Source organism: Condylostylus longicornis, unplaced genomic scaffold (genome assembly GCF_029603195.1).
Source record: "Condylostylus longicornis isolate FDR11 unplaced genomic scaffold, ASM2960319v2 ptg000084l, whole genome shotgun sequence".
Classification (NCBI taxonomy): domain Eukaryota; kingdom Metazoa; phylum Arthropoda; class Insecta; order Diptera; family Dolichopodidae; genus Condylostylus; species Condylostylus longicornis.
The window spans coordinates 6,895,600-7,039,778 of record NW_026578052.1 but is presented as its reverse complement, the minus strand read 5'-3'; the positions used below and the strand labels follow the sequence as shown (position 1 = coordinate 7,039,778).

The window sequence follows — 144,179 nt, the reverse complement described above, 5'->3', positions numbered from 1 at the left end:
TCAGGAAATTCTCATTGCAATATAGTCTTTTCATACGTAACGTTACGTTTCGTATTGAAAAATTGATGAAGGTTCCTGAATTGAAAAAATGATCAAGGACCACGATGATAATGAAACTTACTAAAATATACTGCTAAATAATATAGATATTGAGCATAGGGAGAGAGAGAGGGGAAAAAAGACGGAGAGGATGATAAGAGAGAATTTTTAAAATTCTCTTTTTTTTTAAATTTAGTTTAAATTGCGCTTTTATTGTAAATCCTCGTTCCGATCGTATTGACGATTTCATTTGCACAATCGGAACGACATACCAACGAATAATAAATGCGATTAATTGAAAACTTCTATATAATATCATTCCATCGTAATTTGTACGTGTACATTGGTAATGACATAAAATTAAAAATTCCCGTTACATAAGTGTTGTCATTACACAAAAAACAAATTTCTTTTTAAAATAAAAAAATAAATAATTAAAGTAGGAAATACAATAATTATTAAACTTTGATTTATAGATTTTTAAATTTATTATGCCTCTATGTGTACTATGCTAATAGATTTTGCCCTATATTCATACAATTTTCATTAATCTATCTTTGTTTTACATTTTGTAGTTTATAATGAGCTCTAATTAATCACAAATCGCTCCTATATTTTGTTTTATTCTTCTGAAAATTCCATTATATTCAATTTTATGAATGAATGTATATAAGAAACTTAAAAGATTTACTAATAACATTATCGCACATTATAAAAACAAAGATTATGTCATATAAACTGTATTAATTATGGCAATTATTTATGGTTCTGTAAATATACCATTACATTTTGGTATTCAAAATGAATTATGTATATGAATAAATTACACGATGATAGAAGTATGGAAAATTACTCATAATTATAAATCAAAGTAAAGAGAAAAGAAAGTTTATTAGATATAGAAAGCTTATTTGTCTTTGAAACTATGTAGCTTTAGAGTTGTGCTCTCATAAAGAGGGACTGCATTATTTAAGGTATTCTAATTTTGAACTCGAGATTGAGCATGCGTTAAGTTTGACTTGCAGTACGACGTTCTGATGAAAACTGAGCATTCGTTGTATATTCATGTAAGTTTCGGTATGACGAACACATCTTCTTTAATGAAACGGAAACTTCACTGTACTGTACCAAATCGACTGTTATTTGATTAAACGCCTTACAATATTTTTGATCGCTTTAAATGCGAGTATTTTGATCATAAGAAAAATTTTAGAGTTTTCAAAGAGAGGAAATTTGAATATTATTTAAATAAGAGTGTTTTGTTTTAAATCAAAATCAATGTGGTATGCTCAGATACGCGCAAAGCGAATAAAGCTCATGTGTTATTTATTATATTCTCATTGTAACTTCCGACAGTAGTCGTATAAACATTATTACAATATATATGCTTGAAATGTGTGACCTTTAACATAACAGCGATCTTTAACTTGCTCCAATTATTATTTCTTTTAGCTATAAGAAATTAAAAATTTAAAGATTTGAATCGCTGTAATTGGATTTTTCTTTACTTCAATTCATTTGAATCTGGATGTTTTTCATTGTATAATAATAATAATTATGCTTTCAAAATAATGTTTTATGTCTACTATAAATAATTGTTCTCAATTGAATGGCGATAATTAAAATTACAAATGATAATGATTTATGAGTTTTTTTAAGAAAATAAAGCAGAGCTAATTTACGTAATAAGTTTCTTCGTAACTTCATAGAAGGGTTCAATAGCATCAAAATGATATTGCCAATTAAAAATTTTTTAAAATATTGATTTTAGATAAGATAAAAGTTTTGCAATAATTTTGGAGAAATTTATAACATTACCCAAGCAAAAAAGCTAACTTGATAAGCACACAATCACAAGAGTACAAGAATTGCCTTATTATATGCAATGCAAAAAATAAATTCCATCGAAGGAGCAGTATTACCAATTATTCTTGTGCCTCTACACTGGTGATACAACTGGTGCTGAAGCGTTTTACAAACAGATGCTGAACAAATGGACTTTGAAAGATATATTGAGTTGCCTGATTATAGTAAAAAGTTCAATCAAAATTGCTTGCAATGTTTTGGGGTACGCGATTGGTGATGGAATGTGGTAAGACAAATAAGGAGATTGCAATTATAAGTAATAATTCGACATTTTTAGGGATCACAACTCACATGTTCGCAATATCGCTGGAGTGAGATGCTTGAGAAGAGACTGGTTATCGTGTCTTTGGATGTTTAAACGTTGGTCAGAATATTGAGACGGTTGGGCACTTTTACCATGCGTCATGTGAATGTCCTTTTATGATGTGAAAGAGGACAAAATTTTTAAGATACTTCTAATTTTTGGTTACTCCAGGAAAGATAATACAAAAATATTCAGACGAAAGAAGTTTGATAAAACAGCCGATATGGGCGATAGTCAAGTACGATCTCTGAACGAAGAATAATATGTAAGGGAAATAAGTTGTGACAAATCATTACACTCAAAATTAATTACAATTTTAATCGAAATTTAATTATTAATAATTTCCGGTTCAAAGCTCTTGTTTCTATTTTAAGATTTGTAATAAAATCTAATTCGAAACCATACCGTAAATGTTATCCACTCTTATTAATATTTTTAATTTAAAAATTTCCGAAATTACGCAATTAAAAATCATTTTATTATATAAACAAGTGACTCAACTCAATAAAAATTGAAAACCATTAAAAAATTTATTTTAAGAAATTCCCTTGATAATTAAAAACCTTTTATAAATTCCATAAAAATCATTTTGTACAAATCTTAAAAAATCCTTGTAACACAAAATGTTAACTATAATTGAACAAAAGTTTCCTCTTCATAAAAAATCTAAAGATTAATTTTCCTTCTTTGTTATACAATAATCAATTTTTTATACTAAGAGTGTGCATTGAAACAGCTCATATACTATAACAAGCCATAATAACCATATAGAGTAATAATATTTCAGATTTTTATTACCCAATTTATGTCAAACTATTCATTCATCTATTCAAGGATTTGGAAAAAAAATCAACATTGTATCGCCGACAGAGAATAATGTTGGATGGATTGATGTTCGATACGGCGAATATTGAGGAAAATTGTATTAAAAAAAATATTTTGGCTGCAACATCTATGAAAAAATAACGATCTTTAGTGGATATTCACTAGAACGTAACAAAATTAAATAATCCTTTGTCGAATTTCGAGACCGAATAACTGAATATTACCGAAAACCTTTTCCTTCAACTTTTCGGACATTTCGTTTTGGAAATCAACTTAAAAAAATTACTAAAGTAAAGTATAAGAACCAATCAACTTTTTAAAAAAGAGGCCCGGAATGACAGAAATATGAGTATAAAGATAGAATTCGACTTGAAAATAACTTAATAGTAATTTATGGTGTACATCAGGTGTATTACGAGTCTTAAGATTAAATCCCTGTACTGTAATTGGGATAAGAATTAAAGGAGATGAGAAGCTGATTCTAAAGGTGTACGAGTTGGCGGGAATATGAGTACAAAGATAGGGTTCGACTTAGGTGACGATACTTTGGAAGTAACTTAATGGTAACTTTTGATGTGCATCAGGTGTATTACGAGTCTTGAGATTAGAGTCCTGTCTTATAATTGGGATAAGACTAATAGCAGACGGGAAGCTGTTTCCAAAACAACCCCGATTGGCGAGAATATGAGTACAAAGATGCAGTTAGATTTAAATACAGATACATTGGAAGTGACTTAATAACAGCTTATGACTCGCATCGGATATATTACTAGTTTTCGGATTAGACTCATGTAATTGGAATAAAAATTACAGAAGGCGAGGATTGGTGCTACAGACCTCCTGGAAGGGACACTAATTTATTCAAAACAGCAAACATTATTAGTTCCGTAACATTTAAGAGTAATTTCCCACTTTCACTCCCTTTATGCTCTCTTTATTTTGCACTGTTACACTCTCTATTCGTATAGGAAAATACAAAAATAAGTTCTTTTCGATTTCTTCTATTTCAACTTTTTAATTTTCTTTTTTTTTTGTCGTTTTTTTAATTACTGAGTTCAAAGTACATACATATGTGCACGTTTTCTGTAATGTCTAGAATTCCACTTGACGTGATTTAAGTACACTTTTTATTTTCTTCTTTTCACTTTGAAAATTTTTACTTTTTTTTTCTTATTTTTACTGTGATTATTGCAAAGTGATCTGGTCATTTATTTATTTTTTTTCTTCATTATATTATTGTCGACCAATTTAATTTTGATTGTAGACCTTATAAGTACACAACTCATACAGAGATTAATTTTCTTGTTTTTTTTTCAAATTTGTACAGCAACAATAATAATTTTCTTTATACTTTTTTACGTAATATTGGGATCGGCTACAGTCTATTAAATTTAAGTCATCAGTTGATTTGGGTATGAGTAAATAAATTTCAAGTCCCTATAGCAGTTCTCGTTTTTGTAGAGTTATTTATTTTTTGATTCTAGTGAACTCAATTACACTTTTCTGCTTTAAATTCTGATATGTGATGTCCAAATAGGTCAATTCTTAAGGGTATTATTTTTTTTTTACAAGCATGTTATGTAGGTATGTGCGAACAAACTGACGTACTTAAAAAATATTGTAAATACATTTTGATATTTAATTAAAAAATTGTGTAATAACATATTTGGATTGTCTTTAGCTACTCTCTTATCTCTTTAAAATGATTATAAGTGTTTTTGTTTTTTTTTTCTTTAAAATCAAGTGGATGAATCTGGAATAAAAAATTTTATTTTATTTCTTTTGAATTTAGTAATTGCTCTGGTATTTTATTTATAAAGAATCGCTTTCAAGCGGCGAAAAAAAAACAACTTTTGTAGCAACAAGATTTGTATAAGTGTTAGTGTAGCAATGCTTTATATAACAGTTTGATATTCTAAGAGTTTTTATATTGCAAATTAATTTAAGTTTTACATAAGTTTTAGTTTATAAGACTTTTGTAGAGAATGTTAGTAGTCTTTCTGATTTGTTAAGATAATGTACTCCAAAATAAATACCCTGTGCTTTGATTTAATTATATATGAAGTAGCAAATTAAAAATTTCAGAAGCAACAAATTATCTTGTAATTTCTTTTTTATCAAATGAAATATTAAGAGTTGCCAGTTTCTACATTTTACTGAATTTGACTTATATTACTGAAATTGATTGACTATTACAATAACCGATCTTTGGTATTTCTAGTATATTTATTTGCAATGCTTGAAATCGTATAAGTGAGATTGACTTTCGGTTTCTGAAAGCGAACATTAGCAATGATATGTGACTTGTATCTATGGATCCGTACAATCTATACTGCTATTTATAACCTGATTTATTTCAGTTACATACACTTTCTTGAAGATATGGCTTCAGCAAATGAATTCAAAATTTTCAACGCTGAGGAAGCTTCATGTAAAACAATTATACTTCCTAAAGAAGCCAGCGCCAATCAATGAAACAGAAAGCCACAAAATTTCCAAAAAATAAAACAAACTCAAACCATTTGTGAATTTCATCCATGAAGGATGTTCAGGAAATAAAATGATGAAAATGTCCAGGAATCCAATTTTTTTTCCAACTCTAATAACTCTGAGGATGATGAAAGAAATATTATCGCATGATAGTATCTACGCTCGGCGGATACGGAGAGATTTTTTTTCTTCAATACAGCAAACATAAGTAATGCGCAGAACAGAACGGAATGTGATGCATAATTCTCAGCCATCAGGTCGTTCTTATTAAAGTTGAAGCCATATCTCAATAATCATTTTGAAGTGCAAGCTTTTATGAAGATAGTTTAAAAATTTTATAAAAAATTAAAAAAACGTAGTTTAATTAACAAACTTCGTGGATTGGAAGCTTTGTAGATTGTAGATTGTAGATTCTAAGGGAACCGAGTGGGGCAGGAGTAACCCCCCAAGCCACCGCAGCCATTTTTGATTTATTGTAGCCTCTCCACGCTCCTGCCTATAATATCCCCGTCCCAACCACAAAGCCGGAGATATCCCTAAGGGAGCTGGACAACAGTTCCCGAACACTTAGGGACCCATGTCCAAGGCAATTGTGGCGCCGAACAGCCAGTGCCGGACAGTCGCAGAGAATGTCTCATCGCCACCCACACAAAATCTTCACAGGGGGGAGCCCGACTTCCCCAGCCTATGCACGTGGTACTTCACTGGGCAGTGCCCCGTGAAGAAATTCGCAATAGTGCGAACCCGGCTCCTGCTCATCCCCAGCAACTCTGCGGTGAATCCGCTGCAGCACGCCGAAAGAAACACTTTCGTATGACGGCACCCATCGTGTCCCGCCAGTGACGGCCGCATTCCGCCACGAGCCGGTAGGCTAGCCTGGCCCCCACGGCGGAAGAAGGCAGACCACAGAAAGGCAGCGGCTGCGCAAAGTCAGCCACAGATCCCCACCGCGCCAGCCCATCGGCAATTTCTTTGCCCGCATGGCCACTATAGCCCGGCACCTAAATGAGCGTGACTCTGTTCTCCGATGCCAATTCCATAAGTCCAGCAAGGCAGCCCCAGACCAGCTTGGATGTAACCTGAGCTGAACGAAGCGCCAGCAGTGCAGCCCCGCTGTCCGAGAACACATAGATGGTGCGGTTTCTATACCCCCTTTCTAAATTGTTTCTCAGACAGATCTCTATTGCATGTATTTCGGCCTGGAACACTGTCCAATACGGGTCAAGGGTTGCATACACACAAGTGTCCGGGCGGACACCATATACACCCGAACCCACACCCGACATCGTTTTGGACCCGTCCGCATACCACACGCTCGAACCCGACTCAGGTACCGGGCCACCCCGATCCCACGTCCATCGATCAGGAAACAGAACACTGTACTTGTGGGCAAAGTTGTACCGCGGCAGACAGGTATCTGACATGGTTATTCTTAGAATCGGATCGATTTCAATGAAGTCTCTGTGAGTCCTGTGGGCCAACTTTAGCCTTGCCCTGTCCTCGCCAGAGAGAAGTCGGTAAGTCACTAGCCGAGCTTCCTTCAATATATGGAGGTGCAGTGACGGCAACCCGATCATCACCTCCAATGCAGCGGTAGGAGCCGTCCGCATTGCCCCGGTCACTCCCAGGCAGGTCAGCCTCTGTAGCCTTTCCAGCTTGGCCCGCACACCCTAGCTAGGGCCGTATATAACCACAGCGCTATTCTGGGACTAATTCCCCAGGTTCCCCCGATGAAACTCCTACACATCCACAAGGCCGCCCTGCGGACACCGTTTTGCAGCGGAAATCAAGAGTATATCGTCAGCTATGGTGGACTTAATAATCCTATCCTGTAGCATCTGATTAACCCATCTGCTAGTCGTCGCATCAATCCCTCGTTTGTGCAACGACTCACAGATGACATGATATGGGGTGTTGTCAAAAGCTCCCTCTATATCAAGAAAGCAGCCAACTGCCACCTCCCGCACTTCTAGTGAGTTTTCAAGGACCCCCACCAGACCCTGCAGAGCGAGTACAGTAGACCTTCCCGACTAATAGGCGAACTAAGATTCATGCAAGGGATTCCTTCCCAGTGCATCGTCCCTTATAAATCTATCAATCACTTTTTCCATTGCTTTCAATAGAAAAGAAGTAAGGCGGATTGGACGGAAAGACCTTGGGTGGTTGCTTGGTCGCTTACCCGCCTTCGGAATATACGTCACTTTAGCCACCCTCCATGATTTCCAACAGTGCTCTGGCGATATATTGGAAACCCCTCTGAAAAATGCAGGATATATCCCGTCATCACCTGGAGATTTGAAGGGCCTGAAAGAGAAAATAGCCAATCTAATCCTGCCCATCGTGAAGACCAGACGGGATCGTTGCCAGTCATCCCTCCTGGGCCAGGATGCCCTCGGTTCAATGACCGCATTTGAGTGATTCCGAAGAATCTCCGAATTAGGAAAGTGCGTTGACGCCGTAAGCTCCAACGTCTGCTTTCCGTTCTCAGTCATGGAGCCATCAGGCCGTTCCATTAGACCCAATCGCTAGCATACTTTTTGGAAATCACCCTGTGAAGACGCGCACTGCTGAAGAAATCATCAATGCTCTTGCAGAACGCCCTCCACGAAATTCTCTTCGCTTTCCTAATTTCTGTATTGTATTTCGTGAGTGAGTCTTTATACTCTTCCCACGAACCCGACGCCTTGGCCTTATTGAATAGCTTTCTGGTCTTTAGTCTAAGCCTTGGCTCTTCATTCCACCACGGGCACTTCCTAGTGCTCCGCCTCGGTTTAGCTCGGCAGCTCCCATGGTAGGCACTAGTAATAGCCGCCGTCAGAGCCTCGCTGGCCAGTTCGATATCCATCACCGTTCTGCCAAGCGCAGGAATGGATCCAATCCCATCCATGAGGAGTGTTTCGAATTGACTCCAATCTGTGGATTGGGGTACCCGACACATTTCTTCTGCCAGGCCCCCGGAAACAATGATATCAAACCTAATCTGCCTATGATTGGACATGGATGCCTCATTTGAGACATGCCATCCACTAACCCTACTGCCGATAAACTCAGTGCAAAGGGTAATGTCAAGGATCTCTTCCGTAATTGCTTTTATGTATGTCGCCTGTTGCCCTCATTCATAAAAATTAATTTATTGCTATATATAAATTCAAGGAGGCACTCACCTCTTTTGTTTATATTACTGCTTCCCCAGACGGTGTGGTAGGCATTGGCATCACTTCCTATTATAAGTTGGAAGTTCCTCAATGAACTCTGTCCAACCCCCGGAAAACTTCACCTTCACCAACGCAACTACCTGATCCTTAGAACAGTAACCTGGAATGGGAAAATACGTTAGCCTTTTACTAAACAAAATGCAAGCCCTAGGCCTGCCCCCAATTATATTATCATACAATAGTCACCTGTTAGGCCCTTAACCTGATCCTTCACTATGTAAGGCTTTTGGATAAGGGCGATATTGAGATAATCCTTTATAAATCTATGAGCTAGAACATCAGTAGATGCCTTAGCATGCTTTAAATTTTTTTGGATGCACCTCACAGCCATATCATTTCCTCCGGCTCTTGTCTATGGGCTTTGACCCTTTAGACAAAGGCTTTACATGAGCCTTGCTTCCCATTGCCGCCTTTTTACGCATCTTGGTGGGCGCCTTCCCTGCCACAGCCTCTTTTGCCGTCCTAGGTGCCACACTACCCCCTCCAACAGCAAATACCGAAGCATTGGAAGCTTTACAACGACATGTAAGTGTCAGAAGTCCATATTGATATTGGAAGTTTGGCTACCCTAATAAAATATTTTTTTATTAAAGATCATATTTAATATAGAATTTAGAAAATAATTCTTTTTCAACAAGAAATATTTAATAATTATAGGCTTTCATCAATATTGTATTCTTTTGCATCTATTTTATTAACTCTCAGATTTTTGAATTATATAAGGAAAACAGAAAAAAAAATTATTAAATTAATTACGAACCATTTATGAAATTTCGTTTTGTTATAAATTTGGCCAGCTGCTTTTCTTTCTTTTTTTGTTTTCTGTTATCAAAGTGCTAAATCAAGAATTATTGTTGAGTGCACTTAGCACCCAAATAAAAACAAAACAGAAAATCAAGTTGATGAAGAAGATTTCGAAGGGAGATGAAGATGGCGCTCTACAGTATAAGAAAAGGGTATGGAAATAAAAGAAAAACAGTTTATTTTTTTTTCTACCTCATTTATTATTCATTGGCTGAATTTGTTGCTTCCCTTTCAGTATCGTATTCAATTTCTGTCCGTAATTTTGTTGTTCTGTGATGCATTTTTTATTTTTTCATTCCATTGTATGCTTCTGTTCGTGTTATACTTTTTTGCATAATGGATCAAGAGAATCTTGCAAATGCAATTAACATTACTCTTAAAAGTTAATTTATGCTTTGTATGTATGCATGTTGTCAATATGTTATGCTAGTAGGTATGTGCATATTTTGCAATATTAAAAGAAGTATTAAAAATAAAATATTTAAATGCAATTAGAGATAAATTGGGATCAAATTGAGATTACAGAATTTGCCACTTTCGTTGTCAGCTGATACAATCGAAATTGAGAATATACGAAAATGAGTGTATCCAATATATTGAGATTAAGGTTCGTATAATTTCTTTTTTTTGTTATTCTTATTCTTTACTTATTATTTATGCAAGTCGAATGAAAGAAATTTCAGACTGTTGGATGAAAATGTTCTTGTTAAAAAGAGAAAATTGAAGAGAATAAAATGCAAATTAAATTTACAAATTGAATTTTTAATAAATTTTTTAAAGTTATGTAAAACAAGTAAAAACGTTTCAGTCGGTATGAACCGATTGAATTATACCCTGCACCTTTCATTGTTGTATAGCAATTACTCAAACCTGTGAAACCATTATATAGAAACTTCACGGATATGTCTGACCTATAACTGAACACACAACTACCAAGTTTCATGAATCTGACTTTATTTTTTTTCCAAATATTTAAAATTAGCTTTTGGAGTTGTATGGCAGGTACCCAAACCTGCCAAGCAATTCCACTAAAACTTCGCTAATATATCTGATCTATAATTGGACACACAACTGCCAAGTTTCATGAATCTAACTTTATTACTTTTCCAAATATTTAAAATAAGCTTTTGGACTTGTATGGGAGCCACTCGAACCTGTCAAGCAATTTCACCAAAACTTCAGAAATGTCTTTGACCTATAATTGGACACACAACTGCCAAGTTTTATGAATCTGGCTTTATTATTTTTCCAAATATTTAAAATTAGCTTTTGGAGTTGTATGGCAGGTACCCGAACCTGCCAAGCAATTCCACTAAAACTTCGCAAATATATCTGATCTATAATTGGACACACAACTGCCAAGTTTCATGAATTTGACTTTATTATTTTTCCAAATATTTAAACTTAGCTTTTGGAGTTGTATGGCAGGTACCCGAATCTGTCAAGCAATTCCACTAAAACTTCACAGGTATATCTGATCTATAATTGGACACACAACTGCCAAGTTTCATGAATCTAACTTCGTTATTTTTCCAAATATTTAAAGTAAGCTTTTGGACTTGTATGGGAGCTACTCGAACCTGTCAAGCAATTCCACAAAAACTTCAGAAATATCTTTGACCTATAATTGGACACACGACTGCCAAGTTTCATGAATCTGACTTTATTATTTTGCCGATTATAAAAAATTTGCTTTTGGAGTTGTATGGCAGCCACCCGAACCGGTGCAGCTATCTCATTAGAATTTTTAGAGCATATGTAGAATATAATTGGACACATGTATACAAAATTTTACATTTGTACCTTTATTAGTTTTTGAAATAATTAAAATAAACTCTTTAAGTTGTATGGCAGCTATCCGAACCCGTTGTCCGAATTGGTCCAATAACAATAGGGTTCGTCCTTGGCACAAAAGAAGCAACTTGTGAAATTTTGGTGTCGATTGCATTATTCGTTTTTGAGTTATCGTGCGATCGGACGGACGGACGGACGGACGGACGGACGGACGGACGGACGGACGGACGGACGGACGGACGGACGGACGGACGGACGGACATGTCTAAATCAACGCAGAATTTTACGCTGAGCAAGAATATATATATATGTCCATACCGCAGGTGACTCCTTCAAGTAGTTACAAACTCCATACCAAAGTTAATATACCCTTCACGAAGTGCAGGGTATAAAAATTAGGAGTTTTATGCTGTGTTGAAATTATTGTTTATATGTGGAATATTTTTGTTCTTATAATTAAAGAAAAAAGTGGAGCTGCTTGAGCAAAATGATTTTATGCAAAAACATTTGTTTGACCTGTTTGTTTTTCTTAGAATATTGCAATATAAAGGTAACAATTACAGGTAATTTGAGTAATTTGGCTTTGAAACCGAATATTATTTTGAGTTTGCTTTGAGCAAAAATGCATAATCATGCGTCTTAGTTAAATTTTTAATAAATAATATGATTTGTTGCTTTGGTTGTTCAGCATTCTTTCATCTTACATAGATCAATTAGAGCGAGATTTAAATTCAGACTACTAAGACAGTTTTAATTAAAGTCCAGGTTCAATTTCGATTGACTAAATTTATCGACGACTATAAAGTAAGAAAACATAGAAGATAGTGTACGTGTTGGGATGACGTAGTTGCACGAATTTCCAATAATATCTTTTCATTTTTTTGCAGCTCATTTAGTGTAACAGCCATCTGGAAAGTGGCAGGTTTCCAATCTAGCTTAGAACCCATAGATATTGATTTTTAATTTTTCTTATTTAAGATTCGGTCTAGTGTTTAAGCAATCCCTCTGCATTTTTGTCAGGCCAATACTTCGGTAGTCTGTCATGGATAATCAATCCTCTTCAAATTCATGAGTCAATACTTTTCTACATGAAATACATATAATGTGTGTATTATAAACGAATTTTTAAAAAAACTAAATCATTTTATAAAAATTTTCTAGTATATTGAACTCTATTTGAATATTATATGAACGACTATCAAAATATTTTTTTAATTGGAATATAGAACAATAGAAGAGCTCAAGAATATTTTATTAGAATTAATTATTAGTCTTATAACTAAAAAGTTATAAAGATGCAAATGAATATTCAAAAGAGAAAATGTAAAAAAATATTTTTTCTTTTCTATTTTCTTATAAGCTTTTTTTTTTCTATTTTCAACTTTTTGATTTAAGTTAGAATTGAATAATGTGAAAGAATTTCCGAATACAAATGAAATTGAATTGAAAATTCAATTGAGGAGGAAAACAACACATTTTTAATTTGTAATTAAAGCTATATGCAGGAGGAAGTATCTCCTAATACGAGTAGCTGCAAAACGAGTAAAAATAGAGAATATCAGTTCGGATCTTTATCAATGTGTATTTTTTGTTACTATTAGTAACACTAAATAACAGGCTCTTCTTGTTACTATTGTCTACATCAAATTAGATTATTTTCCAATTTATTCATGAAAACACTGGCGCCAGAACATAACACATATATTATTAATATGTAATTTCACTCTTTGGGACATGCTGATTAAATAACTAAAATTTCGAATTAAACGGTTGCCATTCTCATTTCCGATTGCACCGGACTTGCACCAAGAAATCAAAAATATACTTAGTTCTATTACAATTTTCAATATTACATCAGGCCAGGGTGGCTCTTGAGCGGGTTTTGTAAGGCATGTAGACTCAGGAAGAAGGCACAATACATCCTTGTGTGTGGTTGAGGTGCACTGTTATTCCAATTGTACAAATCTACAATCTATGATTATAGATATCAACAATCATAAGTTTTGTTTATATCATACATAACTGGCATTCTCTTAAACTAAATATAAGCAATTAAAAAAATAGTGGTAAATTTAATCGAATAAAATATAATTTATTCTTGTGAATATTTTTTTTTCCATTTCTTATATCAGATATAATGGTAATTGGAATATTTTATGGTTCAATGATTTAAATGGAATATTTAATTGAATTTATTCTATAAAAAATAATTAATTATACAAGTATAAAATTACAAACAAACAAAGAAACAGCACACAAGTTGCTTTCAATATCAGATATGTCCCAATTTTATATTTTTTGAAAGATTTAGGCCGATAATTTATTATATATGGTGTTAATCAGTAAAAATTAATAAATATTCCAAGAGAGGGGCGGATGAGGCAAATAATCTGTGTTAAGCAGGTATAAAATTGAAACGTCCCCCATCGTTATTTTTTCATTTTAATTTTTTTTAATTTTGCAAATAACCTAAATTAATTTGATCTTGACCCAAGGATATAATAAGTTATGTTCCAGAAGGAAAGGTTCAAATTGGATAATTATACGGAAAAGAGAGAGAAAGAGAGAAAGGGAGTAAGTGTGAGTAGAATTTTTATTATACAAACAATATATTGCAATTTATTTAGTAATAAAATAAAGAATTTCACGGGTAATTATTTGAAATTTTAGGTAATTTTTCGTTAAAAGGAAGCAAGACTGGTATAAAGAAGGAAAAATTCTTTAAGAAAATTTGTGTACTTACAAAATTTATTGTAGAAGATAAAAAAGAAAAACAACAGCAAAAATTTTAATTACAATTTTCTCCATTAAGGTTTTATTTTTGGTATTTGTGCTCTTCTTTAAATACACTTTGGTTCCTTTATTGAATTCTAAATAAAACAAAAGGAAGATTTCTTGTATGCTTTTATCCTGTTTATTGTTCCATATTTTCTAAGAATTGCCATCTTTTTCCCATATAGAATTCCTGTTAAATGCACTAAAAATATAAGGATATTATTTTTTTTTCGTGTTTACCAGAGCACATACAATTCTTGTATGTATATAGTTACGTGATATATCACCCTTTCTTTTATTATTTTGGATATCCTGAAAAATGGATTTTAGAGAAAGAAGAGGAACAGAAAAATAAAATTAGGTCACCTGATTTTACTGTTATTTTTAATTTCTTTTATATGGGATTTTTTCCGTATTTTTTTTCTAATTTTCCTATTTTTTTCTTAGTTTTCCTTATTGCTATTTTTGTCGTCGAAAGCTATTAAGTTATAAAAAAAAATACAATGTTACGGGTTTGTTATTTAAAATAAGGAAAGAATTTTTGATTTAAAAAAAAAAAAAGACCTAGAAAATCTAATATTTCAGTTATATAGGATTAAGTTCTTCATTGTGCCCTTTCCTTCTTTTAAGCACGCATATTTTTCTCCATTTTTTTAATAATATGCACACACATACGATGAACATGTCCGTGTATGTCTGCGAAAAAGAAACAAGTTTTATGTTGTTCCTGTTGACTTTTATCTCTTCCGGTTTCATTTTTTTTTTGCTTTTTCATGATAGTCTTACACTTTGTTTCTATAAGTACGAATAATGTATGGTGTGTGGTATCAAGGATAATATTATAAAATTATACAAATATTGTAGGACATTCTTATACTTTCGTATATTAATAAAATGTCTAGTAGGAAATGAAGAAGATAAGATACTTTTTGTGTTATGTAAGAATAGTATAGGCATTTATTTCGAATATTTTGGTATTACAGTAGTTGGAGAAAGTATAGTTCTTATTAATATCGTGGGTCATTTTAGTATATATTGAAATAAAGACGCTTTTAATAATTATTTAACCAATAGTTACGGCTCTTCACGTGTAAAACTCCAAAACTCCACATCGATACCGTTTTATAAAATTTTTAACATCGCATAAATAAATTTTAATAACCAGCTCATATGCAGCTCAGCTCAACCAATACATAGCTCATTTATTCAAAAACCCGAATATAGGTTCCATATTGAGCTTCCAATGATTTTGCTCAATTTTCAATTATTACACGAAAACTTGCCTTGTCTCATCATCCCTGTTAGCTCACATATAATCCAGACTTCTTCCATACCCTTCAAGCCTTTAAGAAAAGCTATGATTTTCAAAATTTGAAATTGATCCTCGTATCCCAGAAGAACATGTTTACCCCTTATTTTGTGGCATGCCCAACTTTACCAACGTATACGCTAAGTCGAATAGCATTATTTTACTTTTATTTTTTATCAGGAGTGTGCTACCCTTTCCGACTAAATTTATGTAGTGCAAGTCTACATTTTAAATACCGAAAAAAAACAAAGAAATTTTTTATATAAGAAAATTTATGTGTAATACTTTAGAAAATTTATAATATTAGATATATGTATACACGAAATGTTATGTGGGAGAATAAGAAACTTTGTCAACTTATTTCATTTAGGTATATGCATAAATTCAAGTTTGACATTCTACACGATTTACGTTGACTTTTATATAGCTTTTTATTTTTATCTTATGTAAGAGAGTAGTATAAATTGATGGATTAAAATAATGAATATACTCTTGTCTTCCACATACACATGCATCTACAATGTAACTATATTAATATAATATCCTAATGAAAAAGAAGTAGTAAATTTTCAAGGATTATAAATCAAGCTTTTTGCAAAGAGCATAAACAAAAAAAAATCATGTGAATCAGAGGAGAAAATTAGAAAGTGTGATGTGAAAATGAAATTAACAATGATTGTAACATGCAAAATAAGACAAAGAAACACACATGTACATATAGATGTACACATATACATATTTTTGAATATTATTTAAAAGGGATATGAAAAGATAAGAAAAGATTTGGAGATGAGATAAATTTTATAAAAGTCAATAGATTTCTTTATTAATTTCATTGTTTATCCTTTGAAGCATAATATTATTTCTCTATATTGGATATTTCTAAAGATGACAGGATTATACGGCATATATTGGGACTCTATTGATGACAAACACACTCTGATAATGAATTTTGTTTTACAGATCAGTTTTCATTCAATAAATTCGTATTTTATGTTTATAATTTTAAATAAATGTTTGGCAAATCTCGTATTTTAGTTAAAACGGCAAGTTCATCGTAGTCACCAAAATAAAAAAGAAACCATATATAATTTACGTAAAAGGCTACACTTGTAGACGAGCGTGTTTCAGGCCAAGGTGAACGCTCTTTGAATTGTGTGTGCAATTCATTCTTGAATTGGGAATTGGAGACAGGAAACAGTGATTATGTCACTTAGCCAGGTTACCATGGGCAGTATAGGGCGGTTTTGAGAAACTCAATGAATTGGGTAGGAATAAGTGAACCACTTTGTGCTGGGTTCTAGGCCATGGTGGCGTGGAAGGAAATGAGACAGGTAGCTAATACGCTGGCGGTGAGGAGAGCTTACACACCTTTCCAAGGGCTGGAACTATTCTGCGGTATCGGACTCGTTGGGAATAAAGATAGGAATCAGATAGGAGGCAATGAGAGCGTTGAAGAAGTCTTCCGGGGCTGCGACATCCCAAGGAGCTCCTTGAAGTTTATGACTAGAAGCGTTTTAAGGAAATTATGGGGATGGGCAAGAATCCCGTGAGAATTGACACCGGGGTCTTGTCGGATCACGGCAAGGGGACACCTCAACAATACTGCAATTTGTTAGGAACCTAGACAATTGCTATAATAAGTGCGGTTGGGATTCATATAAAATCTTGTAGGTCGACGTGCCAAGGGCTCAAAGACCTCGGTCTTTTGCAGGAAAATAAATACTAATTTGTTTTACACGTGATGTTTACTGAAATTTCTAGAAATCCAAAATAAATTTATAGTAACTAAGCAAAATTAGTTTTGTTTTTAGAGCATATTTTTTATTAAAAGCAAATTTTTATCAAAATCATAATATTTTTTGCGCGATGGTAGATATAAATTATAAAATTTATGATTTAATTACATAGCAGCCAAATTATTGCAATTATCAGAAAAATTTTTATCGCAATCATACTTAACCCGCAATATATTCACATGTATTCATCGTGTCGCAATTTATTAAACCAATAACGCAGCTTTTCAGCCAAAAATTAATTGTTTAAATAATATGTGATACCAAAAACATATACACATATGGATGATAAGAGGAAAAAATTTCCAAAATTCTCGCATATCCAAAAATAAAAAAAATTATTTGTACATATTAACAAGATTATCTTTTTCTGTGTAAATTATTTACGTTTTAAATACCTACCTCATTATTGCTTTATCTTTGCATGTTTGCCTTTTATACATACATAAAATAATTGGTCTATTGATTTTTCTCTTTATCATGTTTTTTTTCACCCGTACGAATTATGTTCACAAGACATTAGTATACTTAGAACGCTGCGAATAGACTGAAATATATGCATAGATTATGTGAGATTGTCGGTCAATTTATTAATAAAATAATGTGTTTCTGTCAGTCTGTTTGCCCTACTGCAATCATAATCCATAGATTGTAGACTAAATCTTGTAGAAGTAAATGCCTGAATCATTCCTAATATGGATGCGTTCAAATCAGTGGTCTAGCTCTTGCCATATACAATTTGCAAAAGCAATTAAGCGACATGTATTTAAACAATTCAAACTACATAATATCGAAATTTCGCGAAAATCATGCACTTTTCACGAGCTTTATGATAATACGCCTCCATAACTTCAAAAATATTTGTATAGTATGATACGCACTATTTAAACTGCAATACCCTTGTTCAACCTAACGCATGCTTACATTTTATGAGATGAACAGTGAGCTAATTCTTCGTTTAACAATGCCGAGTAAAATTTAATAAGTTTTAAATAAAATCAAAGGCACAAGAGTTTTTATTTATTTTTCATGCGAATAAAATATGGTTTTAATTTAGAAATTAAAAATTTTAATTTTAACCATACAAAAGAACAATTTAAAAAAGACAAAATTTTCCTTTTTCTTTTCCATTCATTTAATAGTTTGCTCATATTTTCTTTAACTATTGAAAAGTTTTTCCTCAAAGAATGTTTAAAGTCAACAAAAGTTTTTCACTTCTTTTGCTATTTTGTATTTAAATAAAGAAAAACCCTGAAAATCCATTATCAAATTAAGAAGTCTAGTAAATCTTTTTTTGTATCTTAATAATTTTTTAATGAAAAAATTAAATTTTGCTATTTACTCGTAATAACTGTGAGAATTAATGATAAATACTTGGTGGTTAGTAAAAGTGGAATGAATCTTTAGAATCTTTTGGAAAGAAAGATTCTGTATATTTTAAATAATAATTAAGCAGATATGGGAACTATTTCGTGCACAGAAGAACATTGCACGCCAAAGTATTTAAACATGAATTTTGGTTCGCCCATAATGCATGAAAGGATTACAAATAATATTAAATTAGGCCATAATAATTTTAAGCTTTTGAACAAAATCGTATGTTTTAAATGCAATTTATGAACTCCTGGAATTCTATTATCGAGTGATTGAAGAAGGAAATGAGTGCACTTAAGCGGAGATTGAGGCTTGCATTGATTTTGATACATATACGTATACAATCAGAATTACATCAGCTTGAATACAAGGTGTACTTCATGTCAAATTAGTGATATTATGAGTTACGAATCTTTCCTGGGTTTTACAACAACTGCATTTCCGTCTATTTTAAATCAACTACAGTGGAAAATTCTTCTCCAGATCCTTCACCTGTATAGCTGTCGCCTCAATGTCATTGTGATTATTTGAACATTCTTAATATTACTCCAAAGAGCTTACATAAAACCGGATACAAATCCTTCAATGATTGCTCAATGATTGATTATTGGCATAAAGATGCTGAGTTAAGAGTTTAAAAATTTCATTCAAAAAATTTATTTCAATGAATTTAATGAAGATCTCTCCGTTGCAAGTAGATATATAGCAAATTTTTTATCTGCACTACTATAGTAAATTATATTAAAATTTAAGAACTGAGAGCCTAACAAAACACAATTTTCTTTTAAAGTATTTCTATTTTTAAACCTTAGAATCTATGCTATTTTAGAAAACATTAATATGATGAATTTTTCATCAGGAATGTTGAAATATTTATGATACTATGGTATACAACTTGGACGTTTTAGTGTACTACATGTCTCATTTTTGTTTTATGGTTATTATTATGTTTCATTTCCGGAAATATATAAATTTTACGCGGTCGCGTCTCTTGCGTACGTGCTAGCGTGTGGTCATAATTTATGTATGAAATGATTTGAATGGGTTAAATTACTGCTATGGAGGAAAATTTTTGTTTATTGTACTATATAAATTATAATAAATTTGTGAAAAATTTAGATATGTTTTTCAGGTCGAAATTGCAAACTATTTTAAGAATATTGTAAAACTTTTCAACTTACTCTGATAATTATTGAAAAATTAATTTATGGAATTTCTCTTTAATCTATGCACCTAAATGATTTTTCGTTAACGTGAGTTTTTAAATTTTCTGGAAGAAATTGTTATAGAAAACAATTAAAGGATTTGCTGGGAGCACAATAAAACTTGAACATATGCTATAAGTGATGATGTCAAAAATTGAAGAAAAATTTTCATTTCAATTGTCCCAAGTCAAAATTTTTCAATAAATTTCTACAGTACTATAGGATTCAACTTTATAATAAGAGTAATGAACAATTGCTATTCCACAGTTACAGAACGTCATACCATAATTATTAGTATATAGGTACATACATATTGTGTGTACTATAATAAAACAGTAGAAAAACAATGCATGTGAACAAAATTAAAGTGCTATTAGATTCTAAAATATGTTTTTATCTTAAGTTATTTCCGAAAGCATAAATTCATTTATCTTGACGCCAAAGTTATACTAATGTAAAATTTACAAAATGTTTTTTAAAATTTCCGTTTGATTAGAAATTATTATTATATGATTTCAAGTGAAAAGTTTATTTTTGAGAATATTAACGTTAATTTCAGTAAAAAATTTTGTGCAATTTCAACTCAATTTCACTACAGTTTTTATCTCTTAGTTTATGCATTACAATATTAGTATCGTATAGCATACTTATTTTAAATTTTTCATATTTTTTAAGATATTTTAAATGGACATACAGGATGCTTTATTTAATCGTGAAGACTTAGTTTATTTCAATTAAATTATTCCTACTAATTAGAATCAGTCCGAGTTCGTCGGAAACCGTCCAAGGCTCTAGCATTTAAATTGGCTAGCACTGTTTCCTCCTTCTTTTCGTCACGATTCGCTTGCGGGGCGGCCCATCCTTCTGACGAACATTAGAACATTAAATTGCTCAGAATATACTCCCCCATCTAACTTTCCATTAAGCACTAGTGATGCGTAATAGTTACTTTCTCTACGCTTTGAAGTGTAGGTGTGTAAAGAGCATCAAAATATTTTCATAACTTCTCACGAAATAACTTACAGAACCATCTGTTCTGCAGTTGCATGAAGAAATTTCCATTAAGTTAAAAGAACCAAAGATTCCCCCGGTATATTCCACTTTACAAGGCTATTTTTGTTCTTTTATAAAATTTGAGATATACATTTGTGGAGAACACTATAATATAGCTATATTAAACATCCTGTATCCTATGTCCATAAGTAATAAAGTACACTTAACTGTATCTCATTCACTCTATGAGACTTCAAGCTATAAACAAAACTAGCATCATACATGTATGCTCAAATTTTATTTGTACCAAAGAACAATAATAATACCATATTTCACTTAGTGTATACTTATTGTGCATAGAGAATTGGAAAATTCATTGTCATACACATATATGGTCTGCGCGACTGTTACATTACATATACGAGGTGAAATGAATCACAAATTTTGCTTCAAGTTAAATTTATTAGTCATTTCAAAGTCATAAAATCTATTTTGAAACAAAAAAACTTTTCTATATAGTTTTATTGCTAGTGCTTCAACTATTAGAAATAACTTCGGGAAACTATAATGAACACAATATTATTGTTGTTATTTTCTACTTCTCATAAGACGTGAATTATAAAATTTTTAATGGTATATCGAGTTTAACTTAAAACTTTTATAATGCTATCAATTAAAGGATCACAGCGAACAAAAATAGTCGAACACCTATAACTATGCAAGCACTCTTAACATTGTTTTGATAATTGAAAGCAAATTAACAGTATATGAGACGAAAATAAGAAAGCTGATGATTCATCAACTCCTTTTATTAGACTAGAACCATGCAGTACGTGTGAAGTTTATGTTAAGTAAAGTTAAGTTACGAGAGTATTGTGAGAATTCTTGTCGAAATTTCAAAAAAAAAATGTAAATTCTTTTATTTTGCATAGTTTTAGGGATAATATCATCAAAACTATGTTTATTATGAAACGCGAAAGTTTTATATGTGCTCCAAACTAGAAATAATCCAAAATTTTTTTGTAAATCACATTTAAATTCGAAAAAAAAGTCAATATTGAAATTCTGACACTTTACCAATTGAAATGTCGGTAGGAATGGCATACTTCGTTTCATTCTAAGTTCATGTAAAGCAACTTAATGTACCCGAATAGTTTCTTAAGTATATAAAACTTGTGAATTGCCTTATGCTGAACAAGCACAGCTATTTCTTTTCAAATAGTTTTCAATTTTTCTTTTGGTTTCTTGTCAATCTATATATAAAATACAAAAGTTATTGTGAAGTAACTTGATTGCAATGAATTATCCTTGAAGTTAAAACTTTTCTGATTCGTATAATTTATATATGTTTGTGTATCTATATGCACGTTAATTTAAAAGATGAATATAGAAAAGGCGAAATAGTGGTTAATACAATAATTATATGTACCGTTATGGAATTCATATACGTTATTGGTACATCTGAAAGGTGCCCTTATAAAATTTGAGTCCTATAAAAACCTTGTTATATTAGTTTTGTTCTTTTGTCTCTTTATACTTTGAACAAACCAATTATATTACAAAAATATTGAAGTTTTTCATTTAGTTTTTAGGTTATGACATTTTATAAATGAATATTCATTTATATGAGTCTTAGTATGACAATTATAATAAGTTTGAGAAGATTTTGAGAAAGTTGTGTAATGATTTTAATATTGCGTTCACATTCTCATAAGGTGAGTGTGGAGAAAAGGATCGTTTGCCATTCTAAGCTTAGTTAATCTAAGGGTCTGCCGCGGCTTTAGTCGGGATATATAGTATGCGGATATCAAAAATGCGGATTTTTGAGATGGAATCGGTTTTGGTTTAAATATGAAATTTTCATGTCGAATTAGATAAAGTTGTTGTATTTATCCGGAAATATATCCAGATTTTCAACCTCGGACCAAAAATTAAAAAAAAAACCATGTTGTTTGATATGCGTGTGATTAGGTAAAAGAATAGCTTTTGCCGAGTTTCCAACGTTTTTTCCAGACTAGGCACCGAGAACAAAAAAATTTCATGAGAATTGTTTGACATGCACATTGGCGTGTTGTAAATTGGAATGCACAAAGTTTACAATTGCAACCACTTCTGGAAGTGAAACAATTGGCCTCTTCCGTGTACGTCTTATCGCATAAATATGTCGTTGGGACTTACGGTAGATTTTCACAAAAAAAATTGCTCAAACATTTCACAACACCTGAGCACATAAAAAAAATTTCCATTTCGTTAACAATCAAATTTTGTTGTGTTTCAATTTTGATTGAACTTACGGGCAAAAATAATAATATGATGCGATATAGAAAAGTGAAAGACAAAAAAAAAAGTTGGTGGTAACAGAAAATGCCTGAAGTAATTTTGTCCTTGGATTTTATATAACAAACATTTGGTATACCTATTTATACTTTCTATTGTACTCTATTTGAAAAATCATATTTTCTCTTCCAGGTATAAACTTCTATACTATAACAACATGAAATTCATTTCATTTCTGTGTACTATGTGTAAGCTCTTTTATAAAAGTATTTCAATATTGAGAGAGGGAGGAGGACTATGATAAATTTTGTTTTAAGTCTAGCCAAAACAAAGTTATGATAAATTTTCTTTAACAGACTTTGGGGAGATAAAACTGTAGGAGAAAAAATGTAGAAAATAAAAGAAAAAGTTTGTTAAATTCGTTGTGGTCGGTCGTTCGTTTTTTGAACATTCGTGTAAAATCTCATATTTTGTGATAGCATAAAACAGTTATACATGAGAAAATCGCGCAATTTTCCAAAGTAGAATTTATACTTTGCCTTCAAAAATAATATGTTTTGTGGACGAGAGGAAAAAAGTTTTGTCCAAGAAATTTAATATGAGATAAAAATTTTTTATATGATGATCATGGGTCATTTGTCATTTTTATGGTTTAAATCTGTCAAAGGAATAAAAAAAAACTTTGGTTTCTTCCTTATTTTTGTATTTAATATGCGAGTGTCTTAATTTTTTTTTCAGATTATTTATAGTAAATAATTTCGTATTTATCCTTATGTCATTTTATACGTTTTGTTTTTTTATGTTGAAAAGTTTTGCAGAATTGGAACGTACAGCATTTTTTGTTTTTGTACTGAAATATTAATAAAATTAATTTCAGATTAAATTAATCTTTTATGCTTTGTAAATGATTTGATATTAAAATAGTAATGCCATTAATAATACATTGGAACTATTGTAAAAGAAAAAAAATATTTCCCACGTTAATCATTTATTTAAAAAGCAAAGTAAGGAATTTTAAAATTAATTTTTTGTAAAAATAATTCACTAACAATTAAATACACCTATGGTTTATCTTAATCATAATAATGCCGGGTTACATTCCAATATCTGCCTTGCAATTGTTTCGGATATTCGTCGCAATTTGTGGTCTATCTGTCCCCATTTTTGCTTTCATATTACTCTTGCAATAGGCTCTTGTTGTGTTAAGGCCCGGAGGCCTTCGTCACAGTAGATCTTATAAAGATCGTTTGTTGGCGACCCATTCTCCTTGCAAGTTCACCAATCAGACAATGGTCCGCCAGAACCCCTATCACAGCATTAATATCTTCCCGTCTGAGAGAGATCTGATCCCTTATTTGAGGCAAATCTACCTTTGACCACTATTCCTTAACACGTTGCACGTTGTTCCATTAACCACGGTCACGTTGCGCAGAAGCAGCCTGTGAATGCTTAGAGGCATGCCCAGGCGTTCCTTTTCACAAGGAATCCCAAGGGTAGTTTCGTGCCCTGAAAGCTCTTCGGCCTTACAGTTCCCCAGAATACCACCGTGTCCGGGGACCCAAACCAAGTTTATTTCGAAATGCCGCGAGATCTCGTTAAGAGACGACCTACAGTCCAGGACCTTTCTGGATGTGGAAATCTCAGAACCCAATGCTCTTGTCGCGGCCTGGCTATCAGTGAAAATATTCACGCTACCGACCGATACCACATTGCAGCCAAGCCAGCACAAAAATATTGCAGTGATCCGGTAAACGGAAGAAGAGCTAAACATCCAATTGCTCAGAATAAAACAAGGAATCGCTAGCTTCTCTGGAGAATCAGAATTTCGTCGTTAATTATGGGTTCTCTTCCATAACACTAAATGTGTACAAAACGGATAACAGGGTGGAGGGAACCCAGAAGCCCGAAACCGACAAGGAGCCAGTTCCAGATTCTTATAGAAGACAATTCGATTTCATCAGAAGCAGAAATACTGGATGAGGCGGATTCAAATAATCCAGATCAATCTCCATTACTCTAAAGCGGCATCAGCTGCTACATAATAAATTAACTGTTATTATTAAATAATTTATAATCATCTTTTATTCAAAAGTGTTGAGTTGATATTGTAATTTTCTCTTCATAATGATAATAATAATAATAAATTGTCATCTTCCAATATTAATCTGCAAATTCATTTTCTAATAAATTTCAATTTTCAAAAGGTTGGGTTCAATATACCCATTTTCAGTATTATTATAACGTGAAGCTAAATAAATCAAATCTTAATAAGCATTACATATTTTGTTATATAACTATGTAATAATTGAGTTGAAATTGAGTTCATTAACGTTTTCCTACAATTTTTTATTGTTTAATCATGTTTTTTTCTCATCATTGATCAAATACTAATTATCATTTGCTATTATACAACACATACATCATTACCATACGTAACTACACATGGCATATACACACATAGCCAATATCTCTCCATATATCGCTTATGAAGAACGTAAACATTTTTTTTTTCATTATTATTTATTTTTCAAGTATAGTTAGTTATTTTTTGGTTTTTTTCTTTTGTTTCTTGAAATAAAAATTACAATTCAATTACTATCATTTTTTGTATACAGGTATTTTTTATGTACCTGATCGCTATAATAATTATAAATCGTTCAATTTCCTTTTCTTTTTTGTGTATAAAACTATAATAGCCGATTTCGTATTCATTCAGAGTCAGTATAATGGATTTAACAAATAACAATGAGATTAATATAAAATTATTATGTAATTGAGAGAGAATTATTTTTTTATTAAGTTTAGAATTTCATTGGCGCTATTTATGATTGATTCAGTGTCAATAACTTATTAATTAAGAGTGAAAAAAAGGAGAATAATCTTTAAGCGGATCTAAAGATTATTGGTTCGCTTTCAGTCTGATTTGAACATAATTCATTTAAACGGGAACAAAGACGAATTTTTGGTTGAATTGATTTTCAGTTCGTTAGTATTCTGTAAACAATTTTTTCATTGGATTTTTGGTTATTTGGTTATATACAGATCCATTACCAGCCGGTTATTAAATCAGGTTGAAATGGCTCCAGTTGATAATAGCCATAAGCAAAATATCGCCGTTCTCACGAATTCCATATGTAGTGAAGTGTTAGTTTGGAACAAATTTACTATTTTGAAATTTTACTTTCAGTTATCGACCAAATTTGTGATCAACAATTGCAGTACATAAAGCTGTTTCGCTAATTAAGTTAACAACTTTCTAAAATATAAAAGTGCATACGTGCATATAAATTTAAACAGTTTTTACAAAATATTTTACCGTTCCTTCACTTTAAATAACAAATCAACAATTTTTCATGTATTTTGCCACCTGCAGATTTTCTCTTGGTTACCATTTTTCAAACAATCAATGAAAACCTAGCAAATTATTCTGTCACTAGATTATCATCATCTATCTGCACTCTTTGTTCTCTGTCCTGTTTCGTAACACATTTCAAAATATTCTAATTCAATTGTCTATTGTTAATGTCAAACTGTAAATATTTTCAACAAAATACAAAATTGTTTGAATAAAATCTAGTATGTGTACTTAATATGGATTAGTCAAAGAAGTCCCTAAGAAATGATTTTTTAATTTGTAAAAATTTTTCAACTTTTAATTTTGTTTTGTTTCTTTTTTTTTGTTCCAATATTGAATTTAGAAATAACAGCACAACACCCCTTAGAGAAATCAATTCGAAAATTCAATTCATCAGTGGAAAAGAAAACTATCATTTTTGTTGAAATTGAATGCAACAAACTGAAAGGAAAAAAAAAAACATGTTTATTGGAACCTTTTTAGTATTTTACTCTTAGTAATCAATTCGTTTACATTTTCAAATCCTAAAATATGCGTGTAAAATTGTTTGTAAGTCGTCTATGTGTCTGCAATATTATGTATGTTTATAATTTTATAAGAAACTTATTTTCATTGTATTCCAAATTTGGAAATTGAAAATGGTTGAATAACTTTAATATATTTTTCTTATATATGATTAACTAAAGAATTGAGAAATTGTTTTATATAAGGAGAAATAATTTTCCTTGATAACAAAAATAAATTTGAGTTATAAAATTAATGTTTTTACATATGATTTGCTTTAACTTCTAATAGGGTTCTGAAAATTCTGGATGAATACAAAATTAATGACAGAGAAGTACACGACCTTCCAAACTGAATTTGAAGAAAAATAAAGAAAGAAATGGCATAAACTCACCCACACTGAAACTAACCCAGTGATAGCTCTTAATTTTTTTTTAATAGGCGGACCCAAACTGTCGTCAAAGCTATCAGTTGTGGAGGACTTTAACTCAAACCAAAACGCACCTGGATGGTCATACACTCTCAAAAAATAGTCAAACCGACTAACCAATAGTTTTGTTTTATAGTGTTTTTGTGTCTACATTCAGCGAAGGAAGGCACGGAAGGGCTGTCACATTACTTTCGGGTAAATCTAGAGGTCTCGTTCGCTTTAGTCTTTTTGTGCAAATCCTCTCCCGTTTAAATCGGGAGACCTCGACACTTATATGCTGCTCCAAACGCGTCCTATGTTTCATGGCACAGTCCTTTACTTGGACTGTACCTTCCATACATACTTGGGAGACAGGCTTTATCATTTGTGGTTATATATCAACATCTTATACAATGTTGACAATCTAGACCAACGACCTAGGAGCCAATAGTATTTTTTATAAATGTTTTCAAATCAAACTTTAATCAAAATATTAAAAAATGAAATCAACATATGTGACCAAAAACTAATTCTGCAGCAATAGACTATCTTAAGGAAAATTTATTTAAATTGAATTCTGTTACTTAACATGTCAGATTCAGCGATTCTACACTTTTGCTCTCTTATAATCTAATTACTTTTGACAAAATCTTAAGTTAAACCATTTCTATATAGTGGATTACATACAAAATCATTTTTTCAAATCAAAATATTTGAAAATTTTCTATTTCCAAAAATAAAAAAGGTTTTTATAGCTACATGGAAAATTTTAATAAGAAAAACATTTTCATTTTAAATTTTCATGTTCTTATTTTTCCCACTTATATTAGCATAGTATTTTCTTTTTTATGCTTTGTTAAAAAATCTATCGACATTGATATTCAATTTAAGTGCGAGAGAGAAAACAAAGAAATTCAAACTTCTTCAAACTTATCAATAATCGATTTTTTATCGCACTCAGTATACGTAAGTATTGAATTCACACAGTTTTCTTTAGGAAAAAATAAAAATCATAAAAAAATAAAAGAAAACTTTTAATACTTTTCACTATTATATAAAACAACAATATGAAAACGCCTTGCCAATTTAAAACCATAACAGGAAAACAATATAGAAAATTTTAAAAACTACACATACAAAACGACCTTTGTCACGTTTTATTCTATTAAACGCTTTTGCTTTTGAAAATTGATATCTTGGTTTTGAATAGGAAGGTTAAAGAAAAAAGGGAGAACTTTTAACGAAACACAATAAAAAAATCTTAAATGACTTTTCTAAAATCCTTTTCGAAAAATCTTGAAGGATTTTTGATGTGAAAGAAATTTTTTTTATCTTATTTTTCCCATAGTTAATGCGTTTTATCCCATAAAACCCATTGTTGATCACTTTATCAGTTAAAAGAATATGAAGCGCAAAAAACGAACTAGTGATTAAAAAAAATTAGAATCATTCTATACGATTAGTTCAGTAAATCTGTATGTAATCTGTTTTTAATATTACTTACTTGACTATGGGTTTTTTCTAAATTAGTTGGGGTAGGAAATTTTATATTGCAGCACTAACTTTATAGATTTGCAATCGTCAATTAGTTCATCAATATTAGAGGCTCACTTCCCTCCTTATGTTGCCTATTCTCTTACGATTGGCAAGAGAGACAAAGTCCAGTAAATACTTCCCATATCAATATTAAATTTAATTAAAATCAGTTCTTATCGCCGGCTCGCAAGGTTTGGAATAAATTTATGATGTGGATGAAAATTCATGATAATTTGAAGTCAGCTTGAATATTTTCACAAGTGGGAATAGATAATTCTTGTCGCTCTTCTTTCTTGAAATCAGGAAGCGTTTGGCTAGAGTCTTTTAAAACATTCATACCCGATTAAGCCCTGTTATTGCCCCAAAAATGATACTCACGCAGCCAACTGTAAATGCATCTTCAGTATAGTAGTTTATAATCTAAGTGAAACCAGTTTCGATCACTTAATCAAAAATTTTAAATAAGAAATGATGAATTAATACGAGCCGGATGCGTTTCTATTAAGTCTGATTGATTAAGTTAATAAATCAGAGTTAACTTATACGGGATTATCTACCTTGCCGTGGTGTAGGAGCTGAGTAGGGTCAAGGAGTCTCGGGATGCGTTCCCAGATAAGGCCTGAAACCAAAAGATAATCAAATTCCTTTCCCCGCACCTATATCTCCACTGCATCCTATCGCTCTTGATTCCCCCTGGGCCGGATTAAGGTGTTACGCGACCCGTGCCGATAATCAGCTTGGCTGGGGGCCCAGACAAATGGCCCAGTCGCTAACGGAGAATCCGGATAGCTGGCACCCTCCGGATTATTTAGCCTTGTCTAGGTACGGCGGATCTCTGCCTAGATGGACATCCTTTCTCCGCAACTCGTGGGATCAGAATGGAGAGCGCAAATCAAAAAAACGTAGATGAGTCTGGCACTCATAAAAAGTCGGAGGCAAATTTGGCCAAGCCAGTTTCTGCAAACCGAGCTGAAACATCGCTGAGGACGAGTTCAGACAAAAACCGCAGGCGAGCACCAAGAATGCCTAGTGTCGGTAGTACCTCGATGACTACAGCAGCACAAACTGGCCAGCGAAAGAAAAGAACGCCGTCAGCAACGATAACGCCCTCGCAAAGGGCCTATAAGGAACGGCGTTCTGCATTTAGGAGCCTGGAAAGGATCGGTCGGATTCCGGAAGACAGGTCTGAGGAAGAAAAAGAAGATTCACATACAACGCATCCATTACGAGGCCTTTTAGTGAGATTCTGAAGGACTGAGAATTGGAGGAAAGTTGAAAGCCGACTAACGGCGGGCTTTCCTCAAATCATGAAGAATAATCCAGCCCCATATCCCTCGTGCAGAGACCAAGGTTGGCCCCAGGGATTTGTCAAACTTGTGGCCTGTGCTGACGGTAGGTCTCTCGACCTGTATAAAAAGGCGATAGCAAAAGTAGGGGAAGTTTAGCCCAGGGCTAGGCTTGCGGTCGTTGCGAAAGACCAAATCCCAAGCACACTGCGGGCTCGAGTTTGGATTCCAGCTGAGCCGTCGAACACTGATACGATCCTAGAGATGATCAGATTTTGCAACCCCAACTTACCGACAGCCAACTGGCGGGTGGCGACTATCGGCAGGCTCTCATAATAATAAATAGGGAATCTTTGGCACCTCTGGAGAGTCAGAGATTTGTCCTTAACTATGGGTTCTCCTCCATAACCCTTAAAGTGTATAAAACAGACACGAAGATTGAGGGGGCCCAGAATCAGAGTGACCGACGGGAACATCCTAAAGGTATGCCATCGGTCGCCAGCGTCGCCAACAGGGCTCCGGAGAAATCATCTGGTCAGTCCTCGCTCTCACCAGAAGCAGAGATGCTGGATGAAGCGGGGCTGACAGACGATAACGTAATGCATCTTGATTTGGATCTGGAGGGGGCTTAGTTGGACTTGGATCTGGACGAGGATGCAGATAAGACGCTGGTGGAGTTTAACGAAAGCAGTAATGCTTCGTGCAATTCAGATCAACCTCTACCACTCTAAAGCAGCTTTGGCTGCGCTTCTTCTCCGCTTACAAAGGGGTGGGGAAGATATAGTCTTGGTCCAGGAGCCCTGGATAGCAGGGAGAAAGATCTGCGGACTGAGGACGGACGGATACAAGATGTTTTATTGCGACGGCAGTTCGAAGGTAAGATCACGCATACTTATTAAAAGTAACTTAAATGCTTTTCTGTTACCTCTTTACAGTAATGAAGACTTGACTGTAGTCAGTCTCGAAGCTGGTGGCAGTATCTCTTGGTGGGCATCAGTATACCTGCCCTTCGACTTCCAGGGGGAGCTACCGCCCGCGAATTTGAAGGACATGGTGGAGAAGGCTCAGTCTCTCCGAACCGACCTTATTATTGGGAGCGATGCCAATGCGCATCGATATTATTTTAGGCACTAACCTCACATAATGTAATACAGGCTCAAAGCCCACTTTTATTACTAAAAATCGGCAGAAGATTATAGATATAACTCTTGCCTCAAATATTCTTGCTACTCTGGTCAGGATTTGGAAAGTATCAAAAGACTATTCCTTTTCTGACCACCGTTATATAGAATTTGATTTAGTAACCAACCGAAACGCTCCCTTGATCTTCAGAAACCCGAAAAGGACTGATTGGTCAAAGTTCAGAGACTCGCTAAGCGATTTCTTGGGTGGTGGGGTCCCCCCTCGTCCTAGGACAAGTGAGGGCCTTGATAGTATGGTCTGCACGCCCACCGGCGCACAAAATAGGGCCTCTAGGATGGCGTGTCCATTAACTCGGTTAAAAGGCAAAAGAAAGCCGCAATGGTGATCCGAGGAGTTGAATACTGTTCGAAAAAATGCAGAAGTCAATTCAACAGAGCAAAGTTCAGCAGGGCATCATCTGATTGGAACGCATACAAGGATGACCTCAGAAAATATGTACAAGCGTCAGCTGAGGAGGACGCATCGATCCTCCTGGAGGGAGTTTTGTGGAAGGATTAGCGGGGTTGTGGAGGCATCTAGACTAAAGGGTCCTGGCAGGTGACCCAGTCGTGCCGAATTATCTGCTGGCAGCTGACGGCTCCTGGACCAGCTCCGCTTCGGAGTCCTTGGAGCTGCTTCTCGATGCGCACTTCCCGGAATCCTTGGGGGAATCTGCTCTGAATGTCTACGACAGCGAATCTTGTTCCTCGGAAGTGGTCACCGAGGGAGGAATCCGCAGCTTTCAGCCTTTTAAATCGGCGGGCCCGGACGATATAGTGCCTGCGGAACTACAAAATGCGGCAGAGGTCATCCTGCCCTGGCTGAAAATTATCTACGAATGCTGTATAGTCCTAGCTCACATTCCAAAATCATGGAATTTTGCTAGGGTCGTCTTCATTCCTAAAACTGGGGGGAGCTCTCACTGCTGCCCAAAAGATTTTAGACCAATTAGTCTAACATCGTTTCTACTAAAAAAGATTAGAAAAATTGATAGACGCATATATAAGGAGCAACCTTAACCCGAGGTGGGTGTCTTCGGCACAACTTGCGTATCGGAAGGGTAGGTCAACGGAAACGGCCCTACACTCCTTGATACACTACATTAAAGGGTCCTTTAACTGCGGGGAATATACACTAGCTGCCTTCCTAGATATTGAAGGCGCTTTCTACAATGTCAGGTCGCGGTTTATCACTCAGGCTCTGTCGGAGCTCTCAGTTCATGGCTCCCTGACTGCCCTGATAGGGAATATGCGGTCGGGCAGATCCATCAGTGCCAGCTTTGGCGGGTCATGCATTGAGCGCTCTGTTGGAAGGGAGTGTGCTTTCTCCTCTTCTCTGGAACCTGGTAATCAATCGGTTACTAATACTCCTGGAGGGAGAGGGCTATAAGGTGGTCGCCTACGCAGATGACGTGGCAGTGGCCGTGTCTGGGAAGCATCTCCATGCACTCAATGGGCTAATGCAGAGGGCTCTTAGCCTTGTTTCGAACTTGGCGACCGACTGTGGGCTATCTATTAACCCTCAAAAGACCGAGCTAGTCATTTTCAGTCGGAGATATAAGATTCCGTGCGCGGCTCCTCCGAAACTTGGCGGAATCGACCTATCCTTCAGCAGGGAGGCCAGATTCCCGGGGCTTGTTCTGGATTCAAAGCTGACCTGGAGACTTAACATCATGGAGAGAGTAAAGAAAGCAACTATTGCGCTTTACTCTTGCAAAAGGGCCATCGGGAAGAGGTGGGGCCTGAAACCAAACATGGTTTATTGGCTGATGTACGGAGTTCTCGTGTGATGGCCGGCGCTCCGTACTTCCTTAAACCTGAGGTTATCAGCAGGGTTCAGAGGATGGCAGTAGTGTGTGTTAATGGAGCTCTGCGCTCCACCCCTACACAGGCTCTTGAGATTCTCTTGCATCTGCTGCCATTAGATATACAGGGCAGGCAGATGGCTGCGGAGTCTGCAGTGCGCCTTGGGGCCGCATCACAGTGGTCGTGTTGCCCCACAGGTCACGCTTCCATTCTTGGGGACTGGGGGCACGGGGTGGGTTCAATTGATTTAGTTCCTCCCGTGTTCTCATTCGTGAGGAATTTCGGGGCATCAGTCCTGCCGAGGCAAAGCTGGCGTGACGCGGTCAGGGATGGCTCCGTTTATTTCTACACGAATGAATCCAAACTTGACGGAAAGGTTGGTGGGGGTGTTTACTCCGAGCAATTGGAACTTGAGCTCTCCTTCCGCCTGCCGGACCACTGCAGTGTCTTTCAGGCAGAGGTGGTCGCAATTAAGGAGGCTCTGCACTGGCTTGGTGAGCATGTGGTGTCCGTGGGCAGTGTTAGCATCTTCACGGACAGCCAGGCCGCAATAAGGGCGCTACAGTCAGAGACCTCTACATCCAGAACGGTCCTTGATTGTAGGTGATCTCTTCACGAGATGGCGAGGCAGTTCGAGTTAAACTTGGTTTGGGTTCCCGGACACAGTGGCACCTCAGGGAATTGCAAGGCGGATGAGCTTGCGAGACATGGAATGACCCTCGGAATTCTACCTGAAAAGGAGAACCTGGGCATGCCTCTAAGCACTCACAAGCTGCTGCTACGCAGTTCAGCGGTGGAACGTACCAATCTCAGATGGGCGAATGGAAATACATGTAACGCGGCAAGGAAGTTGTGGCCAAAGCTAGACTTGTGTCGCACGAGGGATCTAATATCTCTCCGACGCGAGGATATTGGCGCGGTGATAGGGGTTTTAACTGGACACTGTCTGATTGGCGATCATGCCAGGAGGATGGGCCGCCCCGCAAACGATCTCTGTAGGAGCTGCTGTGACGAGGAGGAGGAGAAAACGGTGACCCACCTGCTATGCTTGTGTCCGGCGTTGGCAAACTCCAGGCGGAGGTTTCTAGGGTCCCACTTTTTTGAGCGGGCCACGGACCCAATGTAAACGAGCGAGGGTCTTAGTGGCCTAGGTGTACCCTTCGGGGGGCCGTGCAACCTAACCTAACCTAAGTCTAATTGACCATTATTGCTCAGATGTGCCTCTTCTTCACAATACAAGCAAAGCTATTGCCTTCGTTCCAAACACTTCACCCCTAGAAAAGATATTTATGCCTGTCGTTGCTATTTTATTCGAATAAGTTTGCCCTAGAGTGTACAATATTTAATTTGGTGCTAAAATATTCAGTGACCTCCATTAGGAACTTAAGGATTTTATAGAACAAACTGAGAACTTCATTTTTTAATCAAAATATATTTTATACCTAAAAGTACTCTCCATCAACATTATTAAGAAATTGAATAAATGAATCGGGAATATGAGAAAAATCGGGAAACTCCTCCGGGCATAATTGTGTGCCATGAATGAGAAACAAAAAGCAAGCTCGAAAGAGCAACTAATGTAGTCTATGTAAATACTGGAGAGTAAAATATATGGATGTCATTGATGTTGTTTTTATTTTTCTATTTCAATATTCTTCTTCCTTTTCTTATAAGAATGAAAATTCTGTTCTGAATCTCATTTACACACATTTATGTAAATACAATGGAAAAATTACAATACAACAAACATCTATATGCACTCAATATATTTAGTAGTTAAACAAACATTTTTATTAGAATTATGCGATAAGCCACATAAAGATTTTCCTCATAACAACTCGAAACTTTTCACATATAAGAATTTCTGCTATAAAATTGTATGCTTATCTTCTATCTCATATCATAGAATATTACTATACGCGTATACATACTAAAATGATTTATTTCTAACATTGGTTCTATATAGTCGTATCTACCCATTGAATAAAGACAAAGGACTTGTAAGACACTCAATTATTACTTATATACAAGATAAATGGAAGAAAAGTAAAATAATAAAAATTATCCTGCTGATTTTTATTGTGTACTCCATATTGTGCAAAGACACTTAAATTTGAAAAATGTTAGTTTTAACCATGAACTTTTATATATAAAAAAAAATATTTTCTCAGTATAGATTTTTTATTATTTAAAAATTCTCTGCCTTCTCAATAATTGATCCGAGTTTCTGCAAGGATCATTATGTACAATCGCATTGATTAATTTCTAAAAAAATCTCAAAACCTAAGCAATCATGGTCAACCAGACTTCTTGAGAACTCTTATTTAATAAAAATTATAAGCCTAAAAACGGATTTAAACTAAAATTTTTATTAAAACATCTAAAAGATCTAACCCTTCCGCTAATTCGAACGTTGTTCCGAAAGTGAAGCAGTAAAGTATATTAAATTGAGTCAACGCAAGATCTACGCTTAGGCAGAAAATCTTTTTGTTTACCGACCGCATATTATCACATTATAAAAAAGTTGGTTGTGATTACGCGAAATTGACCATATAAAAATTTTGACACAAATGCGTTTCTGATGTGTTGTTCGTCATGAAGAACAAGGTATTTTCAAACAATGTATTTTCGGCAAAATATCGGAATGAATATCGGCCAGTCTGTACATTCAGTCTTGCAAATAAATTTCAACGCAAGAGACTTCCATATCAATGTTTTCTTGCGAATTTCTTAAGTAAATCAACATCTGAAGCACGCTTGGCCACAGAAACCAAAGGGGTTATATTATACCACCCAGATAAGTGCCGAATACCCGAAAAGCCGATATCGTATGGAAATATTAAAGTTATTTTCTTTATTTACCATTCTGCAAGAATATTTCTATTTCACTAATTTATAAATATGTAAGAAAACAAGAATAAGATAATTTAATTAAAATTTGGTAAATTTAATTTGTTAATTAATTTCTGTATTGTACATCCATATTATGTTCCAGGAATCTTAAATTAAAAAAGAATAAACATTGTTGAAAAAATTTACTTTGTAAAATCTTTTTATCAGAGTTTTAAATCGTATATTCTAATGTCTTCTACATTAATTGCATATTTACAATACGAACATATATACTTATATATGTTACTTATATATGTTACTTTATATACTACAATATCACTTGACTTTCAGCATGTATCCTTCTTGTTCCCGAAAATAGTTTGCCGCTTAGAATATATAAAAACAAACTTACAATATAATGGACTAAACACTTTGTAAATGTATCTTTAGAGAACATCCAATAAAAACAATATCAAAACAAGGAAGCCTAATATGCGTGGAACTAAAACTAAAATTACTGGGCCATTAATAAAGGGGAGCAAAACAGGAAGAGCAAAAAACAATAAGAAGAAAAATAAAAGAGGAAAACTAATAACAATAGAGGTCGTAAATGTTTACGATTATATAAAATCGATTATTTTGTGCGGTCGGAATCATGATAAGAATATTAATGAAGACTTCTTTCTACTGAAAACGACAATATTTTTTTAGTGTTTTGTTATGTGAAACAACAAAATATTAAAGTTAAAAAGGACAGTACGCGGTTATTCTGAATTTTATTTTTCAGATTTAACTTTTCTTTTATTTTTTCATGCATATTTTTTTGTCTTTTTAGTTAGAATTCCGTCTATTGAAATTTTCCAAGAAATTTTCTAAAGGAAAATTATAAGATCTAAATAATATAATGATAACGTATAAATGAAATCTAGAAATTGAATTTAGTTTCGGAAATTTTAGTGTTCTTCAAAGCACTTTTTCAAATTCAACAATCCTATGAATAAAAGTACAAAATTATAGAAATTTAAACATTATACAATATTGAATGTGGTTTCTTTAGCAAAAAATCTCCATTGGCCCCACTCCATGAACGTATGTTCCCGGATACAATAATCTAGTATAGTATAATATATGTTCCCGGATATAATACCTGCAATATGATCATGTACTATGAGCAGGAAAATTCCTGTATAATATGCGAAATAAACTCCTCATCCTGTAGAGACAGATAATATGTTAAATTTCTTTCGGAATCCTCAGTCTTGTTACATGATAGTGTTTGTAACAGTTATCGAATACTTAACTGTACGTACCTACATCCTACTGCGAGACACTAAAAAGCCCGACAGAAATCCTTTTTTTTCAGGTAGAAGAATTCGCGAGTCGCTAATTTCCTCTCTTTTTCTAGATTTTCTAAATATGTTGGCTCTATTCAGCTCATCCATCTAAATTCGGCTTTAGTTGCGCAAATAGTCATGAAAAGAAAGAAGAAAAATCGGGTCGGACGGCCGGCCGGATACTTTTTTATAATTTTCTTATTGTAATATCTCCTTATTTATTTCCTTTAAATAGAACCATGAACAAAGGATAACTTAAAGAAGAAAAAAAAACATGGTAATAAAAATAATTTCAATCGATTTTTGTTTCCGTTTTGATTACAAATAATAGCGAACATAACCGTCAATTCAGAGAGAAGATAACTTGTAATTTGTAAATAATGATAAATTTTCATTAAAAAATCGCACAAAATTTGCTTACTTAGAAATATATAATATATTAAACGAATATTTTTATGGCGTTAGTGTATCCATTACTTATACAAATATACAAGCACAATATCCTTTAGATAAATAACTGTTTATTTCAAATTATAATAACATTTCCAATTTGTTTTTTGAATAAGAGTTACGAGTTCTTCAAAATTTATTTAAATTGTAATTGTAAATATAATTGTAATATAAAATTTTATGGAATAGAAGAATTGATTCAAAGATATCAGAAAATTATTGTTATGTATTTGGAATTATAAAATAATTTTAATAAATTTTCTGAACAGTTATGTATTAAATTAGAAACTAAACCGGCAAAATGTTAAAAATGTATTGCAAATTTTTCATAACATAAAATTTAATATAAATTTCGTTAAAATAATAAATAAAATTTGAAATCACTTACATGATACTGTCATGACAGTAGTTAAAATAATAACACGAGTTAGCTCTACAATATTGCTTGTTCTATAGCATTATTTATACTGTCGTGTGTCGAGCTGCCATGTCAGTATAAATAATGTTATAGAGCAAGTAATGTTATTGAATGAGTAGGGTGAGAATGACATTGTTCGACTGAAGTTGTTTAATGAACTGCAGTGCTTATTAGTCTTTTTCAAGTCGTCGTGAGAAGAAAGGCGCTATCACATGGCTTTATTGAATCTGTATTTCGGTTTATTGTGTCATTGAGCTTTCTTTCAATTGAATAACTAGCCTGCCTTAACTATTTCGAAAATTCGTTGAAATAATTTTTTTTCCTAGAAAACATCTCCTAACCTCCCTTGAATCTTCTCACAATATGTTTAATGGGTTACGTCACTTTTTAGATTATATGTTTTCTTTTATATAATTATACTAGTTAATTATATTTTTTTCTACAGGGGAAGGCGGAGAAGCGGGGTTTATGAAAATTGAGCAAGTATTAAACATTGCGAATATATTTATATTAATTTCTAACTAATTTTGGATATTAGCTAAATAGTGCTTCGAATATTGGATATTAAGATATACAATATTAAATAACCCAATTGAGGCTTGAATTTGAGACACTTCGGTTGGAAAACAGCTACCTAAACCACTGTACAATTAGTTGAAAACAGCATTGTAATGACCTCAATTACATTATAATTACCTTAAATATTTTGATAATTTTAAAGAAGCTTCATGCAAATATTCTACAAATTTTCGACGTATAATGGCTTTTACATATTAATTATCCCTTTAAATTGTGTACGGATTTATGTTTAAATTTTAAAATAGAATTTTATCTAATACAATTTTAAAAGTCCATAAGGTATATTGTATATAAATAAATAAAAAAAAATGCCCATTAAAAGGTAATTTCTAAGTTAAAATTAACAAGTTAACCTTATAAATTTTATTACTTTTGGCACAAAAAGCGGGGATAACATTAAAACAAAATTAAATATTTAAGAGACCCGATTTTATTTTTTTGCAATTTTCTTATTTTTCTGTTTAATAAATAAAAATATATTAAAAAAAAGTACATAAATTACATTCAACCGTGTACTTTAATGGCAATATAAAAAAATATCATTTTATAGAAGAAAAACATTAAACTGAAAGGAATAAAAGATTTCAACCATTTTAGAGAACAAAACATTCATGGCAGAATAAAGTTCGGGTTCAATTTCTGTACTTTTCTCTTTTTTTTTTATTTTGTAACAACTTAACTGTACACAAAACGTTTAAATTGTTTTCATTTATCAACCTATAAAAAACAAATTTCATTCAAAGTAATTTTTTTTCTTGTTTTGCGAACGACAATGAAAATGTCAGATTTTTATTTTAATCGACAAGGACTTTTTTACAACTTAGTCCTTTTCAGATCAAAATTAAATTTTATAAAAGGTATAACAGAGTATAAATTATTGGTCAGTAGTTGGGCCAGTTAATCTTTGGATTTTTACGAAAAACAAATTAATGTTTAATGAATTTCCGATCAGTTTCAATTGGCATTTGAAATTTTTATGACAAATTTCATCCGCCAAATTTTAGTTTTCAATTTTAAATCGGAATATGATGTGAGACGCGAAATTTGAGGGTCGAAATTGAAACATTTTTTTTCTGAATTTAAGAACAATTAAGCCGAAGATTGTGAATGAAAATCCGATAAATATGAGAAAACGACCGGTGAACGATAAATGGAAATTATGATAGAAGAGGAAATTGGTCAATATAGTATGAGTGCGAAAATTTTAAAGGTTTTAATTTTAATCGATCTATTCCAATGAATAAAGCCCATATATTTCTGTGGCATAAAAGCATCTGGCAATCGTTATTTATGTAAGAATATTCCGGAGAGTGACTTCAGTCTCTCATTTGACTTTCCATTACACAAAACTTCATTACCAATACTTTTAGTTTAATTTTTTTCTGCACTTGTAATTTTCTTTACACCAATATTTTATATTTATACCAACATATATAATAATACTGCAACACTTGTCAAATGAAACACTTTATATATGTACCTACATGTACGTTTAAATATTAGGAACACAAGCGGAAAAAAAAAATAAAGAGATAAATTAAAGAACAATAAAAGAGAAAAAACATTTTTTTTTATTCAGGACAATTAAATTTATTTAGAAAAAATAAAATAAAATGGAAAAAATAAAGGACACCAAAAGGATTAATGTATTTTAAAAAGAGAAAAAAAAAGAGAGAAATTAAAACACAAAACGGAATAGGGAATTAAAAACCCTGTATACATACCTGTCAATTAAATTCAATGAAAATTAATTTTTGAAAAATTGAATAAGTATAAGCACGACAAACACTGCATTTAATGGAGTTTATAATCTAACTGGAAATCTATTTGATTTTTAGCACTTAAATAAAGAGACTACGACGTTGTCGTCTGTTCTATATTGAAAATAATTATTGTGAATTTTTCTGATGCAAATTAAATTAGTTGATACTAAAATGCACTCTTTAAATAACTTTTTTTTTTTAAAGAATTTGAATTTTAAATAATTTAATAATATTTTTTCATGGAATTAATATTATTAGTGCAAAATTCTGATATAAGTGAAAAGTTTTGATAAGAGAGCAAACTTTTATTCGCAGCTGAGAAATTTCTAAAAACCAGTTTTCTTCCGGATTTGGTGCAAAAGTGTTTGTAGTTTAAGATCGGGTGCCATCATTTGCAAAGACGTATATAAAAGTTTTGGTGTTGACATCTAATTCCAATGAGTAAAATCAAATTACTAAGAAATTTAATTCTATAATTTATTTCTTATTTGATAAAAATATGCTAATTGTACAAGATCGGGCGCCATCATTTGTAAAAATTAATAAAAAGTTTTGGCGCTCAGAACCACCTCTAATTATCACATTCAAAATGTGTTTAGTTCGAACATTTCTTCGATAAAAATATGTTCATGGTTCAAGATCGGGCGCCATCATTTAAAAATTTAATAAAAATTGTGACACTGTTATCTGCCTCCAATTATAACATTTAAAATTTGTTTAATTGGACAATTTTTTTTTTTGATAAAAACTAGATTATTCTTTTGATTTGATAAAAATATGCTCATGGTCGATGATCAGGCGCCATTATTTGAAAAAAATTATTAAAAAGTGGTAACGCTACTGTCTTTCTTTATTTCTTATGTTTAAATTGTACTTAATTTAGAGTTGTTGTTAAGGAGAATCAATCCTTGATTCCACCAAAAAATTAAGCTAAACAAATAAATTAAATTTCCATTGTTAAAGAAAGCAATTTTTAAGTCATTTATTACTGTTTCCTTAGTTTATTGTTTACTGTTTCAAAAAGGAAAAAATTCATTTTCTAAATGTAATTTTTTCTCATTAATTTAAATAAAGCGAAATAAATCTATTTTTTTTTCATTTGAGAAGAGAATCAATTTCATATAAAAAATTACTTTGAAAAGATTGTGTCTTAAACAAAGTTAATAATAGTAAGAAACAGTGGGAGAAACGAAGCAATCCTAATCAAAAAATTTTTCATTTCGAATCCATAGTCGTCTATCTTCAGTTTATTCTAATACAATTATAACAGAAGATCAATAGAAAATCCATTAATTGAATGAAAATGAAAAAGAAAATATCAGACAAATTTGTTATAGAAGACGAAAATAAATTTAAAAAATGTTGTGTAGAAAGAGAAAAACCGACGCGTGAAAAATATCACTTAGTCCTTTTGAAATTGTTTTGTTTGGTAATATATTATAGGTATTTTTTATGTAAGTTTAGATTGGCTTTCTGTTTTAACTAGACGGGTGTGTTTTTAAAAATTAGTAATTAATTATTTTTGTATTTTGCCTGCAATGACATTCAATTTCTGGCAATGACATTTAGTTTCTAACAAGGGCTATTTATAGACATTTCTTAAACAGTCAATTTTTAACTTATCTAATTATTATCTTTTGCTTCCTAGACAATAGTGACACTATTGTCTTCTATTTCGAAGAATTCTATACCAAATTATTACCTCTGACTCAAAAATTAATGATTCATTTGTGAATTTTCAGAGTAATAATGATTAATATGTATCGACCCATATATGATTGGTAAAAAAATTTATAAAATATTAGAACATATCAGACACATATTCATACAAATAAAAAATACAGTTAGAAATAATTGAACATAATGCAAAAAATGTAAAACAACTAGGTAAATAAATTCTTTATGGACCTGAAATAGATATTGCAAAAGAAAAACTTTATGTATGTACATAAACTTTAACATGAATGTCAAGATAAGCATAATATAATGCAAATACTCATACATACATTCATAGATAAATTTGCATTCTGTCATGTTAAATACGATAAATGAAAAAGAAAAAAATTATTCATATATTCTAGAAAGAAAACACCATTATACATAAATTATTAATATTTTTTTCTTGTAAAATGGACCATGTAAAATGCAAAGAAGTCTGATAAAAAATCTTAATCCCAACAAGATTTTTGTGGAATTTGCGGTATTTCAGTTAATACTTCAAAGAAAATTTCCCCTTCGAGAACAACCTCCCGTTAGCTTTTGTGTATTCCATCCTTTCAAATCCTTCAAGAAACCAGATATGAGCTACCTAATACTAAGAATGCACCGATCAAACCACCTCTACCTCCCGTTGATCATGGCAGACTGTTAGTTAAATTATGTATGGTAGTCTTCTGATCATTTCGACACAATCTATGTTATGATTTCACGAATTTAATCTATATTATGACTCCAGGAATATATGCTTCAAGGACCTGAATATTTTCAATACTGAGAAGCACCGATCAAACCCCTTGTACCTCTGTAGTCTTTTGATCATTTCGACACAATCTACGCAAAAAGAAGTCAGATTCACACAGTCAGAGAAAGTGATTTTCTAGTCAGAGGAAAATTTTTTGAATAAGATAAAACGAACGACTTCACATGATTGCAGTCTTCCGTATAGGTGGAATATACTAGGAAGTATCCACACTATAAATTTTGACATATTCAAAAACCGAAATATGGTTAGCTCCCATGAACTGGTAATATGCGTTATTAAACTTTAATGTTTTCCTGTCTGCAAGTCAACCTAAAATTCATCGAAATCCCTTTTTTGCTACTTTGGATCACATATTAATTAAAATACGGCGTGAAATTTAATAACTTTTCGACAATATGAAAATGTTTTTCTCTCTCTCTTTTTCTCTTTTTTGTTTTTTTTTCAAAATGTTAATTTGTTTGCTATCGTTATTTTTTTATACTGTTTGTGAAATAAAAATTTTTACGTTTACATGAAATTTTTGAAACACACGTGTTCTTTAAATCTAAATCCATTTTCTGTTTTACTTTTTTGCATTATTTGTTTGGTTTTAGAGCATGTTAAACCGTATGTAAAATTGTTCAAAGTTTTAAAAATAACAAAAAATGTAAATACGAGTAGGTATGTTTAGATTTTGTATTCAGTCTTTGTTTTTGCAAAAACGAAAAAAATATTTATTTAAAATCGCTTTTGTATTTTTATCCAATTTTTATTTATTGTTGGAAATTTTATTCAATTTATTTTTGTTTAACTATAACATTCAGTTACCAAACATGGAAGACAATAAGGAGAACACCATATTCTTTTGAAATCATTTTTATCATACATGTACCTATGTTTACAAAACTTGAATAAATGTGATGCTCATATGGAGATGACGAAGAACAAACGCAACATACAATAGCATAAAATTGTAACAATAAAACTTAAGAAGAACGGAAAGGAAACGGGAATCCTCAATTCAAGAACAATATCTTACCATTATTCGCGCGTTTCATATTCACTATTTTACATTATTATTTAGACTGTGTTTTTTATTGTTGAATTGTGTGTATTGACGAATTGATTTTCTGTAAAGATTACGCTTTTGAAGGGTGTTGAAAGTTTTCATGCTCATTTTACAATGAAAATAGAGTTGCAACATAAACTCTTTGTTATTCCATTTTCATTCTTTTGTGTGTTTCTTTTCATATATGGAACACAAAATATGCGAAAATATTCTTTTAGAAATGATTTGTATATTAAAAAAAGAAAAATTCAATATTCAATATTTAACTCGATACCGCGTCTTTAAATCTCTAGATATATAGCAATTCTATACGAAATAATCATTTTGGTGCTTTACTTTATTTTGGAAAAAAAAGCAGATTATAATTTTATATTCCTTTTATATAGGTATGTATGCACGTAATTTTAGTAAATGCAGTTGTTGAGATATTCAGTTCAATGACTTCATATACTAACAACGTATAGTAAAATGGAATCAATTTATAAGAATTTTGGAAATTTGAATATTTTGTGTGGTTCAAAAAAAAATGAAAATTTCTAGAAATAAATTGAATATTTTTAATGATGTTCAACTTCTGTGTAATAAATTTAATCAAAGAAAATGATTTCATGTTATTATTTTTATAAATTTAAAAATTTCATGCATATTATATTGGATTAATAAAAAATTTAGCATAACTTAAGGATTTGGGATACTCAAGACACTCATTTTATACAAGTTTACTGCAGTTTTACTGACATTATAGTGTGGTTGGGAATTTTATCATTTTGCTAAGATTTTTTGGAATTTTGCTGAAATTCTTGATGTGCAGAATAATGAAGAAGTTATTATTTTTCAAAAGCCGCGTATTCTCACATGTTGGTGTTCATTGCATAGTCCGTAATTGGTTCATAGCTATAATCAATATAAGGGTTGAGCTTAAGTTGGACTCCAACGAACGTAGTTAAAAATTAATTAATCACTGCTATAGAAAAATATTATATCACGATTTATTAGATTTTGTTAGAAGAACGAGATATTATTTTTATCTGGATGCGACCTTCTGGATATTCTAGACTTTCAATCTACCATAGGCTTACTAAAAATTCCATTTGATTTTTCATAGTAGTTGTTTATAGTTTTTCATTTTTGAGTTTTAAATAAGAAGTAAAAAACGCTTTAAGAAAAAATCCATTTACACTTGCCAATGTTCACCGCTAGATGGAATGTAAGAGTGCTACATTACATTATAGAGTTATGTTTCAGTGTCATAAAGTCATTGTGTTTAACTAGGCAGTTGACTAGCCTGCCATAAAACTTTTAAATTTAAACACTTGTAACGCACAAAATTTAAACTTGTAACGCACGATGTATGCACTACTTCACCGAAAATAATTGACGCAAAAAACTCAAAAAATTAAAAATCTATAAAAATTATGATTTCATCCATTCAATATGGTGTAGAAATCTTATAAACGACAAAATTAATATACATGTTGAAATGCACCCAACCAAAATACGTTTGGCATACTTTTAAAATTCAGTTTTTAAAGTGCAACAACCAATTTGTTTAAATTTTAATAAATTTTAAATTATCGATTTGTACAATGCAAATTATTTTATCTTGATCATTTTCGATTTTTGAGGAATGATGTATAATGCAATAAACAAAGACTTTAAAAAGACTGCACCTGGATTGTACATTCTGTAATTGGACTTTATTTATACTCAAACGCACAATATGGGGGCGTACGTGTTTTCTTTTTGTTTTATTAAAATTATTGACAAAAAACAGAAATAAATTTACAATTGTATATAGAATATGTTTGTTTGCATATGTGTGAATTTTATTCCTTTTGAATTTTTATTGCCAAAAAAGATAATTTCTTAAAAATTTATATCCTATATAAATTGTGAGTGAAACAAGCTAAGAAAAAAAAAATAAAACTTCAATTATATAAATATTTTCCGTTATAAAAATAACTGTAACAAAAGCAATATCAAAATATTTATTACCATGACACAGTTAACGATTTTGTTCGCCCTCTAGCGTCATAATTTTCTGTTTTATTATTGTTTTTGTTATTAATGGGATTTATTTTATTTCTTTGAATGCTTCTCACTTTTCTTACTTCACGAAAATTCCATATGAAAATAGTATAAAATTTGGTTTTCCGTTCAAGACAATTTTTCATCAAAATTGTAAAAAGAAATTCTTTTCTGTATGAAATAGCAATGTCATTCGTTGGATCGCCTTCAGGTATGCAATTGAATGTTTGTAAATGGTATTTTGAAAATAACATAGGCATATGTACATATGTACTTGTGTATAAATCTGTATTTATTTATTAATTTTACTGTTAGACGATTATATTAGTATTCTCAGTTTTTAACAATTGTAGCTGTTATCAGCGTTATTATAAATTAATTTACACTAGAGCAACGCCACCTAACATATTTAAAAAAACAAAATTTGTACTGGGAGAGTATCGTTCCTGTTAAAGAAATACGTATATTAATTCATAATTAGTTTTCGGAATTGAGGCTCTCTCAATTATTTATCTTCAATTTTATTTTTAAATTAAAAGCACAATTTAAATCAAATGTGTCTCTTAAAATAATTTGTATAAGATCCTAAAATATTCCCGATTGAACTTCACTCTTCTCCATTATATTTTCACCATTATAATCGTATTTCAGCTTTGAAAAAAGACGTAAAACATTTTTAAATATTCATGAATCTAAAATCAAAACGTTCTTGCGCTACTTAAATCATATAATTTTCATATCATAAAACAAAAAGCCCCAAAATCATTCCACCCAATTTTCAAACCGTTGTCTTTCTCTCATTCAAAATTTAAGAATGACATAGTCATTTTTCTTTTGCTTTGTTATTTTTTGTTACCGGCTCCAATTTGGAAATAAAAAAATATAATTTAAGATGTATACAGTTATTTTATAACAAAATATTTGTTGTTGTCTTACTTTTCTTTTCTGTAATTTTATTTATTTATTGCAAAATGATATTATTAACACCATAAAAATATCCTCTGATGGTTCAGTAAGCAAATTTTTACGATATTTTGATGGAAATTTATTTTATTATTAGTGTATTTTATTTTATCAGAGATGTCCTTGTACAAAATTCCCATTTAAGAAATTAAAGTTGAAAAATTAAAGCGAAAAAATACAATTTTGTGCTCAATAAACAAAATAATAATTTTAATTTTTTTTAAATGTGATTTAGATTAGTGTTAGATTATGATAAACCAGTAAACACGAAATGAGAGTATTTTCCTAAATAAGTAGAATTTTAAACAATAAACAATAACGGTTGAGAATTTTCAGTTTTAGAATGCAGACTCAAATGGAGATCAAATATCAATCTAATTTAATCAGCAATTAAAATTGTATTGTTGTAAAAAATCAATTTCAAGTAAGCATTAGAGTAACTACGTATTTAGGCAGACGCTCGTCAGTATGAGAAGTTTCAATATTTAACTTATTTCACTATCACTCGCCGCAAAACTATAACTATACATCTTATTTATTTTCAAACCAAATGATAGCACATACAAACTCTGCTTGTAATGGGAAATTTTATTTACAAGTTGGAGGCCGAGTAAATAACTGCCGATTAAGTTTGCGCGATTGCAAAGTGAAATGTACAATTTCAATTACATGGTAAATTAAATATTATATTGTGACAGAAAATTATGTGCATCTGTCAAGATGAGTGATTACAATTACCCAACAACGGAATATACCTAAATAACTTTATAATGATTGTGTGTATTTCTCTTCCGACAGCAAAATATTTTGGTTGGTACCTACGTACCTCTCATCCATTGAAGCATTATTTCAGAAATTTATTAAACCTTGTGTCCGACAAGAAATAAGTAGAACTTTTCATTTTGTCGCGACTAAAAATCACGTTATTTATAATAAGAAATATTTTATTAAAGTTTATTTAACAGAATGATGTCAAAACTTTTTCTCATAAACTAAAAATTCTTATTTAAAAATGTTAAATAAAAATTATATAACATAATTCTTCATCTTAATACGTAATAATTTATTGTGATTGTTTTATATAAAAATAAAAATATTTTTTCCGGAAATGAGCAATAGTTAAAGAATGCATTCATTTGACACTTTAATACTAACAAATTAATAAATATTTCAACATTAATGTGATATGCAGCTCTTCTTTCCTTATAACATGGCGTACATGTGTGTATAGACAATGTTTGTGATATTCAAAGTAAAATAATCGCTTCGATGAATAGATTTTTTTTTGGAAAAATTTTAAGTTTTTATTCTTATACTATGTATGCTTAATGTCATTTTCACTAAAAGCTTATTTGTTCTTCTTCTTTCCCATATGAAAATCAGCTATATACAAGAACGCATTAATTTAAATTTTTAAAAGTTTTTCATTGGAATTTTCTTTTATAATTAAAATGTTTTCTACTTCAACTTTTAGGATGTCAGACAACAAGAACATAATATTATACAATACTATTTTGTAATAAGTTGAAAATTTTCTTTAATCTACGAGAAATTTGAATATTGTTATATAGAAGAATAATGAATGTTGTATTAAATGACTATTTGTGTCTACAAATATGTTATAAATTAAAGGTTTTATTTAAATTAATGTTTTGATGACCGAGGGTAATTCTATTAATTAATTTCCTAGATTAAAAACTATAAAAAGGAAATTTATTTTAATTATGTAATATTTGAAATTCACCTATGTATTGGAGAATTATATATTAGATGTGGCATTCTGATTATCAGATTTCCTCATCATTTTGATGAAAAAATTTTCATGTCCAATTGAAATGCTCAAAAAATAATTCTCAACATCATGATAGATGTACATGTGAAACATATAATTGTACTGCTAGCGTAATTTTTCCATATTTTGCTTTCAATTTTTATTAAGGTTGCACAATGAGAGTTAATCGAATGGGTTATTCGTTATTTATCAATTTCAGCATCTGTTCATAAATTAGTTATTTTAGCTACTTATAATTCGTCTTGGATTTTCAATTTTCAACAAAATTTTGAAACCCTTTTTTATTTTGAAATTGTAATGATTATACTATGGAAAATACAAACTTGCATTAATTTGCAAATAGACCTCATTAATCTATTAGTGCAATTTAAAAATTCATTTCTTTACATCACAATAACCATAACACCGCATTGAATTACCTAAAAAGTTCAAATATGAAAATTTAGAATTAAATTTTTTCAATTAAATTGCATTTAAAATCAAAGCAAAAATTCATATGTACATACTTACCTATATATGAATGTATGTATTTGGTTCTAATCTCATTTAAAAATAGAAATATAATAAATTTTCCCAGAACAGTTTTGTTTCGAAATAATTTCTTTTCGATGCAAAATTTACTCACATCTTTTTATATATTTTATCAAAGAATTTTATTTATTCATCTGTATTACATTTTTATATTTACACGGAATCACTTAAAACCTGGACGTTGACAAACCTTTAAAATCACAAGAATGAGGCAACCGAAACATTTATTCATTTAATATACACACATATATAGTATAAATGTATGTTTATGCTTATGTTAAAATATGTACTATGTATGTACGTAATTATAGAAGAAAATTAAATAAAAAAACAAGAAACATTTAAGATTTTCACGTTCAGATAAGAAATATTTTCACTTTATGAAAATGTTAAACATGCGATTGAATGAATATTATGCGCTATGTGAAATACTGACGACGAGCAGTGACAACAATATGGTAACAGAACAATAACAAAGAAAAACGACGACTATGACACTTGTTAAGAAGAAAAACAGTTGACATATTCTACGTGATCATCCTATAATGTTGAATGAACACTCTTAAAACCTGGAGGAACAAAAATGTAATGTGTGTTATTTTTATAAATTGAATAAAGCAGGTAGAAAATTGTTTTTTTTTTTTGCATATGCAATTCGGAATAATGGCATTTTGAATATAAATAAAGACAAATTAAAAAAAAAACAAATATGTATACAAAAGTTCAAATTAATATTAAATTATTTGCTACTGGTATAAAATAAATGCACTTTTCAAAATTATACATATATTAAACAAAATACTTACATAACGTGCGCATTTCCACAACAGTGCGCGAACGTAAAAGCAATTTTTTTAGTTAATTATAAAGCAGAATGATTTGTTAATCTTAAGAATTCAATTGAGCATGTTTTATGTAAACTTTACGCTTTTAGGATTACGAGCCACGAGAACAATGCCGTCTTCTGCTCCTCGAATCGAAATGAACATAAACGGTGCAGTCATATAGTAACTCAAATATTTGAATAGGATAGTAACTCTAGGATAGATAGGGTAGTAACAAATAGGATAGTAACTCAAATATTCGAAATTTAAGGTCTTCTGGGTGAAAAGTTTTCAGTCCCAATATTTGTACTATAAGAGAATTTTCTGCCTCGCTTTTCGGCGTTTCATGAGCCACAAAAAAGATCAACTTTGATAAATCTTGTATATTTTTACCACAGATATTTATTTCATCATTCCCATATATGCTTAAATGCGTCTGCACATGAAGTAAATTTATTCTTCCTACGAAATTCGATATAAGACCAAATTTGGTTTAATTAATTAAAACGAGTCAAGTTATGTCAAAAAATATAGCTAGTCAAGTTATGTATAAAAATATATATAGCTTCACGTATTTGATTTACTCAATTTATAACCGGAAGATAACGCTTTGGAAACAGTCGGAAATTTATCCAAACTTCTATACAGCCCAGATACATATATAGCTTTAATTTTCAAATGTAAAATATTTTTAGTTTAAGACCCGTTGTCACGTATTAAAAATGTCATTTACATAGGTGAACCGAAACTCGATTTTCTCGAACAAACATCAACTGTCAATAGAACTGCTGAGAGAATATTGTGATACAAATTCTTAGCAATTCTAAATGAATACGTCGCATTTTCACTATATGTTAGTATTTTTGTTTCTTTTTTATTTTGTTTTTTATTGTCATTCAAATAAGTTTTCAAATTAAGGTATGAACATACATTTATGTATGTATGTATATTCAAACTTTAAAAATAACAACCGTAAAAGAGTCATAAATTTTGTTCAATAACAATGCTTGCATTCAACACACACACAAATTTTACATACATCAATATTTCAAGGTCTTATTACAATTCTTTGCAAATTTTATAAAAATTTTTTACATAATTTTCACTAGCGATCGTAAAATTTAATGTCCAATTCAATTTCTTCATCAATTTACAAAAAAAAATTTTTGGAATTTATACAGTAAAAGAAGATGTTCTTTCCACTGTTCTCAAATTTTCTTTATAAACTTTCTATATCAGTAGTTTTATTATTGTGCATACACTTATCCCATTTATTATATGCGTTATATACAAGCAAGTATGTTTTGAAAACACGATTTCAAAAATTTTTTTTAGTGTTATTACAAAAAACGTTAGTAAATATTTTGTTTTAGTATTGTGTCGTATAATGTTATGTGTACCAATGTCATTGAAATTACTTGAAAATGTCGGAGAAAATAATGTGAAATTTTTTTGACATTTATCATTCCATTTTTGTCTGAAAGTAACTGTTGTTTCGATGGTGGACTCTCAGTCTCTAAGCTTCTTAAATCATTTTTTGTTGTCTTACCTTTATTGGCGTCGTCTTTATTATTTATTTATTCACATTTTGTATGAATTTCAATGTGAACCTACGTATGTATACGTATGTATTCAATTATGTATATAGAATTATATCTGTATTCTTGTATGATGGTTGTTTGGTGATGGGAACATTCTTCAGAAGTGAATTTTCTGTTATCACTTTTTATTTCTGTAGTTACTTATATTCCTTTTCATAAGTTGATTTTTAAAGCATAAATGATCAGTAGAATTAAGTTTGAATTTGGTAAAATAGTTGAAATCTCAATAATTCTTGCTTTTAAAATATTAAAAAACAAAATTGTTATTGAATAGGTACAGTAGTGGGAACTGTATTTCACATAGTATTTAAAAAAAAAACATAGAGTATTTAACTGGAAAAAACGAATTATCTGCTACCTATGTTATAAAAAACTACAATATAACTTGTATTTTTAAATTTAGTACTAACTCAACGCGACGCGATATACGTTGTGCGATTGTCAAGTTACCTGTCATGCGTTCATAAAGTACATATTTTGCAAAAACACTGTCGTGCGTAATAACAACACCAAATTCGGGCTTGCGTTTTCAATCTTAAAAACAAATATCTACTTGTTTACCTTTAATGCAAACGTTAATCATATTAAGAATAGCAATAAATGAATAATGCGGCTCGGTAAAATTACGGTATGCAGTATCGTATACCTAAAACAAAAATGAATAAGGAAATACAACAATAGGACCAAATTCCGATATGCCGTATCGTATGCCAAAAACAAATAAATAATGAAAAACAGCAATAGGACCGATTATAATTTAATTTTTATAATATCGCACAGTAACGTTGATGACGATATAGTACAAGCATTTTGGTGTTTCTTGATTTATTCTTTTATGAAGTCTCCGGGAATATTTTGACAGCTTATTAAGTATTCGTCGAGCTATCTCTCATTTCTTGCTGTTGACGCTAAAATTATTGTATTTTGTTTTTATGTGAAACCTATTTATTTTTGTTATTGTTAATTTTCGTTTACTTGGATTTTGAGAATAAGTTTTCTGATTTACACATGCATACGTACATAAGTATATTATTTTAATTCGTTACCAGGTTAATATTTTCGCTTATATGTCTGCCAATATATCTGCCATTAAATGTATTAATAAAATTCTCTATGATTCACCAATATCTTTAATGTAATTATAGGAGTTATTTTTTAAAATCATACACACGTCGTTGTTGTGCTTTCTTAACATATATGACTAATTACTATGGTATTGAGATTTACATAAATGTAATATGAATTGTAACGCGAAAAAGAACTGTGAAACAAGTTCTTAAAAATTTTTTTTTAAGATAATGTAAGAAATACTTATTTTAGTGTGATTATTTTTTTGAAATTGTTTTTGACATTTCACAAATGATTTGTTACAGGCGTCAATTAAATTTATATTAAATGTCAATTCGAATGGCGAATCTACGATTTGGAGAAACTGATAACTGCAAAAACGTTTCTAAGTTACTCAACCGTTAACCAAAAAAATTAAAATTTTGAACTTTTGATTAGTAATTAATTTCAGTTTCAGACTTTTTAATTATCTTTTGAGAAGCTTTGTTTTAAAAACTACAATTTGCACAACTTGTTTTGTCATATTTAGTGCTAATTGAACGCCAGCGATATACGGCATGCCATTGTCTAATTTGCTCCCATGCGTTTGTTAAGTACATTTTTTGCAAAAAAATTCCCGCCTGTGATAGGCCACACCGAATTGGTTCTTCCTCAATCTCCATTTAAAAAAAAATATCGATTTAACGCCTACAAATTATGTTCCTGCATCGTTTGCAGCTTTTCAAAACGATATTGAACTAAATTTAATGAATGTAAATGCATGCTATAGGATTTGTAATAGTCATATAATGATTTTCTTTGTTAACACGCTCGCTTAGTGTCGTAAAATGATAAATCAATTTTAATTATTTATCTGATAACAATAGTATTTCTCTAATTTAAAGGCTCTAATTTAAGGCCCAGTTAAATTTAATATAGTTGCGTAAAATTAATATAATCGAAAAACAATTTTAATAATAAATTATTTATATTATATTGTGGTATTTTAATGTCATTGAATAATGGGTTAAATATAAAATAAACAATATTATTTTGCACAAATGGGACATTCTTTATAAACAATTAAATTTTATAAAATTGAAATAAAAATACGTAAAGAGAATTTTTTTGTATAATTAAATTAAAGTTTAGGCAATTTTCTCTAGGAAAATTAAATTTTTCATTATATTTTCTACTCAATTATATAATTTTGTATGTTAAGGTCATTTTTCTTTTATTTTTATTTTATTTTACCATAGAGTACATGTACCATTTTCTCTGATTTTCTCCTCCAATTCACATCAACTGAATATGCCTTGTATGTAGGCATAAATTGAAAAAATATGTGACATATTATTATTTTGATGAAGAGAAAAAAAAGTCTTGATTTATAATCCTTAAAAATGGAATAATATTCATTTTGTTAAATTTATTTATAACAAAAAAAAAGGATATTGTTTTATTATATAGAGCATAAAAACATTATTTTATAATTTATAAACCTACAAAAAACATTTAACATATATAAATTTATTTAAATGTAGCATCAATTTCTGTATTCTTATACTGCCAGGTTTTCTATATGTACTTTAACTAAAAACATGTATATATTTTAATTTCTTTCATTATGATCCTTTTTTGTCTTAAAATTTTATATGAATAATGCTTTCAAGCATTGAACATAAATCTCTATTCCAATCTTTTGTTTTTTTTTTCTTTTAATACCTTACATAAAAAGATAAAGCTTTTATTGTTCTACAGTAATCTGTAAGGTAGTTAAAGTTATTCTATATAATTCCATACATAGTATTACTTACATTTGAAATCAAAAGAAAACACAAGCAACTCCACTTCAAGTGTGTATTAAAATAAGAGAATCTGAATGAGAATATTGTTAGGTAGTGGACTTCAATAAATATTTCAAAATATGTATGTCAACAAATTTGCAAATGATTCCATTTTTTATGTTTTATATGCGTTTATTGAATAACATAAATTCGAATAATATATACTCTTGCTAAATAAACAAAAACAGTAGAATTGGTAAAAGCGATAAAACATAGACGACAAGATTCTGATAGAAACGGTCTTGTATTTCGAAACTAGAACTTTTAAATTAATTATTGGAATTAATGTAATTTGGAATTAAAAATTTATTGGAATTAATTTAATATTCATACGACTAAAATTACGATAAACATTAAACGATCTTGATTAATATAGGGATGACATCTCTTAATTGTATGTTGAAACATTTAAAGACTTATCTTATTTTTATTATTTTAAAAGCCTGCTAGGTGGTACAATTTTAGTTTTATTCGAAAGTGGCGCTGTATCATTTGACTGCCAAATGAGTTATTAATGTCAAAAATTTTGAATTTCATATTTGAACTTATTTCTTAAGTGAGTGAGTGCTCTGTTGGTATAAGCTTATAGGATTTTTTTTTTTTTAACTTAATTTGCTTATCTGAATAATTGTGATACATGGAGAAAGGAAATATTGTAAAAAAACAGGAAAAGAAATATAAAACCTCAAATAAATCATACTTTATTGAGTTTTTATTGGAATATATAAGGAATATAATACATATATATGTATGTATGCATATACTATACACTAAAGGACTCCTGATTCAATTTTACAGTTGGAGAATTGCATTTTCTACATACATAGGTCTATTTCATTCATAACTGTATATTTATTCAAATGTAATGGCATTCGATAAAGAAAAAGAACAATTGCTTAAATAAAAATCAGGTAACCTAATTTTATTAAAACAATTTTACAGATACATATGTACATATTAAGTATTATAAAATCATTTTAAATCTATGTATATACATACATACATGTATGAATGCATTTATACATTTATGAAAGTATTACAATTGTAGGGCACTTGACAAGGAAATTCATATTATACAAAATTCATGGTCTTAAAACTAGAACAATGAGTTAAAACAGAAAAGAACAGTGCAATAATATAATGGGTTTAAAATAATATAAATAGGAATTTGTACCATATAAAGATGACAAAGTCCATAGTTAATTTGAAGATTATTGCCCCTGAATATGAGAAACTCGGACTGCGAGGTAAGTGCAGATTTAACTTAAATAATATGTAGTTATAGTTTTAAGATTTCACTTAAGAATTGAGACTTATGTTTGTATGTACATAGTAATTTTTTTTAAAGATATGCAGGTTATTTAAACTGTTTAAAAACTTTGAATCCATCAATTAAAATCAGTTAGAAAGCTCCTTATTTTAACAAAACAAAATATGCATAAATCAACAGCTTTAATACAAAAAAAAACAACTAAATTAAAAATAATTTCAAAAATGAAATACAATAGAAATTTTAACTTAAAATTTTATACTAGACATTTAATGGTATATGCTCTTGCATCTTTACAATCTTCAATATCTTTTGACCAATATTCCTCCGGACAATTTTTATAATATTCTTTCGCAAGACATTCATTAAATATTAATGGTGTTGGGGAACAATTTGTTTTAAAATATATTTCAGCATTTGGTAATTTCTTTAATTCGGTAACTTTTTCTTCCGCTACAATGATAAATGCTTATTTAACATAAGTAGATTTTCAATAATATTGATCTTATTTACCTTTTATTCCACATAAATCAATAGCATTTATGAATATATTTTCTAATTTATTTAAGTTTTCTGTATGATTATAAGTCCTAGCATCAATTTTCATCAAATCTAAATTTAAAGTTCCATTTTCAGTGTAATTATTAGCTTCAAAAACACATTCTGAAAAGCACTATTGCAAAAAAGAAAATTAACAAAGTTCACAAAATAATAATTTATATTAGTTAACATACAAGATTTGCTTCTAATGTTTCCGATGTTAATATAACATCGTTTCTATTATTAACTGTAAGACCAAATTTTTCAGCACATTCTTTAATTATTTCCGTATTGTCAATATCTTCCATACCAATGAATTTGTCTTCATGACAGCAATAACCATCCTTTTGAAAGAATAACAATAAATTAAAATTAAATTTGAAAATTATGTTCGTAATTGATTAGTTAAAGTTAAAGAATTACATATTGATTTAAGTCTGGAGGATTTTCACAATCTTCATTCCATTCACTAGCAACAGATATCTGTAAAGATAATAATATTTAAATTTTAATTTCAAAAGTTTATAACTCATCTAATATCAATTATTTTAAATTCAATCAGTCATTTAAAGCATTCTAAACTAATGGCAAAAAATAAATCATAATTATGGTATGAGCACACTCAGTTTAAATCACATAGGATTGCCATTTTTTTAATCGTAACTTACCACTAAACTAATAAAAACAACAAACCAACAAAATTTTTTCATTTTAATATTCGGTAAAACTTCTTCTCTTTTATTTTTTTAATTTTTGCAGAATTTTTTGCAAGTTTTTATCCGTGAAGCGTTTTAATTTTATCTGATACAACCGGCTGTTTCGATACTTTTAAATTTGATTTCAAACTGTTAAAGGAAACTTTTTCACATATTGAAATTTCAAAAATGTTAAGTAACACTCCACTACTACTTAATTTTGCAAAGAATATGAAAGATAATAATATTGTATATGGATTAAGTAATTAAGTTTCCTCGAAAATTGTATACCTATAAATAAATACATAAAGTTATTTTGTACTTGCATATGCATAAACAGACATATTATTTACACTTATTAGTTACATACAATAATGAAAATGTGTTACACTGGATGGTTATCGAAAATCTTAATTTAAACACGTAATTAAAACCGGTTCACTTTTTACTAAACGCAGTGAATAGAAAAAGGAAAGTATTGTGATAACATTAAATTTAAGTTTCAAATTTCGCGCAAGTAATGAAAGAATTCAAAATAATTATTTTTGCCAAAATACCTGTCGACCTGTCTGAGCCTCTATATCCAGTTGCCTCAATTTTGGGCGAATTGTTTAACAGTTTTTGTTTCAGTTTAAAATGCGTATACCTATGCAACATCCGAAACTCTTCTAAAGGACTTCTATAATTTCTGGTTTTTCGTGTAGGTTTTTTCCCTGGTTTATTATTCGAATAACATAGAATAACATTTGGTCATATGCTGTTCACATCAGTTTTTTTATTTTTATTTATAATCGAAATTTCATTTTTGAAATGCAATTCATATTGCATCATTGATCTGCATCTTGCACATTTTATTTTTTTTATAATTCTTATATAATGTTTAAAGCACAATATGAAAACTTTTCTTCTTACATGTAAAGGTTTTACATTAATAAGGTATATACGGCTTTGTGTTGAGAAAAAAAAATTTTATTATTTAATTAATGAAAATTCGGTTTTACTGAATTTAAAAAGAGAGTAATTATAAATTTACGATGCAAATATAAGTTACTAAAACATTGATAAATTTGTGCTGAAGCAAAAATTCCATTTTCTTTGTTTCCGTTTATTCGTTGAACATTATTATTTGCAGTTCCTCTAAAATTAATTAAAAATTAGTATTCCTTTTTGAAGTAAATTTCTGAGAATTTAAGAGTCATTCAAGATGAGTGAAAATGCAAATTAGGTGAGGGTGACATATTATAAGTGTAATTCAAGCGGGTAAGCGCATGACCGAGTCTTACTTAAAAAACCAATATAAAACTAGGCAGTCACAGTCCTAATTATTTTTGTATAAACTAGTTGAAGTAATTTAATATGCATTTATCATTAATAAAATTCATTTAAGATAATGTAAAAGTTTTCTATTATTAAGTTATTTATATAGGAAATAGATTGGTTCCATTTTAAAAACAGCAGTATCAATTTATATCACATCAACATACAAAGTACTTGTGTATATCTTATGATTTTTTTCAATTCATTTCAATTTTAAAAGTACTATATGAAAAGTGCATCCTTCATAAGAAATTGGTTGGAAACCAAGTTTCATATTATCGTTTAAAACATTATCATCAACTTCAATACTGTCACAGCGGTTGTATATTATAAGGAAAAAAAATCATCAGAACATATTTAAAATTCTTTGTTCTTTTTAGAGAATGCACATACATTCTGTGTATACAACAAAAATTTATTTGCTATTTTCTTAAGTTTTAAAGTAAAGTACCATAACAATATTTAAGTGACCTAAAAGTAACTTAAAATTGAGATCTCAAATTACTTTGTGATTTATATGTATATATATAATTATTGTATATCCATATGTATTCATAAACTATAGCATATTACACATATGATGACTCTTAAAGACATTTTTTACGTTGCACTGAAAACATATTAAACCAAAATCTGTAGAAAATTTATCAACATATTATAAAATATGTTTCAAAAACAAGAATATTTCAAAAAAAAATTTTCCATAGTACAAAATTGAATATAAACCTTTTTTTGTGAAAATACTCGAAAATTTCAATTCTTGTACATGAGATAAATGAAAATATGAAAAGCCCCCCGAGGCGAAACTAATTTTAAGGAAGAAAAGATTTTTCAATATTTTAGTTAGTTATTCTTTCTCTTTTCTAATTTTTTTTTTTTTTTTTTAATTTTGTTACTATCTAGTCTAGTTGAACAAAAAATTATTATAATAATATTATTTTTAGCAATTTATTTCAAATTACAAATTTTAAGTGGTTATTTTTAAGTTAATTTTCAATTGACAGAGTGTATTGAACAAAGCTACAAACTGTCACCCTTACATGTTGAAGACGATAAAATTAACTATACATACGAGTATATTTGGTTTTTGCAGAACCTCATTTCATTTTTCAGTACCAATGATTTCTAAAATAATATCACGTGCGTAGAATCACAGCGTAAACATCTGGAAAATCACATCCGAACAAGGAATCATTAGAATACAAAATAATATATGCTTCCTTTATTGGATTTTTTTAGTTTCTATTTCGCTATTGGGGTTTTAATAATTAATTTTTGAATTTTTAAAAAGGGAAAAATATCCTCTGTATGTGCAATTTAAATTCAATAGTTAATTAATAATGGTGTTTTGACAACCTGATATTTTGATGATTTAATATCACACTATTTTGTAGCTCAAAAACAAAAATATAGATGGGGTGAAATCAAATATTTAATAAGCGTCTCTCAATCTCACTTTGAGTTTTATATTACATTAACAAAAATAGAGTCGAATGTGAAACGCAAGCTGTTTTGACTAAATAAACACAATTTTCGAAAGGAGGTGGTAAAATATAATTTAATAAGTAAAAAGTATTTGAATTTTCAATTAAAATTGAAAAACATCTCAGTAATATAAGACACAGAGGGAGATTGTGGAGAAAAGTTAATTAAAATTCTATGTATGTAATAATGTTTTAGTGAAAATCAATTTTATTTGAAATAATTTTAAATTGCCTAACATAATTAGAATGAATTAAATTTTATTAAAAGCATTGTTTAACCTTATGTACATTATTTGTAGATAACTGGTGCTACATATGTGTATTGATGCATTTTACTGGATGTATTTGATAATATACTGAGAATATTTAAGAGATTAAAAAATTTAAAGGATTAAGCGATTCAAAGCCTCAAGAATTCTATTTGATTAAATACAATAGTAACACTTAAGGACTCAAGTAATATTATGGAGTACAAAATCTTATTTTGTATTTCAAGTAATTGTTGTTAAAGCAGAACTCAGATTTGTTCGTATAGATTTTAAGAATTGAACCTTGAAAATTAAGAGAAATTTCAAGAGAAAAGAAATTTCAACAGAACACAACAAACTTGTATGAAATTTTAATCAAATCAAACTAAGTGCATAAACAATTTTCAATATGTGTATTGATTAAAATTGTCGCCATATTGAATAATAGAGCCCGATTATTTGGAAAAAAAAACTTGTAACAAGTGCATCAATAAGCGCATTTAAATAAAATATACATAACCACCTTTATGGGAATTTTAACATTCTTAACAATTTTCATCACTTGAATAACAAATATAATAAAATGTCGCAACATAGTTTGTTATACGTAGAACAATTTAATTAGCAATAAAAATGCATTATAACAATGGAATTTACTACATTAAAATTAAAAATTTGATCCCGCATTACTATGAGACATTTTTACATATTTTATGTGCTTAGAATTTGATAACAGTCTATGTTAATATAACAACATACAACAGTTCGATATTGTGATAATAAAAATAGCTTGTATCACAGTTATATAGTCATAACTGACAAATATTTTAAAAATATGTAATATTCAAATTCCATTCATAATTCGAGATCTTGTTCGAGACGATGCTTTATTAATCATACTAAGAATGTTAACTTGCTTAGGTAATAGAATCTCTTTCATAATATTTAAGGGAACTCTACTTTTACAATACTATTTTTAAATGAGATGGCACAGCGGTAATATCAAAAGAACAAATACAATTAAATTGTATAAACAAATAATATGAAGAGTAAACATGCTAACAAAAACGTGAACATGAGTTGGGGTCATCATTTTGTTTTGTTTTTTCTTTCTTGTTTGGAATGATAATATTTGAGAAAAAAAAACACATATTTTATTGTTAAACCAATTTTTTTTTAAAATTTCGGATGATCTTTGTTTGTTATTCAATTTTATTTAAATTTTTGTTACACTCCGTTCCATCGGATGCGTTCAAGAATAATAAAACCGATTTGGATTAAAAATTGCATTTAATTAATGTAATTCATATATTGAACCACGAGCAATTCACGTAATATTCGTTATTAATATTGGTACTGTTACTTCCAGATGCATTGCGAACGCTTATAGTGATTTAAAAAATTAATTGTGCGCTTTGAATGCTGAAAACTTTGCTTAGAACCACTTCATAAAGCTCTTATACCGGTTGAGAAACTCTCCTTGGCAAACATTTCTGAAACTTTAGATGATGCTTAGTAGGGTTCCACTTACGTAATTTCTTAATATATTTGAGCTTTCTCCAACTTCTTCCCAACATAATAAGTGTATCGATTCTTCTTAAGTCAATTTGATCTTATTTTTTGTTGATCTTTGCGGAATATTGTAAGAACTGCTACATGTAAGAAACGACAGAGATATTTAGTTCTCCTCGATATTATTCACTATCATATTTTAAAAACCCATTAATATCAAAGTTTTTATATGAGATAGCTGAAAATTTACAGAACTTCTTGAAATTGAGTTTTCACCTAAAATTCATCTAATTGAAATTATTATATCGCAAATATATTGCGAATCGCTTATGTTTGACATTAAGACACTCCTTCCACATCGCAGAATAAACAAGCATTTGTGTGGCTTGTTTATCTTAAAGTAAATTACTAAGATTATTGTTTATTTTTTGGGATTGTTACAAGTTAAGGAAACGGATGGATATCAAACCACATTTAATGGTTATTTTTTTTTTTCTTCATTGTATCCCTGATATGAATGTGCCGCCGCATATATAAAAGTGTATTTTAAATAATAAAAACAAAAACCATAATGATATTAAAAGTCGTGCTTCATTGTTTCCATCTGGAATTATTCTTGGTTCTTTCCATATACTCTATGATTCCTCAAATGTCAATAAAACATGGTATTAAAATTGAATAGAACTGAAAATTTCAATCTTCTTTCTTTTTTCATTATTTTTTTTTTTTTGGTTTACGAACATTTTTTGTTATTTTGTATTTGTTTTATTTTTTAATGTAGACTTATAGAGGAGAGGAAATTCAGTCAAACCGCTAACAATGTCACATAGTAGAACAAATTTTCTGGTTAATAAAGCTATAAAAACAGTTAGGAAAAAGTTGAAAAACTTTTTTTTCTTTTAAAGTTTTTTATGTTTTCCAGTTTTGTTTTTTGTTGTAATTTCGTTAAGGGTTAGCTGTGATGTTGGGTGTTATTTGAAGATGATTTTAAAGTCAGCAGATGAGTAAGTAGAGTGACATAAAATGGTACAATAAAAAGTGATCAAAAATTAGTGAAAAAATTTTTTGTTATTAATGAATAATTGTAATTTTAAAAATTTTAACTGATATTATTTTTTCACGGTCTCGGATTGCTTTAATGTTTGGTCATTTTAATTTTAAATATTGAAAACTATAAAACGAAATTCAATTTTTTGATGTATACTATATTGTTCTTCGGGTTTTTATTTAATTTATTGTTATAGACATATAGGGAGTATAATTAAGTTTATTTTGTTGAAAATTGTAATACTTGAGAAAACAATAATTTTAACACTAATATTGGAAACAGTTTAAAAATGTCGCATGTTGTTAGATTTAAACAAAATTTTTCTACTTTGTACACTTGAGCTATACATCTTTGAAAGTTTTTTTTTTGTGAACCAGTTTAACAAGTTAATTTCTCAATTCATGTTTATGATCTTGTAAAATCGACTGCTATTCTAATAGAACCGATTCGGACAACGGCTAATTCAGACAAGTCCAAACTCTAATTTTAAATGTTAAGAAAAATAATAAAGTTAGAATGGCAGTCATGTACCAGATGATAGATTTGATATATTCGTGAAGTGATGGTTTGACAGTTTCGAGTAACTGCCATACAATCATTCGAATTAATTTGCAATATTTCGAAAACCGGGTTTCTATACTCAGATTATCAAGGATCGGGGGTATAATTTAGTCGCTTTAGACTAGAACGTCCTTACTTGTTATTATCCTTACTGTCATACTTTGTTTCAATTATCAAATTTCAATCACAAAATCATAACAATTGCATATTCAAATACATAAAGAATTTTGTTTAAATAAACAATAAATTTTAAGTTACTGATTACAAAAGAAATACTAAAACATTCTAGAAAATTGTAATTACCTTAAGATTTTCATGATAGTTTTCAATTTACATAAAAAAAAAATGAAAATATTTAGAACAATTCTAAATTCAAAACAAAATATAAAAAGAAAAAAAAATTCTCTTTATTGTTTGGTTTGTTTGCCCCATTAATAAATCTTTTCTCCGGATTTTTTTCCATTTCATGTTAAATTTTCAAAGAGAAATTCTTCATAAATCATAAATGCAATAATACTCGTATTATGCTTATTACGAAACAATCCATTAAGATAACCTAAATATTATGCCATAAAATTTCGGGTTAAAAACTCTTAGTAAACAAAAGATTTGCATTTTTTACAGTTACTTAATTCTATTACTGAGCATTACTATGAGTAAATTTCACAAATCTTGTTTAATTTTCAATTAAAAAAAAATATTTTTTAATAGAATCGTAAATTAATTTATGAAAGACGTCGTAATTTTTGAATTAATTAAGTAAAAAGTAAATTTTAAAATAGTTTTCCCAAAATTTAATTAGGGCTTACCACAAAAAATTCTTAATTTTTTTCAACTTTCAATAATCAAAAGCATTTAAAAAAATTCATTAATATTTTGATTTTTATTTTTACAAGCTCTTTTGATCTAGATTTTCTAAAGAAGAAAATAATTTTGTTTCTGATTGTCAAATAATTAGTGATTTTGCAGACGTGTGTATCAGTAGCGCCACTTTTGACAATGCGTTTTCTAAACTTTATTATGGTTTTCTTCCCATTTTTAAATTTTTGCTATTGTTTTGTATGCATCTTCTGCTCTTATATTCTTTTAACCTTAATAATATTTTATTTAGCCTCCATGTTTGTTTTATAAGCATTATTTAGAATTCTACCAGCTAATTTACCGCACAGCGCTAGCAGATCTTTTGTATCATTTCATAATATTTTCGCCTCAATAAATTGAAAACTTTGAAATTTTCACAGAAATAAGGAAGTATTAATTAATATTAGTTGTTTATTCATTATTTTTGTTTTATTATTAAAATTATTTCAATTATTATTTTATTTTTTCAGTTCTATTCTTTAAAACAATTGTATTTAGCATTGGAATCAAAAGAAAGAATCGAATTTCAAACGAATGCGAAATATTTTATTAATGTATATTGTAACCGCCACATAAATGGCTGCTTCCACTTCACCTTTTGTTTTCTTTGCATTCAATGTACATATAAAAACTCTTCTGAAGCGGAAAAATAACGTATTCATTCATAATCTTATGAGAAATGGATGCAGATTAATGGTAAGAAAAATATGCAATTTTTACTATTAGAATATTTTAAGATTGTTATCAAATGCAAAAATGTTACAGCTGAAAAAGTGTGGTTTCACATTGTGTTTTACATGGTATGACAAGCATTTCGGTTACTTTGTGAAGAAAAATGAGTGTTTCTTCTAAATTGTTATTAGTTGGAACACTCAAATTTTGGTTATAACAGTCCTTGTTGAATGCACATATATGTAAGCAGTGAAATGTGTGTGGGATTTAACAGTGGTTTTGGATTATTTTATAATTGATGCGTTATTCAAGACGCATTAATTCATGACAATAAGAGTGTTGAAAATAAAAAAGGCCTGAGAACTCTTCTCTTCGTACTCAATCCGTTAATACACTGTATATGTCTGTGCAAACTATGAAGAAGTACTTTTAGAGTTTATTTGTTCATAAGGTGTTGTCCACTCCTTCCAAGTCTAATGTTTGTCCTTCAGATCGTAATTTTAATAAAGTCAGCCGAAGTTCTTTTGCTCAAAAAATTATATAAATTTGTGAAATTTTCTGTAAGCAAATCAACTTTTAGTTCGGAAATTAACAGAACAAACGACTGCCGTGCTTAGACTAAAATTATGCAAATCAATTATAAATTAGCTAATGTTGCATACTAAATAAAAAACTTTGCAAGAGTGTCCTGAAATTTACACTTATTTTTGCTATTTTTCACAATTTTCCCGCACTCAACTCATATTGAATCATTTTTTTCTTCTTAATGATAAAATACAAATTTTTTAATCCATATTTTTTTTTTAAATTTATTTGACATTGAAAAATTTTTCATATTTTTTCCTCTTAGCAAAATATTTTCCTATAATCTAAATGAAACCACCCATTCAAGTGTGAAAATTTATAAGTAAAACAACAAAAAGTACAATAAAAAATAAAATTTTTCATTGCACACAGAGCAGAGCGCTTATTAAAGTCTATTACGTGTACATTAATATGCACTTGATAAAAAGGTGTGCATTGATCCGCGACATTGCATTGTTATAGTGTAACAAAAAAAAAATTTTAAAATAATAAAACATGTACACAATAAAATTATTGTTTTGATCAACTTTGGGGTATTCACAGGAATCCTATACATAATGTGTGAATAAATAAAAAATCACTAACAGAATAAATTGATAACAAAAGACGTGATGTTGTATGAACAAAAATTGTTTATGTGCTGTAATTTTGTCAATGGTTTCATTTATTTAATTTCTAGTTTACATAGCTTAACATAACCTCAGATTAATTTTTAAGGTAATGAAAAAGGAAAGTACTGGTGTATTGATGTTAAATTAAGAAAGCTTGTGGATCCATTATTGCAGTCAAATCATTTAGAGGAAATTTTCATGTTTGATTTGTCAAGATTAAGTCACATAGATCCTGTTTTCTACCGTATGAAAATGGACATATCATATGCAATATCCATAAATGTAAGTGTGTCACAAATATTGGTGACAAACTTGCATTTATGGATATTGCATAGGATGTCATCTTATATAACATTTCTTCATGCCTGGCCTGGTTATTTGCTCTCTCTCTCTCGTTTAGAAATGACGAAAGAAACTTTTACAACCGGTGGAATGATTATGGATTAATTGAATCTTTGATTTAAAATGCTCGAAACAGTAGTCTAATACAATTTGAATAAAAGCAAATAATAGCGGATTTAATGGAACATAATTATAAAATTTACTCATAGAATCTCCATGTAATGAACCCCGATATGTCCATGGTACAGAAATTTCATAGTACAGCGAGTCGTTAAAACGAAAAACAAATAATGCTATTAACAAGCAAATCACTTGCCAAATAGCGATTTTTGTTATATTCAGATTTCTTTATATACCGACACCACAATATTGTACGAGTATTTGAAGTACTTTTTGATGAATTATAAACGGACATTTAAAAAATGACAACTATACTCTTAAACTATTCCTTATAATTCATTGAGTAAATTTTCTTCATATAAAAAATCAAATATAAATTTCGACATGTAGAGTATGGCATTTTTTTCATAAATTAGATCAAATTTTTTAGATAATTATAATAAGACAAGCTTAACACTTATGTGTGTACAAGCCATTAATTTCTTTTTATATCTTGAAGCATTTAAACAATTTGGACAATATGTGGCATTTTCTCTTTATTTTCAAATAATTTTTAATTTACAGATTATCACATATGGCATATCGTTGTAGGATCTTAAATTACATGGTTCGGACTTGTTACAATATTCATATACATTGTTATTACTGAAGTGATATTTTAACTGGAATGCCATAATATGAAAATTATGGTTAAATTTTCTCGTTTTCTTTTTTTCTTTATTTTATTTTTTTTTTTTCATTTTTCTTTGATTTATAAGCTATTTATGTTCACTTCATAAAATTTAAAATGAACTTGATTTATATTTTCCATTCGAATGAAATGTGGCTGCAAGTGATGTGAAAAACATCCTAGCCAGCCACATTATTATTAATCAAGATGTGTTTGTAGAATATGTAAAGGTGCGATTTATGTCTATTGAATTATAAAAATTTAAATGTAATGTAAATTAACAGTTATACGTATATTAGTTAATAATCATGTTTTGTTACACTTTCCAGTTAACTTATATTTCATAATAATATAATAATGATAATAACAGTAATATAATAAAATAATTTTGTTTTATTATCTATTAAATATAAGTAATAAACACACACATATATATAATATAGACATATGTACTAACACTCTTGTAAGATGATAGGATTATTTGTAATTAAGTCGTAATTTTTTTTAGTAGTGAATGAGTGTAATTGCGTGGATTATCAGAGTGTATTCATGTGCATTGTATTTAGATTAATTATTACTTGTTTGAAAATAATTAAATAAAAAAAAAATTATTAAATTTCTTTAATTTAACTTTAATATGGTCAATAATTAAAAACAAAACGATTCGACGTTTAAATACATATCAAAACAGTTCCATTTAAGTGTATATAACAATTCTAACGTTCTTCATACTCCCAACCACATATACGTATAAGCTATATTTGAATAAACTTCGATTTAAGTATTTTAAAAGTCCAATTTTAAAATTTTAGTATGTTTTACATTCGGCTTTTTATATTCAGGTGTTTGGTATCCGAACTAAAAATATATAATAATGATGACAATGCAAAATTTTTGAAAGAAGCGTGCCTTTTACCGCCTCAATAGCAGTAACAAAATAGTTGAGAATTAAGAAAACCTGTTCTAATAGTTGTACGACATGCTAGTCACCCAACTAATGTTATAATGTGTGCCAGGGGTGTAGAAGGAAAAAAAATCCAGTAGATGGCTTTATGTTTTCATATAAAATAAGCACCACTCCATTGGTAAACTGAACTCGCAAGTACCTGATAGTATTTTGGAGTGTTACAAAGCCCATAAAAGGAACCGAAGTATTGTAGCATTTAGTAAGTGTTATTAAACTCATTTAATTCAACCATAACATATTATGTTATGGGTTAAAGACCCAGTTTCTGACAATAAGCACGTAGATAACAGTAACGAATTGATGAACCATAAATTTCGTGATTATTTAAGTGATGTTTGTAGGAGTTTTCATTTAATATTATCTTGTTTACATATAATGTAAAAAAAAGTTCACTTCGCATTTGACTGTGGCGCCTCTGTACTATTATATACATAATGCCATTTTGTACGCTATAAGTTTATTTTATCGAATTGAGAGCCAAGTGAGTTAGGTAAAACCGCTATACATGTTTCTAATAAAATTTTTTGAATTTCTCAATGTTGTAAATTGTTTGTTTACTATTATACTATTACTAGCAATTTAATAGTTCGTATTTTCATTTCGTTATTTCTCGTGTTTCCGCTCTCCACAGAGCTTAATTATCTAGATACCCTATAACAGGAAACATGTTCCTCATCAAACTCAATATTCAAAAATAATTTTCTATTTAATTGTTCAATCTATCTGAAAACTTGTAGTGCATTTTGACACCCATTCCAATTACTTGTAAGCAAAGCATGTACTCAATTTGTGTACCTAGTCTACATACAAAATCTAACAACTTTAATGGAAAAAAAAAATTCATGAATAAATTTCACTTTATTGTTCTTGTCTGGTTTTAATTTTTTTTTTTTTTTACTACCTGTACCTACCACTTTTTCTTTAATCCAATCATTGTTGTCACAACTTTTTGTTTAGTAATATGAAAAACATGTAAATTCCATTTGCATCCTTTTCAGTCGACATTTTATTCGTCTGTTATTTTCATGAGTGAAGTTTTCCTTAAATTTTTCATATTAAATCAACAACAATAAAAAAAAAAAATAAAAAGGATATTAAAATTTTTAAATTCATAAATTTTTTATGAGCTATTATCCTTCTTTTATATACCTATACACACATATAAGACTGTATGTATGTATAGACTTTGGCTTGTATACCAAAAAGGGAATTATTTTATTTTAATTTTGTTATTTTACTGTTTTGCCTGCCTGCATTATAATAATATGTTCGAGACATTTTTAGATTGTGTGAGAGTATATAATCATTTATTATTAAAATAACTTTCACTTTAGACCAATGACCTTAATCCTATTTGAACTATCATCGTATTTATGCTCTTTTAACTCAACAGGGGGCTCATTTAATTTATTATTATTTTATTGTTATGATTTTTCTATATATTATTATTTCGATCCTTTTATTGTTCTCTATAATCATATGTTTTATATGTCTATTGTAACCAGGTGTGGTATTGAAATACTTGCAATATTTATATCCGATATTTTTAATAATCACGTATATTGAGAATAGTATGGTAAATTTTTTATAACATTTTATATGTTGATTGGGTAATTCATTTTATATTTTACACAAACTGGATCTCATGGTATACTATAAAAGTTTATTTTTAGATTAATAGTTCCAAAATGGAATATAAATTTATTGGTCTGAATCTTAAATTTTTTTAAGAGATTTTAATATTGCATATAAAGAATAGATCAATGAAAATTTGAAATGTAATTTTTTTTTAAAATAATTCAATCTTACTTAATTTTTATTCTTGACTTTTGAAGAATTTTTAAAACAATTGTTTTTGAATTAGCGTATTCTTGTAAAAAATTTTCGATGGTAAAATTGTGTCCGGGCAGAGGGTAATTTTAGTAGAACAATTGCGTGCCATTACGAATTTTTTAAGTTTCTTAGTCAATAAAAATAACTACGCTGATATGAAAGTTTAATTAGACTATAAGTATTTTGAAGGTTATTTGCTCTCTAGGAAACTTTTTAAAAAATTAAAAAGTTTTTGGTCTGATGAACAAGTCTACTTAGTTCTTCTTTTTTTTAAATCACTCAAAATGAAAAGCAGTAAATTGAAAATGATTTCAAATTCAGTTCTTTAGTTCACCTTGTTGTTAATTGCAACATTTAATATACACTTGTATGGAAAATGCCGAATTTGTAAATTGGGTGTCAACTTTTGGATTTAAAATGAGCAGAAGTTGAATTTAAGAATATAGACTTAATTTTATACTGCAACATATCGAACACAGTGCAATAGTACAAATGAATACAGATTTTTGTTTTAGCAGGCGAGACTCCGTACTTTTCCAGTTCTCAAATATTTTTGCCTATATACCAACTTTAATTTTACAAAAAACTTACTTGAGTCAAAATTATTTTATAATATTTCTTAATTATAATTTATTAGAATAACAAACTTTAAGCAAACTATTTTAAAAAAAATATTACTGATACACCATAAATTTTATTTGAAATTTGTCGCATGACACAATATTATTATTACAGAGAGAATTTTTAATTCCACTCTCTTTCAAATGAGATGTTAATGCAGGAGAACTTTTTTACATTTACAAAAAATAGAATCTCATTGTAGTAAACATTTCTGTATTTTATAAATTTTATTTTACATTAGATTATAACTGAATTACTGAACCCTTATGATGGTGGTATTAGTGTAACAAAATACAGTTATAATCTTTGAATCAACAAAACATAACAATGGTGTAGTGTGATGGCATTAGCAAAATCTCAATTTGATACCATCAACAAAAAAAAAAAATTAAAAATATTCATTGTTGCTTTTCGTTTCATTTCCATCTTGTTTCACTTTAAGCTCTTGTAACTTTGTAAATAATATTAAATTTTGTTAAAGAATTAAAAATTTACGGCAAAGGCAGGCAAATTTTTTTTATCATTTTTGGAACGATAGAACTTTTCGATTCATGTATGAAAAATCATAAGAGTTGAGTGAGAATGCAATAAAGAATTGACAAAAACGAATATTATGCTTTTTTTTTATTTACACTTTAAGTGATATTATTCGCGCAATAACAAAGGTAAATACAAATAATTACACGGAAATTTTATCTGATTAGATATCGTGTGTATATTTATTTATTTTGAATACATTAGAGTGTGTAATGGATGGCATTGAGTAAGCAAAGCAACAAAGTTGAATTTTAATATAGAAAGGGGGAAAAAACAATTTTTTTTTTTCAAATAAAATTCTATTTATGTAGCGTTTTAAGTGATAATTATTTTACGTTCATAAAACTTTGAAAAAAATTGATTAGATTTTTTCATTTTATTTATAGATAAGAATCGCAACATTAATTAATTATATTGAATCAATAATACTGAAGAATAATGCACCCCCGATGATGGCAATAATATTCTTTTTATGAGGTAAAAAAATAAAAAAAAAGAATTATCTAAGTGTTGCAGGTATCTTTTGACGTTAACTCCCACAAGATAACGTAATGTTAATTGCTTTGCAACTAAAAAATAAAAATATGAATTAAAATTTATTGAATTTACGTACCTAATTTGTAAAAAACTATTAGGAATTTATATTCAAACATTATTTTTAATGATGCTTTGGGGCTTTGTCAGCATTTTAACTTGTTTAAACGTTAATGAAATATAATAGTATACGGGAAATTTTATTTTCAAATGTTTAAATTTGTTGTAGTAAGCAAAAATAATAATGTTCTTAATTTTTAGGAGTATCAGAAACTTTGATCATCAAGATAAAGGAGTCTTTCAGGTGTTACTCGTATTGGAGTAATTACGAGTAGTTGATGCTCATAAGATATGGCAATGTATCAATGCATTGTCCAGTTGTTTGAAAAAAGTGATAAGTGCAGCAGTAAACCTAATAATATTTCTAATGTTTTAACCAACTAATGAAAGTAGCGGAAATTATTATGATAAAAAATCAGGTAAACCCTCAAATGAGGCAAAGCCATACAGCTATATCACCACCATCTCTGACACCAATGATGTTAAAACTAAAAATTTAATTCAATTGAACGAAGCGCGCAATAATTGATCAATTGCACTAAAACACCAATATTATAAAAGAGGCGTGAAAAGAAAATCAAATATGTTCGACAATATTTCTGAACATGGCCCAGGCGTTTGATCAAGTTTGATACGGAGGTCTGTCAGATAAAATTAAGAGATTGATATCTTTACAATACCAGGAGATCGACCTAATGTTGAAGAACCTACACAAATATTACAACAAGCAAATAATGATATAAGCAAATGGACAATTGAATGGAGATAAAGCTAAATCAAAATAAATCTGTATATGTAAATTTTACAAACTAAAATTTAGCAAAATATCCCGGAATGATTTTGGATGTCAAGATAGAATCCCTGAGGTAAGTGAAGAAATAAGAATTGTGTCATGAAACATAGAGCATATGAAAACTGCAGTGGGAGCAGTTTGTGTGTATTGAGGCCACTCGGCTTTAGAATTCGTATCCAAGTTTCAAGCTTTCAAATTAATTTTTCAGTATTAATTCACTAAGTAGCACATCATTACGCAAAATCTAGGTCTACAATTTCGTCTTCAAATCAACTATTAATTGCTTATATTAAATATTAAGAATTATTACTAGAATTGCAGGTTTTATTTGAAACAATTTTATACACAGATTTTCCATTGATTTGAGAAAATTTTTACAACTAAATTGTCAAAATGCACCAGGAAATTACCAATAATTTTGAATTTGAAAATTCATATATTTGTAACAAATGTGAAAGCAAAATTAGTGTTTAAAAACACATAGGCTCCATAATATCCGTAAAATTATTTTATCGATAGAAATTAATTTTTGCAATTTTATACAGCGTGCATTGCAAAATGGTAACATAAATTGCATACAAAACATATTTTTTTCTTTATTTTCAATTTCAATTTATCAATATAAAGATAATTTTTTAGATTTTCAATGGAATTTTTCTGGTGATAAAAGCAAAAATTGAATAAATAAATGCATTTTTTCATTATATACATTTTGTTGTTTTGATAGTAAATTTAATTTGCAAGTAAGAAAAATTTTACTGCTTTCATTATAAAATAATAAATTTTAATGGTACTGTTTCAATAAGTTAATAAATTAGAAAATATTGTAATTGGGTAGCAGCAGCAGTAGCGCACCACATAGTCATATGATAGGTAAATGAATTTATCAAGATATAAAATGAGCGTGCATTTACACAAAATGTTATAAAATGCAATTATATGGAACTGGTGTAACGTGTCAAGAATTTGTTATTATTATAGTTATTATCAATTGGAATTTTAACAATGAATTTGAAATCAAATTTAAATAGAAATGTGCGAAAATATTCATTTATTTTGATGTAGGAAAAGAAAAAATTATTTTATTTTACTATTATTTAGTAAATTATGTAGTGAAATTTTATTTTATGTATTGTACACGCATAATACATAATATGTACTATGTAGATGCAAGTATATAATAATGTCTGTATGATTATCAAAAGTAATTATGAAAGGGCTTTTGAAATAGGGTATTAAACTGAAATATGGCTTTTTCTTTGGGAGGTCTCTTGTACTAAAGCGATAATATTATCTTTATTTAGAGATTCAAAAAATCCGATTTACTCTTTTAATGATGTTATTTAATATGCCCTTTATGTTTCTTTAAAAGTACGTTAATTAGAAATATTTACTGAACAGATTTTGAATATTAAAAACCTTTCAGGTATATATGCAGATCTTTTGCAATAATCAGAATCAATATTTCGGAAATATGCTTTTAAGCTTTTAAAGATTAAGATTGTAACAATAGGATTTTACTTTTTCAGAAAATTGACACTCAAGTAAAATAGTTTAATAGTTTTTATAGTTTAATAGTTTTTTTAAGTTTTGAGAGCTATAATAGTCGAGTGTCAATACTTTCTCCCTGTTGTGATCGCTGTATAAGCACACAATTCTTTTCACATATTTAAAGTATTTCATCAAACTAATTTTATCATTTTAAGAATTCAAATTTTAAAATGATAAATTCTTACCAAATACGAATAAATTATGTTAATTTTAGGATGATAAGAATAGTACAATAGCCATCATTATCAGAATAATTTAAAATTTATAGATAGTGATATTTCTCAAAATGTCAAATTTGTTAATACGATTCCGATAGCTGATCAGACAAAATTCACAAAATTTAAACATTACTAAAAAATGATGTTGTTAACCTAATCCACTTACAATAATATTTTAGCTAATAACCTTTAATAACCTTTATATCAGTTCAATCCAATAATATATTCAATATCTGAGCAGAATTTACAATCATTTAAAGGTGAGACCCTCTTTATAATTAATTTATTCATTAAATATTTTTGCCATTTTGATTTATTAATCAAAAATTTTCAAAAATTCTCATAATTTTTTTTTAAATATTAGCATATATAAGAAAATTATGCTCCAAAACTTTGAAATTCATAAATTTAATATTAATTTTCTCTATCAAAAAACAGAAGAAAACAATTTGGAAGAAATTTGGAAAGTTATAAAGCTATTTAACTTATATTCGCAAGAAAAAGCGATACCAGAGCTTAGAATTGATTTTGAAATTATGCAAAATAAATTTAATAAATCTTCAAGAAATAAAATATAAAAATCGGTTTATTTATTTTCGAATAATTATGGAAAGAATTCTTATCAATAAATTCTATGAATTATTCAAATTTAAAAATAATCACATTAAAATTATTCAATATAATTTAACTCAATGAAATTTCATTCTACAAAGTAATATGTAATTAAATCTTAATTTTATTTATAGAAGCTACGAATCATTATTATTTAAAGTGGTGATGATCAAGAGACAAGACGATTCAATTCGATGATAACTAAAATACCCTGATGTCCGAACGATAAACATCAATTTCTTTTATTGATTGATTATGTAAATTGCATTAAAAACCAGAATTATTAATATTCAAAAAACGCTAAGTTAAATTATAAGAAAAAGTAAAAAATATTATTGCTAGTCTGGTGTTTATCCTGTCTTAATGTTAAATCTGGTTTGATTTCTTATTCATGCTGGATCATAAATGTTTTTTTTTTTGTTTTACTTAATTGTATTGCAGCATTTTGTTTTTATTTTATAATATCATTTACATGAACATGAATCGAATTTTATATGAAATTGAAAAAAGTTTTAGGCTAAAATTTACAGAAAAAGTTATTTTAGAGATGCTTAAATAGAATTATTTGTTGAAGTTACTGAAGATTAATTTGAAACACGTAATTTAAGTTTACATACTTATTCTCACATGATTTTAATACATTCTTATTGGATAGTTTACAGGTACACACAAATTCCTATTTAAAAATTTTGTTCAGATCCATTTAGTTTATTCAAATGGTTTGTCTACTAATATGATCCGGTCGGTTGAAAAGGCTAAACAGCATGGAACTAAATGAGAACATTTTTCAATTTAAATTACTTTAAGCTAGTTCAGTAGATTGTTGTTGAATTACTCATCCTAGGAAGGAAATACATTTTTCTAAACGTGATAATTTTAATTTATGCAAAATTTTCTACCATGATATTTTACAAATGATAAAGAGATAAGATTAAAAAGAGTTATGAATAAATTTTGGCGCAAAACAAGATTTTTTAAACATCACACCTTTTGTTTACATTTTTCTAAATAAAAATAATTTCTTTAAGTAAGATGAATCTTAATTACTAACTAATTGGCAATTATATTTAAGTTGAATTAAAATTTCCAGAAACCAATTAAAAACTAAAATATTTAACTCCTTTTTATTTACAACATTCATAAATTAAAATATTTGCACAAGCAATTAAACAACATATTTATAAATAAAATTTATGATGAGTTTAATAAATCACAATTCCTACTTTTTACCAACCGCTATTCATACAATAAAGGGGAGTTACGTGATAGTACCGATTTTCCTTATTTCTTCTTCATAGTAAGGAAGCTTAAATAAGCTATTTTTAGAGAGATGTGTGGTCTATCTGTCAGTTTATCTGTCTGTTTGTCTGTCTGCCTATTAGTCTGTTTGTACGGATCAGTATCTCAAGTTTGGCTATACCGATTTCTACGAAAGTTTATATCTGAAATTAATCTGAGGATGAGATCAAATTGGTTTGATCAAATTTTGAGATTTTTCAGGTCTCTGGAACATGATCTTTACTATGGACTGTATTTATATTTTTGCTCAGAAAAATAATCAACCACATTCATGATGTGTTGTCCATATCCCACTACAGATTTTTTTGGTTTCATTTTAATTTTTAATTAATTTTAATTTTTTTACTTAAATTGCGGTGATTCAAACACGTTCAATAAACTTTTTGTTTTTTTTTTTTTTAAATTCCCATTTATAACAAATATAAAAATAAGAGTTACTACACTTCTGACCTTTTTATTTGTAAAATTCATTAAAATGCCCTCAATAAAGATTCATTCACTCGTTCAATTTACTTATTTCCTCTCAATTTTTCTGTTTTTTATAATATTAAGTGTATTGCTATAAAATAAAATTGAAACAACAAAAAGTATTCATAAAATAATTTCAACTCTTTCTCAATAACAATTCCGGGACTGAATCATATTATTTTATGCAATAAATAAATAAAAAAATTTAAAATATTTAAAAAAAAATCACTCATTTGAAATAGTACTGACCTATGACTTCGAATTTTTTAAACGCTCGACTAAGAGAATACGAAATGAATCATTGTGTAGTTTGAGTAGGATAGTGATTTTTTAGAAGTATTTACTTATAAAAGTATACCTTTCGTTTCTTCTTCTTTTCTAAGCATATTATCATGTGTGTGAGAATATGTCCATTTAATGTAGGTGACAAAAATTAAATCATCGATTTCCGGTTCGTAATATAATCAAATAGAATGTGATTGCATAATAATTGAGAACATTTACTGGAAAAAAATACAAAGGGAAAGAACTAACTAACATTTATTTTAGTAGCTAATTGAGATTTTAAATATTTTAATTTTATTTGATAAAATTAATTTTATTTTAAAGAAATATTTAAAAAAAATCTACTTTTAGGTGAGGCATGTGTAAACTGTAAAAGACTACGGGCTGGATTAAAACCCTGGACTGAAATAAAAAAATCAAAGTACTTCATGGTAAATGCATGTCAGATGAGCAGCAGTAAATCAATATACCAATCAATCGCCCTGATATTGAAATTTATTGGAATATATTTGAGAAATGCTAATATAGGGCAATGTGAATTTTCAAACAAGGATTTTGTCTTAGGGACGTTTTTGTAATGTTTTACTGGCCACCTATAGTATATTCTGTACCAGTTTAAATCAATTTCAAATCACCTTGCCTTCTTAAATTAAAAAGGTCAGTTAAAATTTTTGCAAGACACAACTTTTCGAAATATTTGAATAATTATACGTAATAATCTAAATAAATAATATTAAATGTGTATAATTATAATCTTTTCTATAATCTGAATTTAAAACCAAGTTCAATAATGCAATAATAACTTGCTTTATTTTATCAATGGGAATGTTAATTCTTAAAACGAATTATTCAGGTTTTTTTTTATTTTTAATTTAATGACTTCCTTTGAACTTCACTTAGTTCATGGCTTATTTACTATTGTGCATTATCTTCTGCTTTAACTTTCAACAATTTCAAAGTATATAAAATTCCTGTGTGCCGAAAATAAATTATGCACATTCAATGATTTCTTTATTTACTATTTTTCTCATGTATTCGTACTAAAAATTAACATAATTATTATTAAAATAGTATGTAAAATACTACTAAAAGGTTTCTTATTTTTTTTTGTAATTTTAGAAATTAATTCTGAACACAAACAAATTTTAAATTCAAAATGAAAGAATGTTTACATTCATTGACAACTCATTAAATCAACCTTTCAACCCCAAATTCTTTACCATTTTATTGTTATCATTGGGTTTTCTCATATTTGATATTCTCCTTTTAAATTCCATTCCATTAAATTTCTAATACAAACAAAATTTTATGACATTTTATGACAATAAATGTATGTACTTGCAACAATACAGTATTTTTTAATTGTAAATGTATAATTGTACTTGCTTTTTGATTTGGTGATGAATATCACATTCAATAATGGTGCTAGACTAGCTATTCTAGTTCTCTACTAACGCAATACAAAAATAGTGTTAAATATTTTAATTGAATCATTTATTTTTAGGGGATTTAAAGGATATTTCATTCACATTGACACTGAATCAGCGAAACTTTAGGATAGCAAACCAAAGCAACTTTGTTTACTTGAATTAAACTTAAATATAAATTTAAATTTACACTGTAAAAGGAGAATTTACTTTAAAGAAACATGAAGTGATTGCTTGTTTGAATCAAACATGGTAGTACCTACAGTGGTTTGGTATGAACTTTTGGAATTTTAAAATTGGACTGTGCTATTAATAATGGCGGGATTCTGTTGCTTAGGTGAGTTGATGAATTTTTTTATAAAATATTAAAGTAGGACTTGTAATCTAACCTTTTTTATATTCTGATGTGTAATACTTCAACCGCTGAGGGATCTTTGTTCAAATTATTTACCGTGTGATTCTAATAATTTATAGTGTTTTTCTATCGTATTTCAGTATTATTTTCACAATATTCACTGGCATTACAGTTACCACATGCAGTCACACATTTTCTCGAAATAAGTATAGAAGAGTGTCCTTATATCTTCTCCATACTGCAAAAATAACATGTGTATTTTCAATATCCAACATTACTTTAAAACTCATATACATCAGCAGTTTCTATTCAAAAAATTTTTATATATACTTGGATAGATTTTTACTATAAAAATTAAGACATTACAATATCACAGATTAAAAACGTGCTCTTTGATATCATTAGTGCACAATTCTCATTTATACACAAGTAATTTAATCTCCAATTAAGAGTGGATTCCTTTACAAAACCGTAAAATTTAAGACATTAAACGCATCAAAATTTTATTTTGTAGCAAATGCAAACGAAAATTAAAACCAAACAGAAAATTTAATTTTTATGACTCTCTCAAAGTTATTATAGAATTAAAATCTAAGGAGTAAAATCACTTTTTTTTCTATTTTAATCTATTAAAGGGAATATAAACGCTAAAAACAGAAAAAAAATATTCTCAAGTGATTCTTTATTTTTTTGAAAAACACTTGGGTTTTAAGTGACTTTAATAATATTAAAGTAATAAAAATATTTGATTTACCCCATCTTATCTGTAGGTACTCTCTGGAATTTAGATTATTTTTTTCTTAAATTTTAATATTGTAGAGAAAAAAAATGCAGTGAATTAATTATAAATGTGTTGAGAATCTTATTACAGTAATTTACAATCTTTTGAGGAGAAAGAGGACTGTAAAGTGTAATTGAAATTTAAAAAACAAAAACAAGAAAATAAAGAAAATTACAACTTTGTAGCATTTTCGTGCACACAGTCTAATTAATTAACTAGATTCAAATTTAATTAGTCGGAGGGAAAATTGTGAATAATAAATTATTGTAGTAAAAATGCTGTAATAAGAAATCGTAATTATAATTTTATTAATTAAACCTTTGCCTATTACAGACTTCTCATTTTTCTTAATTCTCTTGAATTTTGAAAAAATTCAGTAGTCTTGTTAGGATTCTTTATTTTAATGGATTAGTTGCAATTTCATGGTTCCTTTTTGCGTAAAAATTGCATTCGTTTACTTTTTTTTAATATCGCAATTATAATGAAAATTTTGCTATAATATTTTATTTTCGCAAGGTTTTTGTCTGATTACACGGTTTGTTTTTAGCATTTTGTTTCTGTCAATGAACTTTTGAAAAATTAATATGAGTGTATATCATTATTCCTCGTATTTCAACTTTTGCATGTTGTTCCATACTGTCTTCAACAAATTTATTTTAAAGGGAGTATTTCTTCTCTTTAACGAGAGAAAAGTATTGAAATTTGTCGCTTTTCGTAAAAATACTGCTGCCGCTGTCGAAATACACATTGTATGTATTCATACAGGGTAGTAAAACTATTCTTAATGGAAAAAGGCTTAAGAAGATAGAAAATAATTCATTTTTAAAGTATAAAAAGTAGTCTAAAGCTCATATGAAATTGTTTAAATACTATGATAATTTAAATAGACGCAATTAAAGGTGTTACAAAATGAAGAAGTTGATTAACATCATCTAATGATAAGTTCGTATCGGTAAATGTTTGAAATGGAGAGTCGACAAGTTGTCATATTATGCGTACTTGCAAATGTTTTGCACATTGGCTTCAATATTAAAATGATCATAGGTCTGAATCTTATCTTATCCTATTGTGAAGATAGTAATGTAAAAAAAAACTCAAAACTTCTATGGCACAAAACTGCACATAACTATTCATTAAACATTAACCATATTTTACCATCCTCTTTTAAATAACTTTAATATTAAATTTAAACTACAAAAGAAAATGTAACCATAATTTAATGTTACACTTTTTTCATCCTTACATTAAATAAAATACAAAAGATGAAAAGAAAAGAAAATTGTTTTTCTTTGTTATTAACAATGTCAGAGCTTTAATGCCTTACTATTTATAGTCCTCTACTACTAGGACAATTTTCTATTTCAAACATGTCATCTATAATTTTGTTTTTATACTAAATTCAAATATTTACAGAAGAGAGTTAAAAAAAAAACTATAAATTGCTAGTTGGAGTACTTTTGATGCCCTGTTCTTTCAAAAATAATCGTTTTATTACAGACTATTTTTTTTTTGTAAATAAGTGAAATGCTAAGTTTTGAATATTAACTTTTCCACTTGTAAGTTTTTATCTTAAAAGTATTTATGCTTGTATGTAGGTTGTATAAACTTGTTAACCTTTCCCTACAAAAAGTTCACTTTTATGTGGTGGTCTCTTTCGTTTTTTCCTCTTTTATCGTAAGAAAAAACGAATAATTTTGTATGTTTGCTTGTTTTTTTTCATTATAACCTACTTAGAGATAAATAGGCAAGTAGTGTACATAAAGGACTTGAATGCATAATTCAGTATTTAGGTTTTGTATTCAAGAATAAGTGCATACATACACATTGAAAATATTAAAGGAAAAAAATAAATTCATCTACATCATATAACATACTATATGATGGAAGATTTTGGATTCATAAAAAGAACAGCCCATATTGAGGTTTAATAGCAATTACATTCGTGAAAATTTACTCATTTCAGTGTTAACATTATTTAGTTTTATCATAATTTAAAAATTAAATGCCTAATTATTATTGATGTGTGAGGAGATTAAATGATTTAAAGTAAAATTTTCTGAAAAGGATTTCTCAATTTACGGTCATTTATAAATAATTGCTTTTGAGTATAATTTTCTGATCTATGGTACTCGTAAATATGGTGTTTAAATTTTTGATTTCAGTGCATCATTTAAGGTGAAAATCAGATAAATTACGGAATGGAAAATATATTTATATTTTGTTAGTTAGGGTGCCTTGTTTCAATTTGAATAACCTTCATTTTGTCCTTCTGTTATTGCTTAAATAAAATGTTATTAATGTCATACTTAAATTAATTGAATTAACCTTAAAAATATGTTAATTATATTAAGAAAATGATGTGATGAGCTGGACTTTAAGTTTATTTCCCAATTTATGAATTCGAACTTGATCTCTTGCTAGTATGATATTTCTTTTCTTTACCTTTTCATAGGGCTAAGTATGGGAAACATGAATGTGTTAGGAGAATACTGAATACGTGGGAAACAAAGACAAATTTCATCTTTTACTGGGAAATAGATGAACAGCTCTTGTTCTCTTTGCAATCGTTTTCAATTTCAACTTAAATTGTTTTCATAAAAGCTAGTAAAGTTATTCGTACACAATACAACATGTATTATGTTGCGTTTTGTATGAATGTCATATTTATTCATAACACAACATGTTCCAATGCATGAATTAAATCTTTTGCATTTATATAACTTCATTCATATGCTTTTTGTAACTCTACAAATGTCATATAAATTACTTTTATGTTTATTACCTTTATCTATTCCCATTGGCAATTCATACTAGCTATTTTTTTATTTATTTCCCTCCTTCCTTGATTCTCCTCTTAAAATTTTCATTAAAATACTTTTTTGATATATACAAGATTTTACCCTACAACATAATGTTTGCATTCATTTACAAATTAAACAATTTTCAAATTTAATTTCTTGGAAACTTAAATTATAATATTTACTTTCTATTTTAAATTATTATGATTTTATGATCTACTCTTTATGTTTTTTTTTAACATACAAACAAATATTTGTGTACCTGTGACTCTATGTATTTAATTTTGTGAAAGATTAATAAAACTAAGAAAATATTTTTGTTGAAATTGCCCGTAAGGGATTCATTCATTCACCTTCTTAAATGTTACATGATAATGCTGCTATGTATAATTTTGTTATAATATATAGAAATTTTCATAATAACGTTGAAAATAAAATTCTTTTTTATTGCACGTTTTAAAGAAAATATTCAACAAATTGTTACGAGGATTATGAAATAAAATTAAGATATGTGACTTGTAATGCAAAAATTCACACAAGATAATTTATAAATTTTTTTATTTACATTTTAATTATTTGACTCTAATATAGATAGAAAATTTATATAGGAGTGAATATAATAATAATTAAAATAAATAACAATTTCTAAATTTCAATCCACTGCACGTAGGATTTGAATTAATTTACTTTTAATTTTATAGATTAATTATTTAGAAAACGATGTATCGCTGTTTTTCTAGGTGACGGCTTTCTTGAGTAACTTTTACGAAGCAGTATTAATAGCGAGGGCCTTGAGGTAGGCTTAATTTTCCCTTTAAAGGAAAAACTTTTTGCAGCACCAGGGGAAACTGTGTTGCGAGCTCTCATATTTTCCTACACAAATTTTGTAACTTAAACTAAACTCGCAAATACAACCTCACTCATGAATAATGATGAAATATGTGGAACGAAAATAAATCATAAAATGTGTGAAATTTAAAAAACAAATTATTGCTATAAAATCTTTTAATTTGACCGCTCTAAAGAAAAACAAACTTAAATTGAATATTTGCAAGTTAAAAAATTTTAATTTTCCTATTAAAAATTTTTCATTTTACATAATTTTCATTTTTAATTGGGTCAAATTTTTATTTAATAATGTCCTTTTGCAGAAAAAATAAAAAAAACATTACGCATAAAAAGAAAACAACTTTTCCTCTCGTACTACCCTTAAAATTATTCAAGCTGACACCATATCTTAAATATTTTTTTTTTAATAATAATTGCCCCTACATACCAAAGAATTTAAGAATCAAAATACGTGTCAAAAAATCATAATATTCCGACACTAAAAAGGGCTTTTAAAAAAAAAATTTCTTCATTTATGCTTTGACGTATAATTGAATTTTTTTTTACATATAAATTAAATTAAAGGATCCTTCATTTTATCTCATTATCAGCAAAGAAAGAAAATTCTAGGGACGATTTTTTGTTTTTTTTTATTCTTGTTCCCTTGCATATTCTAATGAAAAAATATCTCTGATATTATAATCGGATTTGAAATAAAGCGAAAAAGAAGATCAAAAATATTGTAACTTGTTCTACATTTTTCATGTCCTTCATCATTTTTTACTGAGAAACAATAATGTAAATTCATCTTAAAAAAAAAATAGTATAGGAATAAAATAAATTTCCTAAACGGTTCATTTTATAGCCTTCAAAATGAAAATAATAATCGTACTCACGCCTATAGCGGAGTATAACCTTCCCCTAATTTTTTTTATTAATATAGAATTTTATTACAATAAACTTACATATAATTTTTTTTTTTCTTTGTAGGCACTTTCCTTTGGAATTTAAAAGGATAACAATAATAGAAATAAAAAAAAATTTAAGCATTTATTTTGTACATAATACATTAGCTATATAAATTTTGTACAAATGGAAAATAGTTGAAGAGGACATTTTTCTATTACTACCGATTGGCCTTCACATTGTGTTTTCGTTAAAGTTTTGTAACAATATACAACACTATTAGCGAACTTAAAGATCTTAATGTATTTCCAGTTATATGATCTATGAAGAAGTTTTCATCAAAAATTTTCACTATAGTCGAAGCTGTGATACAAGAGGTGCGATGCAAATCGAGACTATTTTACTTTTAATTCTTGAATTTTTGGATTGTATTGATTTGTAATCTTTACAACATGGCAGTTTTCATGATTTAGTATAACTGAAATTCATAATCGCATATATCCTGGAGCATGTGAATTGCATAAACAATTTTAGTTCGTCCTTGATTATACAACCGAAATTTTTATTTGCTTGTCCCAGTAAGAAGACAACAGCTCATTCGTCCTGGTCTAGCTTATTTCGCAAATATGAAATCGAGACAGCGTTGCAGTATCTGCAGTATTGAAATTTCTCAAGAAAAATACATTGTTAAGGTCATAATACTTATGAAATTGAATAATTCATTTAGGCGAATCTAATATTTCAGCAACACATCCATCCCGTTTCAGAAAATATTCGGCCTACAATCCAGGAATTTCGCAGAAGCTTACTCAGTTCTATTACTACCAACAGTTTTAAAAAATTTAATTAAAATTTTAGATATTTTTACTGTATTTTTACTGCATTTCTGCTACCATAGTATGTACTTTGAAAGTAATTTAAATACTATGTCAAAGTGTGTGAAATACTTTACTTCTGTTAGTAACAGTACATTATACTTGTTGGATTGAATTAAAATTTTAATTGTTTGCGCCAAATATTAATAATTTTTCTATTTTTTAGGTTGTGATTTCTCTACATGTGAATGGTGAGTGAGCCACGGATACGAGCATGAAACATTTGGATGAATTCATGTTGGAAAAAAATTATGTTGTGATACAATTGAATATAAAGGATTCATAAACTTAAACAAACAATTCAGAACTAAAGTATGTACGTATCTATATTTGCATTTATATGTCATATGAGTGAAAATAATTCTAGAATATAAAAATTCTAAAATTTAAATTAAAACAATCCGTAAAAATTTAACCTAGAAATTATTTTCTCTTTTCCTCTTTTTCAATACTCAAAGTTGACTTTAAAGCTAAACAATGTTTTTTTAGTGTTAAAGTAGGTCTTTCAAAAATTAAATTTTTTATTTTGCCTACAATATAAATTAAATGGTGTAGAATCACATATAACTTTTCTATATGACTTTGTGATTCTTTCGGTTATCACACATGGTTATAAAAATTTTTTATGCAATTTTTTTCATATAAAACTTTTAGTTTGTCATTTTTTTTATTGTTATGCATTAAAAAAGAATTTCTCTTCTGCTATTGTTTACATTGTATTATGAGATTTAAATCAAAAAAAGGAACAAAAGGAAAACAAGGATTTTAATATCAAATGAAAACTGTTTTTAAAAATTTAAAATGTTTTCTGTGAAAAGATGGGTGGAAGTACGCTTTGCTGCACGTGACATTTTGTGTTTCTCGCTTTTTATAAAAAAATGAAAATAGAAAAAGAACAATAATTTGTTTTTAGTTCATTCTCATTTTTTAAAAATTTTGAGCTGTTTGGTGTTATTTTTCCAAAAGGTATGGCAAAATCTACGATGTTATTTTTGATTAAACTTAGGAAATCGTGCAGTACAGGCCGTTTCCCAAAATGGAAAAGATTGGCCGAACATGTCAGTCACATCATTCGTTTGATTTTATAAATGACAATCATCTGTAATTGAGCAATTTTCCCAATTTACATTTTAAAAATTATTAAAAGTTTCGTGTTGAAATTCAAGACTTACGTCTGTTGCACGCATTAGATATCCTGGAAAACGGCCATAATCGCCGTAGCGCGAAATATGTATATTGGAATGCTTCCTTATTCGTGCTCTTAGCTTTACACTTTTTAATCCTGTTGTCTAAGGCGGTGTAATGTTATTAATATGTACATGTATGTTACATTTGCACGTGTATATCTTACAGTTGAATGATCTACTTTTAACATTATGAGTAGTTATTTTGTGTGCCGCTTTATTACTGTGTATTTTTAAGTACATTATATTTAACAATTACATACATAATACATATATATATGCATAATTTTTCAGAAATATTTTTGGTCTTCCATATTTACTTTTAACTTAAAAAATATTACTTTGAGTCTTTTTATTGTTATACATATATTCTTTTATATTTTTTAATATAATGTATTATCCTGTAGGTCATAGCAACGGAAGGACTTACATAATTTTTGATATTCTGTAAACAATAATAAAATGTAGAAAAATTTTCATATAGAAAACTTTGTTTTGTTCTCTCTATATGGTAAACGATTTGTAATGTGTACATTGTTGTGTACATTGTAAAAGATACTAAGAATTTTTGCAATAAGAAACATCCTTATTAAAATAACTTAAAGCTATAAAGAAAAATAATAATAATAATATGATTTAAATTTTGATCTACATGGTAGAATTAAGAAAAGAAACTTTTTTGGATTTAAAAGACTTGTTTAAGGAATTTGTTGTTGGTTGGACATTTTATTGTAAATTTATTCTTTTTGTTTTTTTTGTTGGTTAACATTTCTTTTGTTGTTAAATTTAATTTGAAGATTAGAATTCCGAGACAGAATAATTTTTAATATATTGACGACGTATAAGTACTGTTGGTACTTTAAGTCAAAAAGTTTTCCATTGTATAAATTTTAGGTTCTTAGAAAAGGGAAAATAATTTTTGTTTTTATTTTGGTCTTTGGTGTGACCAGACCATAAATTCATTTTGCCTGTATATATTCCAACTCTATTGGGGTTTAAAATTTATTACTTAAAAAAATATTGCACAAATTTAAAAAGTTAAATAGAAATCAAAGAATAATCTTTAAAAATTCATTTGATTTTAATTGTTGTAAAATATATTAGAAAAAGACGAGCTCATTTAAGTTTTTTTGTCTTATATTTTGACGAAAAATAACAAAAATAGTCCAGTCCAATCTTACAGCCTGAGGTCTAAGCTAATTTAAACCATAAATTAATTTATTTTTTTTAAATAAAAAATCATCAAGTATGAGTAATTTGAAATTAAAATATTGATCTAGATTTAATTCGAAAAATATTAATCTAGATATAATTTCGAAATCTACATCTAATTACGTCTACTTAGCCAATTTACTTTGATAAACATCTGGTACGTTTACAGTTCCACTGTTCTATTTTCATTGTAGGTATTCAACTATTTTTATTGCTTCTTAACTTCAAATACCATGACTAACAGTTGAATTTATAGATTCTCTCCTCTTTCTCACTGTACGCCATCCAATATAGTAATATGTACTACAAATGAATTTACGGCATAGACGTAGGGTATGTATGATATTAAAGATTTCAATACGTTGATAATTTAAAATTAAACAATTAGGATTTGAATTAAATAATTTAAATGATTAAGTGGTTGTGCGGGACATAATAACAAAAAAAATCAGGCTTGCTTATTGCAATTTTATGCTTTACAAGAACCACTATTTAGTATATTTAGGACTTAAATGTAAACTGATTAAAAAACCAGTTAACTTTGTATAGAATTTTGTATAGAATTTTATATTATTTGGGCGAATTCAATGACATTGAAATTGATTTCCGTTGTTTACGACTTAATCTGTAAAACTTCGTGGAAGATTTTTTTATTTAAGCATTTTTCCCATATAAATTACCACATATACTTACATACATATTACGTTTTGGTATCTAACGAGTTAACAATGTTTTGCTTATTACTTAAATTTTTATCAAAATGAATAAAATTGTTGGTATGGCATCAAAGCAGAAAAAAATATTTAATTTTTTCTTCAATAGATGAGAAATAGAAAGAAAATTGGTTTAATTTCCAAACCTTACAAAAAAAACGAAATGAAATTTAAATTTTTATTACATTTTTTTTTTGTTGTCAAAAAGAAATTTCTAAAAATGGTTTTTCCTAGAAAAGAAAAGTCTACAAAAAATAGGAAATAGAAAATTTTTATTGAAAAAACAAAAATACAAAAAAAAAATTAAATAAGCATTTTCCCTTCTTACACTTTTCAATGTTGAGGCTTTTGTGTTTATAAGAACTTTTTTTTTTGTAATAAATCCAAATGCGAATATCAAATTAAATTGTATAGTGATAAAAAACCAAAAAGGAGGAAAATGTTGTCAATTCAATTCAGCAATTCTATTACCTGAGGCAAGGATTATTCAACCTATTTTTTTTTTTTATGTAAGAAGTAACACAAAATCTTAAAAAATTGATATCAAGTGGGACAATATTAAAAATGTTTATGTATTCTGTAAAAAGAACAAAATTTTTTACTATATTTAGAGGACAAAGTTCTGTTTCAAAATTAAGCAATATCTTTTGATGTGATGATTTGCTGGGGCCTGCTTTGTTTACTATTCTTATATGTTATTTTGAATATGTTCAAGAGTTTCATTCTTATTTTATCAATATATAGTTGATTTAGGACAATTTTAATTCCCAATTCACTAAATTAATCAAATGGTGGAAAAATGATAAATTAAAGGAATTATGTTTCACATTTTGCTTTTACTGTCCTAAAATCAAATGTCAATATTATTTTGAAGAATTCAATTTATACCAAGTGTCCAAACGCAAGCACTTATCATTGTAATATTTGGTATCATTCTATGTTTGGGGTTTAATTAAAAATTCTAAAAGTAATTACAAAAGAATAATTAGCAATTTCAAATTTTCATAATAAATTTCGTTGATTTACAGGTTTAAATAATCTATAGGACATCATGTATCTCCTATAACCTTCATATTTCGTTGGATACTGAAGCGCGTTTTTCATGTTAACAAATTAATTTGACACGCTACATAAATTCTGTTTCATTTTTCATCTTTAATTCAAAATTTCTTAAATGTATTCTTATAATAAAAAAAATTAGTAATGTTAGAACTGTGGCTGTAAGAAATGTGACAATACACTGTGAACTACAATAGAAGAGAATTAAATTTTGACAATTTTTCGGGTAGGTTAATTTCAGTTACAGGAAACATAAAAAAAAATATTTGGTTTTCTTTTTTCGATATGCCATTCCCAACATTTTTTATTTACACATTATTATTATCTTAAAAGCATAAATATTCTAGATAGGTGAACACATTCCTACAGGTGTAAAAATGGAATTCACACAGCAAAACCAAAAAAAATTTAGTAGATGACAATAATCATAACTATAATTTTTCCAATTTTTCACTGATTCACTTTTTTTTTTTTATAAAATAATCTTTTTATCTTGTTATCGAATGTCGCAAAAATTGAGAAATTCCTGATTTCCTTTAAAAAAAAATTTTGTCTCCGTCGTTTGGATTTGTTATAAGATATTGCAAATATTTCTTTCTTGTATAAGATTTTATCAAATATTCGATTTTATTATTTATATTGGTGTATAAGGTGTGTAGAATCAAAAATTTATTGTAGAAAATTCCAATTTTTTAAAGAAATTGAAAAATTTTATAAGGTATTTAACTGAGTTGTTATTTTAAAATATTTATGCTCGCAATCAGCAGAAGGTATCGTTTAGAAACTTGCAAAAATGTAGTAGTAGTATGTACAAACGTAATGCTTAGATCCTACTTAGTACTTGTGGCACTTAGTCAGTTCAAATTAAGTTAAAGTTAGTAATAATGTGATTTCATTATTATAAAATTGGCGTAATATGAAATCATGTTCTCGTATTTTAATATTGAAAAGTTTTCGGGCAAAATTGATAGTGGATATAATCAGATCAATGTTCAGATAAAATTCAGTTCTTTAAACTAGAACTAAGCCGCTTTAAAAGTCAAAACATACACAAATTAAATGTAAAATTATAAAAACTTTGTAATTTTAACTTTAAGAATCGAATAATTGGAAAACTCTTATTGTACTGAAAATTTCCGCTCTACCTCAATAAAGTAATTCATTACCACATAAATTACTTTTACACTATATTAAACAGTTAAAATCACAATAAACTTTTTAAAAGAATCCCTTTTTTTTAGAATATGGAGTAATTTTCAATTGTGATTCCGGTTACGGTATATTAAATTTGGATATTTATTATATTTTTAAATTTAAGTACAACATTTCTTTCGAATTTCTAAAAGAACACAAGAAAAAACCAAAAGGTGATGAAATTCCAATTTTTTTTTCCCCCATTTCCTTTTTTCCTTTTCAGCTTTCTTCCTTTTTGTATTCTTATTGTTATGACATTCCTTTTTTGGAGAAAAAAGGAAAAAAAAAAGGTAAAACCTATGGAAATTTTTCACTGTGAAATTTTAATATAACTGAATTAAAATCATTGTACTTACATATTTGTAACAAAATAACAAAAATATGATTAATGGGGCTTAAATTATGTTTTTTTTTTCAGGCAACAGTAGCAGCAACAAAAAAAAAGGAAGTAAATGAAAATAAAAATTGGATTTTTCATATAAATTTTACCATTATCCTTACACACATATGTATGTATATATAAATTTTCATTTCGGTGCTTTTAACTTTGATGCCTACCCCATATACCCTACTTACAGTTTTATACAGAAACTTTCAAAATAAATTCGTGGAACCCTAATATTATTACAAATTTTACGTTACAGTTTTTTTTCCATATAAATTCACTTGCAGCCCTTTTTCTTAAAATTTTCTGTTATGAATGTTCCAAAAATTTGTATACAAAAGAAAAGAAGTAAATTTCAATTTTTTTTTTTTTTGTAGAAGAATGAAATATGAATGAAAAATTTGTTGAATTCAAAAAGCAAAAAGGTCTTAGATAATCTGAAACATAAAAACTAAGTATATGAACTGTAAAATTAAAGAAATTTTTTTGGTTGATTGAATCTTTCAACAGGAAATAAGCATTATTTTTTCGTATAATTTTGCAGTATTTCCTGAAATTCCTTTATATAAAGAATGTTATGGATTGTTTTAATTCACACCGATTTTTTTTGCAAGTGTAGAATATTGGTTTAAAAAATATTAAGAAAATAACTTTTGAATACAAAAAAACTATAACATAGTAAATAAAAAATAATCTCACCATAATATTTCCAGATTTTACACCTGAAAATATAAAAAATTTTTGAATTCCAAAGGTGCTATTCTAATAAAGGCTTACCATGGTGCAATAGAGTTTTTCTACAAGTCTTTTGACATCCTAATTTAACATGTATATTCCAGAATTATTCTGATATATTCACTGATGTCTTTCCGAAAAAAACCCTAAATTAGAATCTGTTTTACTATTCAAAACTAGAAAGTTATTTTATAAAGCTTAAAACCTGATGCACATTTGAATTTGAGGTCTTTAAACCAAATTCCGGGTCTCACTAATTAAATATGTTCAAAAATATTTTTTAACAATACTCCATGCTCCAATGAACATATTCTATTCCAATTTTATAATGTAATGGTAGAAAATCTTAATAACATTCTAGTACATAGTAATATTTATTTTATTCGTAGTTTACATAATTTCGTACGAGCGTAAATAATTCTTCACAACTTATAGTTCTTCATAGCTGTACAAAGTCTACGATTTGAAATCTACGCTTATACAATTTGTATGTTGATCAATCTAAAATAGTCTGTAGATGTCTGCATCCCAAATGATACATTGCAATTCTCAGATCAAAAATGTTATGCAAAATTGGTTTTTTATTTCTGTGCCAAAAATTAATAGCTATGGACTATAAATACTTGTCCTTTTAAGACAAAGATAAATGTTCCTTGTTATATTTCTAAATTAACTTTCAATATATTTTATTAAAAATGCTATAGAACGAAAACTCTGCTATTGAGTTCTGTGTTTAAATTTATGTCTTGATAAGAAGAATTCTGAATTTCATTAAAATGAAAAATATTCTTTAACACTTCATTTTTTATCCCTAAACTCTTCTTTTTTTTTTTTTTTTGTAAAAATGCATAGTGCAATTTAAAATTCAAAAACTTATCAAATATAAAAAATAAAAATAAGGATTGCATATTATGCAGTGAAATGTTTGAAATCTTTGACCCAAATTCTTTAAATTGAATAAATAATCTACTCATGAGTCGTTTTTTTTTATCTCTCCTCTTTTCTACTCTTATAAATGTTCGAAAAAAAAAGCTCTCAACACATTATGCTTGAGTTTCTGTGTTTTTTATAGATAAAAAAGCAAGTATAAAGGAAATTACAATAAATGACACAATTGTAGTTAAAAAAAAAATCCTTTTTCTATTCATTTTGAATAAATAAAATTTAAAAATCCCCAAAATAAACCATCGTGTAACAACTATACCGTAATAGTGAAGAGCTATGTAATAGTCAAACACCTTTTATTAACTCTACACTATACAATTTTTTCGAAATTCTGGTATAAAAGATTCTTATGTGTGCATGTCATCATACCAAAACTGAAAAAAAAAAAATTCAGATTTCGTGATGCATAACTTTTAGTTAAACAGCATTTTTACATCCTCTGCACCGTTCTTTTGTCACACACAAATTCAACAAATCTATAATATACAAATTGTTCAACTGCAATGTCACAGGTGAATATTGAAATTTTGCCAAAAAAATATTTTTTACACAATTGTTATTTTTCCTCCTATATATCCTTTTTATTGGTGTGTAATGCAATTGCAGTACTATTATTCTAATTACCTAGAAAAGTTTGAATAAAAAAAATAACTTTATAAATTCGTGACGATTCGAGTAGCAATTATGAAAGTGTAGACGTAACAGATGATGTTTCACTACCAGGATAGATAAATTGAATAAAATAGGCGAAAGCACGTGTTTTTCAAAGTTTTTTTTTTTTTCATTAAAATCGGAGTTTTTGAGGAGATTTTATTAGCCTTCTCTATATTACACCGTGATTATATTATAAAATTGTATATTTGATCATATTTGTTGATTCACACTGTTTTATTTTTAATTTTAGGAAATTGAATTTGAAATTTTAAACATCGATAACTATACTGGTGGTGGATCCATTGGACTATTCAGTTAATTTAAGAATAAACTGAATTTAAAGAAAATTTAAAAGCAGTACGTAAATGAAAAATCATAGTTTGAAGCCGTTTGGAAAACAAGATGATTACTTAATATGTTCTAAAATAACATCGACTGCAATGATGTACAGACTTGGATTAAGGATTTTATCATGAAATTAAGGTATACTGTTCTCGAACTTGCGTTTTTAAAAACTTTAATGCGGGAATATTATCGCCCCTTTCAAGCTCCTCAAAGGTCTTACAATCCAGAGGCTACAATTAACATTTATAAATCGTACTGGTTCCCAATTCCCAATAGTACAATATACTATCTGTATATCCTTAAAATGTATAACCAAATTTTTTAGAGCATTAAATAAGTATTAAACTATTTGAACTATATGAACATACTTAAACCTTTCATTACAAAGTTCACTTTGACCCAAAAATACTTTCACTATCCATGTTCATACATAATTTTTTTTTTATAACCTTGTTACATTGACACAATTTCATTTAGAAATTTTTGGTATTAGAAAAAAATAATATTAAAAAATATTTACACAAAACTTAAATATTTAAGTATTTTTTTAGACTTTTGGATAATGTTAGACGATACTTAAAGGATACTAAAGGAAACTACTTAACAAAGTAGATATGAAAATATCATATGTGCAAAGGCATATGTGAAAATTTAAGTGAAAATATATTCAAAATCTTGAATGAGATAAAACGAATTTAATTAGTTTTGTTTTATTAAGCGGATCAAAGAAGAAACAAAATATTGATGACCTAAATCAGTATAAATTTAGTAATTCTTTAAAAATTAATCTCGTTACCTCATTCTAATTTTATTTATTCTAATTACGTTTATAGGGTATAACAAATTTTCCTATTGTGACTCTAAAATCTATTAAATGTAATCTACCTATATTTTTTTGTAAAATTTTCATTTCTGACGTAAATATATACCCGAAGTTATTAAAACGACATCACCAAATATTTCAAAAAAAAAAACTTCAAATTGTTGAGATTGCATGAGTCTTAATAGTAACTTCAAATGTGATTTGAGCATATTCTTAGATATTAAATTATTGAAATCTTACATAAACGGATTTGTGTCATATAAACGGAGTACTCTTGTCGTAAAAATGAGTTAGAATTGTACAAGTACTTGTAATAACTTTAAACACTTAATGACTTAATCTAATTTCTGTCAAACTTATAATTCTAATTTCTGTGTAAATCGAAATGTTAATTCTTGTGTAGCACAAAGTAGACCCGATCAACTCTCTCTCTGTCTCTATAACATATTCTCATTTTATTTTATTATTTTTTATTAAAGAACAGAATTATTTAACATGGTTGCTTGCTAATCACAGCATGATAACATTCTCAGTTTTAATGTTATGGCAGTAAATCGCAATTTGTTGATTTTCATTATTTTATTTTTTACTTTTTTTATGTCCATTAATTAGAAATCCTTATAGTAAAAACCAAAACTAAAATAATAAAAGGAAGAAAATTTTTATAATTAATTTATTTTGTTCGTAATATCCGTTAACAAATTACACATATCCTTTTCTAATATGCTTAATAAAATATAAAAAAAAAAACAACTTTTAGCTTTTATTTTTATGCCTAGTTTTTTTTTCTATTTTGTTTTCATTCTTTCAACAATAATCCCGAAGGATGTTATTTATTAATATCTGTATGTCCGTGTATGAATGTATGTAATATTTTATCATTGATTTGTCTGTTATCAACAACATTTATTTTAGTTTGGTTTTTATTAGTATTTTAGAAAATAAGGATCTCTTCTCGCTAAGATAGAGATGACAACATCCCTATGATTACGAATAGGATTCACTATTAAATCAATTCCATATAAGTATGTATAGGCACTTATAATGGTAAAACATCAGCAGGAGGTTGATGTTTATGAGTACAATTTACTTTTATCTATAATATTAGAAAAAATTTATATACGATTACCATTTGTTTTTAAGAGTACCTCTACATGGCGGCAATAGCAATGTTAAATAACACAGATATTGACTATATCAGAACTTACATACGTACGTGTGTATGTATTAAATTTTTCCTCGTATTTGAAAATTTAATAATTTTTACAATTTAAAAAATTGACTCACTTAGATTTCAAGTGGATGCGAGAACGTGAATCGAAGTACTTTTTCAATATACATATTTGTGTGTTCAGTTTATGTGAAAAAGGATAATATGGAGAAACGTATATTTCATGTTATATGAAGTGTGGAATACTTAAATCTTGAAATATAATGACATTTATTTGATTTTGATTAATTGACACTTTTGTAAAGAAAAAAGAAATCAAATCCTTTAACAATATTCCGTCACATTCGTGTTTGATTGTTTTCAGTGTGTGTTATGTGTAATTGTGTTATACAGAAAAAAATGGTTCTGAAATTTGGTTGTATTGATAAAAATTTCGAATTCTTTAAATTTATAACAGTAATTTACAGTTATGATTGAAATTGAAATGAAAATCTTTTTAATGTTCTATCAACAAATTTAACCTAAAGGATAGGTCGTCATAAATTTTTCAACATTTGGATATTTTAAATGTCATAGAATATTATCAATAGTTTTCGTTAGAATCTTACATTTTCCATAAAATTTTTTGCAAAATTCATAAATCATTTTTTTTCCTATTAACTTGCTGTATACGCATTGACTTCCCAAATTTAAAACTTATTGTGAAAAATTTAAAAATGATGGTATTTTAAAACCGAAACTTTGAAAAGCAAGCCCTGATATAGCGAGTATATATACATTAAAAAGAATTGCAATTCATTAGTAGATTTATCCAAATAAGTTATATTTTATTTACTTTACTTGGCTATTCAAATTAAGACGCTACTGTTCTCTAAGATCCCGATCAATACTTTGTTTCAGCCTAATTTAACCCAGTCTTAGTGAACCAATATTTTGCATGAATTTTTGAATTGTATCAAACAGCAGCTTTGAATTAATTGATTTTTTGCAGCGTTTGTAGATTTGAAGAAGGGGTAACAGTGAACCACGACTAGAAAATATAGATCTATTGTGCGGAACAAAGCCCTACAACATCCCCTCGAGATCCATTCTCCTGATGAATTCGAGCAACTTTGAGAGGACGACTTTTGCAACATTTAGGCACTTTAGGTATTCATTCACAAGAATACTAAGAATGAGATACTAAGTAACTTATGTCTTTTTTATTAGGAAAAATAATCCAAATTTTTCAAAAGTTAATTGTAAATTTTAAAGGTACTGCAAAAAAATTAATTTCAAATCAAGAATAAATGAAATTTTCCAAATTTTACTGATAATGGTTCGTCAATCTTATTGCCGTTAAGATATTTTGATTTATTCTGAATTTTAAGTAATTGTTTCATACGCAATATCCTCTTAAACCGTATAAAAAAGTTATTCCTTAACAACTCTTCATTTATTTCAGTTGAAAAGTAAAATGAAAAATGTTAATATAGAAAAGAAATTGAGAAAAGAAAAATGAGTTGATTTTGTAAACTTAAAGCGTACAAATACAATTTTTATTTATCCCGTAGGATGAATTATGTTGGAGAAACGTTCATTTTGGAGTTCTTAACAATAAAAAAATAAGATAAATTTTGAATACATGTAAGAATTTTTCCAGTTACCACCACGATTTTCAGATTTTATGCTTTGAATACTTATTTTATTAAATTTTTCCATAATTTTGCACTATAAATTAAAAGAGTCCCTGAGATAATATTAAAAAATAAAGGTAGTATAAGTACAAATTGATCCTCATTTTTTTCACATAATTTTCTGCTTTCAGGTTGTATTCGTAAAAAAGCAATTCATTTTCAACATTTTTGTGTTACTTTGAATTTCACGTATTTTTTTATTACTAATTTTTCTCTCTTTCTCCGCAAAATCATTAAAACATTAATATATATGGCAAAGGTGGTACTAAATAAAAAACCTAATAAAAAATTCAATATGTAACGAATATGTAAGATTAGTCAACAAATTATGGCTTTTAAAAGTCCTGAAACAAACACCTGATCATTCAAATCAAAACCATAAAATATTTCAGCCGCACATAAAAATAATTGAGTTGGCTTCATACCATACACTCTAAATCAAAAATTAAATTGCCAGTTGCTTATGTGTCCCTAGACCTATATTTCTTATTTACTACACTATTGCGTATAGTGTAAACATCATTCATTTCAAATATAATCAAAAATTTAATAAATATTCATTCATGCACAAGTATTCATTATAACATAGATTATAATGATTCCAACAGAGACACACACACTCTAATTAAATTATTTTCATTCACCTTTGTTACACTGTGATTTCTTATGTACAATCTATTCCCAATTAAATTACACAAAGTTAACAAAAAAGTATTGGTGATGCAACAATTTTTCTTTTGTTTTAACAACTTTATTTCCTTTTTATGGTAATAGACCCGGGGCTATTCCATTTTTTTGTTTACTTTCATTCTCTTGTATCATACAATTTTTTTGTTGTTTTGTTACCTAATTGATTGATTTTTTGCTTGTGCATACGATGCAATTCAACTAGGATTTTTAATTGAAAAAAAATAAATCTTCATGAAAGTTGAATTCGACATATTTACATTCAAAAAAATTATAGATAATTATTTTAAAGTGTTTTGAATTGTTCAGAGCAATTAAACAATTTATTCTAGCGTATGTTATTCTGTATACTTGTTTGAATAGATAGATACAACATGTATTAGACATATAAAACATGTTTTATATGTTTAATACATGTGTTCGAAATATGTTGTTTTAAACGTGTTAATTATAATTTTAATTTAACAATTATGAATAATTGCAAAAATAATAAATTATGCCAAATTAAATGGGAGTGATAAAACTAATAAAAACATATTACACTTAAGAATAATGTAGTTGTATAGTAGAATAATTTAGTTACACAGACAGTAGTATTAGAGAACATAAATTAAAATTAAAAGTTAACTATAAAAAATTAAAAACGTTTTCTTATAATTTTAGATATAATAGAAATATGGTGACATAAATGATGGAATGGGCCTGGCTAAATGCTCTTCTGACGTTCCTGTTCAATCGAGAGTTCAACAAGGCTCTGTTATAAAACATCTAGTTTTCTACTTTTTCATCAATGAACTTCCTGGTTGCCTACGGCAATGTGCTGCCAATTGTATACATATATGTCAATGTCATTCAACTAAACCTTATGAAATTGTTTGTTGAAATGATTTGTTTTCCAAAATTGCTCAGATGAATGATAATCTAAATGCAGTTCATAGCTGAACTCAATTGAATGAATTATTGCGTATAGTATCCCAAATTCAGGCTCTTCATATTGGATATATTAATATAAAGTTAACTAAAAACTTACATATTCTAATAAATGGAGCCACCTCTTTTTCTTTGTTAAAATTGCTTCCATGTAAATCAATGGAACGGAAAGGCTTCCCTGTAGCAAAAAGGAAATTGAATGATGTGAAAGATGAATATGAGAGGGATACACTATAGGTATGAAAACGCTTAAATTTATTCATTAAAAAATCATTTTGTTTACTAAATAACACGTTTGTTGTCCATTTCTTCCCACCTTTGAACAAAATTATTTGAAAATCTTTTGAATCAATTAATTTCTATTCAAATTTTCAATATTATTTTTAAGAATTTCATTTTTTTTACCGTACACATACTAAACATTTAAATTTCAAATATAATTATACAGTAGCTTATGATCTTAATAATAAAATAATCCCATCGTTATTTAAATATCTCTTAAACCTAAATTCAAATTCTAATAATAAATAATTCTCAACAAGCTCTTAAAATTTATAGGATGGGCATTTTAATAGCCATCAGGTCATCTTCGTTAATTTCCATAACAATAAGAAATATTTATAAAATGAAAAAAATGTGATTTGACGCTACCAGATTCAGAAAAACGAAACAGATTACATAAAAACCAATTCATTCTAATCCATTGTCCTTTTTTTAAAGCAATAAAAACAAATAAACAATTGAAAACAGATAAAAATACCAGATTTTCTAACAAAATTTTCGGAGTCACTAAAGAATTACATTTTAAAAATTAACCATAAAAAATATTTTTGTATTTATTTATTGTCCCTTTCTGTTCTTCTTATACTTGTTTTTCTTATGAAAAATAAAATAATAAAAATTTTTAAAGCATGAAAATCAAATGACAATATTCTTTGTTTAGTCCCCTTTTTAAAGATCCTATGAGTAATGATCATAATCCTTACACGTGAGTATTATCCACGCATATGTTTATGAGCGGTCAATATTTGAAGTTGGCAAGAAAGCATACAAAACAGGAGAAAAAAAGCGGTGATCATTTTAACCGATGTTTGTTTCTAAAAAATTAAATTACCACACACTTAGACATGTGTGCCGGTCCAGTGACTTAAATTTTATTCCACAAAAAAACCATCACAGAAAATTTATCTTTTATTATTCCACAGAAAAAATTATCTTTTATTATTATCACATTGCATATTTCGATTGTATTATTCGATATTTCGATTTTTTGTAGATAAAAATGTACCCGAGTTTTCGGTTTGCGTTTATAATTCATTAACAAATTAATTCAAATTAATTTACTCCAAGTACGGTGTAGATTTCAAAAACGAGCCCAAAAAATCTTAACGGATAACGGATGAAAAATTATTGAAGAATTCCACAACTTTTGTTTGAGCACAAGGATAAATTTAAACCTATTCGACTTATTAATAGCTCATGACCTCTGCCCAGATAACTAGAAAGTTAAATTGTTCTTTTTCTCTAATATAGATTTTTTTATTTTTAGGTCGAACATTTTCAAATTTTTTTAATGAGACTACAAGTAGGATATACACAGTTGAGAAGCACAATGAGAGAAGTGCAATCTGAAAGAATTTAATATGTTGTTTCCAGCTAATCCAGACTATGGAGGAGATTTGTTCGAACAGATTTACAAGTAATAGCACAAATGTACTTTGCAATCTACCTTGCTTTGACTCGGAATTAGAAAACACGTAGGACATACACAGTTATTTGTCTAAAACATGCAATCTAAAAGAATTTCATGTGCTGCTTCCAACGAGAACACAATGAACACAGTACAGGAGATTTATTTGAACAAGTGATTATTATAGATTTACAAGTAGAAATGATTGTTTTTACGCAGTTTACATTCAAGACTCAACTGAAGTGCCGGTTGCTTACTCAAAATCAAAGCTATTTCCTGTTCATAGTGTTTGAATAGGTAAATGGTACGTTTCATAACAAACTTTCTTACGAAACATTATCTAGTATTACAAACATCTTCAAACCGTAAGTAATTTATAGATATCTCATAATTGCCATGTATAACATCTACTATTATCAAATGACTAGTATTTAGATTTCAAACTGCTGTATATAACTTACAGTGCGTATTCAGACTATCTAGTTTAGCATCTTTTTCTGCTTTTTTATTTTTTATTTATTAAACCATTAATAGATTTGATTAACGGCAAGTCATTAGAATTTATATTCGAAAATGTGCATGAATAGAAGATTTATTTAAAAAAAAATTATTTTTAATTGCCTTCCACCTGCCTACTTTTTCTGTTTTTTTTTTTTCAATTCATCTTTATTTTCACCTGAATTAATTTAAGATTTCTCTTATAATACTATTGACAGCACTTTACATTTGTGTTATGTTGAATTTGTTTTAAAATGTTCGACTCTATTTTCATTTCCAAACGATATTAGAGGAAAATAATAAAAGATTATGTCTGGTCATATGATTTTATTTTATTGAGATTAAATGGAAAATTATTGAGGTTATAAAATTTAATTTTATAATCTTGAAAGTTATTTGGGAGGTGTAGACTTTTCCATTTTTTTTTTGTTGTTTTTCGGAATTTATGATATTATGACCATTAATGATTAATATTTTTTACTATTTATAATAAATCTCTATAAAAATCTTATATGTGGTTTATTGAGTAATGAGGCTATGCGTTTAATGATACAATTTTGATTTTTTTTTTTAATTATTTTATTTAAAATTTAATTAATCAACGTTCTTATTAATTCATATAGGGTCAAGAGTTTTGATTATGGGTAATTCTTTCTATGAGAAGTAGTAAATTTTTCACAATTTTTGATATGGCAAGGTGTTTTAAGAATATCACAAGTGTGGAATATATAGTTCGTGGGTCTATCCAAAAATCTAGTTGCCTAGCCGTTCCAATGAAATAGCAACTTATTAGCAAAAATAGAAATTAAGCAAACTCAAAATTATAAGAAAATGTAATATAAATATACTAGATTAAAAGACTAAAAATTCTTGAACTAACGAGAAAGAAGAAAAGACCAAATTGTCCTGACCTAAAGAAACGTGCTTAAGAGAGAAATTACGATTGTTTAAGAATTTCAGGAACGAAAACAATGTCTAAAGCAATTATTGTTTATTTTAAATATAAAATATATTTGGAAATTTTAGTCGGCAATCACACTTTCTAATTATGTCAGAAATACACTTTTGCTGATTAGGATCATATACCTGAATATTATGAAGTAGAATCACTTTTATACCTAACCTCCGTAAATACAAAGTAAATAATGGTAAATGACAATTACGTGAATTCTGTATTATATTTTATTGGGATTACTATGGAATTGTACATAATCGTAATTGTTCTACTTTTCTCTCTACATGTCTAAATAATTGTAATTATAGTAATCACAAACACAAACTATATAGAAAACTCATTATGTAATGAAGAATTTATTTAGTTTTTTAAAGTGTTTTATCATTTCTAACTAATTTTCACATAATTCAAAAAAGAAAACAAATCCTAAAATTTGAAAAACTTTTAAAACTTAATTAAACTTTTCTTAAACAAAACTTTTGTAAAATTCTTTTCTATATTTAAAAAAAAAAATGAAAAAGTGAAAGGAATGAGTGAAAAGAAAAAAAATACACAATTTTCTATTTTCCTTATTTTTTCTTTAAAAACAATTAATTAAATAAGTGTTAGAGTGAAAAATTATAACACAAAAGAGTGGGAGCGGGTTGGATGGGGCATAGAGCATAGAAATTGTAATTTGCGATTTTATACACAAACAATTATTATGTGAATGTCTCCAAGCGACATAAAACTATTCTTTGCTCTACTTTACATATAAAATTTTCTATACGTTCCTATTTAATAGTAAACTTTACTCAAACAAACAAACACACTTATCATGTTAATAAATCTCTGCTTAACAGCATAGTTTTCTATAATAAAAAAAAACTATTATAAAGTATATCATAGAGAGGAAGATAGGATATTATAAAATTTACAAGGATATAAAACGTTAGAATTTCATTAAAATGAGACAAAAGACAAGAGTATAAAAATGAATAAACAACAAAAAAATTTTGTATGTACTTACATAATAATGTGGATTATTTTCCACAAGCGAAATTTCATACATAAGAAACATTGAAACTCTTAACAATTTTGTAATTAACGGTGCCGACTATTATTTCATGCTTCAAAAACATACTTTCATGTAGAAGGCTTAACTGATGTTATTCAACTATCTTTACATATCACATATAGGCCCAAATATAATATGGTAAATCTATTGTACATTGTACAAACAGTAAATGAATTGTTTTATTATTATTACTGTGCCACATAAGTACAACGTTCTTTCATATAAAATATTGCTAGAGGAATATACAGTAGAAACTTAGTTTTCCATCCAGTTATTCCAGCAAATTTATAGACCCTGGCAGATCGTTTCAATAGCATAGTAGATTTTTTCATATTTTTTAGTGCATTAGAGAATAATGTTATTAAATTTAATAGACCTTTTAAATTTTCATGTAATTGAAAGTGAAATTACAGTTGAAAAATTCATACATACTTAATTGATGAATAAATATTTTGTTATATAATCAATTCCAAATCATTGAAATTTATTTGACTTTAAAACAAATCAATTTTGTAACTAGATTAATTAAATATCATTGCTAGAATTCTTATATTTTTTATCCTTAAATTCTAAATTTTGCACTTAACTAAATTATAATTTCAACTTATATAAATTTTATCAGGATTCAAATGTAGATTTCATTAATAAACGTGTATGTAGTGTGAATATATTTAAATTTGGGATGCAGGCATATTATACGGTCTATGTAAACAAATTTAAATAGATATTATTCTCTTGTACTAACAATAGCAATTTTAAGAACAGTATGCAAACTATTTTCACAGTGGTGTTATAAATTGTTTGTCATACCTGATTTACAAGCAGGAGTTACAAATGAGTTAAAAAGACTCTTTGAATTGCGTAAATCCCAACAGAAATTTAAATTTGATAATTTAGTATCAAAGCAGCGCCGGTGAGGATTCCTCCCAATCAAAGGTTGTACTAAGAAAGTCTATTATTTGAAGAGTTCATAAAAATTATTGAAATATCTTTCAAGTCATAGCTGGCGTACAATTGTTATAGTATCATAAACATATTTCCAAAACTAGCGATGGGGTAGTCACCCACCACGTTAACATAATCTATTAGGAAACTGAAGGTTCTCTCTGAAAAATCAAGCTACTGTTAAAGTTCTCAAATGCGGTAATGTGAAAACATTCAAAACTATTGAATTTATTCTTCAAAATGCTAACTACTTTTTCCTTAAAGTTAATTTACACGCATTGTACTTGTAAATCCCGAAAATTTGCCGATATATCCTAGAGTTAACTAAGCCAACTCCTATTTATTTATCTCCGTTCTTCATAAATTTTTTTTTAATTATGCTTTGAGACTAATATGAATTCATTTCATAAAATAGAAAGTTTAAAAAGAGTTTTTTAAACCTTGAAAAAATGAGGTTAAAATGATAAAAATTATTGAATAAATTTTTTCTTTCAACACAATTTATGAATTCTATGTTTTGAATTTTGATGAGAATGAAGCAATCTTTTCACCATTTAGTTAGATAATTATTTGAATGAAATTTTAATGTTTACAATAAAAAGGATATTAGGAATTTTTTTTTTATTTTTTATCTTTACGTTAATTTTTCAGTTCAAGATCATTTTTAAATTAAATTTTACTATTAAATTACAAAATTTAAGATTTTTAGGAAAATTTAAATTAGAATTTTTTATATTTTGTGATTTCACTCCCATCTAGTGTTAAATATTGTAAACATTGAAAACGATTAAGTAACTAAATATTAAAATGTTCGCCGAAATATATGCAATTTTTTTTTAAACTAAAGTAAATACGATTGATGTTTTTATTCTTAACATTTTTCTTCCCGCGAACTTCTTAGAAACTAAAAAAATAGCTGACTTTTTCATATTCGAATTATAATTTATTGGAACCTATAATTTTATTCAAATCAGTGATGTAAATAAACTAACTACAACTACGTACATATACTTTATAAAACAATTAAATTATTGAAAATTAAATTTTCGGAGACCTCAGATTCTTATGTACAATATTTATTCACTTTAATTTCACCGAGATCATCAGAATCTCTTAAAAAATTTTAAAAATCAATTTAATGCTATATTCAATAGGAATAAAATTACAGTTCTTCTGAAACATCACTTGCATCACCATATTCAATAGGAGATTTACAAAGACAACAAATATTCTCAGATTCTCTATAACATTCAGAACAATAAACTCCTTTACATTGTGGCGTTTCACATTTTACAGCGTTTTGATCTCTTAAAGAAAAGTCAAGAGATTAATTTTATTAATGTTAAAATTAATAATCTGGGATATTTTTTACGTTAAAAATGATGCACAAAGAACACAGTACAAATTCTTTCCTTCACCAAATATTTTTCGAAAAATATACCACCTAAAAAATAACATGGAAAATATTTTTCTTGAAATAAAATGATGGCCATTAATATATGAAATAAAATTACTGATTAGTTTTAGCTCTTATCCAATCCATGCAACTAAATTCCATTCCTTCACCATTTTTAAGAATTTTAGATCGTGCTTGTCGTCTTGCTATTTTAATGAAACAACCTTAAAAATTTAAAGCAATTTATAAAAATTAAATATTTTCCAAATCGTAATTACTTCGTTTCAAAAGAATTTCATTATATAACCAAACGGCACGTTCCTTTGCACGTTCTGGATAAAAAATCTTCATTATTATCTGGCGAAATCTTAAAGCGTATGGTTCCATAAATAAAAATATCCAGCAAACAATTAGTACAGCACCTATTCAATTGTCAAAATTAAAATATACAGAGATTGTTTAAGATAATTTTTAATTTAATTATTACCTATTTGGTAATAACGTTTAAAATTCAAAGGTTGAGGAATAGGTAGGCAAGGTGTTGGATCCATTTCGTATTTTGCTGCTAAAGGTTCAAATGAATTTATAACTCCATTATATATGTCAGCTAAAAAACCAACACCAGAGACTTCCACTCCAAAAAATGATGGAGCTGATGTTAAAATGATCACATATTTTCTTTGATTAAAATTGAAAATATTATAATTCTAACATACCCTGTAATGGTTCCTCTGTAAGACCAATTTGCCGCATCATATTTAAAATAGAGTAAAGGCTATAATCAATGAGACATGTACAAAATATTTGAGTTGTTGTTATTATCAAAAATATCACAGATCTTCCAATTTTCAAAATTTCACTTTTGACAAATGTCATTGAGGAGATCTGGAATAATTATTTTAAATTAATTGCTAAGGTAATCAAAAGCATTACAAATTTTACATAATACCTTCACATAACGCCTTTCCTCCTTCTTTGTTAATGGCAGCGCTAATTCCTTCCTCATACTTTTTCTTTGATTGTCAATATCAACAAATTCTTTAGTTATGAAGTAGTTGTCAAATTGATTACTTGTCATATATTTGTGTTTATAATACATTGACCTAAAATTAAGCCTCACCATTAGAACAATTAAATAATGTAATTTATTTCCTAAATTTTACTTAAAGATCAATCTTAGAAACATAAAACCAGCTAAAAATTCTGCCCAACCAAATATCACAAAGAAATTTTTTAATTCACCATGAATGTCATCTTTAATGTCATTACCGATTTCAGACCAATTTTTTGAATGATTTGTAACAAAATAAAAATCATGATCAAATTTTATGGATGCATCAAAAATATTATGCAAATCATTCTGAAACTTCTTCATTCCTGAAATAATAATAAATTTTAGAAACCAAAGAAATAATAAAATTTTTTTGTGGAAATTTGGTAATACTTTCAGTTACTTGCAAAATAATTGTATCACTAATAAAATCTTGAAATTGACAGAAAACATCGAATAATTTTAATGAATAACAGAGTCCAGTAAAAACTTGTGCCACCTGGCATACAGATTTAATTGATTCCATTGCAATTCTAAAATATTTCGTGTGATTTTAGTGGAATTAAGTTTTTAAATTGTAAAAGAAAATATTTTCAATGTACTCGCATTCATTGATAGTATCATTTGATATTTTAATACAACGTTCAAATGGATTGCCCAATTCTTTATCACAAATCATACTTCTACTTGTTAGCCAACTAAAACCTTGTTTAATGGTGTTCACTGAAAAAAAATTAATGTACACTTACAGATTTTATGGCGTGTGTTCTACAATAATACAGTTTTCAAATTTAGGAGGCAAATAACGAAATGCCAGTCTCATTCAACAACTGAAATTGTTGTTTCGAAGACAATTAATTTATGAACATTTTCCTAATTTCAGATCTAAATTCAACTTTACCACTCAATAGTACAATTTTAGTTGTTGAAATTAGTTAAGGTAACTTTTGATCGACTTTTAGGATTTTGCCAGATATCAATTGAATTGAATTTAGCAGTTTTCAACTGAATTTTTTTTCAAAACCTTATTATTGTTTTATGATTCAAGAGCTATAATCCGGCCTTACATATTTCTTTGAGCAATTTAACGATTTCTTTAAAGACCAATTCAATTTTCTTTAAAACTTTTTCCAATTCACCAAGTGCAATTTTAACAGAATTTTTAATAGCAATTAATGGTGATTTAACAATATCCAAAATCTCCTTGAGAGCTTCCTTTAGCTGTTCCTAAAATATGTTTACATATGTCAAATGAAATTCAACAAAAATAAAACAAATTATTAGCGACAAACCTGGCCGCATGTAAGACTTTTTGATAAAATTTCAATATTTTTTGTTATAATCAAACCTGGACCAGTTGCAGTTAATACCAATGCATATGCTACTAAAAATGAACGGCCTTTAACACTGCATATAATTGGAATCATTAGCACTAAATGACATCTATTATCGAAAAAAAAAAAATTAAAAAATTTTAATTCACAAAAAATTTTTCGTTTTTTGGCATCAAATTTATTTTTTTAATATGACCTTAATGATTTGCTGAAGGTTAAACAAACTGTAATAAATATTCCAAGAAATGCATAAAATAATGCTGTTTTGTTGATATTTGAGATTTTATAATTTGATATTATTGCGTAATAACAAATGCTTGCAATTAGAATTCCAAGTAAACACACAAGAATAGAATAACAGCAACATTTCTTTAGCTTCATTCTTCAGACTGTTTCTGGAAAATAAAAATAAAATATTAAGCAAAAATTTATTGCAATTTTGATTTTAAATTGCATCTGACCGTCTTTTCGGCAAATTTAATTTTAATGGGTTCTTAATTGCCAAATTTATATTTTCAGAAGTTGACATTTTTATTTAAATTTTAAAAATTTTTTTAATATATTTTATACATACATACATACATTGGTACATAATAATATGTAATATTGTATGTCAAAATCACAAATTTTAAACTTGTTTATTTTGCATTTAATTAAAAATATTTTTAATGTAATTTTGTTAAGTGAATTTTATTGAGTGAAGATTTTAATCATAAGTTCGAGTGTGAAGGATGAATTTTGAATTTTATTGCAATAATTTTCATTAACAAAATTTATATACTAAAAATTTCTGGTTTATTGTAGGCTATTTTTATAATCCATACGTCCATAATGCGCGGTGAATCTGCAGTGCATGCAATAATGTTAACATATAAAAATATAAGGTATGGTTTAAAGTTGTTCTTTTGTGTACTAGATGGCATCTCAGTGACTAATTATTCTACGCATTGATTTTCATCCAATCTAAGCTTCAACATTTACATAAAAACTCTTTATTGTTATGTAGATCCTGTATTGTATAAGATTCTTATAAATTAAAGTTTTCATAAGCTCGGATTGAAATTGAAATATTATTGATGTCGGTCACATGATCTTTGATATAAAAATCATAAAAAATTATCTACACACCAATAAATAATATGTCACTTTTCCAATATCCTATTCATTTACAATATTAATTTGAATCGGATGTAACATTATTTGATGGAATTTCCGATCATATATTTTTATAAAAATAAAAAACCATTTGTGTAACTATAATGTTTCTTTAAATCGGTAAGTCCGCCTTATAAATTCGGGTAAGTTATTATTTTAATTTTTTAAAAACAAAGAAAAAGAAATTAATGTTAATATTTTTTTGTATAGGTGAATCATTAAATCCCATTAATTGGTTCAAACGGATGTTATACTTCTACTTTTATTAAAAAGATGATAAGGCAAAATATTCGACAGTTTATTCAAAAAATTTCCGTGTTAAAGGGAACTCACATGATGATCTCAACTAAATGAGCGCACAATTTCACATTAAAATTGAAAAAAGTAACTATTTCTTGTTGCTATTATGATTTAGAATAATCAATATACTTTGATTTCTCTCTTTTAGGCACGATTACAAGAATTTTCATTAAAACATGAATCTCATCTTCTGCTATTGTTGAAAACAAAATTAAACTGAAATTCATTTTTCATTTCTTTATCAATTCCTCATTCTTTTCTTCTTATACTTGGGCATATATAATTATCGCTTGAAATAAACATATGAAAATTCCGGGTCGAATCCCGGAACATATGAAAATCCCGGTCGAATTATCTTAAAATATAATTAAGCTCGGAATTGACATTTATTTTTAACAAGTTTCTCTTTTTAAATCCTTTTCGAATTTACTTTAAATCATTAAAATTTTAATTATAATTATTGAATTTACTCTAATCGGCGTTTAAATGCGTTTAATTAATTTTCGGAAGTTCAATAATAATTATAAATAATCGGAAATTCAATAAAATTATAAATGCATAGCTAATTACCAAAAATATTGTAAAAAGATTTTAATTTTAAAACCAGTATAAAAGTTTAAAAATATTTATTTAAAATGCAAATTCTTTAGAATTGATTTTTAATCTCATAGGAGTACCAAGTACGCCTCTATTAAGTATGTCAACAAGAAGATTTTATAGGAAAAATTTATAAAATATATAGCAATTTATTAATAACTGCAAGCACACTTATGCAAATTTATGAAATTTATTTACTTCTTGTTTAAAAAAAAAGCTTATTGTGTTTATAATAAATTGTTTACATCGTTGAATATTTATTTATATTGTATGTGGAATAATACACACCGTGTAAAGCTTAACTATACAATATATTTTTTTTAAAAAGAGAAGATTAATGAGTTCATTAAATTTGCAAATTATTTCATTGGACGATCCATTAAGAGATCGATCGATTTTGTAATTAATATGGAAAAGTTTCCTCAACATATCTTCCGAAATTATTTATTATTTTCTGAATAACTCTAAAATATTTTAAATCTGATCTCAAATATTTAAATTATTTTCTCAAATTTTAAAATAAATCTTGCTACACTATTATTTTTCTTCCAATTATTTTTTTCCATTTCGTTCAAATTTATTTATTAAAATTAGTCTACCTTGTATTTCTGTACTATGAAAATTATGTACTATGGTTTTCATAAAAAAATTAATAAAATTTTATGTTGTTTTACCGCATTTTATCGAATATAATAGTGTCTAGACGGAAAAGCATCTTGTTAAGGTAACAAATAGTGTAGAAAAAAATAAAATTAAATTTATTTTGCTTTGTTAAAGATTTTTAGTATTAGCAGTTTCTTTTTAATGTTTTAATTATCTTTATTCTCGCCTCTACAGCTGCTTGAAAACTGTAATTTTCAATCTGCATGATTGAAACACGCAACTCGTTCAACTACAATGTGTTATACTTATGTCAAATCCTTCCCGCAATATTTATTATTAAAAGCATTTGCTCATATACCTTCAATGTGATCCGTACATTATTTACTGGATCACAAAAAATTGAAAACGAGTCTTAAAATGTAGGAGATCCCCAACATTTTTCTATTAGTCCATTTAGTTAATTCAGACTACTTATTTTAGCGAATAAGCCTGCGTATAATACCAAAATACTGATCTGGTATCTAAATTTATTCCTAAATACTAACGAGCTGCTTGGATTCTTTGATGTGATTAGAACCGTTATCCAATTTTCAAATAATATTCATCAGACATTTTTAATATTCCAAACCTTCAAACAAAAATTTATTAATAACTAAAGTAAATTATTCAATTAAAATCAAATATGTACTCTACACATCATTTCAACTTTAATTTTCAATTGCATGATTAACCCAAAAATATGTAATGTTTACACAACGTGCGTGCTGCCGCTCTTATAATCCTCACGTTGACAATGAAAATGAAAAATAATTTTTTTTTGTATTCATTTTGAATTTGTTTCAATAAATATTTTTTTTTTTTTTGTTTTTGGGTCCATCATTAAAATCGGATATGAATTTAATGATTTTTTTTCATTTTACCTAGCTTTAGTTATTAAAATATGTGTGACAAGATAAGAAATTGGTTATTGAATCAAAATGATATTCAGCAATAGTACTGCAGCAGCATTATGAAATTATTGTAGACTTTTTTTTAATGTTAATGAAAATTTAAAAAAATAAACTATAAAATATTTTTATTTAATGTTATATAACAACCGAAAAAAAAATAATAAAATAATAAAATCATCTTTCAGATTATTAAAATTTTAGGGGAATGCCGTTAACAAAAAAAAAAATGCAAATTTGGGCAGAAGAACGTGTTTTATAAATTTGCGTAATTTCAAAATTTTTTGAAAGTCTAAATTTTGTATGTTATTGCAAATACCAGTTATTCTTTTATTTATTTTATTTTTTAGTTTACTGTGAAATTTGTTTTTTTTTTTTTTTTTATTGGAATCATAGAGTCATAAATTTTTGTTAACTATAATATTTTACATTTAATATTTTATAAAACTAACAATTTTCCTTTGTGTTATATTGAGTTTTTTTTTTGAGTTAATTTTAGAATCATAAATTATATTAAAGATTAATTGTTGGATTAAATAAAAATCAATTTTTAGAATTTTAATAATAATTTATCTTTGTAAATTATTTAGGCACTTATATTAATAAAATTAGTAAAAAAAAAATCTAGTTTTAAATTGTTGGATTCATTTGTCATTTCAAACACAAATCTTATGTCAAATTAGATTTCATACCGTTTATGATTGTGTACCAACATGATTGAAGGGTCATTTTTTATTGATTACTTTATGGATTTTATATCATACTTAGATTTTTAATTACCTAACTGTTTAACTACTTTATTTAATAACTAAATAATTACATATCTCTTTTTAGGTGGCATTGCATACAATAAAGGAGGTGTTATGATTGCGCTAAATTCCACATATGGAATTTTCAAAAGTCTCGAGAATAAAAAACAGAACAAAATTCAGGACCCAAAATTGATTTTTCACTGAGAAATGCTTTTACATTTAACAGAGCCATATCTCAAGGACAACAATTAACAGAAATTCTTGAAATTTATTATTTGGTTTCGGCTTCAGAAAGAAACTAACTTACACCCTTTTCAGGAAAAGCAAATCTTCACCATATGCTAAATTTATTTTTTTTGGATTTGTATTTGGTAGAATTTTTTTTTTAGTTTTCTTAGAATTAAGTAATAAGTATATAGAATATTAAGAAATCAGTATTATAGTCATATTTTTATAAGACATTTTTCTAAATATTATAAAATATTATTCAGAAAATGTTCGGTTATATGCTGACCACAAAAATTTTTTTAGCTATATAACAAAAGCTATTTTAATATTATTAGTCATTAAAGCAGGAAAAGTCTGTAAATAGGATGTGCAAAACAAAATTTATAATCAAAATAGAAAAATTCTGTAATCGTGACGACATGATTTAATTGAATTATTCATCGGAATAATTCTGCTTTAAAATATTGTTGTATAATACTATTTAAAAGTAATTAGCTAATTGTAACAAGAAGTACAGAGATGAAAGCATTTTATAAATAATATTAAAGAGAATGCCTTTTAACTATAAGTTTTCAGTTAAATCATTCATTATAATTGAATTTCAATTAGTTAAAATTAAATCATAAAAATTTTTTTAATTCATTCAACAACTCAGTGAGTTTACTTATAATTTCGTTAAGTAAATTTCGTATAACCGAAGTAATAATTAAAGTACAGTGTAGCAGTGTAGTGTAGTGCACAGTCTCTTCTTCTTTTCATGTTATTGATTTTTATAGTTAATTCTTTAAACTTTATCTGTTCTTATTCTTATTTGTCTCCTCTTCTCATTGTTTCAAATCGATATACTTTAATAGACATGTCTTGCAATCATATCTTCTGCTCAGGTTATACCGTTGAATGGACCTTGCAAAATGAGTTTTTCTTGTGAATCCAGTATTCACAACAGTACCAATTGAGAGCAATAAGATTTATTCATGATATTCTTCTCCTGGTTTAAAAAAATTAACGTAAACACTTAAAAACTCAATTAAAAGCGGAGAGACTTTCTGAGTGCATATTTGTATTGCACTTCACAAATTTATTGCAGAAATTTAAATTAAAATTAAAGCCAAAAATATGTGAAAAAAATTTTAAGGCCAAATTATGTTTTCTTTTTCGATTAATTTCGCATTTTATTATTAAAATTATTATTATTTTTATTAATATGTCTTATAATTTTTGTAAAATGTGTGCTCCAAAAACGTAAACATTGTGTGGTTAATTTAAAGCAACACAGTTAAAATTAAAATATTTACCGTTCCCACATATCAAAGGTAGTTTAAATGAAATTTTTAATTTGATAAATGAGATCTTTCATATAAAAACGGTTCTTCGCTATTTAAAATGAAATTATTAAATATTTTAATTTTTGTTATAAAAACTTGCCGGTGTAATTAATTAACAATTTCGCTTTATAATCCAATTGATTAAGCATCTTTAATTTTAACATTTTTGAAAAAAAAATAAACAAAAAATAAATTTTGTGCTTCATTCATTTACAATTATGCATGCATTGTAATAAAAAAACAATAAGCTTGTAATTAATTAGTGAGCAAAAATTGCTGTTAGTAGATCAAGGGTGTTGAATTGTAACATCAACCAAATGTTAAGTTTATACTGATTTATGAATGAAACCCTCATTACTGTAAACATTTTCGTACATAATTTTGTAAACAGTTTCCAATTACTTAACCAAAAGTTTAAAGTTAACGAACTAAAAAATTCAAAAACAAAAAATTAAAAATTTCATTAAAAATGGAATTAAAATGCTAAGATAAAAGAACAGCAGGAATTTATTCAATAATGTGTGTTATTTTTATAATTTTCATGTCTTAATACTGCAACATTTTTTCTTATATGATGATAATAATTTTATTTAACTCTTTCGCAGGCAATGAGTGTGATAATATTTCACAGGCGGTGAGCATATTCGTCAATCAAAATGTGTCCAATTAGAAGTTTTATTGCAGTACTAATACCATTCCGACGTACAGGCATTAGACATCTTTTGCAACATTACTTTAACGTTGACCACAATTTCCTTATTACATTGCATGATGTTGTTCCATTTACCCATCTGTAATTGATTTGCTGTATTGAAGTTATCAAAAGAAGTTGCCAAAATATTTCTCATTTGCGCCTTACAGCTTTCTGGAACATTGTTGTTTTGTATCATTGTTGTCGTCTTTATCACGGTTTAACTGTTTTTAAAAATGCCGATATTGCCAATAGATATAGTATCGCCGCAAAATCTGCCCAAACACAAATATCTCTTCATGAACTAATCCAGCAAAAGGAAGGATAATCCAAACATCCAATTACTTTAAGAAGATTTTCAATCAAACTAAGTTTTCGAAATTTGATAAAAATTCTGAAGAAATTCCGCAAATTTTTGTTAAGTTAAAAAGTTCGAAGGGGTTAATTTAGCTCGTACAAAAAAATATTTTAACGCTATCTTAAATATGTCCAAGTATGTACGTATGCATTTCAAAGGTATTAATTTTTTTGACATTTCATGTCCATTTCTTATCAACAACAGTAAAAACTACCAATTTATCAATAACACATTACCACATTCATCTATTCATCATCATCTTGAACTTTAATATTATTTTATATGTATACCATCGCCATGATAAATTATTATAATCCGCTATAATAAAATTTTAATTTAATATTTTCGAGTTATATTTTTTTTTCTTCTGTCTATGTTATTAAATTGTATGATGTGAAATTATGTCATCATATTCTTAAATTTCTTGAATATGCCTACATTATGAATATATAAAAACATTAGAAATCGAACCTAAATTATGACTATAATTAACATATTATTTATTGTAAATAATTTAATAAAAATCAGGTAAAAATCTATTATTTATAGCGTGTTTATAAATTAATAATCTTGCAATTCTAGTTATTGTAATCTTTTTAATTGCTTTGAAGCGGTAGAATAACAAAAATGGTTAAAATTAAATCAGAATTTCTAATTTGAATTTTACAGTACAAAATAGTTTTTGATTGTAGCTAAAAAGAAGATTGGATTTGGGAAAAGAAAGTCGAAATGTTGAATCTCTATTATTTCAGCTCATATATCATCTTGATTGGCATGTGATTCGCAGCTGAAGAGCAAAAATCTATTACTATAATTAGTTTGCTGATCACTTAAATTTTCTAACTATTTCACACTTTTTAAGTCGAATAGAATTTTTGTATTCAAAAGTATGACTAGTTTTATGTATTTAACTCTCTATCTCATATATACGAATGCAATGTAGTAATTGTAAAAAAAAACTTACTAAAAATATACTTGATACATACTAGATACTAAATGTAGTACTAAATGTGTTAATACTAAATTTAATATCGAAATTGTTAATACTAAAATTTAGAACTTTTTTCTGTTGATGTAAACAGTTTGTCTTACCTAATATCGAAATATCGGAAATTTTATTTTTAGTATAGCTTTGGGGAGTGCATTTATTGAGCAAAACATATTCAGTAAAACATAAGCATAAAGAGCAGTGGTAGAACCAAGAGTCCAAAAATTCTTTGACTCTGAAAGGCCCAAATTTCACAGTAACCAAACAAAAACCTTAAATCTTAATAACCCATTATAAAATATTTTATTTATTCTCACACATTTTTGACCCTAGTATGTGATTAGATAAAAATTGTGGAATTTAAAATATCAAATTGATTCGGCTTATAAATTGTTAATAAAAAAAAATGTTAAAAAATACAACTATATATAACAGTAATTTTACACACCCGGTTTTCACATATAGTAGTTACGAAAAAAAAGGTTATAAATTTAAATATAAAATATTGGGTTAACTGAAATATATTAGGAATACTTATGTATAACCAATGGAAAACTTCATTAAACCTATAAAAAAAATTTAATTTAGCATTCCAAAATTACTTCCGTTGTCTTATTTTTTTTTGTAATAAAAAACTTAAATATAAAATTAAAATCTATGAATTTACCAAATTTGTCTACACCTATTACATATTTAGTAATAAGTTATAGCGACCACCTTAAATGTAAATTTAGACAAAATATTTTCTGTCATCTGTTTTATTTACATGAAAAAAAAAATTGAATTTTGTAAATTTGTGTCATGGATTTCAGCCATTTAATTCAATAAATCTTAAACAATTTTGGCACTCTGATACACCATAATCTGGATTTAGTGTTACCAATCTTAAAATTTTCTATTACAACACCTCTTACTCTATTGTCATTTGAAATCTAATATTATTAATATTTATTTGCCATAATAGAATTTTAATAAATGTCATATTGAATTTGCATAATATTATCGACTTGTATCTTGAACCAAATTTGCCATTTAGAGATTTAGCAATTTATACATTAATATTAAATTAAACAACAGAATTTATTAACTGCTAAATTACTTGTTTCGATTGTTTGATTTACAATTCGATTATGTACTTGATTATGATAAAAGAATTTTAATCAAACACTTAAATAAGAAAATTCTATGATAACCTATTTTGAATAGAATAATAAAGGCTTCAAAATACCGGTTGTTTCAAATAACTACCTATAATAATTAAGGTTATTAAATTTAATAGACCCTAAGTTGTCTAATAGAATTTTCTTACTACTAATTTACATACATTTATACTTACATATTTGCAGAATTTATAAAGAATATTACAGTGATGTGAGATTTTGTTGTTGTTGTTGTTTTTATTAAATAACAGGTGATGGCCTACCTTATGATTAAGAGAATTCCATTAAAAAAAAAAAAATAAAAACCAATTTACCTTGAGGGGCAAGAAAATAAAAAAATTTTTTTCTGTTTTTTTTTTTTTGTTAGCGCTCATATATGAAATGACAAAGTTGTAACTTCTTTAGAGGAAAAAAAAGCTTTCGATTTCATTCAAATCATTATAAACTTTAAATAACTTTTGTTGTTGTTTTTATTGTACATATACTTGTTAACAAGAAAAAAGAGCGATACCTGGTGGTCTGTTAAATACTATACATATATATATGTATTATGAAGTACAGTGGTTCAATCTGTTTTCGAGAAATTTAAAATCAATAAAATTTTTAACTTAACTGTTATTGGTTTACTGAAACCGTAGGGAATTGTCTGAACAATTCAATTGGCTTTTCATAAACATTTAGGTTTTTTTTATTAAATATATTTTCGACTTAAATTACAAGTTATAATATTAGCCGATTTCTAGTTCAGTTTTCTATGTTATTAATTCAAAATTGCAATTTTCTATTTACAGATTACTTTCATCTGCTATGGAATCGAGGAATCATCAACTTAACTCATGAGTACCTAAATAGTTCAAGGCTTGAAATAAAGACAAATTTCACCTTATATGGGATCCTAGCCATGCTGGAATACAAGCGGTTTACTTAAACCCTAAAGCGGTCTTTAAAGAATCTAAAGAACCTGGCAATAATACCGACTACATAACAGGGTAGATGCGCAGTAATAATATTTTAACCGGTGAGATAAAAAAATATGCTACAGATTTTTGGAACTCTGACACGGTTCAAAAACATTCTTTGTAATTCAAATTGGAAACAGATCCAGAATTTACAGAAATTTACTGATTTTTATCAATGAACTATTAATTGTTTTAAGTTCTAAAATAAAGACATGGAGATGTACAAAAGAGCGTTGATTGGATTCATCCCGGAGCTGCTTTTGGTATTATCTATATATAAAATAGAATATATTTGCAACTTATTAAAATATTATAATATTAAAAATTTTAGGTAAATTTTCCTGATAATGATATTCGAACATTTTATGAGGAACCCTAATAAATAAATCATCACTTAGTACAAATTAAGCTCGATAGAAATTATAAGAAAGATAAAAACAAACACTTAAGTAAAAAATTATAAAAAAAAAAAAAACAAAACAAAAAAACCCGGTAACCCAAACATTAAAAAAAGGTTCTTGTTCTTGTTTTTTTTCTACTCTCATCATTATTTACTGCTATTCTAAAAATGTTGTAGGGTATCTCGGATTCTCAATGAATTTAAATAATTATTTAGATTTAAATTTTTCCAATCTTTATATCATTTTCACTTGAAACGCCAATTTGAACAGTTCGGCATTTTAAAAGTTTGGATTAATTTCGAAAAAAAAAAAAAGAAATAAAAAAAATGAATAAAATTGTAAGTTTTTAACCATTAATTAAAAAATAGTAGATAAAAAGTTCGAAAAAAAATATTAAGTGCTTTAAAACATAAAATTATGAATGAAAGGTGTAAAATTATTAAAGTTAATTGTTAATTTAATTAACCAGAGAAACACGATAATTCTTTATATTAAATTTCGAATATGATTTCCTAAAGGTTTCGACGGCAAAAAAAAGGCTTTAATTAATTAAATTTTTATTATTAATTTGCAAAATTTAAGATATGGATAGTTTCAGTAGCTAAGATATTCAATAGTGTATAAAATTAATTATGTTAATTATTGTTATTAAACTTTGTTAATTTGTTTGATTCGAGTTAATGAAAGTTGAATAACTATTATAAAGAATTAAAGATGAAGTTTACCTTGGATTAACATAATTTAATTATTGAAAATTTTTTGAATGTGCTGTTAAAAATAAAATTTAAATAGTTTTATTTTTTTGTAAAAACGTAAATGATAAAAATTTAATTTGTATTAGAGAATCCTTTTTATAAAAGCAAAATGTACATACTTAGACTTGGATTAAAATTCTGAATAAAAGCTTCTATTGAATTAAATGGTGTATGTAAATAAATATTAATTGTAGAAATTTACGGAATTGTGCTCTTAGCGCATTTTGCTCAATGACGTATTAAGACGTACAATAAATACATTTTGTTAAAATATCAAAAAGTCAATAGAAAATTTTCAAAATTTTCATTTATTCAAAAATTAATGAATAATATTATAGAATCTATTATTTAGTTTTGTATACTTGTAATTAAAATTTAAGTCACTTACTTCATTGGAATATCTTATTAATTTTAATTAATTCACATTAATCGAAACATTAGAGCCATAAATTTTTTAATAAATTAAATGAATTGAAAAACAATTAATAGCAAATATTTTTGTATATGTCTAGTATTACATATGCATTCGATATTTTTAAATTAATTCTTATTATTTCAAATATTTTATTAAGTACCCTGAAAACTACAAAATTCTACCATTCTAGTAAATGCTGATTATAATTTAATTTCAGTTAATTGATATTATAACTCCGATTTTATATTTTTGAATTACAGGATTAATAATTATAAAGAATTTTAATATGAATTTAAAATTAAAATACAGTTTTGAATTTAAAAATTACTTACAAATTTAATTATCTTCCAACCAAATTGTCTATGTACGAAATTTATCAATTCAGATCTTATCAATTAATAATATTAAATGCACGATAATTATTAGCATGGAAAAATGAATTGACTTACCGAAATTATCGACATTAATGATTTGCATCAACATTTAAAATTAAAAATTTTTTATTTTTTTGCACGTTATTAAGCATATATGCATAGTTCATAGTTGTGATGTAAATTTCAAAAGTTATTTTTCATTCTTATTAATCTAATGTTTGCCTGCAATTGAACTACAATCACTAAGACTAGTTTTGATTATTCTATAATTAATTTATAAGAAAAGAATTTATTTGGCAATATTTCCCACATACCAACATTATTTTGCTATAAAAATATGTATGTGCTTCAATTTTCTCAAAAAGATATTTTGATGTCAAAAACTTTCTCTGTATTTCAATTACTTGCGAAGATAGCCAATTTTTTTCCCAGCAAAGTTCATTGCTAGCTGTAACAAAAACTTTACAATCCACTTTAACTTCACACGAATTCATCTCACAAATTTTATGTCATTCATCTTAAATATTATGCACAAATTGAAAAAAATAAATTTTATGTAATTTTAATGACTTGCAACTTGTTGATTCTTTTTTTTTTTAATTTTCAATAATTTTTATATATTTTAAACACTATTTGTAATGCACCATTTAATATTATAATATGAAAATAATTTATACAAAAGATTAATTCACATTAAAATATCTACAATGTATTCATTTAAGTTTAATCGCACATTAAAAAATACAAGATTTAATTAAAAGCCATGAAGATCTTTATTATTATTTTACTATTATTAATTTGTTATAAAATTTTAGAATTGTATCTTATATTAAGGATCTTTTAATTATTTCATTAATTCTTAAATTATGAATTTTTAATTTGAAACAGACACCACTTGAGCACTTTTAATATGTGTACGAACATATATTTATAGTTTTAATTAATTTCAGTGTGTTCATGAATAAATTCTGTTTCAAAAATAAATCATTTTAGACTTGCTATCATGCTTCACAGCTCCACTGTATGTCAAACTATTTTGTTTGTGATGCATCAGTTTTAATTAACTAAAAAGATGTCGACTAGTGAACAGTAAAAAATAATTGCAGTAATTATATTTTTGAAAGAATTAAGAAAGCAAAGGAAAGAATAGGATATATCTAAATATAGAGTAGTAAAACAAAACCATTATCTGCCACAATAATTCCTTCATCGGTCAAATTATGAAAATCATTAACCAGACTCTATATTCTGTAACGATTTCTGTTAGAAACAAAGTAATTGTATTGTAGAATGCACCTACATATGTATTCAATGACTTGCCTTTATTCGCTAGAATCCTCTCTTTACCCACTTAAAATTCAAAATCAATTATTTAACAAGTTTACACCAGTTACAATAAATCAAATGACAAAATAAATTATTTAAATTTATTGCATAATTTCATTATGGATATCCGTTATCAAAAAAATGAAAAACCTGTTCAAAAAATTCACATTGTTAAACGAATTCATTAATAATTTGTGTTATTGTTTAGATAATCATCTACATTAATAAATTTTTAGATAGAATTAACAAATAAGAGATTTAATTTCCGAAATAATTAATCAAATATGATAATTTGCATTTTTAATAATTATTATTAAAAAAAATTTTTTTTTGAAATTGCTTAATATAATTCAAATCATATGGAATTTTTTTTTAACCTTGTGAATATTGTCAAATATTTTGGACCAGTTTTAAAGTACCTCAATTGAATTTATTAAAAATTTTTTTTCTTTTTTGAAATATATACATAAGTAAATTAAATTCAAAATCAAAAGAACCACATAAATTCCAAAATTTATGAGAAATTTATAAAAAAAAAATATAAAACAGGATTCTGTTGAAAACTTCATCATAAATTTTTATAAATCACTTTGATTCTGGGAAGGATTTCTTTAGTTAAACTATATTCTTAATAATTAAAATAATAAAATAATTTTTAATATTATTCTTCTTTCATAAACACACTCATAAAAAAAATTAATTAGCGTTAAATTAAATGTACGACTTTTTTAATAACATTGTAGAAAAAAATGTTATTTTTAGTGCAAATTATTCAAATTTTGACAATAAATTTGTCATAAGATTTATTGGCTCTGAACTATTATACATTATATACATATTTGCAGCTTAATATACTACATGAATTCAGTAGCATTTTACATGCTCCCTCAACAATGATAATAAACACAAAAAGAAACTAGTTTCATGGCATCAAATCGATTAAAATTTTATATCGCCTTCAAGGACATCGTAAAAAAAAAATGCTAAAAATAAAATAAAATTTTTTGGTCATAACTTTTTATTTTGATTTTGGGTTTTAATTATTTAATTATTTTGTTTTGTTTTTATAATTCTGAATGATTTACGATTTTTAGAAATCGTAAAATATTTTAAAATCGATAAAAAATATGTATAAGAAACAACATGATTCGTGAAAGAAATCAGATCGACTGAAATTGAATCGATTTGTTATTATGACAATTTACATTTTAATTGAAATCGATTTTATTTATCATAAATTGAATCGATTTTAATTAAAATGTAGTAAAGAAATGAAATGCGTATCCACTAGTGATTTTAACTCCGCATGAATTACAAATATGTTTGTTTCCTATTGTTAAAATTTATAGGTGCAAAAATTTATCTTATATACAAAAGCAGTCTAATTGAAAACGCAGCATCGAAAAACATTAACATTATATAACTTCATAAATTTTAAATCTATAATTTTTGTACAATTGTACAAGACTTTAGATTTGTGACATTTCTGATTCAATTTCAATGTTTGCACACCTCTAAATTTAATATTTTCAAACTTAATACATAAAATGCTTTTTTTTTAAATTACAAATATTTTCAATTTAAGGTTGCCTCTTTTGTTCTATTAGCACTTTTAGTAAGTGCTAATGCACAAAACACATTGGAAAGAGATGTTCTCAATACGATGATGTCAAAGATTTTATTAGAAGAATACAATAATGTTCCAACTGAAGATGGTTACAAATTCTCGTAAGTTTGATTTATTTTGAAAATTTTTTTTTTTTTAGGTTTTGAGGCATACATGTAGATGCTCATCGAAAAATTATTCAAAATTTGTGACGTTATAGCCTTGTGATAGGTCAAAAACTTTTCTAATAATTTCAGTAATAAGCACTCAAAAAGGAAGAAATGCAAATATAAAGACAAAATTTTTTACAGCTTTTGATAAGGTTTTCAAGGTCAATTAAGAGTGGGATCATAGTCTGGAAATTCGTTTTTCAAATTATTTAAAGAATATTTATCATTATTTGTAATAGTACCGTTATTGTAATAATAATAACGGTTTCGTTTATAAGCAAGTTTAGAGACAAACTTTCAATTCTATTCCAGACTTTCAATTGACCTTTTAAATATTTTATGTTTCCCTTAAAATTTTATGCTTCCCTTAACATTCTGTATGTGTTTTTGACTATGACATTGAAAAAAAAAATATAAATAACTCGGGCTGCGTGCACCAACTACAATGTATCACTCCAAACTCCAAAAAAATTTTTTTTATACTGAATAAATTTTTTTAATATTTTATGACATTTATTATTAAATTTATTAATTATTTATAGTTATAAAACATCCGATGGTAGTGTTAGAGAAGAAGTTGGCATTATTATGAATCCAGGTACAGAACAACAAGAAATGGTTGTTATGGGATCATATGGTTATGAAGATAGTGAAGGTACTAGAACTGTAACAATGTATACAGCTGATAAAAATGGTTATAAACCAAGAGTACAAGTTAAAAATCGTAAACTTAATCCAAAGCTTTTAGCTTCTTTAGCCGGTAAATAAAGAAAAAATTGCGAAATTTTTATTGCATCGAAAAGAAAATGCATCTTTTGTTGTTCTTTCTACTCCTTATTCTTCTTCTACTCCTTATTATTATTTAAATTTTATTCATTCTGTAATGATTACATATAATTTCTTTTTTTTTTTTCAAAAAAAAATTCTTAAAAATATATTTTTGCACTGAATAAAAAATAAACTGCCAAAATTTTTATAATAAAAAGTTTAAAATTATTAAAATAAGGTGTGAAATTTACAAAAAAAAAAAAATGTTGTGATTCATAAGTAAATTTAAAACAAAAAATAAAGTGAATGTTAAATATATTTAGGATATAGACAAATAATTGAATATTCTATGTCAAAAAACATTTGTATATAAAGCAAAAAACTAGATTGAAAATAAAAATTTTATTATAAATTTTTAATTAATTCTCATATATGTATGATCAACATTTTGTATGTATGTATATTATTCATAATAATTATTCAAGGTGATCAAGGAAGATTCTTTCGATGGCGTTCAGACAACAACAATAACAAAAAAATTATTTTTTATCATTAAAAAATTTTTTTTAGATCTTTTGATCAACTGTTTTTTAAGGTAAAATTATTATATAATAATAATAAATGTCTAAAACGGTAAGATTATGGGAATCTGGTTCTTAATTTAATATATAAAAAATATTTTTGTTATTTTTTCTTTTATGTGTTCATTTTTTATTAGAATTTTAAATTTGTTAATTTTGTTAAACAGTAAAATTATACAGACATATGTACATAACTATATTCTATTAAGATTTATCCGGATTTTTGACAGTTTTTTTTTTTTTTTATATTAGGCGAGGTAGAAAATTTGATATTGCGTTACCGAGTGACATAATTATTGCATAATATGCAAATTATTTCATCATCATTTTTAAAATTTTATTTCTATTATGAACTACTAAAATAATCACAAATTTTGAGTTAGAACAATTTAATTATTTAGATAATTTAATTGAACAAAAATTCGAAAATTAGTTATTTATTAAAATTTTATAGATTTTGAAATAATTTTTTCATTTGAAGAATATTATTCTTACCATTCTATGTCAAAAATTTGTCATTATATTTCACATTATTTGAGTAATACAGTAGAATATTATCACACTATTGTAAAACAATAATCATTTCACTTACTCTAATTAATTAATTAAATTATTAATTCTCACTTATTTTTGAGAAAAAATCTATTTTCCTGAAAAATTCACTTTGCATTTTTTGATTTCTTCAAAACTAGTTTTTGTTAATTATCGTATTTTTGTTTTCCGCAGCCCAATTGAATTTGAGTAATTTTAATAATTTTTACTTAATCAATTAGTAAATATAATGATCAAGGGTATATGATAACAGTATTGTCACAATTATTATATTTTTCAAGGTATTAATAATAAATATTATTAATTATTAATAAAAAAAAACAATTTCGTAACCATATTTTAATTATAATATAGAACAGGTTCAGAAGAAGAACATATTCATGTAATTTAAAAAAAAATTTTAGTAAATTTGAATATAATTAACAAAATATGGCGGAAATATTGAAAATCTTCCGGTGGCGCTCTAGTTTTATGTTTAAAACAAGTCTAATTTGAATTACATATTTTCATATTTTATGGAAATTTTAAATTTTCCACTTCTTCTTATGAAAATCTTATTTTTTTATATTAGGGACTACAAAGTTTTTGTCTGTGTTTTTATATTTTATGCTCATAAATCATAATTAATATTACAAATATTTTAATTCGAGCATTATTGTAATACATTTTTAGTATAAAACAATTCTGGATAGAGAATTCTTTTATGTTCTAGAGGAAGAAAAATCATATAATTTCAGTGGAGTTTCGGTCTTTCAATTTATACAATTACAAGATTGAACAGACAATTATGTAGTCTGTTTCAATTTTAAAATAAATAGTCTTAGAAGATTAGATAACAGAAGCTATGAGCTGACCAGCTTCTTGTGAACATGATATCCCAGAGACTGGAATTTGATCTTACAAATTAAATAAATCTAAAAAAATTTTCAGGAACCAGAAATTGGATTTTTGCTAAAGATCAATTTCAAATTTTTTAATATTGATTTTTTGTTTTGCATATTCGTTCCGTCATGATGAGATTACATTAGATTTGTTTGTAAAATTAAAATTGTAGTATTAAAAAATTAAAGCCCAACTAAAAATTAATTTAAAATAATTTATTATAAAAGATATTACAAAATTCTTAAAAGACGGTGATTTTATTTTCCAAAATTTAGGTTAAAATGTCTGAAAATAAAAAAAATAAAATTAAAATCTAAAATCATCAGTACCCTATAACAAGAAAGAAATAAGAATTTTATTTTAATAAAAAGAACCTAATACAGACTATGTCAACCTAAATTTTGGGTTCTTAGAAATAAAATACATAATATTTTAGGAGCTTAAATCTAAGCAAAAGTATACAAATAAGATGAGAACTAAATTTGAAAATATTTAAAAATACAAACTAAACCTATATCGAGAAGGACAATTAACATTATTAAAACAATTTTTTTCTTTTATTCTTCAAAGTTCAAAAAAAACTTCAAAAAAAAAAAAAAATGATTTTTTTTTTTTTATAAATTTTTCAGTCTAAAAGTTACGCATCAGCTTTGAAAAGAAATCTCCGTTTCCTAGGATCAATTATTCTAGTTTTAAATTTTAAGCTACGCGATGATGGTGTTTTAATAATGTCAGATGCTTGTTCTGATACGGTGGGTTCTTCTAATTTTTTAATTTCTGTTAATGTTTCTGGTGATTTCTCTAATTTTGATTCTAATTCTTGTGTTTCGGATGGCACTGAATTCAATTTATTATCATTTAAATTACTATTAGTTTTTAAATCTTTATCTAAAATATCACTACTTGTTGATTCAACTTTATTATGCTCTTTAATTTCTTCATCTTTTGATTTTGAATCTAAAACTTCGACTGGTAGTAGTGGTTCTGAATTTAATTTTTCTTCATTTTCAGGTTTAGGTTTTAATATTTCCATTTTATTAATAGTTTCTAATGTTGCACTTTCTTTTACATCTTTTAAGACTTCCGATGTAGAAGCGTCTGATTTCAATAAATTTGAGTCGGTTTCTTTTACTGGTGTTTCTGCTTTTAATGGTTCTTCTGAATCCTTAACGATTGGTTTATTTTCATCAACGGACATTGAATTATCTTTCAATAAATTTGCATTCAATGGGTCAAATATCCTATGATATATGGGTTTAATTTCTTCGGAAGATTGTTGCGTTTCAGATGATGTTTTTCCTTCTTCATTTTTTGAATTTCCTGATTCTAAACCGTGTGTTAAAGGTTCACTAGATTTATCTTCATTAGGAGTAGCATTGGTATTAGTTTCAGATTTTAAACTCTCGTCTTTTACTTCATCTTGTAATAACTGTTCTATTCTTTGTATTACATTCAATGCATCAGAATTACTTAAATCACCTTTTGTTTTGTAATCTTCAAATTGATCATCAGTCAAAAGTTTTACTGGTATGTGAGTCATATGATTGTAAAGTTCATGTTGCTGATGAATAAATTTTTGCATAGCATCGAATTGATTCAATTCTGTTTTTTTATTTTCATTTTTATTTTCGTTTAAGTTATCACCTTCCTTATTTAAAAATGTTGTTGTAAACGCGTGCTCTGAATTTTCAATTTTTTGGTCATTATCTTTCATCTGATCATTTGATATGATATTGCTTGTTGTCAATTCAAAAAGTTGATTATTATTTAACTGCTGTTTCTCTTCATGTTGTTCTTCTTGTTGCTCATGTAATTCCGTATTATCCATAATTGCTGGTTGCAAATTTTCTTGTTCTGTATTTTGTTGTTGTTGTTGCTGTTGTTGTGAATGCAATAAACCTGAAACAGTGAATTGTGAATTTTCGGTTTTATCAGCACCATCATCTACTTTTGAAGTTTCGGCATTTACAAGACTTGAAATTAAATTGATTATCATTGACTGTTGATCAATTGGTTGATTATGGCTAACAGAACTTCCATCATCATTATCCTGTTTATTTCCATTTAGATTGGGTTCTTCCTTATTATCTACGCTATTAACTTTATGTTGTTCTTCGTTCTCTTCATTTTCTTTTATGATTTCTCCCTTTTCAGAGGGCAATGACTCCTCTACTTTTTCGGGGAGTTGAATTTGTTCTTCATTAATCAATTTAATGGACTCTTGTGATGGAATATTTTCAGTTTTCATATCAGTTACGTGGTTTGGTTTTTCATCATTAAGTGATGTGATTAAAAGGTCATTGTCTTTATTTTTTAAATTTTCTTGCATTATTTCCTCGTTTTTGGGTTCTTCATTTGTAACAACAGATTCTTTAACGGTGTCAAGAATTTTTTCATTTTCATTTTTCATTTCTGGTTCTACTAAAACTGGTGGAACAGGTGATGCCGGTTTTGGAAGAATAGGCATTTTATTTTCTTCAGACTGCAATAGCGGTTTTTGTGGTTCTACTGGTTTTTCAATTTGCTCAGGTTTTAATGGTTTTTCTATAGGTTTTAAGGCGGGTTGTTCTTCAATTTTCAGTAAAATAGGTTCTGGTATTGGTGGTCTTATAAAATCTTTTTTGATATTAATTTTGTTTGGAACACTTGGCTCTTGATTTGGTGAAATTTTAATAATTTCACTCGTTTTTAAAATATTTTTCAATGGTTTTTCTTCACCATTAAATTTATGTTTTAGACTGGATGGAACATGTGGTCTTTTACGTTTTAGCCCTGATTCCGTTTTAAATGGCTTTTTCGAAGCTTCTTTTATTGGACCTACAGTTACAGGTTCTGGCTTAGAAATTTCTACTTTCGGAAGATCTACTTTCGGGAGTTCTACTTTTGAATGTTCTATTTTCGGAAGTTCTACTTTTTTTTTATTATCTTTATTAGTTTCTGGGCGGCGTGTAAATCTCTGGTATTTTGTTGTTAGTTTTTCTACTAGTTTTGCTGTGGTAATTTCAATTTCTAAGGGCAATGAAGTTGTTAATGTACTCGAAGGTGTTACTTGTTCAGTTGCAGTTACTGGCATGACAGTTGTTGTTGTTGTTGCTTTACGTGCGGGTGCTTTCCTTAAAGAATTCTTTTTTTTATGAGTTTTAGCAGGTTTTCGAATTTCAGGCTTAACTTCATCAACTCTTTTTTGAATTTTTTCAATAACTTTTTCTTCATCATCTTTAATCATAGTCTTTTGTTGATTTTCCGGTTTTCGTTCGAGCATTGAATCTTCCATATTTGCATCTCCCATACCAATATCTGAAGTCGTTTCAGCTTCATTACTATGAACTTCCATGGATGAATCTATTATACCAAAATTTCTATTTAATTCATAAAATTTAACAGATTCTTCGCAGCCAAATGACATATCTTCTTCACGCATACAGGTGAATGAATCCTATATAAAAATTATTTTATTAAATTTAAATATTTTGCATTATTATGTTATGTTAATAAATAAAAAATTTCTTACTTGACTAAAGACTGTTTCTTCAGGACAAATAAAACTCCATCTGAATGTGTTCTCTCTGCCATCAGCATATACAACAGGCATACAGACATGGAAAATTTGACAATCATTTTCAATATCTGCATAATAACCATATTCACGATTTTTACAAGAGAATCCATCCACAATATCTGCACGAATTGAAGTTGCATTACTTGGTAAATTTAATGTTGTCATTGCAATTTCAGCTTTTTCACTTGATGACATTTTCTCTTTTGACATATCTTCCCTTTTTATTTCATCAGCCATTATGATTTCCATGTTCTGAAATGAAAAGAGAAAATTTTTTTTTTTTAATTAAAAAGTCTACTCAAAATAACTGTTTATTTGCTCATCGCGAGAATTTTATGTAGTAGTTTTTTTGGCATGTATTTCATTACAAGAGGGGTTTGAATGTTTTCAAAAAACAAATTACCGAAAATTGAAAATTTGTTGGAAATGATAACATGAGAGAGGGGGAAAATATTTTATTCTGATGATTAAAGAAACCGTTTTCAAAAATGTTAAATTTTACGGTAAATTGCAAGAGAAAAATTATGATTGTGAGAACCGATTTTCAAGTAATTTTGTTCGGAACTTTGGTTTGAACTGTTCGCGACAGTGAGAATTACTGAATAAGAAATACTTAAGTAATGAAAGATTTTACTCAAAAATTTACACACAACCTGAATTTCCCAATGATTTCTTCTATTTTTGAGACTTTCCTTAAAACATTCCTTTTGTCATTGCAATTGACCAAGATCAAATACGTGTAAATCTACTAACAACGGCATTATTTATACAAAAAATTGAAATATTACTGCTGAATAAATCAAGTTGGAGTTAAATATGCTTCTAAACAAGTGCCAATATTTTTTATTGTTCTACTACAATGTAATACGTAAAAATAATTTAATATAAAACTCTTTAGCACTACTATTGTAAATTTTTATTCTCTTCATAAATTGCATTTGCATCAAAATACGGAATTCAATTAACATTGTAGATACTCAAATAAATTTATATTTATACAACTAAATATTATATATGTATGCAAATAATACAGAAGTTATGTATTTCCGATTCAATCATATAAATATTGACATCCTGTGCGGTTAGAATTTTCATGAAGGGCAGACAGATTATTTCCTCCTTCAACTTGTCAATTGTTAATCAAAAAAAAAAAATGTGTAAAGAAAAAAGGCAAAAAGCACACACATAAACTGAATCGGAAAAAATTACACTTGGACACTTCAAAAATCATATATAAGAAGAATATAAAAAGAGAAGAAAAAGAAATTTAGTACACAGTTAAAAACGCATATTTATGATCGCAAGTACACAAATAAAATAAAAAGAAAAATGTGCATTTCGGCTTGCGATCTAAAAACCCGTGCACCGCACCACCTCATATCATAATTTCACTTTAAAATTTTTTCTCTATATACGACTGTTTATTTGATTTTTCTCTATGTTTTACATATATACTTACATACATATGTACCTGCATATGTATATTTTTTTTTGATGATCAAGACGTGCTTCGCGCATTCTTCATACCAAAAAAAAAAAAATATATTTTATTTAAAATATATTAGCCTTAGTTTTATAATATATTTATGCAAAGCGATTCGTCAGACTAAAAGACGTGTTTAAAATTTGAAAAGGGAACCAAGAAGAAGAAGAGACAAAAAAAAAAGAGGCGATATTATAACTGCGATATGCGATAGAATACCAAGAATACGGTGATATTATGAGCACGTAATTGTTAAGAATTTGAGCTGGAGTTTTTTTTTCCATTATTTGCTTTTCATACAAAACTATTCCAGATGAAAAATTTACAAAAAATTAAAAGGTGATGAATTTTTTGAAGTTTAATTTTTGAAAAGTTCCAGTTGAAAAAATTTATTCGTTTATTTATTTTTTTTTTAACAAAAAATCATTAACGAGGAATTCCAATTTTTCTTTTTTCTTTTTTCACCATTTTTTACATTTAATTTTTTCAAAAATCAATAAAATATTTTGAAATTTCTAAGAGTTAAATACTAACAAAGTGAACGCTTCTTACACAGAGAGAAAAACAAACAAAAGGTAACCAAAAAATTCAAAATAGTGAATGAAAAATTGCATTTTGCGTACATGCAAATTGCATATAATTTTCCATTTAAGTCAATAAACTCAATATATTGATGACATATAAGCGTTAATCCGCACCTGTACGCAAAATATTAATGATTTACCACAGTAAATAAATTATTTGAACGTTCTTTAATTCATTTATGATTAATTTTCAATATATTTCTGCTTTTATATGAATGGTAAAACTATAAGAAATTTGAATTAAAGACAAACAAAACAAAAAAGAATAAAACAAATAAAATATTCAGCGGAACTACGGTAAAAACAGGGTGTATACAGTTTGTGTAAGAATTTAGAGAATTCGAGCTAGTTATTCAAAACAAAAAAAAAAAGAAAAAGCAGAAAAAAAAATAGGTTACTACCTGGAAAATGGATTTTTCTTTTGTGTTTTTATACTTTTTCTTCTTTGGTTATTTTAATGAGTAATTGAAATTTGCAAAATGCATAATTAAAATTTTTTTGAATTAAAATCACATATTTTTAACAATATTTTTCCATTTTAGAATATTTGATCACAAAAAAAAAAGGCACTGACCTCTTTTATAAAGAAGAAAATGTATCGATGTGACATATACAATACCGATAATTCCTTGAATGTCAAATTTGATATTGTTTGTCTGAGTATGATAAAGATCAGAAATCGGATTGCTTTTACGGATTATTTATTAACTAGACGGGACGGGGCCTGACAATTCTACGTATACATAATGTAAAAGAAACAATTTAGAAAAATTAAGAATCAGTTGTATTTGTCAAAGTAGTACATATGTCATTGCATACTTATAGGGATTATTCACATCTGCAATCAAATATACGATATACACTAAGTGTAGCAATTAACTGTAATAAAACAAAAAAAAAAATAATGTACTCTTCTTGATGAAATTTAAATGTTTATAACCGTATTATTCTATATTTCAAGACATTATTCCTAACTGAAGCTGTTTCTTATGGGTACTATTCATTTTCCTGCGCACAAATGAATTTCAAAACATCTTAGAAGCTTAAAATATACGAATATATTCAGTATTCGTTTAAAATCTTCATTTTATCTTTGCTTTGGTAATCAAAAATATTATGAGGCTAAACATGCTATTATCAGGCTGATGCCAAAACAGAAGCCAAAAAAAAACGGAAAGTCCCTATATCGTCAAACCGATGGATATATCTTACGAACCAGATATGAGAAGAAAGAATGGATTTTAGATAAAACATAGGCTGTTATTAAACAAAAAAAGGACGCAAGAAAACAATTGTTAACAAATAACGATGCAAACTGGCTTGTATGTAGAAGAATTAAGAAAATGGCAAGAAGTGATAAGAGAAAATTCGGCAACAACATAGCCAGAGAACCTCAAATAGCCGCAGAACAACAAAACGCCCAATTACCCCATAGAAAAATTGATATTCTCCCCAATAAGAACCACCGCGAATTAAACTGATAAAGAGTAGAAAATTTTACCTTTCGCCAGAATCGTAGGTGAACCAAACAGTCTAACACAATAACAGACGTTTGAAACTCGGCTAACAGATTGATAGTCGAGTTTCAAACGTGCTTTCGCCACAATCAAGCGAAACGCGATCTGGGCAGAATCAAAGAAGAACAGAATTCCTGCCAAACTAATACAAATCATAAGGACGTTTTACAATGATTAGGATAAATTAGTGTTACATAATGCAAACTCAGTTCCACCATTGAAACCTTAGTAGTAACTAAATATGCGCTCCTTTCCCGTTGCTGTTCATTATTATAGTAGACAAATGTATGAGAGAGGGAGAACTACTACGCAAAAGAATTAGTTAGCAACTCGCACATAAATTTATAACAATTATAAAGCCGAGAACATACTGGTAAAGTCGTTCTACTGTCTCAGTCAGCTGAAGGTATGAAAACAGGGAAAATATGTCTAAAAATAAACATATAGCCAAGATCAAGCTGATGAGAATTAATAACACAGGTCAGGCCCCCGTTTATGTGCAGTCACCGTCATTGAGAAGATATTAGAATTCGAATTTCGGAGTACGACAATAACAACATAGAACCTCAAACTTGAATGTTGAACGCGTGTGATAAGTCAGTGCGATTTTACGGATCGAAACATAATTGATGTCCACAGCTACCATGCAAAAGATACAAGTCTTTGTTAATAAATGTCTCAAAACTATATGCAATGTTTTCTGATCACTATGAACTATGAACCAGGAGTTATATGAGGTAATGACGATACGAGATCCAATAGAATTATAACAAGTACTGAATTGAACGTTTTTATCGTTGAGAATTTAATAAGTACTGAATTGAGCCTCTTCAATTGTACAAAAATAATTATGTACAACTACTTTTCAAAAATTTACCTTTCAGCAAAATATTCTAGTAAAATATTATAAATTTTCGTAATGAGACAATTAAAAATAATAATTAACTTCATAATTATCTATAATATTTTAATAAAATATTTACAAATAGATAGAAAAAATAAATAAAAATTATTTTAGCAGGAAGTAAAGTGTTCAAAAAAAAAAAAAAACTATTTATGTATGCATAAAAGAAAGTTCTACACTTTTTTCTCGCTTTGATTTTTTAATTTTGTATTTTTTATTTTAAATTGAAATTTATCGATAAAGTTTTTCATTTTTTATTTTATAATTGATTATTAATTTAACTTTTTCTATTTCGAATGTATAATAATTATAAATAATTTTTGTATACATGTACATACATACATATATATACATAAACGCAAGTTTATAAATTAAAATACTTAAGTATTATTTTTCACTTCTCTTCTAAATTATTATAATGAATGAACACAACTTATGAATTTTAATTTTAGTTCAATATAATTGGAAGTTGAAAATTATACTTTCTATTCATTACCAAAATTATAAAAAAAAAAATTATTTTTTGAAATTTCTATGCGATGTATGTGTATGTAAGCGAAAATTTTAATTGAATTGATTGTATTATAAATAAAGACAATAGAACATCAAAGTTCACTGATCGTATTTCTTATAATTGGGTGTATAGATGGCAATACTATATTGCATAAACGCGTGTTAATAGCATAATTTAACATTAATGTAAATGAATGTCAAATTATACACGGTTTAATTATTAGTTTAAAATAGTAAAAAAATATTAAAATAATTTTTGTTAACACTTTCTAATTAGAGGGAAACCTTTATTAATTTAAATCTTTTTTGTAAATTATAATTTAAATGATACCATACCATATTGAAAATTTCAGTAGAAAATTAAATTTTCTACATTATAAATTAAAATTTGATTTATATTATAAAATTTTGTTAGTGTCGCTCAAAATTCCACAAAATATTCTTAAAAACTAAATAATTTATTGTATTTAAAATTAAATTGTATTTAAATTAAAAATTGAAGTAAAAAATATAAAAGAAAAATTCATAATAACCTTTTTTAATCCAACAACAGGTGTCGCTACCGTTGTACTGCATAAATACGTCAGTAAAATCACAATTTTCCACATATTTGCAAAAAAATTTATTTTTTAATCAATGATAAAATCAAATTTCAAAAAAAAATATTATTATGGCCCTTTTCTTGATTTTATAAATAGAATAATATTTAAATATAATCCTGCAGGATGTCAAATTTCTTTTTCTTTAACTTAAAATTTGAAATTCCATAAAATCCATGAATTCTTTTTTAATTGAATTTATTCTTGTGCACTTGATGATTTTTCTTAATTATCCTTGAAATTTTTTATTACGAAAAAAAAAAAAAAAAAATAAATAAAATTTAATTTTTTCTCACTATTTTTATAAAAATTTTAATCCTTTTATAATATTTTTTAAATTTTAATTAAATTAATTTTCATTATAGGTATTTATCTAAATTTGAAATGTCACTTACTTATCCTACTTTTTTTTTTTTTCAAAAAATTATTTAAATAAAAAAAAAACAGTGTTCTTATATATTATTCTGATTTAATATTGTGTTGAAAATTTAGAAGTGAATTGCAAATATTTAAAAAAAATATATATACATATACACAATAAAAACAATAAAGGTAGTTGTAAAAGTACAACTGACCTGCGTGGTCGGATATCACTAACTGCGCTTTTTTCATTTATGGTACTACCAATTTATATTCTTTCAAATAGATTTATTATAAATTCAAAGAATACCATCATCATATAACTACCATTTAACTTCTATATTTTATATATGTATATTAGTTTATATATAGTGTTATACTTTGCATTATTTATACCTACAATTCTTCTTACATTGTGTGTGCGCTCAATCCGCTCATATAAAATATTTTGTGAATTGTGACGAATGTTAAAATTTAAAACTTATATAAGCATATTGTATTGCATGCTTAGGTGGAAGCAAGAATAATGTACATTAATTCGTACATACATTATTATGCTCATGTAGTTTACATACAATTACAAAATACAAAAATATCGTATAGGTACTTAACGTATAAGAAAGTAAAAGAAAGAAAAAGCTTCAAAAGAAAAAAGAGAAAGAGACACAAGAAAGAAATTTTTTTCTCATTATTTTTCTTTTTTGATTTTATGTTGTATTTTAGGTTTTTCTTTTTTTTTTTGCGATCCGTCCGTATAATTATGTTCTTCTGGTGATTTTAAAAGTTTTGTAAAATTATTTGACAATCTTCGATCTTATCAAGAATACTATGTTTTCGCAGTATTCTTCAATTTGTATTCTTAATATTTTTCTTATTATTTTCCAAAAATATTTTATTACAATGTTTGTTAAGAACAAGAAGATCGAGAATATTGAGATGATTACACCAGAATTTTCATATTGAAGACAAATGATAAGCATGCGCGCATAAGACCTATCTTCGTAACTGCCCTTTTTTATATGTATTCGAATAAGAAAACAAAAATTAATTTGATAATTTCAGAATTTAATTGTTTTCTTAAGAATTTTAAAAATGATAAAATTTCAAAGGGCAAAAAACTTTTTTTTGAACAATCAATAATTTTTGAAATAAGATGAAAATTAAACTTTTTCTTTGGAAATTTAAAAATTCATGTACCCATACGACAGCAATGAAAAAGGATAACAGAAAAAAAGGCAACTGGATATGCAATTAATATAATTACAATTAACCAAAATAATGGACCTAACTGTATCAGATTCAGTTTTTTTATTGCTCTAAAAAGAGAGTAAGAAAGAGAAAAAGAAAATAATTTACAGTTATTATTTATTTTTTGGAATCCTTTGCTGAATTTTAGTTGCTTTTGAAAATTTTAATAAATTTACTTTATATGTACTTATTCAGAGTTATAAAAGGATGTCATTTAAAAAATTTCGACAACAAAAAATGTAACAAAAAATAAAAAAATAAAGATGAAATTTTCTTGGAATTCTCTACATTAAGGCAAAAATCATTAATCAGAAAGAATATACAAGAATTTATAAATTTGATTTTACAAATTCTTGCAATATTATGAAATTTTTGTATTTTTTTATACATATGTGCATATATAAACGCACCTAGTTTTTATTTATAATTCCAAAAAAAAATTAATTTGTATTTGTACAAACAATCACAAAAAATCAATTTTTTTTAGCTTTGGTAAACAGAAACTTTTGAATTGCCGCAAACGCAGACAGACTACTAAAATTAATCATTATCTAATTTTTTATATTGTTTTAATTTTTTCATAATGCTCATTTGTTGTAACAGTGACAATATTCAAAAAATACAATTTCTGAGTTATACAGATCTTAGAGATTTCTTTTTCTGACAAAGAACCAATTTCTCTAGCCTGAAAATTGTTACTTACTATTGATTATAAAATAATTCTTTCCTCATTATAAATTAAAAAACATTAGTTTTAAAATAAAATTTTTGCAAATAGGCAAAATTTTAGTTGCTTCAGTTTTGCAAGTTGCCATCTTCTAACAGTATGCAATATTATCAAAATCATTGAAGAAAGTATGCATATAACACCTAAGAAAGTCATGTACAGCAACTCTTTATCTTAGCTCTCCAAATATGAAGAATATGCTTTTTTATAAACCATTGGTACGATCAAAATTTATTTGAGCTAAACTGAAAGCTTACTTGCTCTGGGTTTTAACTTAACACTCAGACTTGGTTATAACAGGTCTTGTATATGCATAAATTATGTGCATAAATTGTAGAGACAATATATGCTTGTATGTAGTCGATGTTTGTAATTCTTTGTAATTTTCGTTCATATTCTAAATGTATCCAACTAGGTGATCTATTGATAAGCCTATTCATTTGAAATGGTAGAATAATTCAAGCTAAAATAAAAAAAATTTCATAAAACGTGAATTAGAAAAAATAGCATTAATCAGTAAATTAGTTTAATAGTGCCCAAATACATAACACATACCTAGTGCAATATATGTATATACATATGTATGTACATATTAATGTATCTGAGATCACACTTCTTCCCTATTTTGAATAATATCCTATACACCTGGGCTTTGATTTAATTATTGCATTTTAAGAAGTCAGTTTTAAAATCGCACTTATATTTTAAAAGTGATTTAGTTTGGTTTTCCATAAATGTCAGCATTAAAACTTAAAACAAACTGCAATTGTTATAAGAAAAAAAATACATACCTTAAGCTGCGTTTACACGACGACTTTTGCATCAATGTTTAAAATACGGCTCATTTTTAAACTTTTTCGTGTTATTTTGCATTAATGAAATATCAACAACACTTGTAATAATAGGAAAAAATATACAAAAAAAATTGTTCTTTTACATTATGTCTCAACTATTTTTACTGTTCGTCTTATACTTATCTATCAATATACGTTAATATTTTATTATAATAAATTGATTTCCCGCCTGGTGCAAGTTATGAATAATAAACGGAAATTGTATAATGTATATGAAATTTATGAAACATTGTTTGACAAATTCAAAACCATTGATTTTAAAAGTGAAAATCGGTTATTATCAAAATGAAAAAAAAAAATCTTAAATTACACTTACATTGTATGAAATTTCCAACATTTTTACTGAAACTGACCATATTGCAAATGACATTTAGTCATTTTTTTGTTCTTTATTCTTTATATACATAAATAATCTTTGATTGTTTTCCGAAATGTCAATTAATTGTCTCATGAAAATTCGCTGGAATTACTAAATATTACAAAATTCAATAAGAATATTTTAGCCGCTCAACAAATTATGTAAACATAATAAAAATTACGAAAAGGATTTATATACTGATCACCTTTTGCATAATAATTACAATATGTATTTAATTGAAAGTGAATAATTGAAGGAAACTTCCGGTAAATGACGTAAAAAATACAATAAGCAAGTAATAAGAAAACCGCCGAGTTGAGAGTGCAGTTGAGAATTTTCGCGGAAAGAATTCTTTTATTCGTTTTGTAGTAATTATAAATAGGTGAACGTTTTCTTCAACAATTGAAGTTCTTTTATATTATTCAAAAATAGAATTAATTAGAAAAATTTAATAATGCAAAATGGTTTTTTTCTAAATAGTGAATTCTTAATAATAAGAATGATTTTTTTTGGAAAAATCGTTTATATTAATGTCATAAATGTTATTAAAACCACATTGTAAAGATCGTATACTTCCTGCCTCATATTTTTGCTCCCATATACATAATTGCTCTCTATTGTGAACCAAAATAATATTATTGTATGATTTTGACATCAAATGCCAAATCTTAATAAAACATTTCAAATTCGAAAATAAAGACTAAATTTACTATATAGCCCATGATTAATTGAAATAATTACAACAGGTGTGTGTTAAAATCACGAAAAATATGATAATTTATAATAATAATTACTTTTTCTTTATACACTTTAACTCCTTGTATGGTAAAATTACTCATTCACTTTACCATAATGTAAGTAGTAAGACTCAATTATATAGGCGTAAAATATTTACACTCTAAAACTGGAATATAAATTAATAATATTCCATTTTATAATTTCATGAATTTCATAATTATAGATTTGTTTTAGCTACATGCATATACTGTATATGTATTTTAATTTCTAACATAGTAATAATAATTTGATATCAATATAGAAATTCAAATGCTTTGCACATTACTTACTAGAAATTTTAATTCAATTATGAATTAAATTATAAATATTAATTTCAATAATATGTATGTAAGAATTTCGAAAATTATGAAACAATTCTAATTAATTTTTCACTTACAAGTAAAAAAGAACGCTTATAATAGAATTTTAATTGAAAGAAAATTTGCACGTCTAAAATTTTACTTAACCGGCATTTTTTTTCACGTTCTTTTACTGCTGCAGACAATAACAGCGCTCATTTATATGTTTGTGTAAATAACAAACACACATTAGCAGCGTAGAAATTATTTTTCTTTTCGGTATAGCAACACTAATCCAGTACAAAAGAATTTTGAAAACGAACCCAAGGAGTGCCATTTCAATCAGTTGGAAACACACATTATCTATTGAGTGTAAAGTTATTGAAGAGTTCTTTTTTGAAGCGACATTTTATGACATCCGAATGATTTCTGTTAAAGATTAGTTAATACTTGTACAAGATTTTCTAATGAAGTCTTGGCATGATAGCACATCATTCAATACATACTCATTTTTACAATAAGAATACTTCAGACAAAAATTAAAAAATAACTCAGTTAAATTTTAATGAAATACTAAATGGTTAGTAAAAGGACTAATAAGATAATATGACATGATAAGTTATTTCGTAGTGTTTTTCCTGAACGTTTTCCTATTTCATTATCATTTTTATTGTTATGTATTTTGACACTTCCAATTTGACAAATTATTAAATGACAGGATAGGTACTATAGCGTTCGTTTTTGAATCTCAATTCTCATATTACAAAATTTTTTCAGCTGACTATAGCCTCTGGCAACTGCGAGTCTTATAATATTCAAACTTTAATTTAATAAACTAAAATATCCTGAAACTAGCTCCTACGTCACAGAAAGAGTGAATTTGATAATACATATTCATAACACAATATTTCAGAGCTGTTTTAATTATTGTTTGAATTATTTTTAGAAAATGATGATTTGTATGCCAACTACTACATTAATAATTACGTAAAGAGACCTTAGCTAAATACGAAAGATAAGAAAAAACACAATAGTCGGTCAAACCAAGTTAAATACTTTAACAACGCTTTGTTGATATGCAATATTTGTGAACAATATTCTGACGATCGCTATTTAATACAACAAAGTACGTGTTGTTTAAAAAATTTTTTTTTCGTTTTTTGCTATTTTGATTTTCAAGTTGTCAAGTTAGATATTCTAACAAGATAATTATTAAAATGAAGAACATTGCATTCACGAAAATATAAAAGAGTAGAAAATCGATTTTATTTTTATTTGTACTTACAATTTTGTCTTTATTCTTTTTTAAATTAGAAATTTTTATTCTTGCCACTACAATAAGCATATGAATACAAAAATAAACTGTTAGCTATGGTGACATCTTTCTGTATAAGCTTAGATCAAAATCAGTAATGGTATATGGCATCTTTCTATTTAAAATGATAAAAATGTTAAGAATTCATTCTAACAACCATTTTGTGGCGCGCAAATGAGATGAATTGAATAATAAACTGTCGATATTTTCTCGAATTCTTATTCTATAAATTTCATTCAAAATCAAGATTAAAAATATTTTGTAATTGATTCTTTAACAATTATTTTTCTAAATTACAATACAAATGGCAAGTGTATACCTACACATTTGAGATTTGAAAATTGAAGATTTCTTTTTTAGGTTGTTCTACTCAAAAGTATTTACGTGTTTAAACTCAATTACCGATTCACAATTAACAATATATAAGAATCGAGGTATGTATAACTTCCGTAATATACCTGTGCTATATAAATAATTTATCAAGGCAATTAAAACGATCACAAAGTCTTTGTAAAACAAAAACGACAAAAACACCATCTATGAATGTGAATGCAAATTTAGTTTAGTTTTTTTATGCAGCTGTTTTTTTTGTTTTTAATTGAAAATTTTGCTTTCTTCAATTTAATGCAATTTAATTTTTTGTATTTAAATCAAATAACTACAAAAATAAAAAAGGAATTACTTTTAATTTAGTAAATTGTTGACTTAAATAAATTTTGCTTCACGGTGTTCTTCTCTTTTTGACAATTATTGTCCGTCTGTTTAAACCTGTAAAAACCTATTTTTGCCAAATGACGAATGGATTCTGTAGCGTCCGGCAATAAGTTTAGCGGTTGTTGTAGCCAAAAACGTCATTTGTTCGCATAGTACTTATATTTTTTAGATATAGCGATTTCGGCGACTATTTAAATTGAAATTGACAATGAAATAGTACAAATTAAACTTTATTTTCAAATTTGTAAACTGCCATAACGATTATAAATTTGACATATACATTGAAAATTGAATTTTATTTTTCAAAATAATTTTAAAACACAAGTACGATAAGAAATTCTAACCTATTAAAATTTTTTTTTTCATTTCGAAGCATTCTCTCCTATTTTAAAATCTAACTACCCAACATACCAACTATATTTATTGAACACTTTCAAATGACATGTCGTTAAAATATTGATTCGCTGGTACATATTTACTTGCATATACATAATAATATGTATATATAAATATATATATACAATTAGTTACTGTAAACAGCAGTAAAACATTGAATTCATTTAATAGTAAAGTAATAAATAGTTTAATTTACGGATTCAAATCAGGTAAATTAAAATAAATTATGTCAGCGATCTATGTTGAACTTTTTTTTCTATACTCTACTGTTTTTCTTGTTTTTTTTTGTTATCATTTTGTTTGAGAATTCGAAAATTTACATAAGGAATTTTAGAAAGAGTCTAGAGTAATTTAAATACCCAGAGAATATTTTATAATGTTCGTAGTTAGATTTGAGGAAAATATATAATCTATAAATAAAAATTAAAAACTTAGAGTAAATTTTCTAGGTCATTGCACAGTTTAGAAACTAAAATTCGATTTTATGTGATTTTTGGAAAATATTTTTATAGTCGATATTTTTAAGTTTTCACCAAAAAAATCACAAAATTATTTTACTATTTTTGGTATTTTAGAAATTTACCAAAGAAATTGAATATAATTTTTTTTTTATTTCAATTATAAACTGCAGTAGCAAAAGTACTTGTCCGCAATTTCATTTTTTTTACTTTTTCTGGTTTTTCATTTTTTTTTTGTTTTTGTCAACTATACAACGTGAATTGAATGACAACATGAAAATCGATTTTAAATCAAATTGAAATAATCTTCGATTTTGTTTTATGATACTTTTTCATAAATAAATATTTATTTTGTAGTATAAATAGAAGTATGTATATGTATAATTGCTAAAACTATATAAAATATAATTATGTTTTTTAATCGAACTTCTTGTTCTTTAACACTTTTCAACATAAAATATTCTTTTACATAAAATTCATTTTAAGTTTTTTATGTTTATAATAAGAAAAAGTATGCTAAAATCGTAAAGTTAAAATGGGTAGCAATAAAATAAAGGAAAATTAGAAATCGATTATAGTAATTGATTTTTATTTTTAAATTAAATGGTTATAATTTTTCTTTAATTGTCAAAAATATTTTATATAATGTTTGATTCACATTATGCATGGAACATACTGCTGCACATAAATTAGCCCGGTATATGGCTGCTCGAAATTCCGAATGCTGTTACGGCAGTCTGAAATTGTATTGCGTGATTTGCAGCGTTATTATAAAGTATTTACTTTCTTTATTGTTTTAATATCGTTATTATAAATTAAAAGCTTTATGTCTAGCAGCAACAAAAATTGTAGAAAAAGAATAAAAAATTTTATTTTTACAACAGAATAACAATTTTGCCTTCTAGAATAGAAATCTGATTTCAAAACATGTGAACGCAAAACTAATTTTATTTTCGTCACTGAGAGCACTCTTGACAAAGCTCTTAAAATTTCACCATTAGCGCTTTGTTCCCAATATTATTCAAACACAGTAATGTCTATCATTAATCATCATATTTCCTAAAGTTTACAAGTATAACTACTCTCATTTTAAATATTTCTCATATAAATATAAATTCGCGCCAATAAAAATAATGTTTTGTTGGCAAAAAAATAACACAAAATACATTTAACGGTATTTTATTATTGATTTAATTATCATATTCTAGAATTAACATTATATATATATAAATTGTAGAGGAGTCATTTTATTTATGTATAAACAAGTACTTATACAATTTAAAATATAATTTTATTACCGTTTTTGTACTATTTGGTGTACAGTGAAAAATAAATTAAAGGTTAACAAACTCTTATAATATTTTTTCGCATTTAAACTAACTAACGCTTTACTTAGACTCAATATTGCTAATGATTGTTTAACATTTTGGTAATGACAGTGAGAAGTATATTTTAACGATTATTGTAATTGGATGGTTAAAATAAAATAATATTAAATGTTAGCAAGAATCTGAAAAGATTTGTCACATATAAAATTTTTTTTGTAAGTAAATTACATTGAAATGTGACATTGAAATTTTATCACCGAAATTTTGCCACTTGATTCTATATAAGGACACTAAGTTTTTACTTCATTAATTAATAGTTGTAATAGCGTTTCATTTTGTGAATTTTCTTATGCTTGAGAAATTCTTTTAAAAAATTTATCATTTTGGTTACTTAAAGTTATTTAAAATTCTATTCAAGAATATTTTTTGGTGGCTCTATGAGTTGGAATTATGTGGCACCAAAATATTTTTTATTTTTTTTATTTCTTTACATTTTTTTTTAATGTTTTCTCACTTTGGTTCTCATTACATAGACTATTTTGTTTCTACACAAATAAATTAAAAATTTTATACACGTTATAAACTAGATTCAAAGTTCTGCAAAAAAAAATTAAATAAAATATTTTGACATATAAGACTTGCGAAATGTTCTTTTCTTTAAAAAAAAAAAATATGTATAGAATTTTCA

The 144,179-nt window shown here is 27.5% G+C and overlaps 4 protein-coding genes across 4 annotated transcripts; 1 reads left to right on the top strand and 3 right to left on the bottom strand.

Annotated features, from left to right (window-relative positions):
- Positions 1-56,126: 56,126 nt before the first annotated feature.
- Positions 56,127-57,383, bottom strand: LOC129613566 (uncharacterized). The gene is made up of 5 exons (XM_055527686.1): positions 57,161-57,383; positions 56,916-56,975; positions 56,687-56,836; positions 56,466-56,625; positions 56,127-56,405 (listed from the first exon to the last, which is right to left on the bottom strand). Exons 1-5 carry the CDS (start codon positions 57,200-57,202, stop codon positions 56,209-56,211), a joined length of 609 nt encoding a protein of 202 aa, XP_055383661.1. The 5' UTR covers positions 57,203-57,383; the 3' UTR covers positions 56,127-56,208.
- Positions 57,384-71,027: 13,644 nt separating this feature from the next.
- On the bottom strand, positions 71,028-114,402 carry LOC129613613 (DC-STAMP domain-containing protein 2). Its single transcript, XM_055527744.1, has 16 exons — positions 114,219-114,402; positions 107,802-107,865; positions 107,564-107,714; positions 107,339-107,498; positions 106,874-106,994; positions 106,665-106,804; positions 106,384-106,597; positions 106,170-106,323; positions 105,937-106,105; positions 105,708-105,872; positions 105,499-105,642; positions 105,339-105,444; positions 105,197-105,268; positions 104,991-105,131; positions 104,909-104,936; positions 71,028-71,090 (listed from the first exon to the last, which is right to left on the bottom strand). Exons 1-16 carry the CDS (start codon positions 114,400-114,402, stop codon positions 71,028-71,030), a joined length of 2,076 nt encoding a protein of 691 aa, XP_055383719.1.
- Positions 114,403-118,317: 3,915 nt separating this feature from the next.
- Positions 118,318-123,856, top strand: LOC129613568 (endocuticle structural glycoprotein SgAbd-9-like). Its single transcript, XM_055527690.1, has 3 exons — positions 118,318-118,407; positions 122,525-122,667; positions 123,258-123,856. The coding sequence occupies exons 1-3, from the start codon at positions 118,396-118,398 to the stop codon at positions 123,481-123,483; spliced, it is 381 nt and encodes a 126-aa protein (XP_055383665.1). The 5' UTR covers positions 118,318-118,395; the 3' UTR covers positions 123,484-123,856.
- A 2,279-nt stretch (positions 123,857-126,135) lies between these two features.
- On the bottom strand, positions 126,136-134,683 carry LOC129613612 (SUN domain-containing protein 2). Its single transcript, XM_055527743.1, has 5 exons — positions 134,592-134,683; positions 129,010-129,309; positions 128,217-128,934; positions 126,402-128,150; positions 126,136-126,335 (listed from the first exon to the last, which is right to left on the bottom strand). Exons 1-5 carry the CDS (start codon positions 134,664-134,666, stop codon positions 126,136-126,138), a joined length of 3,042 nt encoding a protein of 1,013 aa, XP_055383718.1. The 5' UTR covers positions 134,667-134,683.
- Between the last annotated feature and the right edge of the window lie 9,496 nt (positions 134,684-144,179).

What these genes read in the sequence shown, in the direction of transcription:
- LOC129613613 (XM_055527744.1), bottom strand. Translation starts at nt 114,402, where the DNA reads ATGATACAAAACAACAATGTTCCAGAAAGCTGTAAGGCGCAAATGAGA. An exon ending in ACCTTCAGCAAATCATTAAG is followed by an intron (nt 107,715 to 107,801) that starts GTCATATTAAAA and finishes TTTCGATAATAG; the next exon opens with ATGTCATTTAGTGCTAATGA. An exon ending in ATGATCTCGGTGAAATTAAA is followed by an intron (nt 71,091 to 104,908) that starts GTGAATAAATAT and finishes TTATTTACAAAG; the next exon opens with TTACAAGAGCTTAAAGTGAA.
- LOC129613568 (XM_055527690.1), top strand. An exon ending in GAAGATGGTTACAAATTCTC is followed by an intron (nt 122,668 to 123,257) that starts GTAAGTTTGATT and finishes AATTATTTATAG; the next exon opens with TTATAAAACATCCGATGGTA.
- LOC129613566 (XM_055527686.1), bottom strand. Translation starts at nt 57,202, where the DNA reads ATGAAAAAATTTTGTTGGTTTGTTGTTTTTATTAGTTTAGTG. An exon ending in AAACATTAGAAGCAAATCTT is followed by an intron (nt 56,626 to 56,686) that starts GTATGTTAACTA and finishes TTTTTGCAATAG; the next exon opens with TGCTTTTCAGAATGTGTTTT. An exon ending in TGATTTATGTGGAATAAAAG is followed by an intron (nt 56,406 to 56,465) that starts GTAAATAAGATC and finishes TTATCATTGTAG; the next exon opens with CGGAAGAAAAAGTTACCGAA.
- LOC129613612 (XM_055527743.1), bottom strand. Translation starts at nt 134,666, where the DNA reads ATGTGGAAAATTGTGATTTTACTGACGTATTTATGCAGTACAACGGTA. An exon ending in CTGTTGTTGGATTAAAAAAG is followed by an intron (nt 129,310 to 134,591) that starts GTTATTATGAAT and finishes TTTTCATTTCAG; the next exon opens with AACATGGAAATCATAATGGC. An exon ending in TAATAAAGTTGAATCAACAA is followed by an intron (nt 126,336 to 126,401) that starts GTAGTGATATTT and finishes AATTGAATTCAG; the next exon opens with TGCCATCCGAAACACAAGAA.